The sequence below is a fragment of the Geotrypetes seraphini genome, chromosome 2 (genome assembly GCF_902459505.1).
Source record: "Geotrypetes seraphini chromosome 2, aGeoSer1.1, whole genome shotgun sequence".
Classification (NCBI taxonomy): Eukaryota; Metazoa; Chordata; class Amphibia; order Gymnophiona; family Dermophiidae; genus Geotrypetes; species Geotrypetes seraphini.
The window spans coordinates 505,832,289-505,948,817 of record NC_047085.1 but is presented as its reverse complement, the minus strand read 5'-3'; the positions used below and the strand labels follow the sequence as shown (position 1 = coordinate 505,948,817).

General features: G+C 44.4%; 1 protein-coding gene across 1 annotated transcript; it reads right to left on the bottom strand.

Annotated features, from left to right (window-relative positions):
* Positions 1-21,451: 21,451 nt before the first annotated feature.
* LOC117354958 (zinc finger protein 99-like) lies at positions 21,452-87,995 on the bottom strand (the record flags this gene model as incomplete). Its single annotated transcript, XM_033932916.1, has 8 exons — positions 87,820-87,995; positions 87,183-87,309; positions 55,912-56,031; positions 51,442-54,038; positions 51,033-51,189; positions 29,174-29,334; positions 28,538-28,664; positions 21,452-22,245 (listed from the first exon to the last, which is right to left on the bottom strand). Coding segments are annotated over exons 1-8 (4,107 nt in total), but the record flags the coding sequence as incomplete, so codon positions are not given.
* Between the last annotated feature and the right edge of the window lie 28,534 nt (positions 87,996-116,529).

Genomic DNA, 116,529 nt, shown 5'->3' with positions numbered 1-116,529 from the left:
AGAAACATAATAGGATATGGAAGTCCAAAAGACAAAACCAATTTAACATAAAGTCACAAAGTAGGAAATTCCATCTAGCCCTCATAAAGTGGAGAGGAGTGCTATTATACAAAAAGGACAGAAATCCAGAAAAACACAGGAAAGAATTCTCTCCTTAACTCTTTAAGCATCTATTTCAATTATTGCTCCTCAAATGAAATCAGTTATCTCTCATCTAAAAATAAAGATCCCCTATTTTTGATCAAGAAACTGTGTTAACTGAACAGGATCCCCCAAAAAATATAATCCTTACTTAAGTTTCCAAGCATTTACAGGGAATCTTCAGGAAAAATGTGGCTGCAATCTCCACAACTTCAGGTTTTAAGGCTAAAAAGCCCTTCCTTCTAAGCCGGGTTGATCTTGCCACATCAGAGAACATTTGCTCCACAGAGTAAAGTATTCTTATTTTTTAAATAAAGGTTCATCACCATTGCCTTATCACTCTCACTCAAAAAGGTTACAAGTAAAGTAGCCCTGGCCTAGACTGTTTTGTATCCTGAGAGTCTTCAAGAAAGTCAGTCAGGTCTATGTTAACAGACTCTAACTGGTCCACTCCTTGTTGCCTTCATACTTTTTCTATAACAGGTATATAATAAAGAGTAGAGATAGGCACTGTATCTGAATTCTGAATACCCCAAATCTCCCTGCGATATTTTCAAAAAAGGATCTCTGGGGAGATTAAATGAGTTTTAGGAAAATTTATCATCCTTAGGTTTCTTGACCTAGTAGCAGTCTCCATCGATTCAAGTTTTAAATTAATAGTATGGGAGTCTTTCAATGCGGACATGGAGAACGAATGTAGGTTTGAAACCTTTTTATCCATTGTTGTCATAGCTATTCTGGTTGGGTTTTTGATGTTGATGTTTAGCTTTTACCCGGGTGTTGGGGGGGTTAGTTCTTATGGTTAGGCCTGCTAAATTGAGCCCGATGTACTTTGGGTCTTGATGTGTTGTTTGTAATGAGTAGTTGGATACTGTTTGTTTTTTGGCCGGGCTACATCTTATTGATGATGTGAACTGTTTGGCTTTCTAAATAATTACAAAAAAATAATTTTATTTTTTTTTATCGGTATAACTCTTCATCAGCATCCCAATTCTCAACTCTGACCACTTTAAAGGATGCCAGTTCACTTTAGCGATTGTTCTATACTAGTGGAAGGCAATTCTGGTTCTCAAAAGTCCCAGCCAGGTCAGGTTTTCAGGATATCCACAATAAAAATGCATGAGATAGATTTGCATTTCAAGGATGCAGTGCATGAAAATCCATCTCATACATATTAATTGTGGATATCCTGAAAACCTGACCTACCTGTGGCTCTCGAGGACCGGAGTTCCCTTCCCCTGTGAGGCGGTTCTCTCTCTATGAGACCCATGTCGGAGATTTAGAGGATATATGCAGGGATCAGAGCTCAGGCAGAAAGCCACTGCTCAGCTCAGCGTCATCACATGAACCCCTAGTGCATTGCTGTTTAAAATGATAAAAGTTGTGACTGCTAGCTTAAATTTTATTCTGGATAAAATGGGCAGCCAATGTAGTTTTTGTACTAGGGTTGTATGTGTTCTTATTTCCACAGACCAAATATCAGTCTAACTGCAGTTTGTCTACTGATCAGACACCTACCATTGGCAACCTCCTTCCATCATGTGCCAGCCGCTCAAGCATCTTACTGTTATTGCAACAAATTCATCCATCATTGCTGGCATCAATGAACAGTTCCAGCATTTAATAAACACTTATTTTCCTGATATACAAGAAATGTCTTGCAATACAAGTAGAAACTGAATGAAGTCGGAGACCTCAAATTAGTGTTCAAAATAAATAATCCTCAGGTTCAAAAGATAAATACATCAGATTCAGTGCTGCTAATGGTTATATCTTAATGGTTGACAGCTCTCTTTTCTCCATGAAGTATGAGAGAATTTGAATCTTGAAGTAAAAGGCTGCTTTGTTTACCTCATTGGAATAACTACAAGACGGCATTGTATCTTCCAAAACAGACAATATTCGTTTATTGTTAGTATAAAAACTTACAGTATTACAGCAGCAGAGACATATCAGAAAAATATATTGTCAGTTCAGAATATGCAATGGAGAGAAGAACTTGCACCCATATGCTTAGCAGGGGGCTAGCAGATCCCCGTAGCATAAGTAAGTGAATCTCTCTGGCTTTACCTAGAATGCACGTGTTTTTTATACAGAGAAATTCTTCCTTTGTTCCAAAAAGTACATTCTGGTTATGTAATTCCCTATTGGTACATAAAATAATGTAAATCTAACTCCTTCTCTCAGTCCACGCCTCTCTCACCTCCACCCCCCCTCCCCAGTAGGGGGGGGGGGGCCTTGCAGAAACAGAGAACTCTTGGTGAACTTTCTTTCTCCAGTGCTGAGATATGTAGATGCTAATTAGTGGGTTTACAATTCTGTGCATCTTCGGGATGGTGTCCTTGTATGCTGAAAGTTGGCAAAGGTGACCTTTCGACAATCCAGCTGCTTGGTTCTCATAACTTGGTTCAGAGACAGGGAGCAAATGTTTTGGTACCAATTTCTCTCATCTCGCTACACCCACATCGTCCTGCAGGGATCCTTGCTCATTATAAAAGTTTTATGGCTTTCCAGGGTGCCTGGCATATGAAGTCATACAGCACTGATAACAGTTCAGCAGAACCTTGGAGAAATATCCTCCCAGCAGGGAATGGAGACAAAAACGTTAGCATTGCAAAGGCTGCAGGTGTTTACAGACAGCAAGGTACAGGCTGGGCCTGGCTATGGGAAAATATAGGTCTGTAGTGTCCAGCATACACAAGTGAAAATATAGGTCTGTAGTGTCCAGCATACACAAGTGAGGCCAGTATGTCCAGTTGAATCACCTGTATGTCCAGGTTATCCATGTCAATCTTAAATTAATTAAAAATATAAATTATTATACAAAGAATTGAAAACATTAAAATTAATAAAATATTGATTTCAAACAGAGGTTTTGACCTATGATAATACCCCAAACCCTAAATTGGTGTCTTATATTGACTGGACTCCGAGGGTTCTTTGAGGTCTTTTCTCCTCTGTTTAGATATCATAGTGCACCATAGAGTGTTATAGTGTTCTATATTATTTGTTTATCTTGAAATACAAGTAAACACAGTATACACACATCACAACTGAGCCAATGCTTCTCTCTCTGACGTTGCAGGAGTGTAGTGACTGTTCTAAATAAGCGATGTTTTGCACGAATACCTCCCTCTCTCCTACCCCTGATCCTACCTTACCCTCTCTTAGAAACGACCTCTGATCTAACTTTGTAATCCTCACTCCACAACTCTTTTTGTAATCCGCTTTGAACCGAAAGGTAATGGCGGAATAGAAATCTGTAATGTAATGTAATGTAATACAAGTACATATAGTATTTTGTATAAAAGATTTTGGGTTGTGGAACGAATCATCTGAGTTTCCAATACTTCTTATGGGGAAATTTGCTTTGATATATGAGTGTTTTGGATTACAACATGCTTCTGGAATGAATTATGCTCGCAAGCCAAAATTTTACTATATTTTATTTGGGTTTTATTACCACTCATTAATTTATCCTTATTTGCATAATGTCACCTCCTCAGGATATTTATTATATGACACTCTACCCTATTACAATTATATGTATTAGTAATATATTTTTCTTTATAGTTTCTTTTTTTATTTAACCACACCTGATTAGATGTATTATATGTAAACGTTATGTTCTTTTATGTTTAAATATATTTATTACATTTTTCAAAGATGTGCCAGCAAATCACACAAAAAGTGATAACAGTATTCTCCCCTTCCTCCAGACATCCCCCATGTTAGGTTCTTTTATGTATTATTTTGCAACAAATAACATCATTGGAAAATGTATTAATATTTTAATTTCTCACACCCCTCCTCACATCTATAAAACTCTCCCAAAACTGTATACAGAATTTTGCTCATGTACCCAAATTGCGTGATCCAGACTAGCAATGGAAAACCAGTTTGTACCCAAATTACATGAGCAATTGAATTGTTTGGATCTGCACCTAAAAACTTACTTGCAAACCAAAAAAGGGGCGGGTCATGGGAGTGTAACAGGCTGGACAGGATTAGCAGGAGAGGTCTGCATAGAAACACCCAGAAGATTCATTTTCACTTTGGCCTGATCCTGTTAACTCACAGAATCAGAGAGCAAACTATTTATTAGGAATAAAGCAAACGTCAGTATTTCCACACTTGTCCTTCTTGGTTCACAGTTGCCTCACACGCTGTTTATTTATTTTGATCAAGTGGCTGGAGACTTGATTATCCAGGCCAAAAGTCTTGTCAGAATGGATTCTCTTTCCCACATTATTGGGCTAGAGCAGAGGTCGGGAACCTATGGCTCTTTTGATGGCTGCATCTGGCTCACTGCCAACGTGACACTCTGACTTCCGTGGGTGGAGCCAAGGAGAGCGGCCGCGCACACTACGAGCTCTTCTGCTGTAACAGAGAAAAATCTTCTCCAAAACGTGCACTGCAGCAGAGGACACCCGAGCAGACCTACCCAGACCATCGGGGACATTCTGCCGGTCACCTGGAAGCGGAAGTCTCTGACACAGAACCGGATCAGATCTGAGCCAGGACAGGGACAGCGGCAGCCATCTTCCGACGCTCTGCACAGATTCCATCTGCAGATTCTAGCCTGGACCACAGCAAGCTATACCAGTGAAGGGGACAAGTTGTTATTTCTCCAGAACCCCCCCTAATCTCCCCAGTGTCCCTTGTGACTATATGAATGCATCGTCCTTCATAGGCAGCCCCAAATCGAGGCCCCGGCTTCCCATCCCACCAGCTACACCCGCAATTGGCTACCCTGCCTTCATTACCTCTGTCCTAAATCACAGAACACTACTTGGGGTGGTATCCTCCGTACCTCAGTCAGCTATCTAATTGCAGAAACCCTTTTATTGAAGAAGATGGCTAAAAGAAAAAAATGATGAGGCGTATCGTACTTTTCAGCAGGAATGGACAGAGGAATTTGCCTGTGTGTCTAATATGCAATGATAAAATTGCATCGCTGAAACGGTCAAATATAAAGCGGCACTTTGACACACACCATACTACATTTGCATCAAAATATCCTGCGGGGGACAGCAGGAAGAAAGCATGTCAAGAGCTACTGTGCAGAGTGCAAGCTAGTCAGCAGCAACTCCGTGTTTGGACCCAACAAGGTGACTGGAATTCAGCTAGCTTTGCTGGTGCTTTAGCAATTGTAAGAAATGGAAAGCCATTCACAGATGGGGAGTATGCCAAAACATTCATGCTTGATGTTGCCAATGAACTTTTTGATGACTTTTCGGATAAAGACAAGATAATCAAACGAATAAAAGAGATGCCTCTGTCTGCAAGAACTGTTCACAATCGTACCATCATGATGGCAAATCAAATTGAGGCAACACAAGTGAAGGACATAAATGCAGCACCGTTCTTTTCTCTCGCTTTGGATGAGTCAACAGACGTAAGTCATTTATCCCAGTTCAGCGTGATTGCAAGGTATGCTGTCGGTGACACAATACGTGAAGAAAGTCTTGCTGTTTTGCCTATGAAAGAGACATCAAGAGGGGAGGATTTATTCAAGTCTTTCACTGAGCTCGCTAAAGAACAAAATCTACCGATGGATAAACTTATTTCGGTGTGTACTGATGGTGCTCCGGGCATGGTGGGGAAAACCAGAGGATTTGTAGCGCTTCTTCGTGAACATGAAAAGAGACCCATCCTGAGTTTTCACTGCATCCTACATCAGGAGGCGCTTTGTGCTCAGATGTGTGGCGAGCAGCTTGGTGAGGTGATGTTGTTGGTCATTCAGGTGGTCAACTTTATTGTTGCCCGAGCTTTAAATGATCACCAGTTTAAAACACTGCAGGAAGGAGATCACGTGATGCACTGAGCCAAGGCAGAAGCAGGCTGCCTGAGCTCCCGGGGTCCGAGTCCTGAAGCGCTCTGTTACCAGCCTTTGGAAGTGAGCCGGGAGACAGCGCTTTGCAGCGTTTGCTGTGTACAATATATGGACAGATTTCTGTCCTCTCCTGTGTCGCCGATGTCCACCCGCACTCAAAAAAAGGATCGGGACCGTCCGCAGCACGGGGCTGACAAAATGGCGCCGGTCACCTCCACAGCCGCGATTCAGCAAATAGCGCCGGAGGCGCTGACGGCCCTTATTCAAGCAGTAACAGTGGCAATGCAGCCCAGCATAGAAAAACTTTCTGAACAGCTCCAAAAGCTTGCAAATCTACTTATGGAGACAACTAGCCGCACCACAGCGCTGGAGACCCGGGTTTCCAGCGTCGAGAATACACAGAAGGCCCATGACACCACATTACAGGAACTGCAGGCTCTGACTCAAAAACAAGCAGAAAGACTAGATGATCTTGAAAATAGATCCAGAAGATCTAACTTACGTTTTTTGGGGATTCCGGAAACAGTATCCGGTCCTAAGCTCCTGCAGGTGCTGGAGGCCTGGCTGACCAGTTCCTTTCCCTTGAAGGAGGGCCTGGGGCCTATTCGACTGGAGAGAGCACACCGGCTAGGCCGAGAACAAGCAAGAGAGGCGAGGCCTCGCATGGTAATAGCCAAACTTTTAAACTATAACCAAAAAGTGGAAATCTTGCGCAAATATAAACAACTTTGGGAGACTTTGAGGAGTCTGAGGTGCGCATTTTCCAGGACTACTCTGTGGCCCTAACAGAGCGCAGGAAGCAATTCTACCCACTTTGCTCCTCTTTGGCTGAAAAAAAAAATACGCTTTCTCTTTTTATATCCAGCCACTTTGAAAATTTACCATCAGGGACGCTGGCAGGTGTTTGAGGCCGCGGCTGAAGCGGCCCTTTATGTGAACACTCAGGTGTTGCCTCAGTCAGACCTTACATGAAAGAGCACATGGTGTGCTTCCTCATTTTTCACTTGCTTCTGTGTGACTGTGGCATTGTATATGCACCGGGATCTCCTGGTTTGGGGGAAGCCTGGATCTCAGATAATCTGGCTGTTACTTGCTAGTCTGGTTTAAGTTTGTTTACAATTTTGTGTTTTTCCTGTTCTAGTTCAGAAATTGATATACTGTATATTTGAGCTCATCCTAATATTCATTTTCTCTGCAGGCTACTCTTATGACTATTGTATTTACTGTATGGGAACTCGGGGCCCGGAGTGGCATTGTTTTGTGATCTTTCACACCTTTGGGACCACCTAGGGCGAACCTGAGGCTGTGACCACAACCATGCAATTGGGGAGAAGGTTGGGAAGGGGGGGAGTCCTTGGCCTATGTGGTTGCTACTGGTATTCTTTCGATTATTGGGAAGGGTGGGATCAGACCCTGCTGCGAGACTCCTGCACCTGACATTTACTGTGGTACTGGTGATGCTCGGGCAGGTCCTGAGCGTCCTGTGGCTGCCCTGGGTATGTTTGGGAATCCGGGGTGGATTTTTACCACACTTAGCATTTTATATGTTTGTACTGGCCCCTTTTATACCTGCTGGCTAACACTTTGAGAATAGTGTCCTGGAATGTTTCGGGCATTACCTCTCCCATAAAACGAACAAAAATTTTAACACAGCTCAAACGACATAAGGTCGACATAGCCTGTCTGCAAGAAACCTGACTTACAGACTTGGAACATCAGAAATTGAGGAGGTCCTGGTATGGATGTTGCATGCAGCATCATAAGCAGGCAGGGGTAGCGATACTGATTAGTAAGACATTACCTTATACTGCGAAAGTAGTAACTTCGGACCCACAGGGCCGCTACCTTTTGCTGCAGATGTCAGTAGGCACATATTCCTTTTACTTGATGAATGTATACGCACCTAATACCTATGACCATTCCTTCTTTGAGGGTCTAACTACCGTGCTTCTTGGGCGGGTTACTGATCTGATATACATTGTAGGTGATTTCAATCAGGTGTTTGACCCGACTTGTGATCGTTCTCAGCCGGGACCTGGTGCGAGTATATCCCATACCAGAGGCCTGCCCTATCTTTGCACCACTTTAGATCTGGTGGACCCGTGGAGAATTCTCCATACCACTGAACGGGATTACACACACTGCTCCAGAGCACATAACACACAATCTAGGATAGGTTACATCCTTACCACGCGCAAAGCATTTCTAAATGTGGATGCAGCGGTAATAGGCCCAGTGGTGATTTCAGATCACGCGATGATCTGGCTAGATGTGAATGTGGGCTTCGATTTACGAGGACCTGTACGTTGGCGCTTCCCTAGTTATCTATTTTCTGATGACCATTTCAAAACATACCTAACGACTAAATGGGGTGAATTCCTAGACTTTAATGGTCAGCATAGCAATGATCTGACACTGTTTTGGAGCACGGCTAAGGTGGTGCTCAGAGGAGATTGTATAGCTTATGTAATAGCGCGTAATCGCCGTTTGTCCCGGGGAATACTGCAGTTGGAAAAAGAACTAGCAAGCGCTAAGCGTCAGTATACCCTATTCCCGACCCACCATGCTAGGGAAAACTTAGCTTCCGTGGAAATGACCCTCAACTCCTATATACATGAGTGCACGATGAAAATGCTCTTGTATCAAAAATTTTGCTACCATCGCTATGGAAATCGGGCAGGGAAGTTATTAGCCCGCTTGACTTCCCAGGTGCGGGGTCACCGTTATGTTTTGGGATTGAGGGACAGTATGGGCCAATTTCAACACACTACTGAACACATTGCACAAATTTTTCAGTCCCACTTCAAGAAGATATATGGGCGCCGGGACTCGGGAGCTGAACCCCTTATTAAGGACTATTTCACGGATTCCGGTTTACAGCCGCTCTCTGACTCGGATGTTAGGTTTCTTAATACACCCATCACCCCTAAAGAACTACATAAAGCTATCCACAATCAACAAAATTTTTCGGCTCCAGGGCCGGATGGCTTTACGGCAGAATTTTATAAACTGCTCTCAGGGCAGTTTAGTCCTGTTTTAAGGGACTATTACTCCCAGGTAATCCAGGATGAACATTTCCCTGGAGAAGCGAATGAGGCTTTAATCACGTTGATATTGAAGCCTGGCAAAGACAGTTCTGCTCCCGAGTCCTATCGCCCAATTTCTTTGCTGAATGTAGACATCAAAATTCTGTCTAAAATCTTAGCTGATAGATTAGCGACCCTTCTCCCCAATGTGATTGCATCCACACAAGTCGGCTTTGTACAGGGTAGACAAGCAGTACACAACGTACGTAAAGCATTGATAGCCTTAGCGCACACGCAATTCCATCACACTCCTATGCTTCTACTCAGTTTGGATGCTGCACAGGCGTTCGACCACGTCAACTGGACGTACCTCTTTGAAGTGTTAAATTGTATGGGAATATCTGGCTGGTTTGCCTCAGCATTACGCACTTTATATTCCACTCCAACAGCAAGACTACTTGTCAATGACATTATTACTGACCCAATACCTATTGAGAGGGGAACTCGACAGGGCTGTCCCCTGTCACCCCTCTTATTTTTATTGTACCTCGAACCCTTTCTTCGCACAGTGTCTCAGGACCCTGACATAGTGGGTGTGGACTTCGGGACTCATTCACTCAAAGTGTTGGCCTTTGCAGATGACCTATTATTTTTGCTCACTGACCCCGCTCACTCTGTTCGATATTTATTGCAAGCGCTTGACGAATTCAAATTTTATTCGGGATTTACGTTGAACTACCAGAAATCTATGGCCCTAGCTAGCCCCATGACACTACAACGACATGGAGCAGTCACTTCCCATTTACGTGGGCTCAGACTTCAATTCACTATTTGAGGGTACAGATCCCCCGAGACCTTACGACCCTGTACACCAGCAATATCACCCCATTGCTTCATAACACCTCACAAGATCTACAGAATTGGTCCACTTTTCCCTTATCGGTGGCGGGCCGGGTAGCCCTTTTTAATATGGTGCTCTTTCCCAAATGGTTATATCGCTTTCAGGTTTTACCTCTGCTGCTGTCCCATGCCCATAACATTAATTTAACGAAAGAGCTACAACGTTTTCTATGGGGTGGTAAGCGACCACGTATGCCCTTGCTATGGATGTCTGCCCGGGGATAGGGGGGCTATGGTTTATTAAATGTACGTTGGTATGCTATGGCTTGTCAGATGAGACATATTAATGATTGGTTTAGAGGAACATCTGATTTTTCTGCTACACCACTGGAGTTATCTTTGCTGGCTCCGTTCCATGTGAGCTATTTCCTACACGTGGCGGATCCGAGGATGCGTCCTTTGGTGTCTCACTACCCCATTTTCACGCCGGCCAGAAGGACATGGAGATGGGTCTGTAAAGCAGTCAAATTGTCCTCTAGGGTTTCTTTATATTTACCTATACAGGGCAATGGAGCTTTTCAGCCAGGAATGCAAAATGCCACCTTTCTTAGGTGGCAAGCACAAGATCTACAATATCTTTTTCACCTGTTTTCGGAGGAGGGGAGCCTGGTCACATTTGCCGAGCTGCAACGAACTTTTGACCTACAGACTACTGATCTCTTCGCCTATTACCAGATCTATCACTATGTTCAGTTCCTCCCAGTGGCTGCCCTTACTGAAGTCTGCAGGGAGGCGCTTTCGGAACTCTTCAGCCTTTCAGCCCAACAGAGGATTCCTCTACGATTTCATATTGTGGGGATCTGGGCTTGTCAACCAAGCACAAATTTGGATATATTAGCGACAGCGTGGGCTGAGGACTTGCGTTGCCAGTTGACTGCTCAACAGCTACAACGGGTCCTGAAGAACATTCAAAAGGTGTCACCCAATATTACTCACTGGGAAATGCAATTGAAAATTGTTCTTAGACTTTACATTCCACCGGAACGTGCAGCCCGGATGGGGATTACTGCATCCCATTCTTGCCCGAAATGCAATCAGGCTCACGCATCTTTGAGTCACATGTTTTGGGCCTGCCCCGCAATCCAACAGTTTTGGAGACATCTCGGCCTCTATACAACATCGCTTTGGGGAAGGCGATGGCTTCTGCAACCGAGGGCGTTATTTGGATTTTATAATATAGCCTCGCCCAAACCCAGGGGAATGTCAGCATTTATATCCAGAGCCCTTTTGATGGGAAAAAAAGCCATCCTCACCAACTGGCTCTCCCGTGATCCCCCATCATATGCACAATGGAGATCCCTAATGATAGTGCACGCAACACTGGAGAGACGCATGGTGGGAGACTTGACTCTTGGCCCGGGTCGCAAATTTTGTCAGGTGTGGGAGCACTTCTGGCAGGACCTCACACCGCGTGCTCGCAGTAGACTTTTGAATCTTTAAGATTTTACTCCCACTCTCAGCTGTTGGACTGGCCATGGATTCTTGGGGAGGGGAGGGGAGGGGAGGGGGGGATGGGAGGGGAACTGATTATATTGTTGAAAATGTTATTTCCTGAATGGTACTACTGTTTGTATTTGCTTCTTACTGCTGGAATAATAAAAATCATTTAAACATAATACGTATATATTTTGTTTTTAATTGTATAAAACTGTTCTGTTTTGTCTCCCCTATTTTAAAATGTTCTACGCATTGAAGTATTAGACATTGCGTGTACAACAAACCTTAATAAAACTTGAAACTCTGAAAAAAAAAACAAAAAAAAAAAACCACTACAGGAAGAAGTGGGGAATAATTATCCTGGTCTGCTTCTGCACAGCAATGTGTGTTGGTTATCAAGAGGGAAGGTGCTCAGCCGTTTTGCGGCTTGTCTGAGCAAAATCCGGACTTTTCTTGAAATGAAAAATGTCGAGCATCCTGAGTTAGCTAACACTGAGTGGCTCTTGAAGTTCTACTATCTCGTGGACATCACTGAACATCTGAACCAGCTCAATGTGAAAATGCAAGGCGTTGGAAATACAGTCTTATCCCTTCAACAAGCAGTGTTTGCATTTGAAATCAAGCTAGAACTCTTCATCGCCAACATTGAAACAGGTCATTTCCTATACTTTGAAAAACTGGGGGAGTTTAAAGATGCATGCACAGCAAGTGACCCTGCTCAACATCTTGATCTTCAGCAGCTAGTGGGCTTCACATGTAATCTCCTGCAGTCATTCAAAGTGCACTTTGGAAAATTTTGTGAGTGAACTCGTCTTTTTAAGTTCATCATCCATCCACAAGAGTGTGCAGTGGACAGCGCCGACCTGAGTTACATCCCCGGTGTCTCCATCAGAGATTTTGAGCTACAAGCTGCTGACCTGAAGGCCTCAGACATTTGGGTGAATAAGTTCAAGTCACTGAATGAAGATTTGGAAAGATTTGCACGACAGCAAGCAGAGTTAGCGAGCAAACACAAGTGGGGAGAAATGAAAAAACTTAAACCGGCGGACCAGCTGATTGTCAAAACTTGGAACGCACTTCCCGTCACATACCACACACTGCAGCATGTGAGTATTGCTGTACTGACAATGTTTGGCTCTACGGATGCATGTGAGCAACCTTTCTCACATCTAAGGAACATTAGGATGGAAGTCTCAATGCCTGCATGAAACTTCACCTCACCACGTATCAACCAGACTACAAAGCCATCAGCAAAACCATGCAGCACCAGAAGTCGCATTAATGGTAAGAAGTACTTTATTCATCATTGGTTAAGAACAGCATAACAACATTATTAAAAAGAATTCAGAGACTTATTGTACTTTAAAAGTGTTGGTCTTACCTAAAATGCACACATTTAATTGTATTTAGGTTTAAAATGTAATTCCGAGAGAGCATATTTAAACATATTGTATGGCTCTCACGGAATTACATTTCAAAATGTGTGGCGTTTATGGGTCAGCCAAAAAGGTTCCCTACCCCTGCTCTACCCTATTACAATTATATGTATTAGTAATATATTTTTCTTTATAGTTTCTTTTTTTATTTAACCACACCTGATTAGATGTAGTAAATGTAAATGTTATGTTCTTTTATGTTTAAATATATTTATTACATTTTTCAAAGATGTGCCAGCAAATCAGACGAAAAGTGATAACAGTATTCTCCCCTTCCTCCAGACATCCCCCATGTTAGGTTCTTTTATGTATTATTTTGCAACAATTAACATCATTGTTAAAGGTATTAATATTTTCATTTCTCACACCCCTCCTCACATCTATAAAACTCTCCCAAAACTGCATGCAGAATTTTGGTCAAGTACCCAAATTACGTGATCCAGACTAGCAATGGAAAACCAGATTATACCCAAATTACATGAGCAATTGAATTGTTTGGATCTGCACCTAAAAACTTACTTGCAAACCGAAAAAGGGGCGGGTCATGGGAGTGTAACAGGCTGGACAGGATTAGCAGGAGAGGTCGGCATAGAAACACCCAGAAGATTCATTTTCACTTTGGCCTGATCCTGTTAACTCACAGAATCAGAGAGCAAACTATTTATTTAAGAATAAAGCAAACATCAGTATTTCCACACTTGTCCTTCTTGGTTCACAGTTGCCTCACACGCTGTTTATTCATTTAATTCGGTTTCTATCCCGTTTTCCCCAAAGAGCGCAGAGCGGGTTACAGGATAGACGTACATACTATACAGTTAACAGGTTATGATTTGCCATAATTACAGCACATGTTTACAATACAAGATTTTACCATAACTTGACACATAGTAGGGGTCTAATACCAATATACAGTCTACAGGTCACAATTTGCCATAGTGCAAAACTGATCAATACAAGATTTTTCCTAATGTGACACATACTGGGATCTGGTACCAATATACATTTCTTTGTAGTCAATGGGCCAAAGGCAGGGGAGTTAGGTGAAGTGTAGGAATGGAACACACGCAGTTTAAGAGTCGGGATGGAGGTGCTGCCAATGGCTAGCTCCAAGTCTCTTTTATTATGCTTCTAAGCTAATGACATCATAGTAACTCCCTCGTTTATACGTCTAATGATTGGTGGATACAAAGGTAACATAGAAAATGACGGCAGAAAAGGGCCTCAGCCCATCAAGTCTGCCCACTCTAATGACCCATTCTCCTAACTTCACCCCCCAAGAGATCCCACATGCCTATCCCATTTTTTCTTAAAATCTGGCACTCTGCTGGCCTCAATCACCTGCAGTGGAAGTTCATTCCAATGATCAACCACCCTTTCGGTGAAGAAATACTTCCTGATGTCACCATGAAATTTTCCACCCCTGATTTTTCAACGGATACCCTCTTGTGGCCGTGGGTCCTTTAAGAAAGAAGATATCATCTTCCACCTCAATACAACCCGTGATATATTTAAACGTCTATCATGTCTCCTCTCTCTCTACGTTCCTCGAGTGAGTATAGCTGCAATTTACTCAGCTTTTCCTCATATGCGAGATCCTTGAGTCCCGAAACCATCCTGGTGACAATTCGTTGAACCGACTCAACGCTCAGCACACCTTTTTGGTAATGTGGCCTCCAGAATTGTACACAATATTCCAGATGAGGACTCACCATGGATGTGTACAACGGCATTATGACTTCGGGCTTCCGGCTGACGAAACTTCTGCGGATACAACCCATCATTTGTCTAGCCTTGGATGAAGCCTTCTTCACTTGATTGGCAGTTTTCATATCTTCACTAATGATCACTCCTAAATCTCGTTCTGTTGTAGTCCTAGCTAAGGTCTCACCATTTAGGGTGTAAGTTCTGCACGGATTTCTGCTGCTAAGGTGCATGACCTTACATTTTTTAGCATTGAAGCTTAGCTGCCAAGTCGAGGACCAATGCTTACATTGGTACAAACACAGGTACATGCTTTTGCATCGTGATCACCTTTCCTTTGCTCCGTGCTTTACCTCATGATCACCCTCCAACTCAGCACTTAGGCAAGGGCCTGATTAACACGTGGACAGAATCTGAGTCTTTTCAGTATGCAATGCAATGCCTGCCAGCTGATGTCCTTTCCAAATAAGGACAGCTCAAATAAGATAAGGGCTAATATATAATAGGTAAGGGGGAGCGAGTAATGCATGCTCCTTAAACTCAGCGTGTGACAGGAGCTAGCCATTGGCAGCGCCTCCATCCCAACTCTTAGACTGCGTGTGTGTGTTTACTGTGTTCCATTCCTAGAGTGAAGAGGTATATTTTTATTGCTTTCCTAAAACTGAGGAGTCCTTCAAAGGATCTGATCTGTGGGGGCAATTGGTTCCAGAGGTTCAGTATAAAGTGGGAGTAGAAATGTCATCTGGTGGTGTGCAGTTAAAGGGCATGACCAGGGGGTGTTTAAGGCATATTTCATCCTAGGAGCAAGGAAGCTGTTTGGTACATACGGAGGAAGCTTGGCCGTCATGTAGCCCGGCGCCATGTCGTGTAAGGATTTGAATGCTTGCATCAGGCCGTTGAAGACACAATGTTTGGCTACGAGCAGCCAGTGCGCCAACAATAGAGCCTAGAAAACAGAGTCAAGTGCACTCTGATTGCTGCATTTTGTCCATGCTGGAGACGTCTATGCGGGAGAGTACTAAGGCATAGAATAGTTGGGTGAAGTAAGACTCAGAAAAAATAGTTATTCATTTGTCACAGGTAGTAAAATTAGGAAGTAGTTGCTAGGTTGTGTGCTTAGTCTTTTGCAGTTATGGTAGTTGAGTCCCACTGCAATGAGGGATGGGCACAGTTGCAGTATTCTTTGTGGATCCAAAGGAGTCCCGCCTTGGAGGCATTTAGTTGTGATTTGAGGGACATCCAGATTTTGATTTCTGAGAGGTAGTTTAGGAGTTCCTCCTAGCGGTAGGTACAATTGGATGTTATCCACGAAGGAGTGAATCTGTATTCGATATTAGCGGGATATGTCTAGGACAGATCTACCATAGAAATTTAACAACGGGGAGGGGGGGGGGAGGAATAGAAGAACCCTCTGCGGGGTTGCGCATCGTTGAACTGAACGCTTTGGGATGTACCATTTTCGCTGTTTGTACCATTTTCCCTGATTGTACCTATTTTCTCCGATTGCTCTATTTTTTCGCCGATTGTACCATTTTCCCTGATTGCTCCAATTTTTTCTGATTGTACCATTTTCTCTATTACCTAGTTTATCTGATTGTACCATTGTAACATTTCTCTGATTGTCCAGTCCTTCTTCATTGTAAACTGCCTCGAACTACTATGGCTTTGGCGGTATATAAGAAATAAATTATTATTATTATTCAAGCATGTTACCACACTGCAGCCCCAGGCCGGGGCTCAGCAGCGCCCTCCGAGGTTACCAACGAAAGTACAATAGCGTGTGACCCAGGCTGGAGTCACCCTGCAGGTTCCTCACAAATCTTAATCAATAACTCAAACACAGTGGATAGAAAGTCAAAAGGGAAAATTTTACTTGTTCAAAATAAAAATGAAAAAATGGCATACAGTTCAAAATAATCAACCAATGTCCCAACTGGAAACAAAATAAAGCCAGAGGAAAACTCTGGCAGCCTTCAGGATTTGTATTCCTCAAGAAACAGTTCTCTCTGTGTCCAGCACTCTCACAGAGCAGCTTTATAATACAACTTTCTTTTCTCACAAGTCTGCTCCTCAGCAGCACTTAGGTAAGTTCATAGCTTTCAACAGTTCCCAGAGATAATCTTGTTCACTCCAATTCTCTAGGCAAACATATACAAAAATAAAGCCTCCAGCCTGAAAACTGTAGCAGGGCTGGGTAAAGAGGAGTCCATTAAGTTTGCCATCAAAAGCATAGAAAACCGCTTTCAAACTTCCCTCCCAGGTGTTGGCAAACTTCTCCCCACTCACTCTTAGCTTCAAACAATTGTCCAGTACAGAAAAGACTTCGTCAGTGAGTACGAGCAGGAAAAGGAACCTAGTCACAACAATAAGGAAAAATAAACTCACAATGATTCAGCACAGGCTGAGCGAACTGTTATTCCCACATACATGGATTCCACGACTCTATATACCTCTTTTGGAGGAGACTCCATTTGTACCTCCATGGCAGCCTCCTCATCGGCTACTGGCAATTCTGAGGACATTTCCACTTCCTCAACCTCCATAGGGTCACAGCCATTACCACTGCTTAAGCTGGGCAGGTTCTCGGTGGGGTGCACCCTAAGTTTCTTCCCTAACCTGCTTGCCTGCTTGTTCCAGACTGCTGGCTTTTCTAAAGCAGAGACACGCCTTGCCCTGCCTGAGCCAGCAGGGATCTGCTCCTCCCTCTGGCTCCCCCAGTGGTGACCCAGATACTGTTTTCCCTGACTCTGATTTGTTAGTAGGCTCGGGGAAATCCACATAGTGACTGGACTGGGTCCTGGGCATTCCCTTTCCAGGTTTCCTATCCTTCCTTCTGGCTTTCGCTGGGACCTTGGCAGGCACAGTGCCTGGCTGGTCACAAGCAAGAGGTGAACCATCGTAGTGAGGTATCTTGGATTCCAATTTCAGAGAGCTGTTCAAATTAGAAGAGGATGACTTGAGACTTGTCAATGTTCTATTTGCAAAACATATTTTAAGCATTCATCTCTAGACAATTTGAGATTTGTTCCTTGGAAATGGCAAGGTATAGAGCAAGAGTTTCAAATGTTGGTCCTAGAGGGCCACAAGCCAGTCGGGTTTTAAGGATTTTCCCTATGAATATGTATGAGATCTATTTGCATGCACTGCTATCATTGTATGCTAATAGATCTCATGCATATTCATTGAGGAAAACCCAACTGGATTGCGGCCCTCGAGGACTTGACACCCCTGGTGTAGAGTTAAAGTAGTTAATTTTATCTTGTATGGATCACCTGATGTCTTTTTAGAGCAGAAAAGCAAGTGAACCTTTTGTTATACTCAGTAAACGTATATGGTTTGTACCCCATGTGGATCATTTTGTGACTTTTTAGATCTGAAAGGCGAGTGAAGCTGTACACTGTGACAGGGAAGCCCCTGTCACTGGCTTAAAACCTGCTTTAAACCCTACCACTAAAGAAAATGCCTATCCCTAAGCCAAGGAAGCTGCCCATTAACTCTGTTCCCAGTGCTAAGATCAGACAGGCAGGGCAGAACAGGGAAGGGAGAGCACAGAACAGAATATCTGTTCCAAGCCATTATGGGCCAGATTCACTAAACTGACCAATTGTGTCCCAATCGGTTTGCGAGCAGTTTGCGACCCCGACCCGATTCACTAACCTTCTGGCCGATCCTGTCCACACCTGATCCAATTCAAACATGGAAATGAGGGGAAATGCATTCCTGCAGTGATTCACTAAGCAAATCGATTGGGCTGGCCGATCCAAACGTGAGCAACTGCTGAGGACCAGTCACTCACATCCTTTCCGACTGCCCTGCTCTCTGCCACCCTGCTCCGTTAGCCCAGTGCAAAGCCAGTAGCATATCAGGGAAGCCAATGCTGGCTGCATGGTCCTAGCAACGAGGAGTAAGGGAAGAAAAGAAGGATTCCTTTCTGCCACCGAACTCCGCTGTGAATAACAGCACATTTTAAAAGTTTACAGCTCATAGAAAACAGTGCCGGTTTAAATTGAGAATGCAGTTTGATTTTCTCCTCCCAATGCAGTAAACTTGTAATTAATTGTTCGAGGCTGTAAGCAGGACTTCTCGTGGGCTTTTGTAGCTTTTCCCCGTTGTTTTCTTTCTTCCTGCTACAAGACCAGAGGGGGGCCGGTTTGTTCAAACATCTCCCACTGGATTGCTATGCAAGTTAGGCAATGAGCAGGCCGCATTTTCTGCAATTGATTTTTATTTTTTTTCTTCTGTTCCGTGCTGTCAGAGGGAAGTCAGGAGATCAAGCACATGCGCAGACCGTCTACCGGCAGAGAAGATGGTCTGCACATATGTCAGGATAGCAATACAGTGATCCGTGTAGTGTCTGTGGAGTCATGGCACCGATCGAGATAATTTGCATGTTAACTCTTACTGAATTGGTCAGCTGAGACGACTCGGACATGGATCGGAACTGGATTGGAAAGGTAAGAGGGGTTTAGTGAATCTAGCCCTATAATCCCTTTTATAAACAATCTGTTAATTCTCCTGTAAAACCTTGTCAGCCAATCTGACACAGCAAGAGTTAAGGAAAGGGGTGGAGCTGCCAGGCAGAAGGTGGTCAGAGCAGGAGTGAAAGTTCCCCAGCAAGATAAATCAAAGCCAGCTGAGAATACACACAAGCAATCAGGAACCTGGAGGGAAGGACCTTCCTCACAGAACAGGGAACTGAAGGCTAGGAGCTCTGTCTTACAGCCTTCTGCTAAGAAACCTCCACTCCCACAGCACTGCCATGCTGACAAAACTTTGCTTCCTAAGCAGAGGCTGATTAGAAGGGAAAAGCTCCATGAGCAGGGCTGACCTAATGCTGTTCCAGAGGATAGCTCCTACCCAGCTTCAGACAGTGAGGAGTCCCTTATGGAAGTAGAGGGACATGTCTCTGAGGGGGATGAAATGGACTGCAGCCCAGAAGCCTTAGACTAGATGTGTGGGTGAAGGGAATGAAAGTTTGTTCTATAATAATGGTCTAAAGTACTTAAAGAAACATTTCTGCACTTATGTGGGACTATATAATGAATGAGAGTTTGATGGGTGAATGTGAGGATTGTCTAATAACAGAAATTAAACCAAAAACCCGGTATGCAAGCAAAGCATAGTGAATGGGGGATGGGAAATGCTAACTAACCTTAAAAGGAGAAATAAAGCCCAGAGTGGATTCAGTCACCTGAATTTCACATCCCTGATAGGGGGAACTTTGGGAGGGGAATCTTAGACCATTGAAACAAGGGTGGATGGTTACCAGCCCACTGCTCAGAAATAAGAAGGGTAGTGGGGGTATTTATACTTCAGGCAGTCAAGTGGGGAGAACTTCCTGAAGAAACAGTGAGCTCAATACAATAATTGTGCCAAGCCTAAAAAGAGTGGAGCTAAAGCCCAGGGCCAGCTGGTTCACAGGGGCTCTTGAATATAAATTCTTAAAACCAGTATGCGGCCCAGAACTGTGCAAATCATAGCAGCAGAAACATGAGGGAAAAAACTCGGTTTAAAAGGGACTTGTGTTTGGTTTTATTCCTCTTTTCTGACTGATATAAAAAGTGGCTATAAGGAGAACTTTGTTTGTGATAAATCTTTTCCAAGCATCATCAGCCAGTGCAAACTGAACTTGATATTAAAACTTGGAACTGGAAATTATTGATGGAAAGTTTTTTGTTCTTTTTCTCTGCTGTGCTTATTCCAGAGTGGTCCTCCGAAGAGCGCTAATACTTGCCCCTGGGGCGGGAGCCCGGTTGCCAACGCTAGGCTTACCCCTGGCCCCATCACAACACGTATAAGATTTGTACCCTATGTGGCTCATTTTGTGACTTTTTAAAGTTGAAAGCTGAGTGAAGCTTTTATTACACTGAGTACACGTATATGGTTTATTTCCCATGTGGATCATCCTGTTTTTTAAGAGTTGAAAGGTAAGTGAAGCTTTTATTACACTCAGTACACGTATGTGGTTTGAACCCTGTGTGGCTCACTTTGTGACTTTTTAGATGTGAAAGCTGAGTGAAGCTTTTATTACACTCAGTACATGTAAATGGTTTGTACCCTTGGTGGATCATTTTGTGACTTTTTAGACTTGAAAGTTGAGTGAAGCTTTTATTACACTCAATACAATTATATGGTTTGCACCCTGTGTGGATCAGTTGGTGTCTTTTTAGATCTGAAAGGCAAATGAAGTTTTTATTACACTCAGTACACGTATGTGGTTTGTACCCTGTGTGGATCATTTTGTGACTTTTTAAAGTTGAAAGGCGAGTGAAGTTTTTATTACACTCAGTACATATATATGGTTTGTACCCTGTGTGGATCACTTGGTGTTTTTTTAGATCTGAAAGGCGAGTGAAGCTTTTATTACATTCAGTACACGTATGTGGTTTGTTTCCTGTGTGGATGATCCTGTGTTTTTTTAGATCTGAAAGGTGAGTGAAGCTTTTATTACACTGAGTATACGTATATGGTTTGTACCCCGTGTGTATGATTTGGTGTATTTTTAGACCGGAAATCCAAGAGAAACTTTTATTACACTCAGTACACGTGTATGGTTTGCACCCTGTGTGGATCACTTGGTGTGTTTTTAGACCTGAAAGGCGAGTAAAGCTTTTATTACACTCAGTACATGTATATGGTTTGTACCCTGTGTGGATCACTTGGTGTGTTTTTAGACCTGAAAGGCGAGTGAAGCTTTTATTACACTCAGTACACGTGTATGGTTTGTACCCTGTGTGGGTCATTTTGTGGCTTTTTAGATGTGAAAGCTGAGTGAAGTTTTTACTACACTCAGTACACGTATATGGTTTGTACCCTGTGTGGATCATGCTGTGACTTTTTAGATTTGAAAGCTGAGTGAAGCTCTTATTACACTCAGTACACGTATATGGTTTGTACCCTGTGTGGATCACTTGGTGTTTTTTTAGATCTGAAAGGCGAATGAAGCTTTTATTACACTCAGTACACATATATTGTTTGTACCCTGTGTGGGTCTTTTTGTGGCTTTTTAGATGTGAAAGCTGAGTGAAGCTTTTACTACACTCAGTACATGTATATGGTTTGTACCCTGTATGGATCATTTTGTGACTTTTTAGATGAGAAACGCAGGTGAACTTCTTATTACACTCAGAACACGTATATGGTTTATACCCCGTGTGGATCACTTGGTGTTTTTTTAGATGTGAAAGCTGAGTGAAACTTTTATTACACTCAGTACACGTATATGGTTTGTACCCTGTGTGAATCATTTGGTGCCTTTTTAGAAGTGAAAGGTGAGTGAAGCTTTTATTACACTCAGTACACGTGTATGGTTTGTACCCTGTGTGGATCACTTGGTGCTTTTTTAGATATGAAAGCTTATCGAAACTTTTATTACACTCAGTACATGTAAATAATTTCTTATTTTTATGATCGCTTTTGTGCATTTGGAGTTCTTTCTGGTGTTTTTTTCCTTTCTCCTTATCAAGGAGGAATTCAGAAGTCACTTTACCACTATTATGAATTTGGAAGGGTCTCTCTGCAAGGTGTCTCTTGTCCTCAGGGATGTTACCATCATTTCTCTCACATTTAGTGACTCCCTCCTTTGTGGCTCCTGCAGGGTTTCTCTGTTCCTTTGATCCCTGCTTAAAATTATTTGTGCTAATGTTCTCAGGTCTCTGGGAAATATTCTCATAGATATTTTTTGACTGTGTTTGGATTTGGTCCATCTCTATCGGATCTTCTCTTTGACTCTTTATTCTCTGCCATTCAGGTCGGATCTGATGATCTGCTGGATATAAACAGAAGTTATTTCTCATGAGTTAGAAAACAGCCGTGGTTTCTAAGATAAGACTTGTTTATAATAAAAGATAAGTTATATAGGACCAGAATTATCAGTTTCCTATATGCGAAACATTTTTGAGCATTTATCTTTAGACAGTGCAAGTTTGTGAGCTGTTCCTTGGAAAGAGTTAAGGGAGTCAATTTTATAAAGGTGCCAAAAATCTGAGTGCTCCGACAGTAATCTATAGGTTTTGTGTGTAAGTATAGGAAAACACCAAATCAGAATCCACTCCTTCGCTGACGACCTACAACTCTATCTTCCCCTAGGTCGTCACCGAGACTCACAAATCAAAATTCTCCAGTCTTGCTTAACTGAAATAAAGATCTGGATGACCGTAAACAAGTTACAATTAAATGAATCCAAGACAGAACTTCTCTGGATCCACAAAGATCTATGCGTATATCCCCATCCGTCCTTTTCCTGGGCTGCAAACACCCTTACACCCAAAGACAACGTCCGCAGCCTAGGAGTAACTCTTGATTCTAATTTATCAATGACAGATCACGTATCCAAACTAGTATCATCCTCCTTCTACTACCTCCGCCAGCTAAAAACCATACGTTCCTACTTCTCAGAACCTGAATTTGCCCAACTACTCTACGCTTTTGTACTATCCCACGTAGACTATTGTAACACTCTACTAGTAGGCCTGCCTACCAAAACTCTCTCCCGCCTCTAAAGGGTGCAAAACGCTGCAATCCGCCTTCTGAAAAACCTAAGCATCCATGACCATGTTACCCCTGCATTAGCTTCCATGCACTGGCTGCCCATTCAAAAACGCTGCACCTTCAAGGCCCTGGTCCTCGCTTTCAAAACCTTCCATGAAACGATTCCATACTACATGAAAACTAAACTACAAATCTACTTCCCAAAGCGACCATTGAGGTCCCAAGGAGAAAAACGACTGACCATATCTTCTGGCCGCTCCCTCAAAACTGAAACTGCCCGTAAACGTTCCTACTCACATTTCATACCTAAACTTTGGCACACAATCCCTCCATCTGTCAGATCACTAGAAGGACTCTGGAACTTCAGGAAGGCCATAAAAACCTTCCTCTTTACTAACCCAGCGCCTTAAAGTCGTTCACCCTGAAATGCCTCCCTGTCAACGCACCTATGCCACCTAATCTCATCACATGCTACTTAGTGCATATGTTTTATTGTCATGTCTATATTGTAAATTATTGTCATGTCTATATTGTAATTTATGTAAACCATGTCATCTCTGCTCTGTCTGGATTATTATGGATGTACTTCGTAACCCGTTCTGGGCTCCTTTGGGAGGACGGGCTAAAAAATTGAATAAATATGGGTACCGTCCAAGACAGAAAGAAAAGCAGTGGTTGCCTAAGTCAGTGTTTTTCAACCTTTTTTGGGCAAAGGCACACTTGTTTCATGAAAAAAATCACGAGGCACACCACCATTAGAAAATGTTAAAAAATTTAACTCTGTGCCTATATTGACTATATATAAAGTAATTCACTTGAGTGCCACCGCCGCCATCGGGAACAGGCCGGCGCCAAGTTCTCCCTGCTTCTCTTCCCCGCGGGGCCGACCAACTCTCGCCACCTGTCGTCAATTCTAAAGTCGGAGAGGACATTCTAGGCCAGCCAGGCAGCGATTGGCTGGCCCAGAACATCCTCTCCGACGTCAGAATTGACGCGAGTGGCGAGAGTTGGCCGGCCCCACAGGGAAAAGCAGGGAGAACTTGGCGCCGGCCTGTTCCCGATGGCGGCGGTGGCACTCAAGTGGCTAAAGAGACGCAGTTTGCCGGCCTAGGGACAACACTGGAGGGTGGCCAGCTGTGCACCCCCTTGGGACGTAAACCCGGGGTGGGGCAGACAGCCCCCCCCACCCTGGTATGCCACTATCTGTACCTCACTCCCTCCCTATGACCAAAAATTCTCCTTTCTTCTATTCCCCGTGTACACAACCATCTCTTTCCCTCCCTTCCTCTCTCCAAAGTCCATGCCTTCTGTGTCCAAACACTCATTCCCTCCCCCACCTCAGCATCTCTTTCCCTCCCTTCCTCTCTCCCAAGTCCATTTCTTCTGTGTCCAAAAACGCATTCCCTCCCCCACCTCAGCATCTCTTTCCCTCCCTTCCTCTCTCCCAAGTCCATGCCTTCTGTGTCCAAAAATCCATTCCCTCCCCCACCTCAGCATCTCTTTCCCAAGTTCATGCCTTGTGTCCAAAACGCACTCCCTCCCCCCTTTTGTGTTCCGTGTTTGCCTCCCAGCCCATCTTTGCAACTTTCTCAGCAAAACGAAGCTCAAGCCGCGAGGCTTGTCTTGTTTCCTGCCTGCCCTGCCGCGCACAAATAGCCGAACGGAAGTATTCTCCGACGTCAGCGCTGACGTCGGAGGGCAGGCTTTGCTTAAGCCCTCCCTCCAACATCAGCGCTGACATCGGGGAACGCTTGCGATCGGCTATATGTTAGCTGCAGGCAGGAACAGAAGACGAGCCTCGCGGCTCGAGTTGTATTGAACTCCGCGGGTCCCCCGTCCAGCTCTCTCCTGTCCACGTGGGGCGGACTGCCCCTCTCCCTAGACTGTGGCCTAGGACCCTGGGGGAGCCCAGGCCCCCTGTCAGCTCCGGGCCCCTGAATGCAGGACTGGTGGTACTGCCCTGATGGCGGCCCTGACCGTACGGCACACCAGGCAACATCTCACGGCACACTAGTGTGCCGCGGAACAGCGGTTGAAAAACACTGGCCTAAGTGACCCAGCTTCTGTAAAATCTAGGCTGGGTGATAAACTGCAGCAAGAGTCACTTGGCTCCGACACAGTCCTTGGAATACCTGGGAATTCTGTTCAATACAGATTGGAACAGAGTCTTTCTTCCAGAAACGCACAGAGCAAAGCTTAGGAGTCGGTTTCTGGCAATAAAAGACAGGCTAGCTCCGATGGCATGACATTATCTTCCATTGCTGGAAACGACAGATATAGTATCCTGGGTGAGAGCGCATTTACACCATCTATAGGCGATGCTGCTCTCCTGGTAGTCCCCGCAGTCGGATGCATTGGACTTAGTGCTGCTTTGGACAAACAGCTCTGGCAGCCTGAACTGGTGACTGAAACCACTGGTGACTGAAACCTATCTTAGAGAATGTTTGTTTTTTGCAGCCTGTATCTGTTCTTTGGGAGGAAGAGTCTTAGTTGGCTACTCCTTGGGTTTTGGCCAGGTACTAATGACCTGGATTGGCCACCATGAGAATGGGCTATTGGGCTTGGTGGACCACTGGTCTGACCCAGTAAGGCTATTCTTATGTTCTTATTCTGAGCGCCATGTTTATTTGCGGATCAAGCTGTTCGCACCCGAACACTACGACCCCCGAAGAAGCCTTATCAGGCGAAACGGGTCCTGTCGGGCCATTGGGTGTACGGGTCAGGCGTTTGTTTGCCGCACCAGCAGTAACTGGATAGCTAAGTGCTGCCTTTACTTATTTATTTATTTTTGCACATTTCACCTTTAATTTGGTGCTTAAATTAAAAGAAGTTTTAGAAAATGATATATGAAAACCCGATGAAAGAAAAACTGCTTACCTGCGTCTTGCTGTCTCAATGCTATTATTGAGCAGTGCAGGGATCTGAGGGTTTCATATGATCCTATATTGGCTGTTTCAGTCAAGATTTTCACAAGTTCGTGTTCTGCTCGCTTTCATCAGCCCATTTTTTTCGATGTGCTCACAGATGCTGTCCTTTATCAGTGCTTCTACCATCTTGCCCGGAACTGATGTCAAACTTACCGGCCTGTAGTTTCCCGGGTCTCCTCTCGACCCCTTTTTAAAGATAGGTGTAACATTTGCTATCTTCCAGTCCTCCAGGATTTCGCCAGTTTTCAAGGATAGGTTGCAAACTCGCTATCTCATTTTTTAGTTCTTTTAGTACCCTAGAGTGGATTCCGTCCGGGCCTGGTGATTTGTCGCTTTTCAATCTATCTATCTGTTGGAGGACATCCTCAGTACAAATTCTCAATTATGTCTAATGGCCAACAGCCCAGAATAACAACTGTCATCTCACTTTGTCCCAGATATTCAGTTAATTGGGTTCCTACTTACACTCCCCTGTAAGGGCCTAGAAGCCCACAACCTATACCCTAAAGCAACTTCTAACATTTCCTGTTATAATTTGACCCAGAACTTATTCTCACCTTCCTTCTAGAGAGTTCTGTCCTTCTGCGTGGGGACAGAAATCCCACCCATCCCCAGAACTTATTCTCACCTTCCTTCTAGAGAGTTGCGTGGGGACAGAAATCCCACCCATCCCCACCCGGATCCTCTCCATCCCCACCTGTCCCCGCCAGGATCCTCTCCGTCCCCACCATCCCCGCAAGGAATTTCCTCCATCCACGCCCGTCCCCATAAAAAGCAGCAATTACTTCTGACAGGATCATCAATTCCAGTTTCTTTTGTGTTTGCGCTGCTGTTTTCCTTGTGGAATCTCTTTGGTGGAATCCTTTGTTTTCTGTTCAGGTAATTACTTATAAACCCCATCTTTTACTAAGGCTGACGTGTCCATTATATAATATGGACGAACCCTGCTTCCAAAGCCTTCCATCCCCGTGGGAGTCCCGTTGGCTAGAGGGGTGTCCCCGTGGGAGTCCCGCGGGCCAGAGGGGGGTCCCAATGGGAGTCCTGTGGGTTGGGGGGATTCCCACGGGACCTGCAGGATTCCCGCGATCCCCGTTCCCGTGCAGATCTCTACTTCTTTCTGAAATCTCTGCTTTCCTCCCGCTAATAATCAGTATTTCCACCCCACCCCTCCTATGGGCACCCTTTTTTGCTTAGATAATAGCAAAGCAGTTTTGTTTTACTGTTGAGGCTTTTTTCTCCATTGAATTGAGATTCCCATAGTCACTAATGAGGGACCTTCCATTAGACATATACTAGAAGAATTTGCGACTGGGTTCAGATTTTTTCTCACCCTTATTTGGTCCCATTTATCAATAGGAAAAATATTTGTGTCACTTCAGCTTCTGATCTCTAACCCATGTGTTGTCCTGAGGTAACAGAATATCAGCTTCTAACTTTTTTCTTTAAATATACTTATCTTGTGATTAGATTTTAAACCATTTGCCTTCCAGGATCTTTAAGTAGGTCTGTCTCCCTTACCCCCTTTTCTACCACCCCTCCTATTCATCGCAAAATATAGCTTCTACCCATTTTGGATCCAATCTCAAAATGGCTGCCAGGACTTCTACTACTATTTATCATTTCTATAGCGCTAAAAGGCACACACAGCGATGTACATTTGATATGTTGTAGATGGGCCCAGCTCTTGAAGAGCTTACAATCTAATTTGGACAAACAGGGATTTGGTAATTTCTTGCAGAGATGAACATAGGTAATTTTACAGTGAGTGGGACTTAGGAGGTGAAAACAGCCTAAAAAAAGTGGGCTTTTAGCTTGGATTTGAATACTGCTAGAGACAGAGCCTGATGTAATGACTCAAGCAGTCTATTCCATGCATACGGCACAGCAAGATAGATGGGACGGAGTCTGGAATTAGCAGTGGAGGAGAAGGGTATGAATAGGAAGAATTTGATCATTGAACGGAGTTGGCGGGGGAGAGCATAAAGAGACATTAAGGAGAGATATTGAGGTGCTGCAGAGTTGTAGGTCAGTAAGAGGAGGTTGAATTAAATTCAGGAACAGATGTAGGGGCTGCAGACTTGTAGGTCAGAAATGGATGGGGAACCATTGAAGTGAATTGAGGAGAGGAGTAATGCGAGTATGGCTATTCTTGCGCAATTTAATTTGTGAAGCAGAATTTTGCATGGTTTGGAAGGGAATGAGATGGGTGAGTGGAAGACCTGAGATAAACAAGTTCCATTTAGCGAGAGGTGATGAAAGAGTGTGGATAAGGGTTCAGAAAGGAGAGCTCGTATTACGGAAATATAGAAGCAGTGACAGGCTTTAGCAGTTTGTTGGATCTGAGCGGAGGAGAGGAGTCAAAGATGACCTTGAGATTGCAAGCTGATGCAACATAGAAGAGGAGGAAGTGGGTTTAAGCAGAAAGATACAGAGTTTGGCCTTATCCATTTTCAGTTTTAGATAGCAGTGAGATATCCAGGCATCAATGTCAAATAGGCAGGCTGAGACTAGGATTTGGATTCCTGTAGAAATATCTGATGTGGAGAGATAGATATAGATCTGGGAGTCATCCCAGTGATAATTCTCATCTCTTTTGGAATATCATACCATTCCTATTGCACTGGAAATAAATTTATCCCTTACCCAGAGAGTTCAGCATCTGATAATTCTCCTTCATCACCTCCCTGTAGAGCTTCTTCTGCTCTTCATCTAAATACGCCCACTCCTCCTGGGTGAAAGAGACAGTGATGTCCTCAAATGTCACCGGTCTCTAAAACATAAACCAGAATCACACTCAGCATCTTCTGCAGCACCTCCATAAAGAAGCCTCCCAGGGTTGGTGCTCATTGGGGAGAAGGAAAATGTACATAATTTGAAATGATTTAACACACTATGCCAGAACAGAGTTATATTTCAAGAGACCTCCCAGTCTTGGGGCTCATGAGGCAGAAGGACATGCTTTTTGGTGTATATTATTCACAACCACATAACACTCAGTCCCAGAGCACTTCTCAGCGCTGGGCTCAGCAGGGCAGAGGGAAAGATTTCTGTGTGTATATAATTTGCAGACACATAATTCACAGTCCCAGAGCAGGACTATAGCAAAAGGAAGCAGTCACTCCCCTTGTGAGACTCTGATCTCTCTCCTTCCCCTCAGGAGGGTCCCAAAGTGTCTTTCCTCAGTCCAGGTCTGCTCAGGGTCCTGACTCTGCACTATCCCAGGTCAGAAAGCTGCAGCAGTGTTGTAACAAGAAGGAAGAAGCTGGGGGACTCTCCTACCTGGGCAGAAGCTCCCTCGGGCATTTTCCTCTCTGCTTTTGTACTTTCCAGGATTAGAAATGAATCTGGGGCTCTTTCTACGGCTGAGGGTTTCTCTCCTGTCGTGTGGCAGAAGGAACAAAGAGACAGGAAGTGAGATTTGGAGCTCCAAGGCTCGTTTCCTGTTGGGCACAGGCTGATGACATCACAAAGGAGAGGCGGTGCTTCACATTGATTGAGAAGGGCAGGCTTGTCTTCTCGGTTCTGCTCCTTTCAGTGCTGATTGGTCAGAGAATTGATGGGGTGGAAGAGTAGTAGAAAGTTCCGCCCACTAGCACGGAGAGGGAGAGGGGGGAGGAGCTTCAGCTCCTGTCCGCACTCATTGGTCAGAATGATCCTGAGGCGGGGAGAAGAGGAGTTTCAGGAGGGAGAGAGAGAGAAAGGGAGGGAAGGAGAAGGAGCAAGGGTGGAAGCGAGTAGGATTATTTGTTCGACACAAGGACATTGTGTCCCCCCACCTCCATTTTATTTTATTTTGTAAATTTATTTAGATTTTCAATAAACATAACAGTATATGGAAGTCCAAAAGACAAAAACAATTTTACATAAAATCTCAAACAGTCTTGTATTCTCGGTTCTGCTCCTTTCAGTGCTGATTGGTCAGAAAATTGATCCACTATCACTGAGAGGGAGAGAAAGAGGAAGAGGAGTTTCAGCTCCTACTGGCACTCATTGGTCAGAATGATCCTGGCGCGGGGAGAGAGGGAGGGAAGGAGGAGCAAGGTTGGAAGCAGGCAGACCTTGCCCCCCCCTCCCTCCATGTTTTATTTAGAATTTTCAATAAATGTTTACAACAGAAACATAATAGAATATGGAAGTCCAAAAGACAAAACCAATTTAACATAAAATCACAAACTAGGAAATTCCATCTAGCCCTCATAAAGTGGAGAGGAGTGCTATTATACAAAAAGGACAGAAATCAAGAAAAACACAGGAAAGAATTATCTCCTTAACTCTTTAAGCATCTATTTCAATTATTGCTCCTCAATTGAAATCAGTTATCTCTCATCTAAAAATAAAGATCCCCTATTTTTGATCAAGAAACTGTGTTAACTGAACAGGATCCCCCAAAAATATAATCCTTACTTTGATAAGTTTCCAAGCATTTACAGGGAAACTTCAGGAAAAATGTGGCTCCAATCTCCACAACTCCAGGTTTTATGCTAAAAAGCCCTTCCTTCTAAGTTGGGTTGATCTTGCCACATCAGAGAACATTTGCTCCTTTGCTCTGCAGAGTAAAGCATTTTTATTTTTTTAAATAAAGGTTCATCACCATTGCCTTATCACTCTCACTCAAAAATGTTACAAGTAAGGTAGCCCTAGACTGTATTGTATCCTGAGAGTCTTCAAGAAAGTCAGTCAGGTCTATGTTAACAGACTCTAACTGGTCCACTCCTTGTTGCCTTCATACTTTTTCTGTAACAGGTATATAATAAAGAGTAGAGATAGGCACTGTATCTGAATTCTAAATACCCCAAATCTCCCTGCGATACTTTCAAAAAAGGATCTCTGGGGAGATTAAATGAGTTTTACGAAAATTTATCATCCTAGGTTTTTTTTTTTTTTAATTCTTTATTGATTTTTAAACGTACAATAAGTGCATCAATATAATATAACAAATAGATCATAAATATATCACTTAATAGTCATCAAGAGTATACATAAAATGCTATTAACCCCCACCCTCCCCAACCCTTCCTATTATATAATCAAATACAATGTACAATATACATTAATAAAATAATAAAATTATCTCCCCCATAATTGAACCTGTTAATCAAGGGAAAAGAATCATTTAATCATTGCAATATTTTGTTAATGGCTCCCACACATCTTGAAATTTTCTAAAAACCCCCGCTGTATTGCAATATGTCTTTCCATTTTATATATATGACATAGGGAATTCCACCCAAAATGATAGTTTAGCCTACTCCAGTTTTTCCAATTGTACGTAATTTGTTGAATGGCAACCCCGGTCATTATAAGTAATAATTTGTTATTAATTGAAGAAATTTGATTTTTTGCTCTCATTGCCATACCAAACAACACAGATATGAACTCTTTACGTTTTTCTGGGTCTTCGAATAAAAGAGTTTTATCTTTATAGGTGACTAGCTGATGCCCCGGCTTTGCACGGGTATTTAATTATAGCAATAACACTGTAAATGGATTCAAATTAAGATACTTTATAGTGGTGAATGAAATTATTTTTTTACAGCTTAATAAAAAGTACAATATTCAAATTATAATGTGAAATATTTGACAAAATGAATACAATACAACTAACGCAAAACATGATTATAAACAACAATTTTAGTTTCACCTCCTGGAGCAAGAACATATAAATTATTGGGTGAACCCACCCTTGAGCAAGCAACATAGAGTTGTGGGCCGCGAGACCCCCAGAACATATCACCCCAGGTAGTGAGGGATCTGCATACCAAGTTTCGTTCAAATCGGTCAAGCCGTTTTTGAATTACTGTGAGAATGGCAGCTTTTTACATATTTTCCATTGACATGAATGGGTGAAATCTGATTTTCTGTTTGTAGCTCCGCCCATGTGTGCAGGTGGGCCGCGAGACCCCCAGAACATATCACCCCAGGTAGTGAGGGATCTGCATACCAAGTTTTGTTCAAATCGGTCAAGCCGTTTTTGAATTACTGTGAGAATGGCAGCTTTTTACATTTTTTCCATTGACATGAATGGGTGAAATCTGATTTTCTGTTTGTGGCTCCGCCCACGTGTGCAGGTGGGCCGCGAGACCCCCAGAACTTATCACCCCAGGTAGTGAGGGATCTGCATACCAAGTTTCGTTCAAATCGGTCAAGCCGTTTTTGAATTACTGTGAGAATGGCAGCTTTTTACATTTTTTCCATTGACATGAATGGGTGAAATCTGATTTTCTGTTTGTAGCTCCGCCCACGTGTGCAGGTGGGCCGCGAGACCCCCAGAACATATCACCCCAGGTAGTGAGGGATCTGCATACCAAGTTTCGTTCAAATCGGTCAAGCCGTTTTTGAATTACAGTGAGAATGGCAGCTTTTTACATTTTTTCCATTGACATGAATGGGTGAAATTTGATTATCTGTTTGTAGCTCCGCCCACGTGTGCAGGTGGGCCGCGAGACCCCCAGAACATATCACCCCAGGTAGTGAGGGATCTGCATACCAAGTTTCGTTCAAATCGGTCAAGCTGTTTTTGAATTACTGTGAGAATGGCAGCTTTTTACATTTTTTCCATTGACATGAATGGGTGAAATCTGATTTTCTGTTTGTAGCTCCGCCCACATGTGCAGGTGGGCCGCGAGACCCCCAGAACATATCACCCCAGGTAGTGAGGGATCTGCATACCAAGTTTCGTTCAAATCGGTCAAGCCGTTTTTTAATTACTGTGAGAATGGCAGCTTTTTACATTTTTTCCATTGACATGAATGGGTGAAATCTGATTTTCTGTTTGTAGCTCCGCCCACATGTGCAGGTGGGCCGCGAGACCCCCAGAACATATCATCCCAGGTAGTGAGGGATCTGTATACCAAGTTTCGTTCAAATCGGTCAAGCCGTTTTTGCGTGATCGCAGCACATACACACATACATACCTCCGATTTTATATATATAGATTTTCATTTGTGCCAGATAAAATAAGCCATATTTTGCACCTATTTCTTTTAAACCTCTGCCTTATTTGAACAGATTCCTTAGCCAAGTCCAGAATGAAGATCAATTTAGAATCTTTAGACATAATATTTTGTACATCTCTAGCCGCTTTTAAAATGTCCAAAACATGTTGGAACCTCATTACTTTAAAAATAATTATTCTTGGCTTACCTTGGTTTTGAACTTTTTTTGTTCCAATTCTGTGTGCTCTTTCTATTTCTAATGGTGTTTTTATCTTTAGTGGAAGGATCTTTGGTAGAATTTCTTCTAGGAAAGAAATCATGTTTTTTCCTTCACTCCCTTCTTTTAATCCTCAAATTCTATTTCCTAGAATGATTTTCAAGATCAATCATCTTCTTCTGCATCTCCTTTAACATTTTATGATCCTCTTTATTTTCTTGTGTTTGTTCTAATTTTTCTATTCTGTTTTCCATATTATCAATCCTGTTAGTAACTGTATCCAGTTTGTTGTTCATGTGATTCATTTCCTTTCTTATCTCCACCATAGTCAAACTTATGTTTTCCAGTTTGCCCATAACATCAATTACATCCAGAGCATCTATAGGTGTTGAACCTCCACTTGATGTCTGTGGATCTTCCTTAAGCCTTTTGTTTTTCCCCAAAGATTTTATTGAGATTTCTTGTAACTTCTATTTTGTGGATGTCATCTTTGAAGATTTTCTCCCAAACAAGGCAAAAATTATTATTTAATATATATTAATCTCTTATATTAGTTGTTCAGTGGAGGGAGCTCAGTTTTCAGCCAGCCATTCACTCTGCCTCCAAGTTCCGGAATGATCCTTAGGTTTCTTGACCTAGCAGCATTCTCCATCAATTCAAGTTTTAAATTAATAATATGGGAGTCTTTCATTGCGGACATGGAGAACGACTGTAGGTTTGAAACCTTTTTATCCATTGTTGTCATACATGGTTCTAAGATTTTCCAGTTTTTCCACAACTTCTGTAGAAAATTCTTGTGACTGAGATACAACTAATTTCTCCATCTTCACATCAAGTAGCCAGATATCCTTCAAAGAAACCTCTTCTGGATTTGCATCTGAGCCTACCAGCCCCTCTATTGAGGTAGTACAAATTTTAGGCATTTTTGAATATAATATATCTGTTTTGACTAGAGGCTCAGAGGCTTCAGATGAAGCACCAGGACCTACTTCGAGTCCTGTAACCTCAGAAGATATAGCAGGGAGAGGATGAGTTTGCTCAGGAGAACTGAGGAACTCCTGAGACCTGATCTAATCTCTCTATTTGGGAGGGATGTGATATAGAAGTAATCACATGATGGTCCATTGAACCTACCATTATGGGTGTAGAAACTTTTCTTTTCCCCATGTGCGCAGTCTCCAACAGGTAGCACACAACCACAAATTTCCCAAATAACTAGAGGAAAAGAAACACCAAGTCCAACAGCCTCCTCTCTCCACGTGGTTCCAAAGGGGCTCTAGGGCACAACCCTTTGGCCATGCCCTGTGGCTACACGCCACCAGCTCTTTGGCGTTTTCAACCTGTTGGAAAGGACCCCAGATGATGTCACATGTATCCTCAGCAGTACCTGCCCGATTCGCAGCACTGAAAGCAGATTTGGAAACGCTGTAAGAAATCAACTGAGCAGAGGGGACTCTACAGGCAGTTCTTTACTCCCTTAGCAGATGCCCAGGGATCAGCACACCTCTCCCACCTCCATTTATTTATTTACCTGCTTCCTTGCTTATTTACTTCCACTTGATTTTTTTAATTTCTCATTATTTTAGAACATGAGATTCAGCCCCATTCAGAGGGAGAATCTCATGCTGCTTAGGGCTGAAGAGGGAGAGTTTTTCTGGTCGTCCAAATGGGCACTGAGGGTTCAGCATTTCAACTCCAAATTTTGAAGCCTCGTGGTCATGTGGTCCATGTAGTCTTCGACATCTGTTCCAGCTGGGAGATCTGCTGACCATGTCTCTCAACACAGTCCATCTCATACACTGCTGTGTGAAATTTGTAGAACTTACCTTCAATTAGAGCAAATAAGTGCCGTTTGAACTCTCATACAGCTTCATCGTGCAGGGTGTTCATAGGTGGCATACATGGTGTTTCCACTGCCATCTTGGTTGTAGCTGCACTGTACTAGGGGCTCCCTTGGATGGGTTGGAGGTGCCTAAAGATAAGCTGGCTAGCTTGGACTTTATGGCAGCTCAGCTTGTCATGGCACAGATATGGAGGAGCCCTACTATTCCAATGTTAAACCTGATGAGGGACTGCCTTGGGGGGGTGGGGTTCTGTGATAGGTATAGGCTTACTGCTCTGTTGACTTGGAAATGGCCACAATTTTTAGGGATAGTATTTGGAGGTGGAGGAAGGGGAATTAGGGGGACTTCTGTCTTTGCTGAGGTGTTCTGGGAGGGGATCAACCTTTTTCCCCCGATTTTTGGATGAGGGAGAATTTCTGGATGGTTAGCTATTCTGGTTGGGTTTTTGATGTTGATGTTTAGCTTTTACCAAGGTGTTGGGGGAGTTCAAATGGGGGGGGGGTTAGTTCTTATTGTTAGGCCTGCTAAATTGAGCCCGATGTACTTTGGGTCTTGATGTGTTGTTTGTAATGAGTGGTTGGATACTGTTTGTTTTTTGGCCGGGCTACATCTTATTGATGATATGAATTGTTTGGCTTTCTAAATAATTACAAAAAAATAATTTTATTTTTTTTTAATCGGTATAACTCTTCATCAGTATCTCAATTCTCAACTCTGACCACTTTAAAGGATGTCAGTTCACTTTAGCAATTGTTCTATACTAGTGGAAGGCAATTCTGGTTCTCAAAAGTCCCAGCCAGGTCAGGTTTTCAGGATATCCACAATAAAAAATGCATGAGATAGATTTGCATTTCAAGGAGGCAGTGCATGAAAATCCATCTCATACATATTAATTGTGGATATCCTGAAAACCTGACCTGCCTGTGGCTCTCGAGGACTGGAGTTCCCTTCCTCTGTGATGGCGGTTCTCTCTCTATGAGGCCCATGTCGGAGATTTAGAGGATATATGCAGGGATCAGAGCTCAGGCAGAAAGCCACTGCTCAGCTCAGCGTCATCACATGAACCCCTAGTGCATTGCTGTTTAAAATGGAAAAGTTGTGACTGCTAGCTTAAATTTTATTCTGGATAAAATGGGCAGCCAATGTAGTTTTTGTACTAGGGTTGTATGTGTTCTTATTTCCACAGACCAAATATCAGTCTAACTGCAGAGTTTGTCAGTCGATCAGACACCTTCCATTGGCAACCTCCTTCCATCATGTGCCCAGCCGCTCAAGCATCTTACTGTTACTGCAACAGATTCATCCATCATTGCTGGCATCAAGGAACAGTTCCAGCATTTAATAAACACTTATTTTCCTGTTATACAAGAAATGTCTTGCAATACAAGTAGAAACTGAATGAAGTCAGTGGAGACCTCAAATTAGTGTTCAAAACAAATAATTCTCAGGTTCAAAAGATAAATACATCAGATTTAGTGCTGCTAATGGTTATATCTTAATGGTTGCCAGTTCTCTTTTCTCCATGAAGTATGAGAGAATTTGAATCTTAAATTAATTAAAAATATAAATTATTATAAAAATATTTATTTCAAACAGAGGTTTTGACCTATGATAATACCCCAAACCCTAAATTGGTGTCTTCTATTGACTGGACTCTGAGGGTTCTTTGAGGTCTCTTCTCCTCTGTTTGGATATCATAGTGCACCATAGTGTTATAGTGTTCTATATTATTTGTTTATCTTGAAATACAAGTACACACAGTATACACACATCACAACTGAGCCGATGCTTCTTCTCTCTTGGACACTGCAGGAGTATAGTGACTGTTCTAAATGAGCGAGGTTTTGCAATACAAATACGTAAAGTATTTTGTATTAAAGGTTTTGGGTTGTGGAACGAATTGTCTGAGTTTCCATTATTTCTTATGGGGAAATTCGCTTTGATATACAAGTGTTTTGGATTACAAGCATGCTTCTGGAATGAATTATGCTCGCAAACCAAGGTTTTACTGTATTTTATTTGGGTTTTATTACCACTCATTAATTTATCCTTATTTGTATAATGTTACCTCCACAGGATATTTATTATATGACACTCTACCCCAGGGGTCGGGAACCTATGGCTCTTTTGATGGCCACATCTGGCTTGCAGCCAAACGATGGAGGGTGTAGTGGCGTACCGCGGGGGGTGTCCGCCCTGGGTGCACGGCTTGGGGCGTGCACAGCTGGCCAGGTCCGGGTCCTCCTGCCCTACTACCCGGGTCTTCCTACCAGGTCCGGGTACTCCTGCCCTTCCTTTCCCCCGGTCCGCGTCGCTGCTGCTAATCACCGCCGCCAATACGTCGGAGAGGATGTTCCAGGCCAGCCAGGCAGCGATTGGCTGGCCAAGAACGTCCTCTCCCACATCAGAACTGACGTCGGAAAGAAAACGTATTGTCAGCGATTAGCAGCAGCAACGGGGAGGTAAGATTGCAGTGGTGCTGACCGGGGGAAAGGAAGGAGAGAGGCGCTTTTTTTTCCCGCAGCAGGGAGAGAAGGATGTAGGCAGGCAAGCTGGATGGCTTTAGCGCGGCAGGGAGGGAGGGAGATAGGTAGGCAGGCAGGCTTTGGGGTGGACAAAATCTGGAAGGTAATGGGGGGGGGGACATAAGAAGGAGGCACTGGGGGCAGTAAGGACACTGGACAGAGGCACTGGAGGCACTAAGGACACAGGAAGGAGGCACTGGGGGCACTATGGACACAGGATGAAGGCACTGGGGGCACTAAGGACATAAGAAGGAGGCACTAGGGGCACTAAAGACACAGGACGGGGCACTAAAGACATGAGAAGGAGGCACTGGGGGCACTAAGGACACAGGATGGAGGCACTGGGGGCACTAAGGACATGAGAAGGAGACACTGGGGGCACTAAGCACACAGGACAGAGGCACTGGGGCACTAATGACACAGGAAGGAGGCACTGGGGGCACTATGGACACAGGACGGAGGCACTGGGGGCACTAAGAACATAAGAAGGAGGCACTGGGGGCACTAAGGACACAGGATGGAGGCACTGGGGGCACTAAGGACACAGGACAGAGATACTGGGGGCACTAAGGACATGAGGAGACACTGGGGGCACTAAGGACATGAGAAGGAAGGAGGGAGGGAATAGAAAGGGACAATTGATGGGCCTGAGTGCAGAAAGAAAGAAATGAAAGGATACAGTCAATTAATAGATGTCCCCTTTTGATGAAAAAAATAAATGGTCACGTTACTTCTGACTTACTTTCTTTGCAGCAGAGTCGGCAGCCATGCTGAGGTGCAGGAAGGTCCCGCGATGACTTGTCTGACGGCTCTGCTCTGGAAGAAGTAAGTTATGTCGTAGGGGGTGGACCCGGCAGACGCAGTCATTGCGGGACTTTGCCGCAACTCCCTGCATCTGCCGGGTCCACCCCCTCCGAAGTAACTTACTTGTTCCGGAGCAGAGCCAGCAGACGAGTCATCGCAGGATCTTCCAGCATGCGGCTGCTGAGTCCGCTCCAGAGCTAGTACGTCGGAGTGGGGTGGACTGGTAGCCGGCAGCTACAGTCATCGTGGGACCTTGCTGCATGACGGGAAAGGAGCAGGACTGCTGGAATGGAAGAGTGGTGGAGGGAAAGAAAGGGGGCAGGGTGGTATGGAAGGGTGGTGCTGATGAAATTGATGTACAGAGAAGGGGGAGAGACATAAGGGGGAAAGATATTGGAGGGAAAGAAAGGGGGCAGATGCTGACTGAAGAGGGGTGGATGGCGAGAGAAAGGGCAGACATTGGATGGTAGTGGGGAGCCTATGCTGGATGGAAGTGCAGATGGGAGAGATAAGGGAGCAAATGCAGGAAGGAAATGGGAGGAGAGAAAGAGGGGAGCAGACGCTGGATGGAAGTGGACTGAGAAGGTACTAGATGAAAGGTTTCGAGAAAGAGGGTACATCGCAGTATCCGGTTTCGTCATCGCAACATTTGCAGGCGATTCATCGCCCTACCTTGCAGCATCCTTGGAAGAACTGGCCGCAGGCACAAAATGAAGTTTCGGTCTAGCTAAACTTGGTAGCCCCCGAAGCCAACATACAGCCACAAATTGAGGCCCCCACTTCTGCCTAGCTACAGTCAGTGGCCCGCCAGCAAAATGTACTGCAACAAATTGAGGCCCCCGCTTCAGCCTAGCTACTGTTACAGCCCCCGCAGAATCTGTGGCCGAAAGGGCCTGAAGCCGCATTCACAGGTAGCCACAAATCATGCCACTTTCCACCAGTGGCCAAACATCAAGCCCCCGACTTGGGCCTAACCTGCCTTGACATCCTGTAAGGGTCCATCCCACCAGCTATACCTGTAATTGGCTACCCTGCCCTTTTATTGAAGAATATGGCTAAAAGAAAAAAAGATGAGGAGTATTGTACTTTTCAGCAGGAATGGACAGAGGAATTCGCCTTTGTGGAGAGAGAAGGTTCTGCAGTGTGTCTAATATTCAATGATAAAATTGCATCGATGAAACAGTCAAATATAAAGTGGCACTTTTACATATGCCATACTACATTTGCATCAAAATATCCTGCGGGAGACAGCAGGAAGAAAACATGTCAAGAGCTACTGTGCAGAGTGCAAGCTAGTCAGCAGCAACTCCGTGTTTGGACCCAACAAGGTGACTGGAATTCAGCTAGCTTTGCTGGTGCTTTAGCAATTGTGAGAAACGGAAAGCCATTCACAGATGAGGAGTATGCCAAAACATTCATGCTTGATGTTGCCAATGAACTTTTTGACGACTTTTCAGATAAAGACAAGATAATCAAACAAATAAAAGAGATGCCTCTGTTAGCAAGAACTGTTCACAATCGTACCATCATGATGGCAAATCAAATTGAGGCAACACCGGATTAGGTGGGAGGGGGGTTGGGGGGAATTTTGAGGGTTGGGTTGTTTCACCATAGGAAGGGTTTTGCTTCTGGTCATGATTTTCCCTTTTTTTTTTTTTTTTGCGTGTTGATCTTTGTATATAGCTAGAAGATATGTGTCTAGATGAGGGGTCATGACATCTGGTTTTGTGTGATTTGTGTGGTTATGATGGTGTTTCACTTTGTACTTTATGCTTAAAAAATTTTAATAAACATTTTTGGAAAAAAAAATTAAAATTGAGGCAACACAAGTGAAGGACATAAATGCAGCACCATTCTTTTCTCTCGCTTTGGATGAATCAACAGACATAAGCCCTTTATCCCAGTTCAGTGTGATTGCAAGGTATGCTGTCGGTGACACACTACATGAGGAAAGACTTGCTCTTTTGCCTATGAAAGAGAGAACAAGAGGGGAGGATTTATTCAAGTCTTTCATTGAGTTTGTTAAAGAACAAAATCTACTGATGGATAAACTTGTTTTGGTGTGTACTGATGGTGCTCCGTGCATGCCGGGGAAATAAAAGAGGATTCGTAGCGTTTCTACGTGAACATGTAAAGAGATAATACCAGTAATACAAATACAAAAAAATGATGTCTAAATAAAACAGTCTCAGCCAAAATACACCATAAGATTAGCACCAGCTAATAATAAATTAGATAGATAGAAGGGAGCTTCAGAGACCTTGAATTCAGGCAAAAAATTACCAAGATTGCAGATCAGACAAAATCTCAATCATTAGCTCTACCTTCTAGGTATAGAGAACAGTTATAAATTTATAAATTTTTTTGTGAACTTTTTCTATTCAATTTTTAAGATATATTTTTTGTTTATTTTTAGAACCAGATAGTGCTATAACTTGCAAAAGGCACTTATCTTAATCTGGATGAATCAACGATACTGCATTGTGAAACCCGACGGGGCCGCCGTTTCACCCAAGTCGGCTTCGTCAGGGGTTTAGAGATGTAGCAGTACCTAAATCAAAAAGCAGTGTTATTCAGAGTTTATTCTAATAACTTAAATTATAAACTTTAAATTAGTGCTTAACATAAAGCATTGCAACTTACGGAACCCGACTTTAAATCGTGGCTCACATGATTGAAATCAAAATGGTGACGAGAACTAAGAACGCCAAGATTTTATAGAGCCAATCAGAGTGTGTCAAGTCAAAATTCAAAAGAAAAAGACAAAGACGTGCTAAGCATTCTTTCAAAAGTCTTTAACAAGATTTGTAAACTTAAGTTGAAATTATTAGATGTTAAATTAATAAAACGCTGACCAGTCAATCTTGTCATTCAATCCACACGGGGACAAAGTTTGTAGCATAAAGATCCAGTAAAACTCCCGACGAGACTCTATCACCCCCTCTAGTGTTCTTTTTAATAACTTCAATGATGAACCCTTTAAGGTTGTTAAAAGTATGGGAGGCATCAATGCAGTGTTGAACTAGAGGTTCTTTAGTAATAGCTCTCTTTATGTTGGATTTGTGTTCAGATAATCGAGTTTTGAAGGGTCTGGTAGTCATACCAACGTATAATTTCAAACATGGGCATCTAATTACATAGACTGCATAATCAGTTTGACATGTACTAAAATGTTTTAAAGAAAACATTCTTTGATTGGTAGGGTTGCTGAATTCTTTAATTTGAAGAGAGAAATCGCAAAAGGAGCAATGACCACATTTAAAATGCCCTTTTGGAAGTACTTGAACAGATGTATCAATATTTTTCTTTTGACTCAAAAATTCTTTTAGGTTTTTACCTCTGGAGAATGCAAATCTCACATTAGTCTGATGAAAAAAAGGAAGAGATTGAACAACGTCCCATCTATATTTAATAATTTTCATTATTTCAAAGTTCAACGTTGAATGTTTTAGAATGCTCAGAACTAGTAGATGGAATTTTAAAGTTAGATAGTAATAATTCTCTATTATTGAATTTCGCTCTTTTATAGGCCTTTTGCAAGTTATAGCACTATCTGGTTATAAAAATAAACAAAAAATATATCTTAAAAATTGAATAGAAAAAGTTCACAAAAAAATTTCAAAAATATTTATAAATTTACAACTGTTCTCTATACCTAGAAGGTAGAGCTAATGATTGAGATTTTGTCTGATCTGGAATCTTGGTAAATTTTTGCCTGATTTCAAGGTCTCTGAAGCTCCCTTCTATCTATCTAATTTATTATTAGCTGGTGCTAATCTTATGGAACATGTAAAGAGACCCATCCTAAGTTTTCACTGCATCCTACATCAGGAGGCGCTTTGTGCTCAGATGTGTGGTGCGCAGCTTTTTGAGGTGATATCGCTGGTAATTCATTGTCAACTTTATTGTTGCCCGAGCTTTAAAAGATGGTGGAAGAAGTAGGGAATAATTATCCTGGTCTGCTTCTGCACAGCAATGTGCGTTGGTTGTCAAGAGGGAAGATGCTCAGCCGTTTCGCGGCTTCTCTGAGCGAAATCCGGACTTTTCTTGATATGAAAACGTCGAGCATCCTGAGTTAGCTAACACTGAGTGGCTCTTGAAGTTCTACTATCTCGTGGACATCACTGAACATCTGAACCAGCTCAATGTGAAAATGCAAGGCGTTGGAAATACAGTCTTATCCCTTCAACAAGCAGTGTTTGCATTTGAAAACAAGCTAGAACTCTTCATCGCCGACAATGAAACAGGTCGTTTAGTACACTTTGAAAAACTGGGGGAGTTTAAAGATGCATGCACAGCAAGTGACCCTGCTCAACATCTTGATCTTCAGCAGCTAGCAGGCTTCACATCTAATCTCCTGCAGTCATTCAAAGCGCGTTTTGGAGAATTTCGTGAGCGCCCTCATCTTTTTAAGTTCATCACCCATCCACACGAGTGTGCAGTGGACGGCGCTGACCTGAGTTACATCCCCGGTGTTTCCGTCAGAGATTTTGAGCTACAAGCTGCTGACCTGAAGGCCTCAGACATTTGGGTGAATAAGTTCAAGTCACTGAATGAAGATTTGGAAAGACTTGCACGACAGCAAGCAGAGTTAGCGAGCAAACACAAGTGGGGAGAAATGAAAAACTTCAACCGGTGGACCAGCTGATTGTCAAAACTTAGAACGGGCTTCTCGTCACATAACACACACTGCAGCTTGTGAGTATTGCTGTACTGACAATGCTTGGCTCTACATATGCATGTGAGCAGTCTCTCTCACATCTAAGGAACATTAAGACCAACCTACAATCATGTTTAAAGGATGGAAGTCTCAATGCCTGCATGAAACTTCACCTCCCCACGTATCAACCAGACTACAAAGCCATCAGCAAAACCATGCAGCACCAGAAGTCGCATTAATGGTAAGAAGTACTTTATTCATCATTGGTTAAGAACAGCATAACTACATTATTAAAAAGAATTCAGAGACTTATTGTACTTTAAAAGTGTTGGTCTTACCTAAAATGCACACATTTAATTGTATTTAGGTTTAAAATGTAATTCCGAGAGAGCATATTTAAACATATTGTATGGCTCTCACGGAATTACATTTCAAAATATGTGGCGTTTATGGCTCTCTCAGTCAAAAAGGTTTCCTACCCCTGCTCTACCCTATTACAATTATATGTATTAGTAATATATTTTTCTTTATAGTTTCTTTTTTTATTTAACCACACCTGATTAGATGTAGTAAATGTAAATGTTATGTTCTTTTATGTTTAAATATATTTATTACATTTTGCAAAGATGTGCCAGCAAATCAGACAAAAAGTGATAACAGTATTCTCCCCTTCCTCCAGACATCCCCCATGTTAGGTTCTTTTATGTATTATTTTGCAACAATTAACATCATTGGAAAATGTATGAATATTTTCATTTCTCACATCTATAAAACTCTCCCAAAACTGCATGCAGAATTTTGGTCATGTACCCAAATTACGTGATCCAGACTAGCAATGGAAAACCAGATTATACCCAAATTACATGAGCAATTGAATTGTTTGGATCTGCACCTAAAACCTTACTTGGAAACCAAAAAAGGGGCGGGTCATGGGAGTGTAACAGGCTGGATAGGATTAGCAGGAGAAGTCGGCATAGAAACACCCAGAAGATTCATTTTCACTTTGGCCTGATCCTGTTAACTCACAGAATCAGAGAGCAAACTATTTATTAGGAATAAAGCAAACTTCAGTATTTCCACACTTGTCCTTCTTGGTTCACAGTTGCCTCACACGCTGTTTATTCATTTAATTTGGTTTCTATCCCGTTTTCCCCAAAGAGCGCAGAACGGGTTACAGGATACATATACATACTATACAATTAACAGGTTATGATTTGCCATGTTTACAATACAAGATTTTACCATAACTTGACACATAGTAGGAGTCTAATACTAATATACAGTCTACAGGTCACAATTTGCCATAGTGCAAAACTGATCAATAGAAGCTTTTTCCTAATGTGACACACACTGGGATCTGGTACCAATATACATTTATTTGTAATCCATGGGCCACAGGCAGGGGAGTTAGGTGAAGTGTAGGAATGGAACACATGCAGTTTAAGAGTCGGGATGGAAGCGCTGCCAAGGGTTAGCTCCGAGTCTCTTTTATTATGCTTCTAAGTTAATGACATCATAGTAACTCTCTCATTTACACGTCTAATGATTGGTGGATACAAAGGTACATGCTTTTACATTGGTGCAAACACAGGTACATAATTTTGCATCGTGATCACCTTCCCTTTGCCCCGTGCTTTACCTCGTGATCACCCTCTAACTCAGCACTTAGGAAAGGGCCTGAATAACACGTGGACAGAACCTGAGTCTTTGCAGTATGCAATGCATTGCCTACCAGCTGATGTCCTTTCCAAATAAGGACAGCTCAAATAAGATAAGGGTTAATATGTAATAGGTAAGCGGGAGAGAGTAATGCATGCTCCTTAAACTCAGCGCGTGACAGGAGCTAGTCATTGGCAGCGCCTCCATCCCGACTCTTAGACTACGTGTGTGTGTTTACTGTGTTCCATTCCTACAAGTGGTGCCTGAACAGGGACACTCGTCGACCCTCGCCCTGCTTGCTCCGTCTGACGATAAGACTTGATGCACCTCATCCTCCGGGATCCCTTCGAGTAAGTATGGGAAATTCCCTGTCAGATTTGCAGCGTGCTCATGTTAAAGAATTGATGTATATTCTGAGACACGCAGATACAGAGGTATCTGATTCGCAATTACAATGTTTAGTACAAGAGATAGGAATGCATTACCCCTGGTATCCAGAAGAAAGATCTTTAAAAGTAGAAGACTGGCTTAGAGTCAGGAAAGTTTTGTATGCTGTGCCTAGGGCCTTGGCAGCTATATTGGTGTGGCATCAGTACAAGCGTGCCTTGGAAGAGGTAGGTACAGAGGCGTCGTCCAAGGTGTCAACGGTCTCACTGACCGTTCCCCCCCCTGACTATTCAAGTCAGAACACATATTCAAAAAACATACCTCCAGCACAAAAGGCAGAAACATTAGCGCAACCTTTAAGTGCGTTTCAAACAATGATAAAAAAGGCCAGAGAGGAAGGGCAATTAGCAGCAGAGGACATGAAAGCTTTAATTCAAGCCTACCCAGTCACATATGCCCAAAATCTTAATGTTCCAGGACAGATTAGCTACTTATCAACCATTATCCTTTGCAATGTTGCGAGAAATTCGTAAATCTATTTCAGAGACAGGTTTAAGAAGTAATTTCACAGCTGGGTATTTGAATCCATGGCTGGAGCCACAATACCACAAGATTGGAAAGACCTTTTGCGCATGGTATTGACTACAGGTCAATATGTTATGTGGGGAAGTGAATATAAAAGGGAGGCTCAACGGAGAGCTTTACAGTCTGGAGGGCTTTATACCCCTGATCAGTTAGCCTCAGGAACACCAGTTAAAAGTTATGCAAGCATCAAACAGGGAGCCACCGAGCCTTATATAGAAATTATAAACAGGTTACAGGAGGCAATACAAAGACAAGTAGATAATAAGGAGGCTCAAAGTGATTTAATGATGAAATTAGCCAAAGACAATGCCAATTTAGATTGTTGTAAAGCATTGCAAGGCTTAGGCCACAGGGCAGATATTATCTTAGCCGATATGCTGCAAGCCTGCGCTGACTTTGGTACTCAAACATACCAAATGGGCCTTCTAGCAGCTGCAGTACAAACAAGTTCAACTCTAAAAGGCAGTTATGGCTGTGGGAAGCCAGGACACTTCAAATGAAACTGCAAGGCACATAATAATAACTTTATTCTTGTATACCGCAATACCATGGAAGTTCAATGCGGTTAACAATAGAAGAGACTGTACATTTACAGCGATGATACATATTATAGTGTTGTTACATTTACAGAGATGTTACATAAATAGCAGTAATAAAAAGGCATATACTGAAGAGGAGGCTGTGCATATACAGCGATGTTACATGTAATAGCGGTGATACATTTACAGTGATGTTAGATGTGAGGCAATGATAAGGCAGGGCAATTAGATAAAACAGAGATTGAGTAAGAGAGGCCATAGTGGCTTGGGAGGGGGGCGTAGTCAGAGGGCATGGAGGCATATCGAGGTCAGGAGGGTGCAGGGAAGGGGGGAAGGCAGCGTTAGCGGAATTTGTCAAAGAGGTAGGTTTTTAGTGACTTCCTGAACAGGTGGTAGGGCGGGGAGTTGGAAATGAGGGCAGTAAGGCAATTGTTCCATTTGCCCGCTTGGAATGCTAGGGTTCTATCAATGAATCTCTTGTAGAGGCAGCCTTTTAGGGAGGGAAAGGTGAATAGGTGGGCGTTTCGTGTGCGAGAGGGGCCTGCTATTAGTAATAAACCGCCCATATTGAACAGAGGGCGACTACTTAATACTTGTCCAAAATGTGAAAGAATTATGCGCCCCTGAGAAAGAATTATGAATTATTCCCATTCCCTCTCCCCTCTTGACACATAGCCGGCCATTCTAAAGCAAGGGAAAATGTTAGCCCTTGTGACAGAATGCTGAGGCAAGACCCCTGTCACCCATTTACCCTTATTTTGTTTAAATATTCCTTATATGGGCAACAAACAGACTTTGCCTACGTGCAAAAGCAGGCCTCTGTCACGCGCTGAGTTTAAGGAGCATGCATTACTCTCTCCCCCTTACCTATTACATATTAACCCTTATCTTATTTGAGCTGTCCTTATTTGGAAAGGGCATCATCTGACAGGTATTGCATTGCATACTGCAAAGACTCAGGTTCTGTCCACGTGTTAATCAGGCCCTTGCCTAAGTGCTGAGTTGGAGGGTGATCACGAGGTAAAGCAAGGGACATAGGGAAGGTGATCATGATGCAAAAGCATGTATCTGTGTTTCCACTAATGTAAAAGCATGTACTTTTGTATCCACCAATCATTAGACGTGTAAACGAGAGAGTTACTATGATGTCATTACCTTAGAAGCATAATAAAAGGGACTCGGAGCTAGCCATTGGCAGCGCCTCCATCCCGACTCTTAGACTGCGTGTGTGTGTTTACTATGTTCCATTCCTAAAGTGAAGAGTTATATTTTTATTGCTTTCCTAAAGCTAAGGAGTCCTTCAAGGGATCTGATCTGTGGGGGCAGTTGGTTCCAGAGACTCGGTATGAAGTGGGAGTAGAAATGTCATCTGGTGGTGTGCAGTTGAAGGGCATGACCACGGGGCATTTAAGGCATATTTCATCCTAAGAGCAAGGGAGCTGTTTGGTACATACGGAGGAAGCTTGGCCGTTATGTAGCCCGGCACCATGTTGTGTAAGGATTTAAATGCTTGAAGACACAATGTTTGGCTATGGGCAGCCAGTGAGCCAACGATAGAGCCTGGGAAACAGTCAAGGGCACTCTGATTGCTACATTTTGTGCATGCTGGAGACGTCGGACGTTCTTCGCCATTAGACTGCAGAATAGCGCACTGCAGTAATCTATGCGGGAGAGTACTAAGGCATAGAGTAGTTGGGTGAAGTAAGACTCAGAAAAATAGTTATTAATTTGTTGCAGGTAGTAAAATGAAGTATTTGCTAGGTTGCGTGCTTAGTCTTTTGCAGTTATAGTAGTTGAGTCCCAGTGCAATGAGGGATGGGCACAGTTGCAGTGTTCTTTGTGGATTCAAAGGAGTCCCGTCTTGGAGGCATTTAGTTGTGATTTGTTGAGGGACATTGTTTTTGATTTCTGAGAGGTAGTTTAGGAGTTCCTCCTAGCAGTAGGTACAATTGGATGTTATCCACGAAGGAGTGAAGTCTAGGACTGGTCTAACATAAAAATTTTACAACGATGGGGGGGGGGGGGGGAGAATAGAAGAACCCTCTGCGGGGTTGTGCATCGTTGAGCTGAATGCTTTGGGATGTTATTCAAGCAAGAGGTGAACCATCGTAGTGAGGTGTCTTGCATTCCAATTTCAGAGAACTGTTCAAATTAGGAGAGGATGACTTGAGACTTGTCAGTGTCCTATTTGCAAAACATATTTTAAGCATTCATCTCTAGACAGTGTAAGTTTGAGATTTGTTCCTTGGAAATGGCAATGTGTAGAGCAAGAGTGTCAAATGTTGGTCCTCAAGGGCCGCAAGCCAGTCGGGTTTTAAGGATTTTTCCTATGAATATGTATGAGATCTATTTGCATGCACTGCTTTCATTGTATGCTAATAGATCTCATGCATATTCATTGAGGAAATCCTGAAAACCCGACTGGATTGCGGCTCTCGAGGACTTGACACCGCTGGTGTAGTTAAAGTAGTCAATTTTATCTTGTATGGATCACTTGATGTCTTTTTAGAGCAGAAAGGCAAGTGAACCTTTTGTTATATTCAGTACACGTATATGGTTTGTACCCCATGTGGATCATTTTGTGACTTTTTAGATCTGAAAGGCAAGGGAAGCCCCTGTCACTGGCTTAAAACCTGCTTTAAACCCTGCCACTAAAGAAAATGTGCCTATCCCTAAGCCAAGGAAGCTGCCCATTAATTCTGTTCCCTTTGCTAAGATCAGACAGGCAGGGCAGAACAGGGAAGGGATAGCACAGAACAGAATATCTGTTCCAAGCCACTATAGGCCAGATTCACTAAACTGACCAATTGTTTCGCGAGCAGTTTGCGACCCCGACCCGATTCACTAACCTTCTGGCCGATCCTGTCCACACCTGATCCAATTCAAACATGGAAATGATGGGAAATGCATTCCTGCAGTGATTCACTAAGCAAATCGATTGGGCTGGCCGATCCAAACGTGAGCAACTGCTGAGGACCAGTCACTCACATCCTTTCCGACTGCCCTGCTCTCTGCCACCCTGCTCCGTTAGCCCAGTGCAAAGCCAGTAGCATATCAGGGAAGCCAATGCTGGCTGCATGGTCCTAGCAACGAGGAGTAAGGGAAGAAAAGAAGGATTCCTTTCTGCCACCGAACTCTGCTGTGAATAACAGCACATTTTAAAAGTTTACAGCTCATAGAAAACAGTGCCGGTTTAAACTGAGAATGCAGTTTGATTTTCTCCTCCCAATGCAGTAAACTTGTAATTAATTGTTCGAGGCTGTAAGCAGGACTTCTCGGGGGCTTTTGTAGCTTTTCCCCATTGTTTTCTTTCTTCCTGCTACAAGACCGGAGGGGGGCCGGTTTGTTCAAACATCTCCCACTGGATTGCTATGCAAGTTAGGCAATGAGCAGGCTGCATTTTCTGCAATTGATTTTTATTTTTTTTCTTCTGTTCCGTGCTGTCAGAGGGAAGTCAGGAGATCAAGCACATGCGCAGACCGTCTACCGGCAGAGAAGATGGTCTGCACATATGTCAGGATAGCAATACAGTGATCCGTGTAGTGTCTGTGGAGGCATGGCACCGATCGAGATAATTTGCATGTTGACTCTTACTGAATTGGTCAGCTGAGACGACTCGGACATGGATCGGAACCGGATTGGAAAGGTAAGAGGGGTTTAGTGAATCTAGCCCTATAATCCCTTTTATAAACAATCTGTTAATTCTCCTGTAAAACCTCGTCAGGCAATCTGACACAGCAAGGGTTAAGGAAAGGGGTGGAGCTGACAGGCAAAAGTGGTCAGAACAGGAGTGAAAGTTCCCCAGCAAGATAAATCAAAGCCAGCTGAGAATACACACAAGCAATCAGGAACCTGGAGGGAAGGACCTTCCTCACAGAACAGGGAACTGAAGGCTAGGAGCTCTGAATTACAGCCTTCTGCTAAGAAACCTCCAGTCCCACAGCACTGCCATGCTGACAAAACTTTGCTTTCTAAGCAGAGGCTGATTAGAAGGGAAAAGCTCCATGAGCAGGGCTGACCTAATGCTGTTCCAGAGGATAGCTCCTACCCAGCTTCAGACAGTGAGGAGTCCCTTATGGAAGTAGAGGGACATGTCTCTGATGGGGATGAAATGGACTGCAGCCCAGAAGCCTTAGACTAGATGTGTGGGTGAAGGGAATGAAAGTTTGTTCTATAATAATGGTCTAAAGTACTTAAAGAAACATTTCTGCACTTATGTGGGACTGTATAATAAATGAGAGTTTGATGTGTGAATGTGAGGATTGCCTAATAACAGAAATTAAACCAAAAATCTGGTATGCAAGCAAAGCATAGTGAGTGGGGGATGGGTAATACTAACTAACCTTAAAGGAGAAATAAAGCCCAGAGTGGATTAACTGACCTGACATTTCACATCCCTGATAGGCGGAACTTTGGGAGGGGAGTCTTAGACCATTGAAATAAGGGTAGATGGTTCCCAGACCACTGCCCAGAAATAAGAAGGGTAGTGGGGGTATATATATTTCAGGCAGTCAGGTGGGGAGAACTTCCTGAAGAAAAAGTGAGCTCAATACAATAATTGTGCCAAGCCTAAAAAGAGTGGAGCTAAAGCCCAGGGCCAGCTGGGCCACAGGGGCTCTTGTATATAAATTCTTAAAACCAGTATGTTGCCCAGAACTGTGCAAAGCATAGCAGCAGAACCATGAGGGAAAAAAACTCGGTTTAAAAGGGACTTGTGTTTGGCTTTTTCCTCTTTTCTGATTGATACAAAAAGTGGCTGTAAGGAGAACTTTGTTTGTGATAAATCTTTTCCAAGCATCATCAGCCAGTGTGGCTGTAATAGCACCAGTGCAAACTGAACTGGATAATAAAACTTAGAATTGGAAATTATTGGTGTAAAGTTTTTTGTTCTTTTTCTCTGCTGTGCTTATTCCAGACTGGTCCTCCAAAGAGCGCTAATACTTGCTCCTGGGGCGGGAGCCCTGTTGCCAGCGCTAGGCTTACCCCTGGCCCCGTCACAACACGTATAAGGTTTATACCCTGTGTGGCTCATTTTGAGACTTTTTAGATGTGAAAGCTGAGTGAAGCTTTTACTACACTCAGTATACGTATATGGTTTGTTTCCCGTGTGGATCATCCTGTGGTTTTTTAGATTTGAAAGCTGAGTGAAGCGTTTATAACACTCAGTACACATATGTGGTTTCTACCCTGTGTGGATCATTTTGTGACTTTTTAAACTTGAAAGGTGAGTGAAGTTTTTATTACACTCAGTACACGTATGTGGTTTGTACCCTGTGTGGATCATTTTGTGCCTTTTTAAAGTTAAAATGTGAGTGAAGTTTTTATTACACTCAGTACACGTATGTGGTTTGTACCCTGTGTGGGTCATTTTGTGAATTTTTAAAGTTGAAAGGCGAGTGAAGCTTTTATTACACTCAGCACACGTATGTGGTTTGTACCCTGTGTGGATCATTTTGTGACTTTTTAAAGTTGAAAGGTGACTGAAGCTTTTATTACACTCAGTACACGTATGTGGTTTGTTTCCTGTGTGGATGAGCCTGTGAATTTTCAGATTTGAAAGGCGAGTGAAGCTTTTATTACACTCAGTACATGTATATGGTTTGTACCCTGTGTGGATCACTTGGTGTTTTTTTAGATATGAAAGGCGAGTGAAACTTTTATTACACTCGGTACACGTATGTGGTTTGTACGCTGTGTGGATAATACTGTGTTTTTTTAGACTTGAAAGCTGAGTGAAGCTTTTTTTACACTCAGTACACGTATGTGGTTTGTACCCTGTGTGGATCATTTTGTGACTTTTTAAAGTTGAAAGGTGAGTGAAGCTTTTATTACACTCAGCACACGTATGTGGTTTGTACCCTGTGTGGATCATTTTGTGACGTTTTAAAGTTGAAAGGCGAGTGAAGCTTTTATTACACTCGGCACACGTATATGGTTTGTTTCCCGTGTGGATCATCCTGTGTTTTTTTAGATTTGAAAGGTGAGTGAAGCTTTTATTACACTCAGTACACATATGTGGTTTGTACCCTGTGTGGATCATTTTGTGACTTTTTAAAGTTGAAAGGTGAATGAAGCTTTTATTACACTCAGTACACGTATGTGGTTTCTTTCCTGTGTGGATGATCCTGTGATTTTTTAGATTTGAAAAGTGAGTGAAGCTTTTATTACACTCGGTACACGTATGTGGTTTGTTTCCTGTGTGGATGATCCTGTGATTTTTTAGATATGAAAGGCGAGTGAAACTTTTATTACACTCGGTACACGTATGTGGTTTGTTTCCTGTGTGGATGATCCTGTGATTTTTTAGATTTGAAAGGTGAGTGAAGCTTTTATTACACTCGGTACACGTATGTGGTTTGTTTCCTGTGTGGATGATCCTGTGATTTTTTAGATATGAAAGGCGAGTGAAACTTTTATTACACTCGGTACACGTATGTGGTTTGTTTCCTGTGTGGATGATCCTGTGATTTTTTAGATTTGAAAGGTGAGTGAAGCTTTTATTACACTCGGTACACGTATGTGGTTTGTACCCTGTGTGGATCATTTTGTGATTTTTTAAAGTTGAAAGGTGAGTGAAGCTTTTATTACACTCGGTACACGTATGTGGTTTGTTTCCTGTGTGGATGATCCTGTGATTTTTTAGATATGAAAGGCGAGTGAAACTTTTATTACACTCGGTACACGTATGTGGTTTGTTTCCTGTGTGGATGATCCTGTGATTTTTTAGATTTGAAAGGTGAGTGAAGCTTTTATTACACTCGGTACACGTATGTGGTTTGTACCCTGTGTGGATCATTTTGTGACTTTTTAAAGTTGAAAGGTAAATGAAGCTTTTATTACACTCAGTACACGTATGTGGTTTGTTTCCTGTGTGGATAATCCTGTGATTATTTAGATTTGAAAGGTGAGTGAAGCTTTTATTACACTCGGTACACGTATGTGGTTTGTTTCCTGTGTGGATGATCCTGTGATTTTTTAGATATGAAAGGTGAGTGAAGCTTTTATTACACTCAGTACACGTATGGGGTTTGTACCCTGTGTGGATCATTTTGTGACTTTTTAAAGTTGAAAGGCGAGTGAAGCTTTTATTACACTCAGCACACATATATGGTTTGTTTCCCGTGTGGATCATCCTGTGTTTTTTTAGATTAGAAAGCTGAGTGAAGGTTTTATTACACTCAGAACAAGTATACTGTTTGTACCCTGTGTGGATCACTTTGTGTTTTTTTAGATCTGAAAGGCGAGTAAAGCTTTTATTACAATCAGTACACGTAAATGGTTTGTACCTTGTGTGGGTCATTTTGTGTTGTTTTAGATATGAAAAGCGAGTGAAGCTTTTATTACACTCAGTACACATATATAGTTTGTAGCCTTTGTGGATCATGCTGTGACTTTTTAGATGTGAAAACTGAGTGAAGCTCTTATTACACTCAGTACACGTATATGGTTTATACCCCGTGTGGATCACTTGATGTTTTTTTAGATGCGAAAGCTGAGTGAAGGTTTTATTACACTCGGTACACGTATGTGGTTTGTACCCTATGTGGATCATTTTGTGAATTTTTAGATTTGAAAGCTTAGTGAAGCTTTTATTACACTCAGTACCTGTAAATAATTTCTTATTTTTATGATTGCTTTTGTGCATTTGGAGTTCTTTCTGGTGTTTTTTTCCTTTCTCCTTATCATGGAGGAATTCAGAAGTCACTTTACCACTATTATGAATTTGGAAGGGTCTCTCTGCTAGGTGTCTCTTGTCCTCAGGGATGTTACCATCATTTCTCTCATACTTAGTGACTCCCTCCTTTGTGGCTCCTGCAGGGTTTCTCTGTTCCTTTGATCCCTGCTTACAATTCTTTCTGCTAATGTTGTCAGGTCTCTGGGAAATATTCTCATAGATATTTTCTGACTGTGCTTGGATTTGGTCCATTTCTACCGGATCTTCTCTTTGACTCTTTATTCTCTGCCATTCAGGTTGGATCTGATGATCTGCTGGATATAAACAGAAGTTATTTCTCATGAGTTAGAAAACAGCAGTGGTTTCTAAGATAAGACTTGTTTATAATAAAAGATAAGTTATATAGGACCAGAATTGTCTGTTTCCTATTTGCGAAACATTTTTGAGCATTTATCTTTAGACCGTGCAAGTTTGTGAACTGTTCCTTGGAAATGGCAGTGAGTAGAGTTAAGGGAGTCAATTTTATAAAGGTGCCAAAAATCTGAGTGCTCCGACTGTAATCTATAGGTTTTGTGTGTAAGTATAGGAATCACCCATACCCATCACTCATGCCCCGCCTATTTACACACCACCCCTTGCATTTATACACAATAGCTCTTAGGTAGTATCTTATGGAATAGCACTTCAATGAATTTGAGCACTCCTGCCACGTCAGCTCTGTTGTGGTACGTAAAATACCGTTATCATCCACAGAACCTGGCACCAACCATCCAAAGTGAACTGCCACTTTAAGAAATCAAAAGACTGTCCGTACACGCATGTGATGGTGCCTTCCCACCCACTGCCAAGTCTTGGGACTATCAGTTTAGTAAGAAAGCTAAGAAGCCAAGAAGGGGAGGTGGTGGGATATGAGAATATCTGCCTGCTTTCCTTGGATAACACCCGTTACAGGTAAATAACTGTGCTTTATCACAAGACAAGCAGGCAGCATATTCTCACATGCAAGGACTCCCTTGCTAATGAATAGGGCTGGAGTGAAATTGGCTTCCAATTAGAAATTAAACTTAACTTTGGGGCTGAACTGACCATGCTGTCTAATAAGATTTTCCAAAGTGTAGTGGGTCGTGAATGTGTGAATTGAGAACCAGGCAGATACCTTACAGATTTCCTCAATAGAAGTGGAGGGTGGATGAGCTACTGAAGTCACCAATGCAAAAACAAATCGATTCACCCGAAGTGAATCGATTTGAATCGCGAATCGGGCAGCAATACTGTTTTCTATCCAATAACCATTTCCTAATCCACAACTGAACTTTGCCACCTATCCCATGACACTTTAATTTTCTCAAGAGCCTCTCGTGAGGAACTTTATTAAAAGCTTTCTGAAAATCTAGATACATTATATCAACCGGCTCACCTTTATCCACATGTTTATTGACCTTCAAAGAAGTATGCTGACTCTATCTCATTAAATCATGTTTGTCTACGTGTGCCACGATTTTAATTTTTATAATCGTTTCTACCATTTTGCTCAGCACTGAAGTGAGGCTTACCGGTCTGTAATTTCCTAGATCTCACCTGGAGCCCTTTTTAAAAATCGGCGTATCATTGGCCACCCTCCAATCTTCAGGTACTACAGATGATTTTAGCGACAGGTTACAGCAAGTCAGCAATTTCATGTTTGAGTTCTTTTAGTACTAAACTTAACCTTATATACCGGGTCTTCAACCAAAGAAAGCTCGACGCGGTTAGTACCTCTTCTCAACAGCCCCCTCCCCAGGTCACCTAAATTTAAGCACAGAGCACTAATCATCATGTGGGTGGGTGGGTGCTTACATGCATACATGCTAGGAGAGCTCAGTGGAAAGGAGGTGCTCTCTGGGGAGAGACATGGGGGTGTAGTTACAATCTTAACTTACAGAATAAGTGACGTGTTAAAATGACACATTTAGGTGTTTGTATTTACATCAGCCAGATGGGACAACATCCAGAGACCCTGCTGCTTCTGCACACAGACCCATTACACAGCAAAGCTCACAAAGGAACCTGGATCTTTCCTTCCCTCCACCTCCCCAGAGCCTTCACTTACAGACCAAGTGTCCGATCCTTATCTCTAAAGAGCCAGCACCCCAAACACTAACCCTAGAGAAGGTGCCTAGAGAAGGCATTTTTACCCCAGTGCCTCACCTGGGCAGCTGCTTTTTCCAGTTTCTCTTTCCTCTGATCCAGGCTCACTCCTGATGTTCGGCTTTTGCCTTGGTTTGATATGGGATAAAATTTTAAGAGTGAAGGTCGGAGAACCTGTTCCTGGGGTAAGAAAATTGGATTCTTAAAATTTTTATACCTCTTAAAAGTAACATAAACCCTCTTTACTCATCTTTATAGTCTAATTCCCACTCTAAATAGTGCAATGTGTTTCCTAGTGCAACAGAAATATCAGTCATGACCAACAGGTATTTATTTGACCCTCCTTTACTGCTAATTTAAATATTCAGCTCCTCCTCCTTTCACTCTTACTCTCTACAGCAGTAGTCTCCAACTCAAACACTTTGCAGGGCCACATTTTGGATTTGTAGATATTTGGAGGGCCAATTACCACCAATCTGAACCTTAAAGTTGAATAATATGCTGGTGTGGAAAATACCAATATTTACTTTCTTTGTCTTGGGCTTCCATTTGCCTCTGTAGCTGCAGATGCTTCAGAAATTTTTAACATACAAGGTATCTGTGTTCTCCAAAGAGTCTGCAATAAAACTGGGAGAACCTAATGTCAGAGTCTAAAGCTGAGTCTTCTGTTGAAAGGTCACTTTGGGCAGCTACAAAACTTAGAGACTAGAAGAAAGCACAGATGTTTTATTCAGCATATGCGGACCCCTGAGCCCCAAGCTAGCTTCAGAAGTTCCGAAACCAGGAAGTTACAGAGATATTTATACATTCTTCTGGCTATACAACTGAATTATAGAAAAAACTTTTCACGTGTTACTTTTCTTAACAATCATTGGTCCTAAGCTCACACTAGCAGGTCACTGCAGTCTTTCTGTTACATGTCAAGGAGGGCAAAAATACAATATCGTGTATGCTGAGATAGCCATAAGAAGCTAGAATGCCCAAGCTAAAACACCCAGTGCAGGCAGGCTAGAACATGAGATAAGTTAGGTCTGCAATAGAGAATGACACGGGGAGCGATCCCCGCAGCGAACCGCTGCGTGGCTGCGGTTTGGCTGCGGGTTATGGTGACCTCATTAGCAAATCGCCGCAGACGCGGGGACAAATCCTTTCACCGACCGCAAAAACGGTGAATAGATTTGTCCCCGCAGGCCAATGTCCCCCCCTCTAGGAACCGCAATTTACCTGTGTTTTCACCGTGCTCCTCATTTGTCAGATCAACCCTTCCTGCCAATAGAACCCGCCCCCCCCCCCCCCCGACGATCGCCCTCACTGGTAGGAGGGTGCCCAACCCCTCCTGCCGGCACCCCCAACGGCCCCCTATATCGCCAATAGGAGGGTGCCCAACCCCTCCTGCCGGTCCCTCCCCCAACAAACCCCGCCATCCCGAAACACCACCCTTAGTCTTACTTTCCAAGTTGGACCGGACAGCTCCTCGCTCGTCTGGCCAGCAGGCCTGCCTCCGTCCAAATGAGGCGGGCCCGCCCCTCCCCTCCCCTGCCTAACCCACAGGATCCTAGGGCCTGATTGGCCCAAGCACCTAAGGCCCCTCCTATAGCGGGAGTGGCTTTAGGTGCCTAGACCAATCAGGCCCTAGGATCCTGTGGGTTGGGCAGGGTAGGGGCGGGCCCGCCTCATTTGGACGGAGGCAAGCCTGCTGGCCATACGTGTGAGGAGCCGTCCGGTCCAACTTGGAAAGTAAGACTAAGGGGGTTCCGGGGTGGGAGGGTTCGTTGGGGGGGGGTCCAGCAGGAGGGGTTGGGTACCCTCCTGCTGGCGATCTTAGGGGAGGCCATTGGGAGGACCGGCAGGAGGGGTTGGGTACCCTTCTGCTGCGATTGTCGGGAGGGCCGTTGGGGGGGTCTACAAGAGGGGTTGGGTGCCCTCCTGTCGTGATCGCTGGGGGGAGGGGAGACTTGCAGCCGAAGCCGCGGTCACTATGCTAATCACGGCAGGGAGATCTTTGCCGCGATTAGGTACAGCGGCCGCGTCTACTTACCATATAGGCTAACATTGTAAGCATTTAAAGTACATGTCGTGTTTGTTTTTGCATTGCTAGCCCCAGGGGTGGTGGAAGATTAGTGATTGAAAAACTGTATGAAAAATAACTATTTTAAATTTAGTGATCAAAATGTGTCAGTTTTGATAATTTATATTAATTAATTTTTTCTCTGCGTGTTTTGTTTTTGTATAGTTATTAACTAATATTTAACTAAGTTTTAAAGTTTTAAAGAATGTTTCCTTTATACGTAAATAAAGAAAAGTGAATGGGATTGCAGTGGCGGTGACGGGGCGGTGAATGGGGTGGCAGTGGCGGTGACGGGGCGGTGAAGAGGATGGTGAGACGGGGACGGGGCGGTGACGGGGATGGTGAGACGGGGACGGGGCGGTGACGGGGATGGTGAGACGGGGACGGGGCGGTGACGGGGACCAATTTTTTCACCGTGTCATTCTCTAGTCTGCAATGAAACATAATTTGGCATTTTATTAGAGAGAAAACTTAGTTCAACACTTAGGAAAACCAGTTCCAGACTCCTTCAGTCCCCCCTTTCAGGCTAGTCAAATGAAGGAGGAAGGAGACGAGCCTGATAAAGTTTAAGAAGGAGGAAGGTCAGGAACAGATGTAAGGACTGGTTGATACTTGGGAAGCACAAGGGCCACAGCAGCAGTGGAACGGTCAACAACAGAGTCAACAGTTCAGTGGAGCAGCTTTATGGCTATGGGGACCACACAGGGCAGGCAGCAAAGGAGCAGAGAAGACAGCGCAGCAACCAGCAAGATGGTCTTCATTGCTGAACCAGAGGGTAACCAGGAGCTGAAGGTGCCAGAGAGCCAGTCTGAAGTGAGGCCACGCCAGATCTGGACAGGAACATGAGCCAGTTTGGTGATACGATCCACAATTTCCTCAATCACTTTACCATCGTCATCAAGTTCAAGGCAGCAGTTGGAGAGGTTGAATTTGCCACAGGCACCACCTTCTACCGCCAGCAAGTAGTGTAGAGCTAGGCAGTTCTGATAGATAGCAGTGCGCATTTTAGCATTGGCCTTTCCAATAATATAATCAGGAAAATAGTATATAATACTGCTCATACTGGACAATACATATCTGTATTAGAGGCCCAACATACTTGAAGGGCTCTGGCCTCAGAATCGGAGCCCACGCACAGCAGTGAATCACAAACCGAGAAGATCCGCGTAGTTAACACAGCTCCTGCTCCAATCATTGGCCAGTAATTTAATCTTTTTTTTGAAAAAATTTTTTATAAAGCAATTTAATGAAGCTAAAACCCTTTCAACTTTAAAGGGGTATTATACATATGTAGTAGCCAGGATTTGAAAAAATGTGAGACCAAAAAGACTTATCTCAGAACTTGATTTGTCTTTATACCATGTTCAGTCACCAGTGTCTAATTTGCCGACACGGCCACGTTTCGCGGGAATTTTTATCATCCGCTGCGTCAGGGCCACCAGGACACTCAAAATCACATGCTCACATGTTCAGTCACCAGTGTCTAATTTGCCGACGCAGCCACGTTTTCCAGGCACGTTTTCCAGGCACAAGGCGGTAGTACTTCAGAAGCACGCACGGAGGCTGGAGCGCAGAGCAGTGAGCCTGTGATTTTGAGTGTCCTGGTGGCCCTGACGCAGCGGATGATAAAAATTCCCGTGAAACGTGGCCGAGTCGGCAAATTAGACACTGGTGACTGAACATGGTATAAAGACAAGTCAAGTTCTAAGATAAGTCTTTTTGGTCTCACATTTTTTCAAATCCTGGCTACTACATATGTATAATACCCCTTTAAAGTTGAAAGGGTTTTAGCTTCATTAAATTGCTTTATAAAAAAGTTTTTCAAAAAAAAGATTAAATTACTGGCCAATGATTGGAGCAGGAGCTGTGTTAACTACGCGGATCTTCTCGGTTTGTGATTCACTGCTGTGCGTGGGCTCCGATTCTGAGGCCAGAGCCCTTCAAGTATGTTGGGCCTCTAATACAGATATGTATTGTCCAATATGAGCAGTATTATATACTATTTTCCTGATTATATTATATGCTGCTGGGGTAACTAGTTTTAGGTTGTATACTAGTACCTTTCCAATAATAGCCAATGCACAAGCTGTTTTATTGGTAATGAGTTCAAGAACAGCCTGCAAGCAAATGATGCGGTTAAGCATATAGATAGGGGTCTGATAACCATAGCAACCATCTTCAGCCCAAGTAGCAGGTCCATAAGCAGCGATGATCCGTTCTGCAGGACAGTCATCTCCCCATTCACCTATTTTAAGGGAATTAGTGGCAGTAGACCGCTTTTGGCGACCCCTGTTGTCGAATACAGGGGCTCCCAGGTGTTCACCATTGGCCAGCGGTAACAGGAAGAAGCTGGGACGGATCATGCCAAGTACACATGTACCAGTCCAGTTAGCAGGCAACCAAGAATAGGCAAACAGATCACAGGGCCAATATCAACCGTCAGGAGCTGACCATCGTTCATAGGAAGTTCCATTAAGCAGTGTCTGAAGGGTGCTGAAAACAGTGGGAAGCAACAATGGAGATTCGCAAGGCCCATCGTGATGGTCGTGGACCTGATGTAAAAGTGAGGTTCTGTGAGGTCAGGTTTAACACGTCCAGCTGCTTTGCCTTCCATGGCCACTGTTCTCCCATACCAGTCCCTCCTCATACAAAACAACTGCTAACATTAAGAGTCTGGCCTATAGTTTCAGCAAACTGTATAAACAGATTTCTAGTGATTACAGGATATTAGTATCTACTTTCATAATTTCATAAAACTGGGGAAACACCACAGAGTGATGGACAGGAGCACGTGAGCGGGATACAATATGGACGATATACAACAGTACCTGGGTCTCACCTTTTACCATCAATATACAATGCCATGCGGCCTCTGGCCTTCTGGACTTGGACATTGGCATTCCAGTGATAGTGAAAACCATGGGATTGCAGTAGCCTGTAGTACACAAGGGGCCGGAGCTAGGACCTAAAGTAAGGGAGGCAGAGGGGGCATTAGGGGGATATTTGTGTGTTAACCATCTTTATTTTCTCTTCTTTATTAATTTCCAGGTACTTTAGTTAGATTGTGAGCCTTCGGGACAGTAAGGGAATTTTTAAGTACCTTCTTACTTCTCATTTATAATCTTAATGTATATTTTCTTCAAACCGCTTAGAACCTAACGGATGTAGCGGTATATAAGAAATAAATTACATTACATTACATTATTGTAGGTAGCCCACGAGACACATTCCCATAAAGGACAGGCTCCACCATTAGTGAAGGTTTCCTCATAGGGGCATTTCTTAAAGGCATCAGGTTATACAGACATATATACTTAGCACATTTGGTATAATAACACCGGCCGGGGTCGCTAAGAGGTCGCAAACCGATCGGTACACGATTGGTTTGCTTTGTGAATCTAGCCCTAAGACCTGCGAATTCTTAACTTTCCCAAGACTAGGCTGCTTTCACCGATGGAAACATTTTCTTGAAATCTCAGAGCTTCCAGATACTGAATCCATTGCAATTTCCAAACTTTATTAGTTGCCTGGTAAAGCCTGCTAGGAAGATTGTAAGGGGAAGGTCAGGATGTTTTAGAACGCCTGATACACAGGTCTCTCTGCTTTCTTTCAATCTACATCTGATAATATTCCTACAGCTTAGCTCTCGTGTTTTAGCTGAAGCAGAAGTTTTTCCTTACATTCCCATAGAGGTTTCTGAATTCTGTTAAAGGTTTTTCTAAACTAAACAAAACCTTAAAGTTTGTATACCGCATCATCTCCATAAAGATAGAGCTCGACATGGTTTACAAGTAATTCAATAAATGAGGGAAGGACATAATAAGAAATTAGAGGTTATGAAGAGGTTAGCTACCTTTACATTTTAAATAGATAGCTTTACGTTTTGGAGAAAAAGCAGGTTTTCAGATGCTTTCGGAATAATTGGAATGAGCCTAGGTTCCGCAGCGGGGCAGGGAGGTTATTCCAAAGCTCAGTGAATTTGAAGAAAAGGGATTTCCCTAATTTACCTGCATACATGACACCTTTTAACGAGGGGAAAGATAATTTACATAGAAATAGACGGCAGATAAGGGCCACGGCCCATCAAGTCTGCCCACCCCAATGACCCTCTCTATCTATCTTTGCGGATAAATCCCACATGTCTATCCCATTTGGCCTTAAAATCTGGCACGCTGCTGGCCTCAATAACCTGAAGTGGAAGACTATTCCAGCGATCAACCACCCTTTCAGTGAAGAAGAACTTCCTAGTGTCACCGTGCAGTTTCCCGCCCCTGATTTTCCACGGATGCCCCCTTGTTGCCGCGGGACCCTTGAAAAAGAAGATATCTTCTTCCACCTCGATGCGGCCCGTGAGATACTTGAATGTCTCGATCATATCTCCCCTCTCTCTACGTTCCTCGAGTGAGTAGAGCTGTAACTTCTCTAGCCGCTCCTCGTATGGGAGATCCTTGAGTCCTGAGACCATCCTGGTGACCATTCTCTGGACTGATTCCAGTCTCAGCACATCCTTGCGGTAATGCGGCCTCCAGAATTGCACACAGTACTCCAGGTGTGGTCTCACCATGGATCTATACAATGGCATAATGACTTCAGGTTTACGGCTGACGAAACTCCTGCGTATGCAACCTAAGTAGGAGTTTCGTCAGCCGTAAACCTGAAGTCATTATGCTATTGTATAGATCCATGGTGAGACCACACCTGGAGTACTGTGTGCAATTGAGTATGTGGGCGGATCTGGTAGTGTCAGGTCTCAAAGAATTCCAGGATAGTGGGATTAGGGGAGGAAGAATGCCATGTAGGATCTTGAAAATTAGGCAAGTACATTTAAAGTGAATTCTAGAAACCACCGGAAGCCAGTGAAGTTTTGATAGAAGCGGAGAAACATGATCGAATTTGCTTTTTGCAAAGATCAACCTAGCCGCAGTGTTCTGGATCCACTGAAGTCAAGATTTTTCTTGGTTAGACTTAGATAGATGGAATTACAATAGTCCAGTCTGGAAAGAATGATTGATTGTACAAGGACAGCAAAATGTTGTTGGCGGAAGCAGGATCTCACTTTCCTCAACATGTGAAGACTAAAAAAAACATTTTTTTACCAGAGTTGAGATGATCATTAAAGGAAAGTGTAGAGTCAATAATGATGTCCAAAACTTTGCTTGAGAATTCGATCTGCAGTGTGGAACCAGAAGGTAGTGGAATGAGCGTGGGTAACTGATTTAATTTTGGGCCAAGCCAGAGTAGTTTTTTTTTTTGACTCATTCAGCTTCATTTGTACAGAGAGGACCCAGGATTGGAGTTTCGTTATGCAAGCTGTTATATTTTCGGTGAGGTTAGTGAGGTTCAAATCTATTTCAAGAAGGACAAGGATGTCATCTGCATATGTAAATAGTTTCAAAGGGAGATAGATGGAAGAATTTCAAAGAAGACATATAAATGTTGAAAAGAAGAAGGGAGAGTGGTGATCCCTGGGAGTAAAATAATGGGTACACCTCATGTCAAAATGATTGACAGCTGTCAAAGATAAGGATCGACCAATCAGTGTTCACTTCTGGGTTAAGCCCCGCCCACTCTTCCCCAAACCCCACCCACACCACACCCACTTTTCCCTAAGCCCCAGCAAGGTCCCGTCCACTCCCCGCCCATGCCCCGCCCCTTCCCATAGTAATGAATGGTGGTAGCCCTGCCCATGCCCCATCACCGTGCACTTTCTGATGACATTACTGGAAATGGGGGCGAATAGTATAATGGGTACACCTCATGTCAAAATGATTGACAGCTGTCAGAGATAAGGATTGACCAATCAGCGTTCACTTATGGGTTAAGCCCCGCCCACTCCCCCGCCCACTCTCCACCCATGTCCTGCCCACTCCACACCCACTTTTCCCTTAGCCCCACCCCTTCCCCACCTCCACCCATGCCCCGCCCCAGAAATGCACTTTCTGATGACATCACCGGAACTGGGGGGGCGTGTTTGACCCCGGAAATATGCTTTCTGATGACATCACCGGAAATGGGAGTGCCTCCCCTACCAGAAGTGCACATTCTGATGACGTAGGCGGAAATAGGGTAAATGAACCATTGGAAATGCGCTTTTCTGACCACATAGGCGGAAATAGGGGAAACAGACTTAGTCAAAACCCCCGGAAATGATGTGGCCAAAAAAAGAAGTATCTTTATTTTAACAGTTTTTTAGTTAAAAGACAGGTTTTAAGAGCTCATGGATAGAGCAGATCACAAAACAAAAGACATTCACAAAATCTTTCCTGATTTTTTAAAACAGACCAGGGCAGAAACAATTGAGAAAAGGCTGCATTTATTTATTTTATTTTCTGGTTTTAACACACTTTCAGTAGGAATTCTGAGTTAATGGTTAATGGGCCAGCTCCCCTATTGTCATGGTAACAGCTGTTAAGCCCCTTGCAGCCCCCCTGATAAAGCCAAGGGGGGGGGAGAGAGGTGGAGGTGTGTTTAAACATGTCTGAACATGTCCTGGCCCCCTACTGTTGTCTTAACAATCTGAAAAAAACCCCAAAAACAACTGTCACCTAACAGGGGTCTGTTAAAAAGGGAAAAGTGAGCGGGGCATGGGTAAAAGTGGGCGAGGTTTGGGCGGAGAGTGGGCGTGGTATGGGTGGAGAGTGGGCAGGGCTTAACCCGGAAGTGAACACTGACTGGTTGATCCTTATCTCTGACAGCTGTCAATCATTTTGACATGAGGTGTACCCATTATACTACTGGGGCGTGACTGACCCCGGAAATACGCTTTCTGATGACGTCAGCGGAAATGGGAGTGTCCGCCCTACCGGAAGTGCATATTCTGATGACGTAGGCGGAAATAGGGTAAATGAAGCGCCGGAAATGCACTTTTCTGATGAGATGGAAATGCATTTTCTGATGATGTTAGAGGAAACAGATTTAATCAAAGCCCCCGGAAATGATGTGGCCAGAAAAAAAGAGTGTCATTATTTTAAAAGCTTTTTAGTTAAAAGACAGGTTTTAAGATCTCATGGTTAGAGCAATGCACAGGCAGATCACAAAAGCTGCTTTTGTTTCTTTCCTATTTTTTTTTAGAAACAGACCCTAGGTTTTAAGAGCACTGCACAACCAACTCAGAAGAGAAAAAAGACATACAGCTGCTTTTTTCTTTCCTGGTATTTAACAGACAGTACAAAACCTTAGTTCAGATGTCGTGAACCTATGGCTCGCGATCCAGATATGGCTCTTTTGATGGCCATATCGGGCTCGCAGCCAAACGATGGAGGGTGTAGTGGCGTACCACGGAGACGAGGAGCCAGTCCGTCCCGGGTGCACGGCTTGGGGGGTGCACAGCCTGCCAGGTCCGGGTCCTCCTGCCTTACTACCCGGGTCCTCCTGCCCTTCCTTTTCCCCGGTCCGCGCCCCTGCTGCTAATCACTGCCGACAATACGTCTTCTTTCTGACGTCGGAGACGATGTTCCGGACCAGCCAGGCAGTGATTGGCTGGCCTGGAATGTCCTCTCCGACGTCAGAATTGATGTCGTAAAGAAGACGTATTGTCGGCAGCGATTAGCAGCAGCAACGGGGAGGTAAGATTGCAGCGGCGCAGACCAGGGGTAAAGAAGGAGAGATGTCCTTTTTTTTTTCCTGTGGCAGGGAGAAGGATGTAGACAGCCAAGCTAGCTGGCTTTAGCGCGGCAGGGAGGGAGATAAATAGGCAGGCAGGCAGGCTTTGGGGGTAGACAAAATCTGGAAAGTAGTGGGGGACATAAGAAGGAGGCACTGGGGGCACTATGGACACGGGAAGGAGGCACTGAGGGCACTATGGACACAGGACGGAGGCACTGGGGGCACTAAGGATATGAGAAGGAGGCACTGGGGGCACTAAAGACACAGGACGGAAACACTGGGGGCACTAAGGACACAGGAAGGAGGCACTGGGGCACTATGGACACAGGATGGAGGCACTAACGACATGAGGAGGCACTGGGGGCAATAAGGACACAGGACGGGGGCACTAAGGACATGAGAAGGAGGCACTGGGGGCACTATGGACACAGGAAGGAGGAACTGGGGGGCACTATTGTTACAGGAAGGAGGCACTGGGGGCACTATGGACACAGGACAGAGGCAATGGGGGCACTATGGATAAAGGATGGAAGCACTGGGGGCACTAAGGACATGAGAAGGAGGCACTGGGGGCACTAAGGACACAGGAAGGAGGCACTGGGGGCACTATGGACACAGGACAAAGGCACTGGGGTACTAAGGACATGAGAAGGAAGCACTGGGGGCACTAAGGACACAGGACGGGGGCACTGCGGGCACTAAGGACATGAGGATGCACTGGGGGCACTAAGGACACAGGAGGGAGGCACTGGGGGCACTAAGGACACAGGAAGGAGGCACTGGGGGCACTAAGGACACAGGAAGAAGGCATTGGGGGCACTAAGGACATGAGGAGGAGGCACTGGGGGTACTAAGGACATAGGCCGGAGGCACTGGGGGCACTAAGGACATTAGAAGGAGGCACTGGGGGCACTAAGGACATGAGAAGGAGACACTGGGGGCACTAAGGACACAGGACAGAGGCACTGGGGGCACTAAAGACATGAGAAGGAGGCACTGGGGGCACTAAGGACACAGGACGGAGGCACTGGGGGCACTAAGGACACAGGACGGAGGCACTGGAGGCACTAAGGACACAGGACGGAGGCACTGGGGGCACTAAGGACACAGGATGGAGGCACTGGGGGCACTAAGGACACAGGACGGAGGCACTGGGGGCATCAAGGACACGGGAGGAGGCACTGGGGCACTAAAGACACAGGACGGGGGCACTGGGGGCACTAAGGACATGAGAAGGAGGCGCTGAGGGCACTAAGGACACAGGACGGAGGCACTGGGGGCACTAAGGACACAGGCACTGGGGGCACTATGGACACAGGATGGAGGCACTGGGGGTACTATGGACACAAGACGGAGGCACTGGGGGCACTATGGACATGAGAAGGAGACACTGGGGGCACTAAGGACACAGGACAGAGGCACTGGGGGCACTAAAGACATGAGAAGGAGGCACTGGGGGCACTAAGGACACAGGACGGAGGCACTGGGGGCACTAAGGACACAGGACGGAGGCACTGGAGGCACTAAGGACACAGGACGGAGGCACTGGGGGCACTAAGGACACAGGATGGAGGCACTGGGGGCACTAAGGACACAGGACGGAGGCACTGGGGGCATCAAGGACACGGGAGGAGGCACTGGGGCACTAAAGACATAGGACGGGGGCACTGGGGGCACTAAGGACATGAGAAGGAGGCGCTGAGGGCACTAAGGACACAGGACGGAGGCACTGGGGGCACTAAGGACACAGGCACTGGGGGCACTATGGACACAGGATGGAGGCACTGGGGGTACTATGGACACAAGACGGAGGCACTGGGGGCACTATGGACACAGGATGGAGGCACTGGGGGCACTAAGGACATGAGACGGAGACACTGGGGGCACTAAGGACACAGGATGGAGGCACTGGGGGCACTAAGGACACAGGAAGGAGGCACTGGGGGCACTAAGGATACGGGAAGGAAGGAGGGAGGGAATTGAAAGGGACAATTGATGGGCCTGAGTGCAGAAAGAAATGAAAGAAAGGATACACAGTCAATTAATAGATGTCCCCTTTTGATGAAAAAATAAATGGTCACGTTACCTCTGACTTACTTTCTCTGCAGCAGAGTCGGCAGCCACGCTGAGGTGCAGGAAGGTCCTGCGATGACTCGTCTGCCGGCTCTGCTCCGGAAGAAGTAAGTTACATTGGAGGGGGTGGACCCGGCAGACGCAGTCATTGCGGGACTTTGCCACAACTCCCTGCATCTGCCGGGTCCACCCCCTCCAACATAACTTACTTTTCCGGAGCAGAGCCAGCAGACGAGTCATTGCAGGACCTTCCAGCATGCGGCTGCTGAGTCCGCTCCAGAGCAAGTACGTCGGAGTGGGGTGGACTGGTAGCCGGCGCAGGAGCAGTGGCCGACCCTCTGCCAGGGCCTTCGGCAGACTTGGTGGGCTATAGCCCTTTTCTGCTGCTTTTTTCTATGTTTCTATATTCTAGTGGTGTGTCGCTACCCTTTTCGAGGAGCTGAATGTCAAAGAATGATTTGTAGAGAAGTGCCAGGCCTCCTCCTTTCCGGCTATTTCTGGATGAGAAGAGGCCTTGATAGCCATGAGAACAGAGTTTGTTCTTCAATCCATGATTCCGTAATGCACAGGAATCCAGGATCAGAATCTCCAAGTAAATCATTTAATATCTGAGTCTTGTTACATGCTGATCTGGCATTGCAATACATTGTCAGGACTGGAGTGAGGGAGTCAAAGGTAAGATTGGACAAATTGGCAGTAGGTACAGGCTTTAAAGAAGCATCATTGACGCATAGTTTTTCCTTGGGGTTTTCATAAATTTCATTTCTATACCAAGAACAGTATTCAAACAGTTCATAAATACAACCAAGAGGTCCGCTTACTAAAGCTAAGTGAGCCCTAATGGAATTACAGTATAATCTCATTATAACGGACTTCAAGGGACCTGGCAAAATAATAATAATAATAATTTTATTTCTTATATACCGCTATACCATAAGTTCGAAGTGGTTTACAGCAAGATACATAAGTTCAGAGCGGTATAGAACAAAAATACATAAGTTCCGAGTGGTTTGCAAGAAGATACAAGCGATGATTACAACAGGGTACAGAAGTACGGAGCGGTTTACAATAGGAAACATGAGTTAGGGGCGGTTTACAAGAAGATGCATGCCATGAGAAAGAGAGGTTTACAACAATATACAGAGGAGAAGGCACTTACAGGGATACTGAATAGTCAGAGGAGGGAACTCAGATAGTGTTAAAGAGACGAGTCTTCAGAGATTTTCTGAAGTCAGCATAAGACGCGGCCTCGAGTATGGGTTTTACGAGCCATGTGTTCAGTTTGGCTGCCTGGAACGATAGCATTCTGTCAAGGAACCTCTTATAGTGACATGATTTTACAGATGGGTAATTAAAGAGATTTATTCTACAAGAGCTCTTATTAGTGTCGTTGAGGAAGAATTGGGAGGCGAGGTAAGTTGGAAGCATCCCAAAGACCGCTTTGTAGCTGATGCAGGCAAGTTTGAAGAGTATTCTGGATTCCACTGGCAACCAGTGGAGAATTTGGAAGTATGGGGTGATATGTTCCCATTTTTTTAATCCAAAGATGAGACGGACTGCAGTGTTTTGGATTAACCTTAGCTTGTGGAGTGTCTTCTTATAGGCTCCCAGATAAATGATGTTGCAGTAGTCTAGCGTGCTCAAGATGGATGATTGTACTAGTAATCGAAAGGATGATTCATCGAAGAATTTTTTGATGGTGCGGAGCTTCCATAGTGCTGAAATACTTTTTTTGAACAATAGGTCTGTATATAATAGTACTGTATAACAATATAACAACAGTATAACAATAGTACTGTAACTTGACACATTCTTGATTCTATGTACTGCAACGCTACTGGAAATGTCCAGTCTTCTAATTTGTAATCCGCTTAGAACCGCAAGGCACAAGCGGAATAGAAATCACTAATGTAATGTAATGCTTTTCAAGGGTTAGGTGTCTGTCAAGGGTAACTCCTAGTATTTTTAAAGTTTGGTGAATTTCATAATCTCGGCCATTCACGTGAATCATGTTGTCATTAGTCTTTTCATTGGGAGATGCCAGGAAAAATTTAGTTTTATCTGTGTTCAGTTTTAGTTTGAAGACCTTCATCCAAAGCTCTATCTGATTAAGGATATTGGATAGGAGATTAATGAAGTCTGGCGACAGGCCGGATAGTGGCAGCACAACAGTGAATTCATCAGCGTAGATGTGGAAGTTGAGATTTAGGTTTTGAAGCAGGTGTCCCAGAGAGATGAGGTAGATGTTGAATAGGGTCGGAGATAATGGAGAGCCCTGGGGTAGTCCGCAGTCGTTATTCCAGCTGAAGGAGAATTTGTCTTCTTTGAATACCTGATAGGATCTGAGTTCGAGGAATCCCTGGAACCAGTTGTAAGTGTTTCCTGTGATGCCTAAAGATTCAAGACAGTTCAACAGGATAGTGTGGTCAACTAGGTCGAAGGCACAGCTTAGGTCCAGTTGGAGAATCATAGCACTGGAGCCTTGACTGAGAAGGGAGTGTAGATTGTTTAGGAGAAAGGCCATTATGGTTTCAGTGCTGAAGCCGGTTCTGAAACCAGATTGGTTATTGTGCAGTAGGTTGAATTTGTCTAGATAGGTATTTAGTTCGGCATTTACCAGGCCTTCAATTAATTTGGCTGCCAGAGGGATGTTAGCAACAGGTCTGAAATTGGAAATGTTGTTGAGTGTTTCTTTTTTGTTCTTTTTTATAGGAGTTATAACAATTTGGCCTAAGTCATCTGGGAATTTGCTAGAGGATAGTTGTAGGTTGATCCAGTTTAGTAGTTGAGCTTTTAAATTGATAGGGGCCGATTTCATCACATTTGGGGGGCAGGGGTCCAGTCTGCAATATGATTTGGCGTATTTGTTGTAGATTTTGCTGAATGTTTGCCAATCGGTCTCCTTGATGTTGGACCAACTCATGTCGGCTTTAGCTGCTTCTGGGTCCTGGGGGATGATGTAATTTCAGTGGGAGTCTTGAGTGCTTGGTAGAGCGAGTCTTGATTTTATTATTTTAGAGTTGAAGAACTCGGCTAGGTCGTCTGCTGTGACTGTGGATTCTTCTACTGGGTTTGTGTAAGGATGGGTATCGTACAGGTCATTGACAAGTTTAAACAGTTTGCTGCTGTTTAAGGAGGTGTTACCTATAATGTGAGCATAAAAGGTTTTTTTCTTCTCTTTGGTTAAGTTTTTATAGTTTTTTAGCATTAGGCGCCAGGTGTCTCTAGACTCTGGGGTCCCTGATTTTGACCATTTCCTTTCTAATCTTCTTAACTCTCTCTTTATCTCAAGGAGCTCTCTGTCAAATCAGCCTGTTAGGTTTCTAGGTCTAATCCTTCTTTTTTTCAACGGGGCCATTTCATTTAGGATTTGGGTGCTGGTGGAGATCTAGGAGTTCATGAAGTGATTAAGATCCTTGCCTTGGTTGCGGATAATATCATAGTGAGACCAGAATTCTACGGGGCTGATCTTGCCTCTGCGTGTTTGAAATTGTGTGGATTTGTTCTTGGCTTTCATTGTGGTGGTGGTTGATTTCCGTTCCCATTCCAGCTCGAAGTTGCATATTTTGTGGTCTGACCATAGGGAATCAGACCAGGTTTCTGATATCCAGCGGATCTTGGGATTTGATGCGTTTAATGAGGTCAGCGATACTAAGTCTAGTTTGTGGCTTTTTTTGTGAGTAGTAACCGGGGGAGAGTGAGGGAATCCTAGAGAAGTTAGAAAGGACCAGAGTTCGGTGGTCTCTGGCAAATCTGAATTCTCAAGGTGTAGATTTAAGTCACCGCAGAAGAGGTTGTAAGGCCCAGATAAAGAGTTGGTTAGCAGGAACTCAAGAAATTCTTCTTTGGCTGAGGACCATTTTTTTGGAGGAATATATGCTAAAGTGATTATTAGAGAGTCCGCTAGGAGTTCTGAATGAAGCTTTAAAGATAAGATTTCTAAAGTGGAGGAGGATTTAGAGCTTAGCATGGTGCAGTTTAAGTTGACACTGAAGATTACTGCCAGTCCACCACCCCTGCCTCTTTCTCTTGCTAAGGATAGAATTTTGAAATTAGGGGGGAGGCATTCTTGGATGATAATGTCATCATCCGAGAGTAACCAGGTCTCCGTTAGGAGGACGAAGTCAGGGTTGGTGTCAGTCAGCCAGTCGTAAATTAATTGGGATTTGCTCCTCATAGATCTTATGTTTAGGTAGGATCCTCTGAGATTAGAGTAGCATTTTGAGGGAGAGATGTGAAGAAGTTAAGTTTTTGAGAACTCGGGCTTTTTTGATTTGTGGTCTGGGAGGTCTGAAGGATGTGTCAGGACTGGGATCTCTGAAGGGGTGGAAACTGAGTCATCACGGGTTACCTTGGTTTGTGTTAGTGGAAGTTTGGGCTTGAAGTTATGTATTGGAGTGTAGTAGATGGGGGGTGGGATAAGGTAAGGGAGGATGGTTGCCTCGCTTCTTAAACCAAGTATATCCAGAGTTGCATTTTTAAAACTTTATTTAAGTCAACTTGAAACAACGTACAATCAATTAACAGTCACTGCACAAGCATATTGGCAACATCAATAACAAAACTCAGCAAAACATTGGTGTGGCATGGAATGATTGCAAAACCAGAACACTAAAAGATGTTCTAAAGCATTATGTCGTACTGTACTGGAAAGAAAAACAATCGGTCATTTTCTTCTGGGCTGCATTTCTTTCTTATGTTTTAGTGATGTATGCATTTTGATACTGTATCACAGTTATAGCCAAACAAAACTACAACTAAAAGCGGCTCTGGGGACCAAACTGTTTGTTATATGCAAAATTTTGTTATATGCAAGTCCTATATGTGGTGCTTTTCTACATGTTCGTAAAGGCAAATGGCCAGGACCAGCGGACCTCGTCCGCTATAGACTGTATTCTGTAATAAGCGAGTCCGTTATAACGAGATTATACTGTAATACACGCTAAATGTTGAGTGTACACTTTTATACCTATGCGTAACATGGCACTTAGTGGATGCTAAGCTTTAGTAAAAGGGCCCCTAAGTTACTAATACAATTCAATCCCCCAAACTAATCCTCTAAACCCTCCCCCACTACTCCCCTAACTTGGCAGACTGTGGCTCTCTACAGTCTACCCCACCCCCCAATTCTAGGCATTGGCAATCCAGTCTGCGTCCAGAAATCCACTGGGCAGTGCTGTTTTTTCTACTGTCCAGCTGTTTGACTCGTCCTGAAAGAACTCTTGACCTCCTATTTCTCATTCCCCCAGCCTTCTGAGACAAGAAAACCTCATTTAAGGAATGGAAAAAGCACATACAGTATCAAAGCAGGTGCCACAAGGCGGTACGAAGGGCCAAAAAAGACAATGAGGAAAAAATAGCCAAGGAGGCAAAAAACTTCAAAACATTCTTTCCATATGTTAAGGGGAAACAACTGGCGAAGTACGCGGTGGGGCCGTTGGATGACCATGGAATAAAGGGAGCGTTGAAGGAGGACAAAGCCATCGCCAACAAACTGAACACATTTTTTGCGTCTGTCTTTACCGAAGAGGATATACGCAACATACTCGAAGCCGACAGGCTATGCTATACCCAGGAAACGAGGATGGGAAACTGACAGGAATGATGGTCAGTCTAGAAGAGGTATGCAGGCAGATTGATAGGCTTAAAAACAATAAATCCCCAGGACCGGATGGCATCCATCTGAGGGTGATCAAGGAACTGAAAGGGGCTATAGCTGAACTGCTTTAACTAATAGCCAATCTGTCAATCAAATTAGGAAGGATTCCGGAAGAATGGAAAGTGGCGAATATCACGCCGATTTTCAAGAAAGGGTTGAGGGGAGATCCGGGAAACTACAAACCCGTGAGTCTGACCTCGGTACCGGAAAAGATGGTAGAGGCGCTGTTAAAGGACTGCATCAATGATCACCTTGACAGACACGAGCTGATGAGGACCAGCCAGCACGCCTTCAGCAAGGGAAGAACTTGCTTGATGAACTTTCTGCACTTCTTCGAGGGAATGAACAGGCAGATAGACAAGGGCGAGCCGATCGATATTGTATATCTGGATTTTCAGAAGGGGTTTAACATGGTGCCGCATGAACGACTACTTTGAAAAATTGCAAGACATGGAATCGATGGCGAAATCCTCATGTGGATCAAAAACTGGTTGGCGGATAGGAAACAGAGAGTGGGGGTAAATGGACAATACTCGGACTGGAAAAGCGTCACTAGTGGAGTGCTTTAAGGTTCAGTACTTGGGCCCGTGCTCTTCAACCTATTTATGTGAAATAGTTTTTATTAAATATCATGTCAAAATAAACATGCGAACATCAAAAACATTTTATGAGAAAACCACAATCTTCCAAATCCCCAACCCACCCAATCCTCCCCCCACCCTCATCCCTCCCCATCCCACCCTTCCCGGGCAGCAACAGCGGAAGAGAACAGAGTACTAGGATAACATATATTATCAAAATGGTATTCAGATCAGGCTGTCCATAGTTGTTGTTGAATGGGTGTGACAAATGTTAAACTAAACAAGTACCAGCATTGGCGGAACAGCCTGCCCTTTTTTGTTTGCAAATCCACAATGTCCCTTCGTTCCAATAACATTTGCTGCAGCATAAGTGATCTCCACTGCTGTAGAGAGGGAGGCTGAGGTGAAAGCCACTGGGTCAGAATGCATTTCCTGCCCATAAGCACAGTCTTGCGGAGAAATGCCGCACATCCCGGTTTAGGCGGATGAAAACGAATTTGTGAAGTAAGGAGAAAACTGGGGTGTAACCTCCACGAGCATCCCCATAGTGCGGCCAACGTGGATATTAAAGTCAACCAAAATGTAGACACCAAAGGGCATGTCCAAAACATGTGACCAAGGGATGCCATAGGAGAGGAGCATTTTCCACAACCAGAAGTCGCACTAATCCCCATGATCATAGCCCTCTTAGGTGGATAGAACGCTCGCAGTAAAAACTTGTAGTTGCGTTCTTTCTCCGTCGAAGACAAGGTAGGATCGCGTCCCACTCGAAGTCCCCTTCGAAGCATATCCTCGGATATAGGTATCTGTAGGTCAGCCGACCATTTCTGAGCGAGAGACATAAAGTCCAATTCTCCAGACAGTTCTTGCAAAAATTTATGATAAAATTTGAGGGGGACATGGTCGTGTGCCGTTAGATCAAGAGCTTCTCGTAAGCTGGATTGAACCTCGTCTCTTAACAGTACAGGAGTCAAAGTCTGTATGTAGTGGCACAGTTGTCGATGAGCAAACCAGTCCCCGAGTACAAAAGTAAACTCGGTCTGTAGATCAGTAAGTGGGGTCGGAGTACCCATATCCTGTACCACCTGGAACAGGTATTGAAGACCCAGAGAAGTCCAGCGTCCAAAAACAGCAGAGTCCATGCCAGGCGGGAACGCTCCGTTGCCCGCCACAGGAAGGTAGGGAGTCGTTTCAGAAGAAATGTGCAATAACCTACATAACTTTTTCCAGGCTGATCGCATGACCTGCAAAAAGGGATGATTGTATATAGATGGCAAATCAGGCAACTGTCTAATATGTAAAAGGTAACTGAAATGATACGGTCTGAACTCAAAGCATTCATTCTCAGGCCGGGAAAACCAGGAGGTATTACAAAACCAATCATGTAGGTGTCTAAATTGACATGCAAGTGCAAATCGAGATATATCCAATAAGCCCATCCCCCCCCGGTGTTTTGGCAGCATCAACTTAGACAGAGCTATCCTAGCCCGCTTTCCCTGCCATAAATAGGCAGAGAGGTGGGAGTTGAGCCGCGTTAAGTGTTGTGGTGTAAGCATAATAGGCAACATTTGCATAATATAGAGCCATTGCGGCAAAAGCATCATATTGTACAATGCTATGCGACCAGAAAGGGACAGGGGGAGCTTCCTCCAACCCGTCAGAGTAGACAAAGTACGCTGTAGTAGGGGTGTGACATTAATGGAATACAATCTGTCCAGGTCCTGAGGGATCACCACCCCCAAATAGGTCAGCTGAGATGAGGCCCACTGTAAAGGAAATTCACCCGGCCAACCCAGACGCACCCCAGGTGACGTAGGCAACGCTATGGACTTCTGCTTATTAAGCACCAGACCTGAATAAATGTTAAATTCATCCAGAAGTTCCAGAGCTCGGGGCAAAGAATGGTGCGGATCGCCCAACGTAAGCAGAAGGTCATCCGCGAATGCCAGCACCCGCAACTGTGCGGAGCCCTCAGGTAACCCCACTATTACATCGTCTCGTTGCAGGGTGCGTAATAGAGGATCTAAGTATAGAAGAAAAAGGAGGGGCGATAGTGGGCATCCTTGTCGCGTCCCCCTGCCCACCACAAAAAAGGAAGAGCGCACTCCATTCACCAAGACCGATGCCCTGGGTCTCAAGTAGAGCGAATGGATCAACGCCAGGTAACTATCGGGGAACCCCATGTAATGTAACACCTGAAAAAGGTAATGCCAGTGGACTTTGTCAAATGCCTTTGCTGCATCTAACCCAACCAACAACCCTGGCGTATGGGTCCGCTGAGCACGAGAGAAGGCCAAAAGCACCCGGCGTACATTAATTACCGATTGGCGAGATCGTACAAAGCCCACCTGTTCCGGCACAATCACAGCTGGAAGTAGAGTGGCCAGCCTGTCTGCCAAAATACGCGCCAAGATTTTCAGGTCTACATTCAGCAGTGATATCGGGCGGTAAGATTCAATATCCGTCGGCGGTTTAGAAGGTTTTGGGATCAAGGTTATCAAAGCATCGTTTGCATACCGCGGGAGGGCACCAGAGTTTTGTACCGCAGAGTAATAATTTAAGAGAGACCCCCCTATTGAGGACGATAAAATCTTATAAAACTCTGGAGAGAAGCCGTCCGGACCCGGAGCTGTACACGATTTCAGGGTTTTAATCGCCTGTAACACTTCCTGGAGCTGCAATTGTCTATCCAACCGAGATATTTGAACCGCCGATAGTTTGGGCATCCCAGCGTCCTCTAGGTAATCCCCCACGTCCGGGCCTGTATAGGGACCAGGGGATGAATAAAAGGCCTCAAAATAATTTTTAAAACAGGTGGAGATATCAGCCGCGGACGTCAGTATTTTTCCCGACTTCTCCTTCAACATAGCTATATATCGAGAGCCCTTCCAACTCTTCGCGACGGAAGCTAACAACTTCCCAGATTTATTGCCATATTTATAAAAATGATATTTGCGAAAGAATAATAATTTCTTAGTGCGCTCATGAATTAGAGAGTTTAGCTCCGCCAAAGCGGCGGTGTATGCCTCCCTAGCAGTCACAGAGGGAGAATGCAGTAACTCCCGTTTCAATTGAGTCGACTGTTTCTCCAGCAATACTATACGATGAGCAATTCTCCGAGTCCTAGCGGCCACATAAGCAATCACCTCCCCGCGCAATACCGCCTTAGCAGCGTCCCAAAATAATATGGGTTGATCTAAATGTGGAGCATTAAAAGAACAGTATTCTTCCCATTTCCCAGATAAAAACTCCCGAAAGTGAGGATCAGAATGCAAATAAGAGGGAAATCTCCAACCCGACCCCACACCCACCGCACCCCCCAGTGCTACATCTAGCCAAATCATATGGTGGTCAGAAATTTCAAGGGGGCCTATTGTTGCCTCAGAAACCCAAGCAAATTTGTGTTCAGAAATCAAGGTGTAGTCAATTCTGGAAAAGGTTCCATGGGCCCTGGACTGGTGCGTATAGTCCCTGTCAGTGGGGTGGAGCAACCGCCAGGGATCCACCAACCCCAAAGTCCGACACAGATAGGGGACACCCTTTGTCTGTCTCGCCGTCGTGGGTCCCAACCCTCCAGAGCGATCCACACCAGGATCCAGAACCTGATTCAAGTCACCCACTAGTATCAGCGGGTCACCTGAATACTGCAAACATATATTAACCAGATTTTGGAAGAAAGAGTGCTGGTAGCCATTAGGGCCATATCCCACTAGTAACCTGAATGACCCACCCGGACCTGTCACCCTCACCAGCAAGTATCGACCATCGGTGTCACGCCTCAGGACCTGGACAGAGCATGGTAAACCCCTTCTGATCAATATAGCCACCCCTGCCCTTCTCCCTGATGCTGATGCATAATATAGGTCCCCAACCCAACCTCTCTTCAGTTTTTGGTGTTCTGCATCGGTAAGTCTAGTTTCCTGGAGGCAGGCTATGTCAACTGAGTGATGTTTCAGCTGTGACAAAATCTTTGTACGCTTGGCAGGCGAGGTGATGCCTGATACATTCCAGGAGAGTATACGGACATTCCTATCACCCATGACTCTCCCCACCTCTCAAATCATAATAAGTAAGCCATCCTATAGAGAGAGTCCAGGGGCGCCCAGCCTCACCCCAGGACTGCACAAACATACTCCATTCATACCATGCGCAATATCCCAAAATGTACAAGAAACATAGAGAACACAGATAGAAAAACACAATTATCCCTGTAAGTACCGCTGCTGCCACCCAGGAGTAACCCACCCCCCAAAACCCCCCCACACTTCCCACTGCTCCCATCATGTGGGAGAAAGAAGAGTCACGGTAGATGTCCCTCCCAGGGCCACCCTGGCCAGCAAGAGGATATACTCAGGAAAATTTCCAAAACATGGTCTCCCTAGAAAAACGCATAGGGACAATAACAATCAAGCTATACATGTCAGACTCATAGAAGGCTCAAACCCCAATGTCAAACCTGTCCGGAATCAGGCCTTTTAAGCAAGGTAATAAATTCAGCAGCCGCCTCAGAGGATTGGTAGGTCTTCCAGACACCATTGTGAAGGATCCTCAATTGAGCCGGATAGTTGAACTGGAACCTGACTTTAAGCTCAGACAGTTGTGTGCAGAGGGAATAAAATGGTCGCCTCCGTTCCTGTAGAGCCAGAGAAAAATCCTGGCTAATTCTGATCAGAGAGCCATCGTACTTCAAGGCATCACGTTTATTCCGATAGAGTTGCAACAGTTCCACCTTATGGCGAAAGTTGAGCACCTTCATGATGACAACACGTGGCCGGGTCTCCAAATCAGGACGACGGCCCAAGCGGTGTGCCCTTTCAATACGGAGGGGCCCCAGAGAGGAGTGAAAAGGCAATTCTTCCTTCAGCCATGTTTCTAGGACCCCCAGCAGGTCACGGTCCGGGATCGACTCTGGGATTCCCAGCAGGCGCAGGTTCGAGCGTCTGGAACGATTCTCCAAATCGTCCAGTTTTTCAGCCTGCGCCCGAACCCGCGCCCGCAACTCCTCCAGATCTGTGCTCTGAGTCACGGAGGTGTCTTCTAACGTGGAGACCCGTTGCTCCAGCTCACCCGTTCGAGCCGCTGCCGCCGCCAGCAGAGTCTCCACGTTATTGATTTGTGCCGTAATGATTTCCAGCTTCGGCCCCAAGACCTGCGCCAAGGCGTCCTTGATATCGCTTAAGGCGGTCTCAGTGAGATTCGAGACCGCCGTCGCGGGGCTCGCCGCCATTTTGTTCGCCCCAGGCCGCGCTCGTTCACGATCTTTGCGGGCGGATTTGGGTTGCATGGAATCCTGTGATCTTGTTAAATATTTGTCCATGCACCCCGATCGAGTTCTGGAGTCGAAACAGCTGAAAAGAGACTTCGAAAAATCGGCGATTATTGTCAGGTAAACAGGGTGGCCCCGGAGCGAGTAAGGATGCGTCCTCACACGCTCATGGCATCACGTGACCTCAACCTATTTATAAACAACCTGGAAACTGGTACGACGAGCGAAGTGATTAAATTTACGGACACTACAAAGTTGTTCAGAGTGGTGAAGACACAGAAGGATTGCGAAGACCTGCAGCGTGACAAACACGCTCGAGAAATGGGCCGCCACATGGCAAATGAGGTTTAACGTAGTTAAGTATAAGGTGAAGCATGTCGGTAACAAAAATCTTATTCACGAATACAGGATGTCTGGTGCGGTACTCGGAGAGACCCCCCCCCCAAGAAAGAGACCTGGGAGTACTGGTCAACAAGTCGATGAATCCGTCAGGGCAATGCGAGGGGGCTGCAAACAGAATGCAAGGAATGATAAAGACGGGGATCACAAGCAGATTGGAGAAGGTTATCATGCCGCTGTACTAGGCCATGGTTGCCGTAAATGAAGAAGGACATGGTACTACTCGAAAGGGTCCAGAAAAGAGCGACTAAAATGATTAAAGGGCTGGAGGAGCTGCCATATAGTGAGAGATTAGAGAAACTGGGCCTCTTCTCCCTTGAAAAGCGGAGACTGAGATCGAAACATTCAAGATAATGAAGGGAATAGAATTAGTTGATAGACAGGTTGTTCACCCTCTCTAAGGTAGAGAGAACGAGAGGGCACTCTCTAAAGTTAAAAGGGGACAAATTCCGTACAAACGTATGGAAGTTCTTCTTCACCCAGAGAGTGGTAGAAAACTGGAACGCTCTTCCAGAGGCTGTTATAGGAGAAAACACCCTCCAGGGATTCAAGATAAAATTAGACAAGTTCCTGCTGAACCAGAACGTATGCAGTAGTGCTGCCCGATTCAGGAAAAAAAATTTTGATTCGATTCAGGCTATTGAATCGATTTTTCGATTTGATTCTCCTGCCCAATTGGTTGTTTTTTCAAACATCCTGGTGGGTTTATTTTATAGTCTCTTCACCCCTTTTATAGCCTCTTCACCCCCTTTGCCCTCTCCTACCCACACTGGCACTGTGGTGTAAACAAACAAACAAAAAAAAGACTTTTCCTCTTTGTTAAATCCTAGCTCACTCCAGAGTTTCAGTTTCAGACAAAAACAAATATACACTTGCACAAAATTGAAGGAGGACTAAATCAAGATGTCAGGTTAGTTTCAGCGCCAAAACCAAAATTCAATTGGCCTCTAATTCTGGGTCACTTAGGTGCATGCATTGTACCGGCTGAACAAAAGCCTGGTTAACCGATCTCCTAAGGTTGGCTCTGTGTGAGATCCTTTTTTCCTAGAAAAAAAAAAAGCACTGCCCATTTAGATCTGGTCCCTTCACAAAAAATAATAAAGACAACCATGGGAGAGGACGCAAAAATAGCCTTGAATGAACTCCTTTATGCTTTACAAACAAAACAAAAAAAAAAAACCCCCAAGAGATAAAAAAAAAAAAGGGGGTGGGGAGGAAGCCACCACCCAGCCAGGTGTTGCAAACAAACTACAAAATAAAGCACAGATGAAAGTTTAAGAATAAAAATTCCAAAGATTAGTTAGGACCAGGCCAGGCAAAGCCCCCTCTCACCCCTCTTCCTACCCGCTCTGGTTTATTTTGATCGTGGGGTTTTTTGAGCTAGAGAACAGACCATGTCACTCACTGCTACTCCTGCAGCTGCCAAACATCAACAGTCAGAAAGCAACAAGGGAGACGAGCACGTGCGGCCCTCATAGGGTCAGAAGGGTGTGCGTTTCCGTATTCCCCATGGACAGGCCCTTCTCCCCTCTGCCCCCCTTCAGCTTTCTTGCCCCTTAGAGTTGACCCGCTTTGTTGTTTTTTATTTGGATTTATTTTGTTGTCACCGAGTTCCCAGGAAGGAGGGGGAGGGTTAGGTGCAGAGCTGCCATAAGGTCTGGTCTCAGCTGGAATGCAGACCACTGCAGGAGAGTGAGAAAGAGAGCTTGGTTAGCACAGGGGGGAGGGAGGTACAACAGAGCTCGTTAGGCAGCTTTCTGCCCAGGGAAGGGAGAAAAGCAGAGGCTGCAAGGCACAGGAAGGGTTAAACCCAGGGACGTACGGAGGGAGGTGTGTGCAGAGACAGAGAGCCGTGTACCCGGGAGGGAGGACGAGCAGCGGGAGACCAAAGCATGCCAGGGATCGCCCTCTGAGATACAGCCGTTGTGTCCCTCCTTCCTCTCTGGCTGCTCATACAGGAGGCAGACAGAAAGAGATGTCCGCTAGTAGGGCTGGCTCTACATTTAGCTAGTGGCGGGTTAAGGAAGGAATTTATCAAGCGTCCTTGGCTGATCCGTGTATGCATACTTTGTAGAGATGCTGCGTCACTCTAATTTGGAAGCCCATGTCTGACCTAAGCGCTGCAGCACTTTCGAATCGGCCAGGCCAATTTTTTTTTTTTTTTTTTTTTAAGCGAATCGATTCACCCAAAGTGAATCGGTGAATCGATTCGAATCATGAATCGGGCAGCACTAGTATGCAGGTAAGGCTAGTCTCAGTTAGGGCATTGGTCTTTATGTGTGTACTGCTGGGCACGATGGACCACTGGTCTGACCCAGCAGCGGCGATTCTTATATTCTTCTGTTTAATACTCCATGGAAGAAACCACACTGCAACATAAATTTAACTCTCCTTTCCCCTTCACCTGTTTCCACTCCTCATACAATCCCCTTCGTTGCTCAACTTTATTCAACGTCTGTTGTCTCACAGTTGCAATTTTAGCCATCCAGTTTCCTCAACACTCCCTCCTTAAGAGGGAACTCGTCCCCTCCAGCGTCCCTCCAGCTCGCTTCTGGCTGCCACAAGATAATAATCTGCAATATTTAGTTGGTCTTCTCCCCCAAAAGGCAAATCACAGGTCCAGCTCCAGGACTTCATTTGCTATTTCTTGTTCACCACAAATGATAAAAATTCCCATCACCTCTTCTCTCTCTGTATAAAACTACCCACTTGTAAAAAGTGGATAAAATCAGCAGCTTCAGACCCTCAAGTTCCAAATAGAGAGCTGCACGGGAACAGGGACGACGGGAATCCCGCGGGACCTGCAGGGATCCCGCGGATTCCCCCTTCGGGTCACGGGGATCCCGTGGGGATGCCCCCTAGGGTCATGGGGATCCCGTGGGGACGCCCCTTGTGCTCTTGGGGATCCCGCGGGGTTCAATGCCTTTCCTACCTGCCCTGCTGCGAGGCCTCGTCTTCCATTTTCTGCCTACCCTGCTGCAGCACACATAGCCAATCGGAAGTCTTCCCCGATGTCAGCGCTGACGTCGTAGGGAGGGCTTAAACAAAGCCCTCCCTTCCTCCAATGTCAGCGCTGACATCGGGAAGACTTCCGGTCGGCTGAATGCAGCAGGGCAGGTAGGGAGAAGGCAGAGGCATACCAAAGCGGGGGACGGTCCGCCCCGGGACAGAGGGATTCCTCGCGGGGACGGGTGGGAGTCCTCACAGGGACGGTTGGGGACGAGTGGGACTTTGGCGGGGACGGGTGGGATTTCTGTCTCCACGCAACTCTCTAGTTCCAAATTCCCTCAGAGTGCCCCAGTCTATAGTCCCCTGACCCCTTTGTTTTCCACCCGTAAAATTCCCAGGTACAAATTCTCAATTATGTCTAATGGCCAACAGCCCAGAATAGCAACTGTCATCTAATAGTGTATCTCTCACTTTGTCCCAGATATTCAGAGTTAATTGGGTTCCTACTTACACTCCCCTGTAAGGGCCTAGAAGCCCACAACCTATACCCTAAAGCAGAGGTGTCCAACCTTTTGGCTTCCCTGGGCCGTATTGGCGAAAAATTTTTTTATGGAGCCGCACAAATGCTCAAACCCTGCATCAAGACAAAGGAGGGAGCTGGCAAGACGGTAAACACCCGGGGGCAGCAGAGGAAAACACTGCATCGCATTTAACCAGGGCCGCACAAAATACTTCACGGGGCCGCAGGTTAAACACCCCTGCCATAAAGCAACTTCTAAGATTTCCTGTTATAATCTGACCCAGAACTTTTTCTCACCTTCCTTCTGAAATCTCTGAAGCAGAAGCTCCCGACGTTGGGGCCCCACGGGATGGAGTCAGAGACCGGACTGGCAATCGCTGGAGGCTCGGATCGGACATGACCAGGTCCGAGGCTTGCACGGACCCTGTAGTACGAGGGCCCGGCGATCTACCCCGCCTCAGGGAGACATCCCTGGGCTTCTTAGCGGGTCTCCGGGACAAGGCAGAAAGACGCCTCGACCGGTGCCTCGAATGAGGCCGAGCAGCGGGCGACTCCCGCCGTGAGGGAAGCGGGAAAGAGTCAGACGAGGACAGACGCCTAGACCGACGCCCCCTGCCCCGAGAGCCCTCGAGACAACGCTCAGGCTGGTCCGTTGCGAGCGAGGTCGAGGACGGGGCAAGCCGAGCCAAAGCAGAGGAGAGCTGCGAGGAGATGATAGCCTTAAGCATATCCTCGAACATCAGCACCGAGACCATATTCGGCCCTACAGGTGCAACAGTGCGTCCCACCGGGGGCGACCTCAAGGAAGAGTATTCCCGTATGGTGGAGGCACGCTTGGAGGCTTTAGAAGGCGGTTTCGTCGAGGCAATTCCCGTCTGGACGGACAGAGTCTCCGAGGAAGGCTTCTTAGGTAGCTGACTAGACCCTGAAGACAAAAGAGGAGACTTACCCACAGTGGAAGATTTCAAGGCCGGGGCCATCGAGGTCGAGAGTGATTTTCCCGGGGCTGAGGTCTTCGAGGTCGACTTCGAGACCGAGGCCGAGGTCAAGGTCAAGGCCGAGACCGGGCCCGCAGGTTGATCGGTGTCAATGGTGAAGAGCTCCACAATCCGCGCCTCACGCCTCCGGAGAGCCCGAGGTTGGAGGGTAGCACAACGAGGACAAGAGCCTGTAGGATGGTCGACCCCGAGGCACAAGATGCACCAGCGGTGCGGGTCAGTGACGAAATCACCTGACTGCACTGAGTGCACTTTTTAAATCCGGTCAAGGGCCGGGAGATAAGTCAAAAAGAGGGCTGCAGCCACGCGAGGCCAGGCGGCCACGGCAAACCGGGAGCCCCCGGTTCGCCGAAAATACGAATTCCTAGAAAAAACCACAAGAAAACAAAAAAAAGAGCACAGCGACTCTGAATCAAAAAAAAAACCATGAAGCCGCGGTGCAAGAAAGGCACGATGGAAACGCAGAGAAGAGAGACAGGGCTTTCTGCCTCCACGGAAAACTAAGAACTGAAGACCACAAGGAGGGGATGTGCCCTCTAGTGGAACGGGAAGGCACACGCATGCGTGGTGCAGCACTAGCAAACTTTGAGATCTTCAATCAAGTTTGCTTGAAAGCTGTCCGCAACAGGGCTCCATGGATGACGTCACCCACATGTAGAGAATATGCTGCCTGCTTGTCCTGGGATAATACTTCACAGGGCCGCAGGTTAAACACCCCTACCATAAAGCAACTTCTAACATTTCCTGTTACAATTTGAAGCAGAACTTTTTCTCACCTTCCTTCTGAAATCTCTGCTTTCATGCTGTTACTAATCAGTATCTCCACCCCTCCTATGGGCACCCTTTTTTGCCTAGATAATAGTAAAGCAGTTTTGTTTTACTGTTGAGGCTTTATTCTCCATTGAATTGTGATTCCCATAGTCACTAATGAGGGGCCTTCCATTAGACGTATACTAGAAGTATTTGTATTGAAAGTTTTGTGACTGGGTTCAGATTTTTTCTCACCCTTATTTGGTGCCATTTATCAATAGGAAAAATATTTGTGCCACTCCAGCTTCTGATCTCTAACCCATGTGTGTCCTGAGGTAACAGAATATCAGCTTATAATCTTTTTTCTTTAAATATACTTATCTTGTGATTAGATTTTAAACCATTTGCCTTCCAGGATCTTTAAGTAGGTCTCCCCTACCCACTTCTCTACCATCCCACCTACTCATCCCAAGACATAGCTTCTACCCATTTTGGCTCCAATTTCAAAATGGCTGCCAGGACCTCTACTACTATTTATCATTTCTATAGCGCTGAAAGGCACACGCAGCGATGTATATTTGATATGTTGTAGATGGGCCCTGCTCTGAAGAGCTTACAATCTAATTTGGACAAACAGGGATTGGGGAATTTCTTGCAGAGAGTGATAGGATGAACATAGGTAATTTTACAGTGAGTGGGAGTTAGGAGGTGAAAACAGCCTAAAAAGTGGGCTTTTAGCTTGGATTTAAATACTGCTAGAAACAGAGCCTGATGTAATGACTCAAGCAGTCTGTTCCATGCATATGGCACAGCAAGATAGATGGGATGGAGTCTGGAATTGGCAGTGGAGGAGAAGGGTACAAATAGGAGGAATTTGCCCATTGAATGGAGTTGGCAGGGCAGGGCATTGAGGGGTTGCAGACTTGTAGGTCAATAAGAGGAGTTTGAATTGTATTCAAAAAACGGATGGGGAGCCATTGAAGTGACTTGAGGAGAGGAGTAATGCGAGTATGGCTGCTCTCGCATAATTTAATTTGTGAAGCAGAATTTTGCATGGTTTGGAGGGAAGAGAGACGGGTGAGTGGAAGACCTGAAATAAACAAGTTCCAGTTAGCTAGAGGTGATGAGAGAGTGTGGATAAGGGTTCAGAAAGGAGAGCTCAGATTATGGAAATATGAAAGCAGTGACAGGCATTAGCACTTTGTTAGATCTGAGCGGAAGTGTGCAATTCTGGAGGCCGCACTACCGTAAGGATGTGCTGAAACTGGAGTCGGTCCAGAGAATGGCCACCCGGATGGTCTCGGGACTCAAGGATCTCCCGTACGAGGAACGGCTGGATAAGTTGCAGCTGTACTCACTCGAGGAACGCAGAGAGAGGGGTGATATGATCGAGACATTCAAGTATCTCACGGGCCGCATCGAGGTGGAAGAAGATATCTTCTTTTTCAAGGGTCCCGCGGCAACAAGGGGGCATCCGTGGAAAATCAGGGGCGGGAAACTGCACGGGGACACCAGGAAATTCTTTTTCACTGAAAGGGTGGTTGATCGCTGGAATAGTCTTCCACTTCAGGTTATTGAGGCCAGCAGCATGCTTGATTTTAAGGCCAAATGGGATAGACACGTGGGATCTATTCACAGAGAAAGGTAGGGAAGGTTCATTGAGGCGGGCAGATTAGATGAGCCGTGGCCCTTAACTGCCGTCTATTTCTATGTTTCTATGTTAAGAGAGGAGTCAAAGATGACCCCAAAATTGCAAGCTGACGTGATAGAGAAGAGGAGGAAGTGGGTTTAAGCAGAAAGATACAGAGTTTGGTCTTATCCATTTTCAATTTCAGATATCAGTGAGATATCCAGGCATCAATGTCAAATAGGCAGGCTGAGACTAGGATCAGGATTCCTGTAGAAATATCTGGTGTGGAGAGATAGATCTAGATCTGGGAGTCATCCCAGTGATAATTCTCATCTCTTTTAAAATATCATACCATTCCTATTGTAGGGTCATGAAATGGTTAACTGTTGTTTAAAATATTGCTCTGGCCTACATAGCTGAAGAAAGTTTACAATCTATTGACTTCATCTGCCTAAAATGTATGTCCCTGCCTTACCACATTGTAAGCTAAATAGATAAGAGTTTGAGCCATGATGTACCCTGCCCTTCTGTACATTTAACATTTAGAACTGTAAGAGTTAGATAAGTGACCTGCTAGTGTGAGCTTAGGACCAATAATAATTGTAGAAAGTTATAGAAGTAACAAATGAAAATTGTAGTTTTTGCATATATTAGTTTGCGAAAAGGGCATAAAAGTCCATGTATTTCCTGTTTCTGACACTCTAGTAGGCAGGCTATTAACTGCACTAGAGTCCGGTATACCGTAATAAATCTCTTGTACTTTCTTTACGCCTCTGACTTTGTGTGTCCAAGTGACCTTTCACTATTGCACTGGAAGTAAATTTATCCCTTACCCAGAGAGTTCAGCATCTGATAATTCTCCTTCATCACCTCCCTGTAGAGCTTCTTCTGCTCTTCATCTAAATACGCCCACTCCTCCTGGGTGAAAGAGACAATGATGTCCTCAAATGTCACCGGTTTCTAAAACATAAACCAAAATCACACTCAGCATCTTCTGCAGCACCTCTATAAAGAAGCCTCCCAGGGTTGGTGCTCAATGGGTAGAAGGAAAATGTACATAATTTGCAATGACATAACACAATCCCAGAACAGAGTTATATTTCAGGAGACCTCCCACTTCTGGAGCTAATGAGGCAGAGGGAAATGCTTTTGGTGTGTATAATTCATAACCACATAATCCCAGAGCACTACTCAGAGCTGGACTCAGCAGGGCAGAGGAAAACATTTCTGTGTGTATATAATTTGCAGACACATAATTCACAGTCCCAGAGCAGGACTATAGCAAAAGGAAGCAGTCACATCCCACAATCTCCCCTTGTGAGACTCTGATCTCTCTCCTTCCCCTCAGGAGGGTCCCAAAGTGTCTTTCCTCAGTCCAGGTCTGCTCAGGGTCCTGACTCTGCACTATCCCAGGTCAGAAAGCTGCAGCAGTGTTGTAACAAGAAGGAAGAAGCTGGGGGACTCTCCTACCTGGGCAGAAGCTCCCTCGGGCATTTTCCTCTCTGCTTTTGTACTTTCCAGGATTAGAAATGAATCTGGGGCTCTTTCTCCGGCTGAGGGTTTGTCTCCTGTCCTGTGGCAGAAGGAACAAAACAGACAGGAAGTGAGATTTAGATCTCTAAGGCTCGTTTCCTGTTGGGCACAGGCTGATGACATCACAAAGGGGAGGCGGTGCTTCACACTGATTGAGAGACGCGGTCTTGTCTTCTCGGTTCTGCCCATTTCAGTGCTGATTGGTCAGAAAATTGATCCACTAGCACCGAGAGGGAGAGGAGGAGGAGGAGGAGTTTCAGCTCCTTCCAGCACTCATTGGTCAGAATGATCTTGGGGCGGGGAGAGGAAGAGTTTCAGTGGGGAGAGAGGGAGGGAAGGAGAAGGAGCAAGGATGGAATTAGGCAGGATTATTTGTTCGACACAAGGACATTGTGCCCCCCCCTCACCTCCATTTTATTTTATTTTGTAAATTTATTTTGAATTTTCAATAAACATAATAGGATATGGAAGTCCAAACGACAAAACCAATTTAACATAAAGTCACAAAGTAGGAAATTCCATCTAGCCCTCATAAAGTGGAGAGGAGTGCTATTATACAAAAAGGACAAAAATCAAGAAAAACATAGGAAAGAATTCTTTCCTTAACTCTATAAGCATCTATTACAATTATTGCTCCTCAATAGAAATCAGTTCTCTCTCATCTAAAAATAAAGATCCACTTCTTCAGGGCCAATGTTTTGTCAACTCAGAGAAATCTCTGCCTTTGCTGGCGCTGTGTAATTTACACTTTTTTGTGTTGTTCTACTCAAATAGAGCGTTGTCCCCCGTGTTATTCAGACAGGAAAGTTGTTTATGCCTGTGATGTCAGTTGAATAGAGCTATACTATAAAATGCTCACCAGTACTGAGGCTTTTTCTTTCCTTGTCTCAAACGCCGAGGGCTCCTTTTACAAAAGCACGCTAGGGCTTTAACGCGCGCAATAGCTTGCGTTAAATTCCCTAGCGCGCCTTTCTAAAAGGAGCCCTGTGCTCTAGACAGTGGAGTGCTTTTTGTAATTTGGTATTGATTTTTCCTCCATTTGCTTGTTCACACCTGACATATAGTAAATTAATTGAATATATATTAAGTACAATCTTGTCAGCCCCTCCTGCCTGTCTACTCATTGGATAGAGCAGTACAGGTCACAACCTCTCAAATCCTCTCCCACCTACTTTCTGTCTCTCAACCCCTAATTACTTTCTCCCATTCCCCTTATTCTCCAGGCCACTGACCATATTTACAGTTGCCCATATTTGGGCAGTATTCCCTCCTTTCACATGCTTACCCCTCGTGTTACGTACTTGAACTCATGATTTGAACAATAGCCTTTATGGCTAGTTCTGCTGACTCTCTTAATATGTTAACTTGACTAAGGGCATTGTATTCAATGTCTCAGGAATGCCCCCCTCCCCTCTTCTTACTCACAAATGCTTGTTACCTGTATGTGTACACAGTGTTAGACAAATTCCTTCTGCTGGAATTTTACCAGTACAGTAAAACCTTGGATTGCAAGTGTTTTGCAAAACAAGCAAAACATTTTAAAAAAAATTTTAACTTGATATACAAGAAATGTCTTCAATACAAGTACATACAGTATACACACATCACAACTGAGCTGATGGTACTTCTCTCTCTGAGGCTGCTTAGAAACATCAGGAAATATTAACACTTGTTGGCCTCAAAACAGAGCTTGTTTCTTAGTAAAATACAACTTCAAAATAACTTGTTTCTCTAGTTCTGTTTTGAAAGCTACCAAGAGTGTGGCACATTTTGTAATTATGTCCTTAGAGGACTCTAGAAAATGAGACAGATCCAAACTATCTGGTGATACTAATTTATCTATTTATCCCTCATCTACCACCTCCTTAGAATCCCTCGGAATGTAAAAGAGGTTATCAGGCTCAAAGGTATCCATGTTAGAGTATTGCAATATCTCCCTCATATACATTCTTAATATCTCCAATGGAGATAGATAATGAATGATGGGAAAGTTTAAAAAATGAAGATTTTTAGCTCTCATATAATTTTCCATTTTTTCCATCTTGGCATGAACCATTATACTTTCTTTAATGTTAGCAGAAGCAGTACTCTGTAAATTATTTACCGATTTATCTAGTTTATTTCCTAGCTCTGTTATTTGAGTTTCATGCTAATTTATTTTAACTACTGTATCAGAGGAGAACTGGCACAATTTCAAAACTGTATTTTGCAATGAAGACTCAATTCTATTAACAGTTAACCATACATCATTTAAAGTGACTACTTTATCTTTAGGGAGAACATTCAGGCTTGGCTCCACAACCATTTGTACAAGAGTCAAACCTTTTGTTCCCACCGTACTAGATTGATCTGAAACACTAAGTCCAGTTATGTCAGACAATAGTAAAGAAGAGGTTACATCCTCAATCTTGGAGGGTGTCTCTACTCTTTCAACAAAACTTAATGGCTGGGGAGGTGGAGAGGGAGGCAGACTGTGTACCTAAAGTTACCTACTCTTCCATCCGTGGCAATGAGGAAACCATAAGGTGCCAATACATTGGGTCCACACCTACATAAGAACATAAGCAATGCCTCTGCTGGGTCAGACCTGAGGTCCATCGCGCCCAGCAGTCCACTCATGCGGCGGCCCAACAGGTCCAGGACCTGTGTAGTAAACCTCTATCTATACCCTTCTATCCCCTTTTCCAGCAGGAAATTGACCAATCCTTTCTTAAACCCCAAAACTGTACTCTGCCCTATAACGTCCTCTGGAAGCGCATTCCAGGTTTCCACCACACGTTGGGTAAAGAAGAACTTCCTAGCATTCGTTTTGAATCTGTCCCCTTTCAACTTTTCCGAATGCCCTCTTGTTTTTTTATTTTCTGAAAGTTTGAAGAATCTGTCCCTCTCTACTCTCTCTATGCCCTTCATGATCTTGTAAGTCTCTATCATATCCCCTCTAAGTCTCCTCTTCTCCAGGGAAAAGAGACCCAGGTTCTCTAATCTCTCAGCGTATGAAAGGCTTTCCATCCCCTTAATCAGTCGTGTCGCTCTCCTCTGAACTCTCTCGAGTAACACCATATCCTTCTTAAGGTACGGTGACCAATACTGGATGCAGTATTCAAGATGCGGACGCACCATTGCCCGGTACAGCGGCAGGATAACTTCTTTCGTTCTGGTTGTAATACCCTTCTTGATTATACCTAGCATTCTATTCGCTCTCTTAGCGGCCGCTGCGCACTGTGTCGTCGGCTTCATTGTCATGTCCACCATTACCCCCAAGTCCCTTTCTTGGGTACTCTTAGTCAGTAACATCCCTCCCATCGTATAATTGTACCTCGGGTTTCTGTTTCCCACATGCAATACTTTACACTTCTCAACATTGAACTTCATCTGCCATCTCTCAGCCCATTCCCCTAGTTTGTCCAAGTCCCTTTGCAATTCTTCGCATTCCTCCTTTGTCCGAGCTCCAATAAATAGTTTGGTGTCGTCCGCAAATTTTATTATCTCACACTTCGTTCCTGTTTCTAGATCATTTATGAATATATTAAAAAGCAGCGGCCCAAGCACCGAGCCCTGCGGAACACCACTCGTGACCTTCCTCCAGTCCGAGTAGTGGCCCTTCACTCCTACCCTCTGTTTCCTACCTTCTAACCAGTTTCTGATCCATCTATGCACATCTCTGTCCACCCCATGGTTCTTCAGTTTCCGGAGTAGACATTCATGAGGCACCTTGTCAAAGGCTTTCTGGAAATCTAGGTATATGATGTCTATGGGGTCTCCTCTGTCCATCTGTTTGTTAATTCCCTCGAAGAAGTGCAATAAGTTAGTCAGGCACGATCTTCCCCTGCAGAAACCATGTTGGCTGGATATCAGAAGTTCGTTTTTTTCAAAATGTTCATCGATGTTTTCTTTTATCAGTGCTTCCGCCATTTTCCCCGGAACCGAGGTCAGACTCACCGGTCTATAGTTTCCCGGGTCACCTCTTGATCCCTTTTTAAAGATGGGCGTAACGTTGGCTATCTTCCAATCCTCTGGGATCACACCTGTTTTCAGAGATAGGTTGCAAATTTGCTGTAGTAGCTCCGCTATTTCCTCCTTTAATTCCTTCAGAACCCTTGGATGGATTCCATCCGGACCTGGGGATTTGTCAGTTTTTAGTTTTTCTATCTGCCTGCGCACATCATCGAGGCTCACTTCCATGGATGTTAACTTTTGTGCTTGATTTCCATTGAAGATTTGTTCGGGTTCCGGTATGTTGGTTGTGTCTTCGCTTGTAAATACAGACGAAAAGAACATGTTATCTTTCCGCGACCTCTTTCTCTTCCTTCACTGCTCCCTTCCGGTCTCCGTCGTCCAGCGGTCCCACCTCCTCCCTAGCCGGCTGTTTCTCTTTAACATATCTAAAGAATGGTTTGAAATTTCGTGCTTCCCTGGCTAGTCTCTCTTCATACTCTCTTTTGGCTTTTCGAACCACGCGGTGACATTCTTTTTGATACTTCCTTTGCTCTTTCCAGTTTCCCTCAGATTTGTCCTTTTTCCATTTTCTGAATGAATTTTTCTTATTGCCTATCGCTTCCTTCACTATTTTAGTTATCCACGCCGAGTCTTTTGTTCGACTCTTGTTGCACCCTTTTCTGAATCTGGGGATATACAGATTTTGCGCCTCGTTTACCGTGTCCTTGAAAAAGGACCAGGCATGTTCCACCGTCTGCCATTTTTTGGAAGTGTTCCTAAGTTTTTTCTTTACCATTCCCCTCATTGCTTCGTAGTTTCCCTTCCTGAAGTTAAAAGTTGTCGCTATGGTTCTCTTTCCTTTCAGTATTCCTAGTTCCACCTTGAACTTGATCATATTGTGATCGCTGTTTCCCAACGGTCCCACTACTTCCACTTCCTTTGCAGGTCCCCTCAGTCCATTTAGGATTAGGTCCAGAGTGGCAGTTCCTCTCGTCGGTTCTCTAACAAGCTGCTCCAAGAAGCAATCTTGTACAGCCTCCAGAAATTCTGTCTCCCTAGTGCATCTTGAGCTTCCAAGACTCCAGTCTATCCCAGGGTAGTTGAAGTCTCCCATAATAGCCGTGTTACTGCTTTTGCATTCTCGCTTCATCTCGGCTTCCATTACTTCATCGATATCTCCGGTTTGTCCGGTAGGACGATAGTATAGGCCTATCTTTATTTCAGGTCCTTTCCTTCCTGGTATTTTAACCCATAGTGATTCTAGCTTGTTGGCCGTCTCTGCTATGTCCATTCTTGTCGAATGTATGCTTTCTTTTATGTATAGTGCTATTCCACCGCCTTTCTGTCCTGACCTGTCCTGGCGATAGAGCTTGTACCCCGGCAGTGCTGTATCCCATTTGCTTTCCTCATTCCACCATGTTTCAGAGATTCCAATGATGTCTATGTCCTCTGCAATGGCCATGGCTTCTAATTCCCCCATTTTGTTTCTTAGGCTCCTTGCATTGGTATAATTGCAATTTAGCTCCTGGAATTTTGTTGCCTTCATTTCCTTTCCCTGTGCTTCCGTCTTTAGAGTCTTCTCTTTGGCTACAATCTTTCTTCCCTCCTCTTCTTGGTTAGTTGACTCCTGTAATTTGTCCCTTGTTTCTTCCCAGCCTTTTTTCCCCTTAGTATCTTCACGGGATACCTTCTTCCGAATCATCGACGCTTGGTCGACTGTCGGCCTTTCTTTTGCCCATGGTGGAGGAATTCATAACAGACTGCTCCCAACTCCTCACGGGCTCCGAAGGGGCTCAAAAGGGGCGTGTTCTGCCCATTTGGCCATGCCCCTTCTGACACACGACCACGAGCCACGTACCACGTACCACGACTTCCCTCAGTTCTTATAGGGCCTCAAAGGACCCCTCAGTCGTGCTGGACGCTGGGACTGCTGCATCAACTACTATGTTACTATGCATTCTTTTTGATGTCGACTAATTGTGAGCAATGAGTGGAGGCATGTGAGGCCAAATTGATCCAATGCCAGTCTGATCATAAGATCATTAAGCGTCTGTCAAGAGAATTAGAAGATTTAATTAATAGGGGGAGGAGGAAGAATGTCAGGTTAATCAGTTTGCCTGAGGGAGTAGAAGGACAGAATGCTATAAAGTTTTTAGAAAAGTTCATACCAAAATTGCTTTCATTAAATTTCCCTCAGCCATTGGTAATTGAAAGGGCACATAGAATCCCCTCAAGAAGGCTTTCCGGGCAAAATGTCCCAGGACATTAATTTTTAAATTGCTGCATTTTACACAAGCAGTGGAAATTTTAAAGGTTTCCAAAGAAAAAAAAAATTTGAAGTGGCAGAAGTCGAGAGTTCTACTTTTTCCATGACTTTGGAAAAGCAACAGCTGATAAAAGGAAGCAGTTCTTGATGCTCCAGCCCCAGTTGAGACAGATAGGAGCATAATATGGGTTAATGTATCCAGCAGTGATGAAGGTCACTTATGCTAATAAGACCATTCAAATATACATCAATCAGCTTTCTGTAGAGATGTCATAGCTTTAATGAATCTGCTGAATAAAATGTTCACCTCTTATGAATATCATTTTTTTATTATTTATTTTTATTTCATTTTTGATGATTTGGTGTGTGAGTGAATTTTGAGAAAGGTTGGCTGCTTTATACTTTAAAGGATGTCTTTTTGCAATTGAAAACATTCATTGCCATGGAAACTTGAGTGTTTTGCAGAGAAACTGTCATTTTGCTATAGTTCAGGTCCAATTCTGAACTGATGTTTCCAGTGCTGGTTTAGAATGCTATTGTGGATTTAAATTGGCATTGCTTGACACCGGAATTGGAAGCTTACCTAAAGTGTCTCAGTGGAGGATTCCGAGGATTGTCATGGTAACTCAGTAGTAATGCAAGATTTGCCATATATGTAATTTGGTTCCATAATAAGAAAGAATTGCAGAACACATGAAAATTTAACTCATCAAAAGCAGTTTAGAAACATAGAAGATGACGGCAGATAAGGGCTACAGCCCATCAAGTCTGCCCACTCTGCTTATCTACCCCCTGTCTATGCCCTAATGACCCAATTTCCTTATCTTGACCCTCGTAGGGATCCCACATGGGTATCCCATTTATTCTTAAAGTCTGGCACGCTGTCTGCCTCGATCACCTGCACTGGAAGCTTGTTCCAATGATCAACCACTCTCTCTGTGAAGAAATACTTTCTGTTGTCGCCATGAAATTTTCCGCCCCTGAGTTTGAGCGGGTGCCCTCTTGTGGCCGAGGGTCCCTTGAGAAAGAAAATATCATCTTCCACTTCGACACGTCCCGTGAGGTACTTAAATGTTTCGATCATGTCTCCCCTCTCCCTACGTTCCTCAAGAGTGTAGAGGTGCAATTTGTTCAGTCTCTCTTCGTACGAGAGACCCTTGAGCCCCGAGATCATCCTGGTGGCTGTCCGTTGAACCGATTCAATTCTGCGCACATCTTTACTGTAATGTGGCCTCCAGAATTGCACACAGTACTCCAGATGAGGTCTCACCATGGCCCTGTACAACGGCATTATGACTTCAGGCTTTCGGCTGACGAAACTTCTATTGATACAACCCAATATCTGCCTTGCCTTAGATGAAGCCTTCTCCACTTGATTGGCAGTTTTCATGTCTGCACTGATGATTACTCCTAAATCTCGTTCTGCTGAAGTCCTAGTTAAAGTTTCTCCATTCAAGAAGTACGTCCTGCATGGATTTCCGTTTCCGAGATGCATGACCTTACATTTCTTAGCATTGTAGCCTAGCTGCCAGGTTGAGGACCAACTTTCCAATGTAAGCAGGTCCTGCGCCATATAATTCTGTAAACTGCATTCACTTACTATATTACATAGTTTGGCGTCATCGGCGAATAGTGTTATTTTACCTTGAAGCCCTTGAGTCAGATCCCCTATGAATATGTTGAAAAGGAGTGGACCCAGGACCGAGCCCTGCGGCACTCCACTGGTCACCTCCGATGTTTTAGAGAGGGTACCATTAACCACCACCCTCTGAAGTCTGCCACCCAGCCAATCATTGACCCATGTAGTTAGTGTCTCTCCTAACCCCATCGATTCCATCTTGCTTAGCAGCCTGCGGTGTGGGACACTGTCAAAAGCTTTACTGAAGTCCAGGTACACGACGTCCAAAGACTCTCCCAAGTCCAACTTTCTTGTTACCCAGTCAAAGAAGCTGATGAGATTGGATTGGCAGGACCTACCCTTGGTGAATCCATGCTGACTGGGATCCCGAAGATTCCCTTCATTCAAGATCGTGTCCAATTTGCTTTTAATTAGTGTTTCCATGAGTTTGCACACTATTGATGTGAGACTCACCAGTCTATAATTCGCAGCCTCTGCCCTGCAACCCTTTTTATGCAGAGGAACGACATTAGCTAATTTCCAGTCCAGGGGAATTTTCCCCTTACTTAGGGAGAGATTGAATAGCTCAACCAACGGTTTTGCCAGGACATCGCTCAATTCTCTGAGCACTCTTGGGTGCAAATTGTCTGGTCCCATGGCTTTGTTCACCTTGAGTCTTGCCAGTTCACTGTAAACTTCACCTGGTGTGAACTCAAAATTCTGAAACGGGTCTTCTGTGCTTTGTGTTGCCTTCAACTGCGGACCGTGTCCCGGTGCCTCACAGGTGAAAACTGAGCAGAAGTATTCATTCAGTAGTTCGGCTTTATCGGAATCTGCTTCCACGTAACTTCCGTCCGGTCTTCTAAGGCGTACTATCCCGCCTGTGTTCCTTTTTCTGTCACTAATATACCTGAAGAAGGATTTGTCCCCCTTTTTAATGTTTTTTGCCAGAATTTCTTCCACTCGAAGTTTTGCCTCCCTAACTGCCATTTTGACCGCTGTAGACCTGGTCCTATATTCTACTTTTGCCTCTCTTTTCTCCGTGCACTTGTAGGAGAGAAACGCTTTTTTCTTCTCCTTAATGAGGTGCGAGATCTCCGCGGTGAACCATTGGGGTTTATTGTTTCTTTGTCGTTTATTTACTGATTTTATGAAGCGGCTAGTTGCTTCATGTATGGTCGATTTCAGTGTTAACCACTTAGCTTCTACATCATCGGTCTCCGCTTGGTCCTGCAGCGTCTGATGGACGAAATCTCCCATGCGTGCAAAGTCTGTTCCCCGGAAATTGAGTACCTTTGTTTTCGTGTTTGATCTAGGGAAGTCTTTCCTAAGGTTGAACCATACTATGTTGTGGTCGCTGGAGGCTAGCGTATCTCCTACTGAGACCTCTGAGACGCTTTCCCCGTTGGTGAGTACCAGGTCGAGGATCGCCTGGGCCCTAGTGGGCTCTGTTACCATTTGTTTGAGACGTGCTCCCTTTATGGAGGTTAAGAGCCTCCTGCTACCGCTGGTTGTCGCTGAAAATGAGTTCCAGTCTGCATCAGGCATATTGAAGTCCCCTAGCAGTACAGCTTCTCCTCGTAGAGTGATATTCTCTATGTCTTCAATTAATTCTGCGTCCATGTCTTCCAGTTGTCTTGGGGGTCTGTATACCACACCTAGATACAGGCATTTTTCTCTGCCTCTTGCCAGGTTTACCCAGAGGGACTCCCCGGTGTACTTGACATCTGTGATCCTGGTGGTTTTGATGTCCTCTTTAATGTATAGAGCTACCCCCCCTCCTAACCTGCCCTCTCTGTCCTGACGAAGTAGATTGTAGCCAGGTATAGCCATATCCCACCCATGTGAGTCCGTGAACCAAGTTTCAGATATTGCCACCACATCTAGGTCGGCATTCCTTATTTCAGCCTCCAATTTTAGAATTTTGTTACCTAAACTGTGTGCAATGACATACATGGCCCTCCATATCTTGTGTTTGCTAAGTCCCTGTGAGGCGTATCCTACCCGAGTCGGTGTGACTCCCAAAGAACTGTTTGTAATGTGGGTACTTACCTTGGACATGGAAGCGGAGTTTCGACTCACCTCATCAGGATAATTCCTTTCTGCACTAATATGTGAATGGGTACCCTCCCCCGACTTACCTAGTTTAAAGCCCTGTGAAGCAGGCGGGCTAGTCGGTGTCCGAAGACGTTCTTACCCCTACTGGTCAGATGGAGACCGTCTGGTCCCTGAAGTCCTTGTAGCGCTTCCCCATGGTTTAGGAATCCGAAGTTCATATCCCGGCACCATCCCTGTAGCCACTCGTTCATCCTCAGGATACGTTCATCTCTGGCTCTTCCCTTGCCTCTAACTGGGAGGATTGATGAGAAAACCACCTGCGCTCCTGTCCGCTTCAGCCTCTCACCCAGTGCTCCAAAGTCTCTGGTGATGGTCTCCGGTGTGTTCCTGGCAGTGTCGTTGGTTCCTATGTGGACAAGAAGCATAGGAAAGTGGTCTCGGGGCGTGAGTAGTCTATCCAGACTGGTGGTGACATCTCGTATCCTGGCTCCAGGCAGACAGCAGACCTCCCTAGATTGCATATCCGGTCTGCAAATTGGTCCCTCGGTGCCCCTCAGCATGGAATCCCCGATGACTATTACTCTGCGCTTCTTTGGGGGGAGCCGGTCAGTTGTCCCTGGAGATGGAGCTGTGTGTTGGGCCTGCTCCTGTTCCTGCTCCTGTTCCTCATCGGCAGTTCCTTCCTGAAGAATCTGGAATCTGTTCCGCAGGGCGAGTTGAGGGGTTGATGTATAGCTGCCCTGTTTGTAAGAAGAAGGAGAAGATGAAGAGATTGAAAAAGGGGGGGGGGGGTCTCCTATGTTTGCCCGTGGAGGAGGTCACCAGCTGCCAGGAGTCAGTGCCGCTAGCCATTTCCTGTATCCCAATTGTTGGTTTCAAAGCTGATGATTTGGGTGTCTCGAGGATGGACTTGTCATGGGCCTGCTCGGTGATTTGGGACAGCTCCTGGACGACTCCGTCGATGTAGGCCTTGTCCTCTCGGATGCTTCTCAGGCGTATTACCTCCTCCCTGAGGCTCCTTAGTTCCTGCATGAGATCTCCATCCAGCTGCGCAGCCTCCTCTGTCTGTGTAGAGACTGTAGTGTAGCGCATAACATGGGACTGGAACAGGGGCTTCTCCATTGAGCCTGAATCCTCACATACGGCAGAGAATAGGTTGTCTGAAAATGATAGTATGAATGGTACAAGGGACTTTGATGAACTTTTTCAGCCTGCACCAGTATAAAGTATTGTGGCTTCTCTGCTGCAAGACAAAACAGAGACTGCCAGAATAGCTTTAGTACCTTTGCAAAAACGACAATTGGCAGGGGGAGGGGGTAAATTTTCCAAATTTCTACAGATACCATCAAGCTTTCATTTTGTGTCAGGATATATACTGGATCCTTCCTGAACTCATGGAGCATCTTCCAGACTGCCTTATTTTAGAATGGCAACTTATGTCCCCAATACGATTAAGCCATATTTTGAGTATCAAGTTGCCCCGAATCTACAAGGATAATAGTATTCTTTGTGCCACCTGGAAAACATTAAAATTCATTAACAATTTAACATCTATACCAGTACAACAATCCACGTGTCAATCCTTGTGGTTGAACTCCAAGATTCAAATATGCAAGTCTAAGATCTTCTGGAAGCACTGGCTGCAAGCAGGTATACATATTTTAGATGATGTGTTATCAAATGGGAAAATGCTTGATTTTTCACAACTGCAACAATCATTTGGCTTTGCAAAGTCTCAAGCATATAAGTGGTTGCAGTTGAAGCAGGCCATTCAGAAGGGGTTCCCTGATTGGTGGAATTTAAATAATCAGTATAGCTTGCCAGGCCTATGCTTCCAGACAGATTTCCTAAGGCATCAGGCCACCAAGTGGTATAAATTAATATTGGAATATTTGAATAAGAAACCAAAAACAAGCCTAAGGGACATTTGGAGCATTTCTGCTCCTCAATGGCCACGGATTTCTGCTCCTCAATGGCCATGGATTTGGACTTGGAGGATAAGATGTACAGTGTCAGCATCTATGAGACAAACTTGTTTTTTTCCGTTATATAGGATTTTTTGCACTCCTGTTTGTTTGCAAAAATTAGATAATTCAAAATCTAATAGATGCTGGCACTGCCTTCTGAAAATAGGGACACTGAATCATCTGTTGTTCTATTGTCCCTTGATACTCAATTTTTGGAAGTTCCAGAACTTTTGGATTCCAGAGCTTGGAGGCTTGGTGGATGGCTGGCTAGCAGTTGAGCTCCCTCCTCTGAGCATCATTTATTAAGTATAGAAGTAATAATTTTTCTTCTATTTGAAGATATAATCCTTTGAAATAACATCCAACAAACAGAAGATGCAAGAGACTCTGGCAAAATCTACAGGGAAGAGTAAAAGATTGAAGGAAGACTCACAGACTCATACTGAGAGTCCTCTGCCAATGGATGCATTGGATGTAATAGAGGTTATGGAGGCACTGAGAAACATCAATTTATCGCTAATAGAGACGAGGAAAGAAATGAATATCATGAATAACAAGCTGGATATAGTTAATAATAGAATGGACAAGATGGAAAACAGAATCAGTTAGGAAGAGGAAGCTGGCTCGAAGATAACGCCGCATCGATCGCACCGTGGACCGGCGGTTGAAGAACACTGTTTTGGGCCTGATGCAGGTGCTGGCCATGTGGACCGGCAGGAAATTTCTGTGGACCGGCACTGGTCCATGGACCGGTGGTTGAGGAACACTGACCTAGAGCTTGTATAGGTATGTGCAACACACAAATGGAAGAAATGAAATTAAATAAATTTAACCGCTTCCCTGAGAATCCATGGCAGGATCCCGATTGCTGAACGGCGTCTGCGAAGTGCTGGGACTTTTAAATCTACCAGCGGGAAAATCTTAACTCTGAACTCTATTTCCTACCGGCTCTGTTCAGAGCCTTGCAGCAGTTGTTTTGTTGGCATGGGAGCTTGCTCTGCCTTGCGGGTGTCACTTGAAAGCTGGGACCTTTAAATCTACCAGCGTTAATGGTGCATGCCATTCGGCGTGCTGTCTAAGACAAGAGTCAAAGGCGCCTTTGCGAGTGCCTTAGCGACTGATAAGAATAAGCTCATTCTAATGATAGATTGTTTGAAAGCTACTAAGTATATTGTACAATGGCACTTTTCTCAAGGAAGAAGCTGATATTTCTGGTCTTATGTTGTGATATGCAGACTGTGCCTGCTAGGTCTGGCCCTAGACCTAGGTCTGGCCCCATTTCCAAAGCAGACATTTCCCAGTCTGTGCAGGTTAAAACTCAGTTTAGCAAGTTGCCCAACTTTCCTGCTTTTTCCAATAGGGGGAGCCCGGGAGCTGAGCTACCATTTTCCCTTCCCCCACACTGTCCCAGAGGTAGTAACAGAATATCCTCTACACCTGAGGGTTTGGGACGTGGTTGTAGGCTTCTAAACCAGAGGTCAGAGCTGCTAGAGAGGCAGACAGAGAAACTGAGGGAACAGGAACCAAGCTCAGTACTGAGAGTTCTGCAGGGCCACCAATTGCCAGAATGCATGGAACTTACAGCAGCCGGAGCAGAGCTAACTCCTAACCTGGAGGAAGTCTCTCATGACATGGAGTTGGAGCCGGAGCCTAATGCTGACTTGCAGAACGGAGTCCAACCCATGGAGGTGTGCTGGTTCAAGGCAAGTGATGAAAACTGCCTAGTTGGATTATAAATGACTGTGGGGGGTTTTTTGGTCTATTTTTGAAGCTGTTCTTTAATACTACTGCTAAGTCTGAAGCAGGGTAGAAACTTTTTGATAAGAACTGTGCAGGACTTATGCTGTTTAATTTGTTTTTCTTTTTCTTCCCTTTTTTGAAGTTGGACTATGTCATGCCTAGGTGGTGGGGTTTGCCCCGCATTATTGTGGAGGGATTGAGGGTCTAATTTTTGGCAATTATTTCACCACGTGGAGCACACCACCTGTCCCAGCACTAGTGTCACTGGAGAAACCAGTGCCGTAGCATTGGTGCAAGCCAAGTTCAGCTGAGGAGAAGAAAAGACTGTTTTTGTTCTTTTGAATTGTTTGTTTTGAGAAAAGTTTACATGCTGGGACTCCTTGTTAAAAATGGAGCCTATATTCGCTTAAGGATAAGGTTCAGGTGTGTGGGCATTGAGAATCCCTCTTGTAGTTATTGTACAACCTAGAAACTGTTTAATCATGCCAGCTTAATGTTTTGGGACTTTAATGTTTGCTCAAGAATCCTGACAAGTTTATTTTTTCTTGCTTTATGGCTGGTATTGGGACAAATGAATGAAGCAACCTGTTTGTTTGAATCCAAGAAATAAAGCCAGTCCATGTTTTGACATCTACTCACCTCGTCTGTAGTGAATCATTTCCCTAAACCATTTATTTTCTTTTTCCTTGTGGCGCCTGCAGCGGCCCACAAGAGCAACTCCTTGTCCCGGCGGTCCTGGACACATTGCCCTGAGGCCGTCGGTGACAATGTTTGCTATGTTTTAGGTTTAAACAATTTTTATTGATGCGAACAACAACAAATACAATACCAAGGCACCCCCAAGGTGCTCAGTACAAACAAATATGTATCATATATAATAGTATACCAAACATGGACAAAAGAAAAGGAACATCAACCAAACTCCCCCCCAGCCCACTCTACTGAGGGCGAGCAAGGGCATGGAGAGCGGAAGGGCACTCTGAGGCCCTGGACTCTTATGATCCCTGAAACTGCCGCACCCCCCTCCCACTGAATCCCCTTTACCCTGTCCGTATCTAAGTTCCAGAACCTTTCCAAATCCCTCCCCCCTCCCCCTCCCCCCAATGGTTCTCTCCACCCCTCCCCGCCAGTACTCTCCCAGCCCGACTATCCGGGCGCCCAGATTAGGACACCTATCTTAAGACCGTATTGCGGCCCTTTGGATGCAAGACTTGCAAATATGGTTCCCAAATATTGAAGAATAACATCTTTCGCTTCCTGGCCCCTCCTGCATTGCGCGCCTCCCAGATGGCCAACTGATGCAACTGGTTCCAATGCCAAAATGCCGGAGGGTCAGGGACCGTCCAGCATTGAAGAATACATTTCCAGGCCAGTAAACTCATCTTCCTGCACAGAGCCCGATGTCCCCTAGGCAAATGGCCAAAAGCCTCTGACAAATCTAAGAGAAAGTGGGCCGGGGTACTGTGCAGGGCTCTCCCAACTAACCCAGACATGTAAGAGATTATACGCCTCCAGAAGCGCTGGATAATGGGGCAGGTCCAGAAGGCATGTCCCAAAGTGTGTCCTCCCGACCCACATTTATGACACAGTGGTGTAGGGAGACCCCCCACTATAATACAACTGTGTACAAGTGTAATAGGCACGTAATGTCACCCTATAATGCATTTCCCTCAACCAAGCACATGGGGTAACCCCAGGCATCGCCCTCAAGGTACGGGCTACATCCCAATGTCCCAAATTAATTTGAAATTCCCCCTCCCATTTACCCCGGATGCTCTGGTAGTCCTTGGCTGGTTGTAACTCTTGCAAACTAGCATGAATGCTAGACACCGAGAGAGACACCCCCCTCCCGAGCAAACAGTTCCCGCAGCCTAGCCCCCATAAGCAAGCGCAATTGTGCTCTGTCGAGGGATCCCACATAGTGCTCCACTTGATGACATGCAAACTGCGTGCTCCAGGTCTCCCCTACCTTAGCTAGCAAATCTGCATGGGTCAACAGCTCCCCATCATCCCCCAAAATATGTTTTAAACAAGAAACTCCTTTCGCTCTCCTTACTCTCTGGATTCCCGTCCCGGAGGGAAGGCCGGGTTACCCCACAAGGGCAGTTTGCTATGTTTTAAATGTGGGATTTTAGTGATTACCTATCCTAATCTGATTCCAGTTCACTATTCTTGGAATAGGTTTAGTAATTCAAGAAACTTTATCGGTAGTTCTATTGTTTCCCGATATTTGTATGATTGCACCGAACAGGGACCTTTTCATATTCCAGTAGTAACTACTTCTCATAATTATTCAAAAATTTGGACATAATGACATAGTTCATTGATATACCCTGATATTACAACTACCGTATATCACCAGACTCTACTTATACTAAAATTCGTGGGGCTTACATGAATGTTCGTTCCATAAGGAACAAAGCCGTATTAGTAAGAGATTGGTTAGAGGAGCAACAATTAGATTTCTTACTCTTGACCGAAACTTGGGGGTCCTTTTATCAAGCCGCGCTAGCAGGGTTGGTGCGTCGGACATTTCATTACACACTAACCCCCGCGGCCACCTAAAAAACTAATGCCTGCTCAATGCAGGAATTAGCGGCTAGCACGGCAGGCGGTTTAACACGCGGTATTACGTGTGTTAAACCCCTACCGCAGCTTGATAAAAGGACCCCTTGGTTAATTTCAGACAATGATATAATAATAAATGATCTCTTACCCCAGGGCTTTAAAATAATCACATTGTCCAGAAATTGGAAGAGAGGTGGAGGTTTAGCAATCATTTTAAAGGATTCATTTGAATTTGAAAAATTAGATTCTAGATCTGCACCTGACTGTGATATTTTTACTTGTAGGTTGTTATATAATAATTTAGATGATATATTAACACTCACTTTATTTTATATCCCCCCAAAGAAGTTGCAAGTATTTGCTGACCATTCCATCATTGAAAGTGATTGGCACTAGAAGAACTACAACCTTTTCTATTTTGGGACCTCAGATCTGGAACAAACTTCCAACCTCTTTATGCGCCGAAACCTCTCTAGAGAAATTTAAAAGTAATTTAAAAAGCTACCTTTATAAAGATGCATATGAATCTTAGATTAGATAATTTTTTCTTTTTATGATCCTCCTACTAACTCTTAGATTAAGTTTTCTTTTAAACATGTATTTTAGACCGTTTCACAAAAAAATCAATGTTTGTTTTTTTTTACCCTTCCTAATGTTGTTCTTCCCTAAATGTTTTTTTCTTTTTCTTTTGTTTTTGTTTTTTTATTTTAAACAAATGCAGTTTATCCTTGTATTCCTTATGTATTTTTAATCATCTATGGATATGTTTGTATGTTTATTGTTCAAATGGTTTTATTTATTTCCCCGAATTTATTTTTGTTATACGCATTGAAAATATTTGATATTGCGTTTAAATCAAAATCTCAATAAACTTGAAACTTAAAGATGATTTTTATGAATTTCTTTTAACAAATACATTAGCAGGCTCTTATAACTTCTTGGCCGGAGATATTAATATTCATCTTGAGCAGGAAGATTATCCTGAGGTTACAGATCTATATTCCATTTTAACTTCATTAGGATTTTTTAAAACAAACCCAACTATAGCTCATCAAAAGGGTCATTTAGATTTAGCGACCTTTTTTTAAAAAAATCCCAACTTTATCAAAAATCAATTTGAAACAAATCTCTTGGACAGATTCAATCTGGTCAGACCAGCGGTTATGTAATATAGAATTGGGATGGAAAAATAAACAAAATTAATTGGGAGTTCAAAAAGCTATAAATAAGAAATATAAGATGAGTAGAGGATTTGTAAATTAGGTTGAATACTGGTCTTATTATGAATTAAAATCTAAAAATTCTGATAATGTTGAAAATTTTGTGGAAGATTGGACAGAATTTAATCTAAAGACATTAGATTCAATGGCACCTTTAAAACCTTGTTTAATAAAACAAAAACCTGTAAACTTCTGGTTTGATGAAGAACTACGGTACTATTGTTCAAAAGGGAATTAAGAAAATTAGAAAAAATCTGGTTAAAAACAGGTAAGGATGAGGATAAGGTGAGTTAGAGAAACAAATTAAAACAATATAAAATATTGATTACAGCCAAACAAGCTAATTATTATTAAAATAAAATTGATAAATAACTTATTTGATATTGAATCAAAAAAATGTTCCAAGAAGGAATGTCCTCCTTCTGATAATGATCTTGCAGAATTTTTTAATAAGTAAATTATCAATCTTAGAGCAACTTCATTACCACCAAACAACGCCCCCTCTATATTAAATGAGCATCAGACTGATGGTTTAAGAGTAGATATGATTTGGTCACATTTGTGAACCTCTTGATTGGAATATTTTTGGTACATTATTAACTAAATATGCAAAAAAGAATTGTCGTTTGGACAATTGTTCTTTGAATATTCTTAAAGCTGCTCCATATGTTTTTAAAGCTGATCTTTTTAATTGGACATGTTTATTAAACAATGGTCAATTTCCAAAAGACTTGGATCATATTTTAATTACCCCCCTACTGAAAAATATCAAGGAATCTATTGCATTAAATTCCAACTATCGGCCTATAGCCAGCATTCCGTTATTCACAAAAGTCATGGAAGGGGTAGTTAATGCCGCACTGGTGAAATATATAGAGAAATATGATATTCTTCATGATTGTCAATCAGGGTTCCATTCAGGGTATAGTACGGAGATGGTACTGGCTTCCCTGATGGATTATCTTCATTGTTTGTTTAGTGAAGGCTCAAGTGCCTTGGTCATTCAATTGGATCTGAACAGTGCGTTCGATCTAGTTGATCATAAGATCTTATTTGGATTCAATTGGTATTTCAGGAAAAGTCTGGAACTGGTTCGAGGGTTTTTAAAGAAAAAGATATTATCAAGTATTTAGTGAGGAAAGTTATTATTTTTTGTGGAGTAATTCTTGTGGAGTACCAGTATTGCTCGATGAAGTGGTGAGAGAGCTTAAGGAGCACGGTGGGTCTGGAATATCTGGACGTGAAGCAATGGAATCATTACCCCTGACGCAGCGACACGACGCGAAATGGAGGGTTCCCCGTTGGGTGCAGTGGCTGCCCGGCTTGGTTGTAATAGCCAGTAGCACTAAGTGCTTTTTTCTTGCTTCAATGTTGATGTTATAAACCAGAGCATAGTGCCTCTTGCTGTATTTTTCCACTGATTTTCATCTCTATGAGGTATGCTGTTTGATACTACTCTGCAGGCTACTACAGTTGCTTTTTTCTTTGTTTACATATTTTTTGGCGTTCATGCAGGAATAATTTTGAAGGAGTGGAGTTTTTTGGCCAAATTAAGCTGAACTGAGGCATTTTTCTCCACTTCTTTTTCTTTTTCTCCTTGTTATGGGTGTGTGAATGATATATGTGTGTGATTAAGGCCTTGTAGTGTTGTAGAGTAATGTATTGTTTTCCATATGGGGCTCTGGTTTGAGTGAATAAGTGGTATATTCTGGCCCTTATCCTTTAGTAAAGTATTCTAGTGGTACCACAAGATTCCCCATTATCGGTGACGGAACCCACGAGGGAAAAAGCAATATTGGATCTGGACCTCACAAATGGAGAGAGGGTGCTCACCTGGGAAGTAGCGATCATCAAACGGTTTGGTTTGATATAACGACTAAAGTGAACCTTTATGTGAAAAAATAAATAAAAACAAGAGAAAAAGGAAGCCGATATGGTTCTCCAAACTAGTGGCAGAGAAAATAAAGGCGAAAGAGTTGGCGTTCATGAAATATATAAAAAACCAAGAAGAGAGATCAAGATGGCGTCGGGAGTAGATGCCTGAGCGAGCTGTGCTGCTCGTGTTACCTGAACCCACGTTGTGTGTTCTCTCCCCAGTAGCGATATGGGGAAGAGGAAGGGAGTTTCCCGCTTGGTCCCTCTGGCGGTCGAGTCCCCTCAACGGCTGATCCAGACAACGTTAATGAGCGTCTTTGCTTGTTTGGGTGAGGAGACCTGAATTACTTTGGGAGGAAGCCCGAAACTTTTGGGGAACCTCAGCGTGGAGAGTCGGGCTACGTTGAGTCCTGAACAGAGGCTGGTTCCTCCCCAGCCCGGAAGTGCACCAGTGCAGGAAACAGCTGAAATCCGGTGGCCCCGAGAGGGAAAGCCTGACTCCAACACAGGAGGGACATCCCCATTAAGCCCTTCGGAAGAAGGAGGAAACGGGAACTACCAGGAATCACCCTGCACCTTAGAGGAAGAGGTGAGAGGCGCTTCGGGAGGGAATACTATCAGTTTTGGGGAGATGAAGAAACCAGACAAGATAGATATGGAGGCGCTGTGGCAGGCCATATCAGTCTTGGACTCCAATCTTAAACTGACCTTATCTACCATTAAAATAGACAATGGAACTGTATTTTCCAAAGTGGAACAACAGGGGGTACTTCTTACTAATTTGAATGGAAGGTTGGAGGAACAGGAAAATAATTTGAATGATGTAAAGAAGGTACAAATGGAAATGGTTAAGGAGAGATCTTATATTTCCCGTAAGATGGAGAATTTGAAAATCAACTGAGGAAAAATAATTTAAGATTTTTGAATTTTCCAAAGTGTCCTATTATATCACCAGTTGAGATGGCCAGGAAATATTTTCGTGAAATTTTAGCCATTCCACCAGAAAATTTACCTCCAATTGTTAGAGCTTACTATCTGAATATAAAGACACCACAAGGGGAATCCACCCCTACAGGAATCCCAGTGGATAAAGCAGTGGATATGAATTTGTCTTCATTTCTGGAAAATTCCCTTGAGGTTGTCACTCATAGAATTACCATGCTGTTGACTCTAGCTTTGGAGGGTGATAGGGAATTTATTCTTCGTATGTATTTTCGTCATATAAATGATAAGTTTTGGGGCTCTAATGTTTGAGTTTTTCCAGATTTAGCTCAGAGGCCCCAGAGACGTAGGAAGGAGTTCTTGTCCTTGAGGCCAAGAACTCTAGCCTTAGGGGCTACATTTCTTGTTAAACTTCCTGCAAAGTGTTATGTAACTTATCAAGATAAGAATTTTCTTTTCTTTGAGCCTAAACAACTTTTGGAATTTATTGGATCAAAAGAAAAGTTGGTAACCATGTCTAGTGATGTATGATCTGCCAGCTGGCTGTAATTCGGGAATCTAATGCCATGACTTTAATTAATTTTCTTATTTCCATTAGGGAGTTTATTTCTTTTCTTGATCTTAATTTTTGTGGACTAAATAAGATATAATTAATGTTTCTTTATAAGTTTTATTGAATATAATTTCTGGATCTGTAGCATCATCTAAAAACAATGCTTGTATTTAAAATTGAAAATCTTATAAATAATAAATAAATAAAACAAAAAAAACCCAAGAAGAGGTGTGCAAAAAGGACTACAGGGTGAAACTGAAAGAAGCCAAGAGAGAGAGATACGTCTGGCGAAAGCACAGGCGGAAGAACAAATGGCTAAAAATGTAAAAAAGGGAGACAAAATTTTTTTCAGATATATTAGTGAAAGGAGGAAGATGAAAAATGGAATTGCTAAACTAAAAGATGCTGGGAGCCGATATGTGGAGAGTGATGAGGAAAAAGCAAATGTGCTAAACAAATACTTCTGTTCTGTGTTCACAGAAGAAAATCCTGACGAAGGACCAAAATTGTCTGGCAAAGTTACACGAGAAAATGGAGTAGATTTCTGTGCCGTTCACGGTGGAGAATGTTTATGAGCAACTTGAAAAACTGAAGGTGAACAAAGTGATGGGACCAGACGGGATCCATCCCAGGATACTGAGGGAGCTCAGAGAGGTTCTGGCGGGTCCTATTAAAGACTTGTTCAACAAATATCTGGAGACGGGAGTGGTTCCTGGGGATTGGAGGAAAGCGGATGTGGTCCTTATTCACAAAAATGGTCACAGGGATGAAGCAGTAAACTACAGGCCGGTGAGCCTCACTTTGGTTGTTGGAAAAATAATGGAAGTGTTGCTAAAAGAAAGGATAGGATAGTGTACTTCCTTGAATCTAATGGGTTACAGGATCGGAGGCAACATGGCTTTACAAAAGGTAAATTGTGCCAAACGAACATGATTGAATTTATATGTAGATATAATTTACTTAGATTTCAGCAAAACCTTTGATACGGTTCCTCATAGGAGGCTCTTGAACAAACCTGAAGGGCTGAAGTTAGGACACAAAGTGGTGAACTGGGTTAGAAACTGGCTGTCGGACAGACGCCAGAGGGTGGTGGTTAATGGAAGTCGCTCGGAGGAAGGAAAGGTGAGTAGTGGAGTCCCTCAGGGTTCGGTGCTTCACTGGCTGTTCCAGGATGACTCCTTAGACCCGGGAATTGAACATGCATATTGAGCGCTGTCTGACCAACCTAAGGACTTGGTGATTTGTTTGCAGAGCTTTGTGGTCAAGGAGTGGGCCTTGCGGAGGGCTATAGACATGGACACGGTGATCTGGGAGGGCCACCGCTTGGAATTTTATAAGACTTGGTGGCCAGTACTTTGCAGATGAGGCCCTCCAACGGGGTAACTTGCGCTACCGCTGGACTTATCCTTTCAGAGTGGTGATCACCATCAATGGCATGCATACCCGGGTCACCTCTGTGTGGAAGGCCTGTGCCATGCTGCAGAACAAGGACATCGAGGTGCCGGAGGTCTCGGGCCTGGTGATGGGTGGGGGCATCAAATTCATGCCAGAGCCTGACTCCTCATCGATGGCAGAGAGTGGAGTGAAGAGCTGGAGGAGGGCGTGGTGGTTGGGGAGAGGTGCCCCCCTCCTGTAGCGGCTTCTTCCTCCACAGGACAGACTTGAACTGGGAGTAGGGGATGCCTGGCTGTTGGGGTGTGCTTTGCTGTTCCTGGGGGGGATTTTAATCCTTTTTTCTTGATGGCTTGTTAGCTTTGCAGGCCCTTGTGAGGGAGTACTACACCAGTTTGGTTGGGGCTCCCAGGAATGTGAGGGTGGGTATGTTAGTAGGGGGGCTGTGGTTTGAATTATTTTCTTGCTGTGGGTCTGGGGGCTGCTTGGTGGGGGGGAGGGTTGGTTGTTGGACAGAATTGATATCTCTGGGGATATGTTACGCTGTTGTTTTTGGCTGTGTAGAGGGTATTGGGGACTGTATTCTTCCTTGAATGTTGGTGGGAGGTCTGGATGATTCCACTACAGGGATGGGGGGAGGAGGGGAGTTGAGGGTTGGAGGTGTGACAGATCCTGGGGGGGAGTTCTGTTTTTGTTCAGGCAGTGGGTGCTATTTTCTCTCTATGGAGAGTCTCAAGTTAATCTCCTATAATGTCCGGGGGCTTAATTCTCCCCATAAAAGGAAGGCTTTAATTTGAGAGCTGGCTCATTTACGGGCTGCGGTCTATTTTGTTCAGGAAACTCATTTGTTGCAGTCCCATGAAAAGTTGGTTCATGATCCTAGGTTCCCCATAGGGCCTCTAGAGTGGGTCATTCCAAGAAAGGGGGGTTGGGATTTTGATCAGCAAGGGAGTGCGATGTGAGGCTCAGAAGGTAGTCCGGGACCCCCAGGGTTGCTATATCATGGTGGAGGCCTTGCTGGATGGATGCTTGTACTCTCTGTTCAATGTGTATGCCCCCAATAAGTGTCAGGGTTCTTTTATTAAAGACCTGGTGCCCCGGATTTTGCAGTTTAAGGGGGGGGAGCCTTAATTTTTGTCGGTGACTTTAATCTTACTGTAATGCCACACCTTGATAATTCAGGAATACCTAGTAGGTGGGATTGGAAATTGTTGAGGGATGCACTTAGTCTTGAATGTGGAAGATAGTTGGGATTATACATTTTTTCGAAAGTCCATGCCTCATATTCCAGGAATGACTATATTTTTGTAGAGCTTGGCCTCCTTTAACGGGTGGACATGGCCGGCATTGAATGGACAACTTGGTCAGACCATGCTCCGGTTTGGTTGCAGCTAGCTGGAGCCGTGGGTGGGACTGGTAAGAATTATTGGCGTTTCAATGATAGCTTATTAGATGATCCCGATGTGTCGGACCAAATTGAGGCCTGGATTCAGGATTATTTAGATCAGTGGTTCCCAAACCTGTCCTGGGGGACTCCCAGCCAGTCGGGTTTTCAAGATATCCCTAATGAATATGCATGAGAGAGATTTACATACCTGTCACTTCCATTATATGAAAATCTCTCTCATGCATATTCATTAGGGATATCTTGAAAACCCGACTGGCTGGGGGTCCCCCAGGACAGGTTTGGGAACCACTGATTTAGATGCTAATCTGGGGTGTGGAGCCTCGCCGGAGTCCATATAGGAGGGCTTAAAAGCAACTCTACGGGGTAGGTTGATTGTGTTGGCCTCTTTCAGGAAGAAATGTAGGAGAGAAGAAGCGAGTGCCTTGTTGGCTCAAATAGGGAGCTATCGCCCAATAGCTAACATTCCTCTCCTGACCAAGATGCTGGAGTCCATCATAGCCACCCAACTCTCATCCTATCTTGAGAGATTCTCCATTCTACTACCCTACCAACATGGCTTCAGACCCAACTTTAGCACTGAATCCCTTTTGGCCTCTTTAATTTCAAAAGTCCAACATCTTCACTCTTGCAACAAGTTCGCTGTCCTTCTTCAATTTGATCTTTCTGCAGCCTTCGACATTGTCCATCATGACATACTAATCCTTCAATTTTCTGAAATTGGCATAAACTCCACAGTCTTAGATTGGTTCTCAAAATTCCTACGTTCTCACTCCTACTTCGTTAACATGAACGGTATCTCATCCTCCCCTTGGAAACCGATTTGCGGAGTGCCTCAGGGTTCACCTCTATCCCCGATTCTTTTCAACGTTTATATGTCCTCTCTGAAACTCCTCAAACTTTCCCCCTTTGAGACACTCTACACCTACGCCGACGACATTCTTGTCTTCCTCGAGACCGACTCCAACCTCACCAACCTCTCTGACAACATCTCTTCTTGTATAACGAACCTCCAATCCTGGGCTCTCACCGTTCAAATGAAACTTAATGAGACCAAAACAAAACTTCTTTGGCTAGGCCCAAAATTAGATCAGCTGCCCACCCTCATCCCACTATCCTCAGGCACCAAACTGCCGCTTGAGCACTCAAAGTTCTGGGAATCATCATGGACTCTACACTGTCCTTCAACGATCACCTCAACTCCTTAGTAAAAAAATGCTTTTTCAACCTTCACATGCTAAGGAAAGTCAGATCTTGCTTCCACCAACAACACTTCGCTGTCCTCGTTCAATCCATTATTCTTTCTAGACTGGATTACTGCAACTCCATCTACCTAAGCCTAACAAAGAAAAGTCTTCTCAGACTCCAGCGGATTCAGAATACCGCGGCTAAATTAATTTTCGCAAAAAGCAAATTTGACCACGTCTCCCCGCTTCTATCTAAGCTTCACTGGCTCCCAGTTCTCCTCAGGGTCCACTACAAATGCGCCTGCCTAACCTTCAAGTCTCTACACGGCATCCTTCCTCCCCTGTTTCCACTATCCTGGCTCTCCGCGAATCCCAACTCCACCAGATCCTCTCAGAAATTCATACTATCATTCCCCTCTTTAAAAGGCAAATCCCATACAGGAAAACTTGGATCATCCCTCCTCTTCAAGATCACCGAGCTGTGGAACAGCTTATCTGCCCCTCTCCGGAGTGCGACCTCCCTTCAACGCTTCAGAAAACATTTGAAAACTTGGCTTTTCTCTAAAATGTAACCACTCCCTCCCTCTCCTCTACACTTAATCCCTTCTCTCTCCCCTTTTTTACCAAGCTCTTCTTCTTCCCATTGGAGTTCCTTTCTTTTGTAATTCCTGTAAACCGTGTCAAGCTCTACTTCTGTGGAGATGATGCGGTATACAAACTTAAGGTTTAGTTTAGTTTAGTTTAGGGAGACTGATGGGGATGCACAAACATCAGCCTTGGAATGCGGAGGTGGGTAGACAGTTACAGCAGGCTTGTAGTGATCTGCAAGCTTTTTGAGTTGGAGTGATTGCGCTTTAATCTTCAATTATTACAACAGAAGTATTTTGAGTTTTCTAACAAGGCTAGCCACTTAGTTGCCCATCAGTTGAAAGAGTGCCAAACGCGACACCATATTTTAGGTATTAGGGTGGCTTCAAGGGAGCTTATGCAACGGAAGGATGATATTCAAGCCTGCTTTGTGGAATATTATGGTCAGCTTTATAACCCTGAGGCAGAGGGTCCACCCCTTGCTCGAGAACAAAATCTGGCTGCCACCTCAATGCCTCAGATTGGGGATGACGATGTGGGGTGCTTGGATAGGCCGATTATAGTTTTGGAGGCTAGAGGTGCTTTACGTACGATGCATGTGGGAAAGTCCCAAGGGTTGGACAGATTCACCATTAAGTATTACAAATGATACCATGAGTTGTTGTTACCCCAGCTGTTGAGTTTTCGTAATTCCATAGAGGGGGTAGTCAGTTGCCCTTCTTCATGCGCTTAGCAGGGGTTACTGTGCTGGCAAAGGAAGGGAAAGACCCGGTGCAGTGTGCATCCTATCATCCGATCTCCTTATTGGGAGTGGATAACAAGATCTTTACGAGAGTCTTGGCGGATTTGTGGTGGGTAGGCAGGTGGGGGACAATGTTCGGAGGGTATATAATCTTTTGGAAAGTGTCCGACAGGGTGATAGGGAAACGCTGTTCCTTTCCATTGATGCTGAGAAGGCCTTCGATAGGGTCTCCTGGCCTTTAATTTCAGGTCTTGGAAGCTATCGGCTTGGGTCTGCGTATTAGGGAATGGATCCGTATTGTGACAAGGAAACTCCTGTCCCAGTGAAAACTACTGCTAAAACTCCCCAGCATGGAGTAAAACCCGGCATGGAGCCAGGACAGCTGGCTCAGCCAGGAGAGTGCAAGAAAAGGCAGGTCCCAGCACAGCCCAAGAGCCAGATAGGGAGGGCTCTGAAAACCAATAATTTCCCCTATCACTCCTTTTACCCCAAGTGAGGGAGAAACCTGAGACCAATTTGGAGAGGGGTGGAGTCAAACCCCAGAGTTTGCAGGCTGGGAAGCCTCAAAGAGGAAATCAGTTAGAGAGGGAGGGGGAGGACACAGCTGGCTCTGATTACAGAAGCAAAAACGACCCAGAGATTACAGCTTTCACCCATTGCTTAAGCCCCAGCAGGGACGTTTTGCAGGAGGCCAGCTCACAAGCAGAGGCAGCACAACCCACGGGAGGTACAGTGACCTGCAGATTAAACCCCAGAGGGAAGGGCTGGAAGTTGACCCCCATGGAAAGGCTGCAGGTGATTTGGCAGACATGCAGGGAGGGGGATGGGATGTAAAGCCGGGAATGGATGTAGAAATGGAAAGCCAGGGTTCCCAAGAGGGTGAATGGGAAATGTGTAGTGACCCTGGGGAGAGTATGTGTGGGGAAGATATGGACCTGGGAGGGTATAGTGTGTGAGAGTCCCAGTTGGTCTCATAAAGAAAGTTTTCTGTTTCCCTTTTAAACGTAAGCCAGTGCATAACTGCAGGCAGAGCTGAGGCAGCCCTGCTTAATTAAGGGAGAAAGTTTGTGTGAATAAACCCATATTCAGACTCCATGGGAGCCGGAGTTAACCAAGATAAGGGTCACTTCGGGTGGGCCTGGAGATCTCAAACTAAATGGGATGCGTGGCCCGCACAGCCTGACAGGCAAGGCTGTGAAGGTTCCTTGGGAACAGGGTGGGTTGGAGCAAGAAACAAAGTTTACCTTGTTTGAATGTGTGACAATGAAAAGAGCTGAGATGTGAAAAGGCTGGCATGAACCGTGCTCAAAATCAATGTCTTAAGATCCAACCTACCACCCTCTACATCCAACCATCTGAACTACCCTGTCGCCCAACTCACAAACGATCCCAGAGTAGACATGTACTGGAACAACTTCTCAATCCCCACCTGGAATCGCTTCAGCAAACTCTTCTCAAAATACGTCGATTCATACTGCAGACTAGACAGCTGCCTACCAAACGTCATGAAAGCCGCCCCAGTCCCCTTCAAAGCCTCGTTATACAATTGGCTCTCCTCCCTATTACTGTCGGGTACATTTCCTGAAGAGTTAGGTCACATACTGATCACACCTATTGTAAAAAACCCCAAGGAATCCATCAAGCTGACATCCTACTACAGGCCCATCGCAAACATTCCCTTCTTTGTAAAGCTGATAGAAGGCCTGGTAAACCAGGATTTAGTATTTTACCTGGACAAATTCAACATTCTTCACGACAACCAATCAGGCTTTCGATCCAGGTTCAGCACAGAAACGGTTATTGCCTCACTACTGGACTCCCTCCTGAACCTATTCTGCCAAGGCTCCAGTGCACTAATCCTTCAACTAGACTTAAGCAGCGCCTTTGACTTAGTCGATCACACCATCCTAATTGACTGCTTGGAGACAATTGGTCTCTCAGGCAAAGTACTAAAATGGTTCCGAGGCTTCTTGACTAAACGAACGTACAGAGTCTATAGCGACAATTCCCAATCCTCCAGCTGGGTTAACCCATGCGGTGTCCTACAGGGTTCCCTCCTATCCCCCACTCTGTTCAACATCTACCTAGCCCCACTGGCAAATCTACTGCAAAAAGCAAAAATCAAATTCTACATCTACGCCGACGATATCATCATACTTCTGCCTCTAACAAACCTGACCCTGAGATGAAGACTCATCTAGCACTAACTCTAAAACAAATCGAAACATGGATGACAGAGTTCAAGCTGAAGCTCAACCCCGAAAAAACCAAATTCTTCCTGGCAAGCCCAAATGACAAAATCAAAGATACTACAATAACCCTGAATGGACAGAACTTCCCTATTGTCGATACCATAAAAATCCTAGGAGTGACACTGGACCGCTATCTCACCCTAGATACGCATTCAGAGCTTTTAATCAGAAAGGGCTTCTCGACACTATGGAAACTTAGAATCATCAGAAAATACTTCGACTCAACATCATTCCGCCTACTGGTGCAATCCTCCATCCTAAACCTACTTGACTATTGCAATATCATTTATCTGGGGTCACTCAAGAAAACCGTTCAAAAACTCCGAATCATACAAAAC